Source organism: Crotalus tigris, unplaced genomic scaffold, assembly GCF_016545835.1.
Source record: "Crotalus tigris isolate CLP2741 ecotype Arizona unplaced genomic scaffold, ASM1654583v1 scf7180000018334.392729, whole genome shotgun sequence".
NCBI classification, from domain to species: domain Eukaryota; kingdom Metazoa; phylum Chordata; class Lepidosauria; order Squamata; family Viperidae; genus Crotalus; species Crotalus tigris.
The window spans coordinates 44,667-156,578 of NW_024096949.1; the positions used below are offsets into that span (position 1 = coordinate 44,667).

Below are 111,912 nucleotides of genomic sequence, written 5' to 3' on the forward strand. Positions count from 1 at the left end.
TACATACATATACATACATACATACATACATACATATAAACTTCAAATCTCCAAAGATTTTTGTTTCTTCCTCCCAACCACACCAATTTGGTCATTCTCTAGAGACAGAACTTTCTATATATGTATATTACTACATCCCATTGATTTCTGGATATTGTCATTTCTAATGTTATTAATGTCTGTAATTTTGTGTTTACAAATTGGCTTGCCCAATAAAAGATGAAGTTATGAACAGGTAACGGCCTAAACTATATAGGAAGATGAATATTTGTGTGTCCTCCTGAAGTTGTTGGCACCATAGTTACACTCTGAACTAGGCCACTAGGATGGATACAGGATCAAATTTGGTATCAGAGTCTGCTATAGGGTTTGGTTCCTATCTCTGCATTGAGATATAGTCTGTTACCAATGGTTAGTAATCATTTAAAACAGAGGTCTCCAACCTTTCCGGGCTCACGGCCCAGAGGAAAGGAGAGCAGCTTCTAAATTGGTGCGCGCGCACGCATGCAAATCCGTATTTTTATTTCAAAAAGCCAAATTCAAAACCTGGAACCTAGAATCTAGCATCCCAACTTGACAGCAGCAATGAAGAGGAGGTCAGGTTGTTCACCAGAGCACCAGAGGGAAGGATGAGAAACAATGGTTGGAAGCTGATCAAAGAGAGAAGCAACCTGGAATTAAGGAGAAACTTCCTGACAGTGAGGACAATCAACCAGTGGAACAGCTTACCCCCAGAAACCGTGGGTGCTCCATCGCTGGAAGTTTTTAAAAAGAAACTGGACAATCACCTGTCTGAGATGGTATAGGTCAGAGGTAGGCAACCTTGGCTCTTTTATGACTCGTGGACTTCAAGTCCACAAATCATAAAAGAGCCAAGGTTGCCTACACCTGGTATAGGTCCTCCTGCTTGAGCAGTGGGCTAGATTAGAAGACCTCAAAGGTTCCTTCCAGCTCTATTCTATTCTAATATTATCTTCAAATACCTGGCCATTCAGCCTTCAAGACTGGCCTTGTGTCTCAGAGCCCCTGAGCCAGGTGAAGCACCAGCGATGCGCCTTGCCCACCGCTTGGCCCTACTGGAGTTTCCCTCCCCAAACACTGTTCTGTACCATCCAGGCCCGTCCCTCCTTTCTGCTGCTCCCGAAGTCCCTGTCCTTGGCAGAGAGAGGAAGCAGAGAGCATCTCTCGAGGGAAAATCAGGTCTCCTCATTGCAAGCACTGACTCGACTGACTCCTTTGCACTGCTGCGCTATCTGAACTGCGCAAGGATGACCTGCTTGAACCATGTGCATCACGAGGCCAAGGCCCAGGAGGAGAAAGACACAGCTCACCGCAAAGCCCACCGCTTTGAAGAGGAACTTTGGGGCAAAGACCTTCCACACCATCAGATGTCTCCTGAGAATCATGGCTGCCAAAACAGAAGCCAGAAGCTGAAGCCTCAAAATAAGCAGGTATCTGAGGCCTAGCTGCAGCAGCGCTGCTGAAAACTGCTCTGACGCCCCCCCGGAGCCTTGTCTCCATCATTGTCTCCTCCCTGTCCTGGAGTCGTGTCTTTGGCCTCCCTGCCCCAGAGGTGCTGGCCTCACAGACAAAGGGTCACAGCAGAAGTAATGGGCACCAGCTGTCAGGCACTAATGGCCCTATTCGTGCAGGTGCAAACAGGCTGTGCACACCCACCCAGCCCTAGCAGCCCCATTCACACCCGTCACATGCGCAAATAGGCCGCGGGCCCTAGCGCGAGTGGAGGGAATGCATGCACACACATGTACGCACCGGCCAGCCATTTCCACGGCCGATGGCCAAGAGGGCCACAGCCCATAGGTTGGAGACCCCTGATTTAAAAGGATGCAAAAGCTGCCACCTACAAGTTGAGGAAGAGTAATGTCTTTTCCAAGTTGGACTGCAGAATATTGATTGTGTATTGGAGTGGTTTTAGCTGGGAGTCATAGGTATTTTGGGCTCAATTGTGGTTGTAAATAGAAGACTATCTTTACAAAGAACGTTAAGTAATTTAGCTGGGAAAAAAATCACTGCTCCTCTTATTGGTGAGTTGCTCCTCATCAGAATAAATTATGTTCAGTGAGGCACGCTTGAGATCAAATACAAGATAGCTCAAATATCATTCATTCTCTTTCCACCATGGAACATCTGACTGGCTTCCTGTAAACATAATTTGAAAACCTCTTTTTTTAATTCATCAGACAAAAGTCACAAATTTTGTCAGGTTATCAGACAAAAATCTTGGCTCTTGTCTGATAAATATATATAAAAAAAACATATGGACTTGAGGATTGTTGCACCTTGAGAATGAATTCTTTTAAATGGAGTGTCTATGTGAAGCTCTCCATATAAATCACTTGAGCTTTCAGTGTAAGTAACAAACAGAGAAGTGACTTCATCAAGGGAAGCCACTTATTATTTCACAAAACTCTGGGTGAAGAGGTTAAATATTATTTTTCCTCCACACTGCCCTCTGTTGAGATTGTTGGATTTGATGTGATAAATGTCATTTTCTATGATGTTAAGAACGTCAAGTGGTACATGGTGTCCTTTCACAACTGCTTGTTCCCTAAGAAAACAAATGACAGTTCCCTTTAGTGTCATCCCTTTTTTAAAAGACTTTTGTCCCTGAGATTTATTGCAAGAGCTTAGTAAGAGATTTGTAGCAAGCTGCACTCAGCCTTTAGGCTTGCGTGCCCATCCAGTGCCACAGCCATAATTCTCCTGGAGTGGAATGACAGAAGATCACAGTGGCTAATAATGTATTATGATGATACTGTCTGGGCAAGAAAGATTGTACTCCATTTGCGGCATCTCATTTAGATTACAAGAAACTTTTCTTACGGAGCAAAAACAAATGTATTTTTCTAGTTGCAAAATTAATACTGAGTAAATTAAGCAAATGCAAGTAAATAATAATAATAATCCCTCAATGAGAAACTATCTTGACGCCGTTGGGGGCAAATAACTGCTATAGCCAAGAAAAATCAGAAGATATGAGGCTCAAATCGCAAACTACAGGCAGAGTCTCCAATTTCAGTCCAATCAAGAATGTTTCTACCAATCCATCAATGGAAAGAATGCTGTAAATCAGTCAACACCCTGACAAAGAAGAAATGGGAACATATAAGAATATATATGTTTATGTATATACATATGCATAGGTATATATATATATATATATATATATATATATATATATATATATATATGTATAGATAGTCTTCAACTTATGACTATAATTGAACCAAAAATTTCGGTTGCTAAGTGAAACATTTGTTAAGTGAATTTTGCCCCATTGTATTATCTTTCTTGTCACAGTTATTAAGTAAATCACTGCAGTTGTTAAGTTACTAACACAATTGTTAAAGTGAATTTGGCTTCCTCATTGACTTTGCTTGTCAAAAGGTCACAAAAGCTGATCACATAACACCAGGACACCGCAACCCTCATAAATATGAATCAGTTGCCAAGTGTCCGAATTTTGTTCACATGATCATGGGGATTTTATAAATGTTGTAAGTGAGAAAAATGGTCAAGTCACTTTTTTCAGTGCCATAGTAACTTTGAATGGTCACTAAATGAACTGTTGTAAGTCGAGAAATACCTGTGTGTATGTGTGTATAGATAGATAGATAGGTGTGTGTATGTATGTATGTATATATGTATGTATGTATGTATGTATGTATGTACCTATCTATCTATCTATCTATCTATCTATCTATCTATCTATCTATCTATCTATCTATCACAAGCATTGTTGATTAATTGATAGAACCTATCTGAATCTTGACCTGGAACACTAGCTTTGTTTTTCTATGGACATTTGCACTTTTTCCATTAGATTTTTCTACATGTGTAGAATTTGGTTGGCTGCATCAAAGAATTCTTGCTTATAACTAGCAGGCAAACAGTGAAAGATCTTGCTGGGACACAACTAGTATAAAGGTTGTCTTATTGTTACTTGATTTTGCTAGGTACTTTAGTTAATAGAACCTAGTAAACATTGTGATACTTGAGTCTATTGTGCTTCACACACCGGTGATGTATTGGGTGTCAGGTGTCGCCTTTTCAAGCTCTCATGAAAAAAATGCTCTCATTATAGCTTTAACTGAGCTAATTGTAACATGTAGATCATATATACTTTTCAGATCATTTATAGTAAGTCTGTGGGATAAGTAATGAATAAAGGTTGTCTGGAAATAATTGCTGTGCTCTGGGCTCAGATCACACCTTCTCATTTTGCCGTACTTCAATAGCTATCATAGCCTAAGCATCTAATCTGCTGAGATCCAATCCCAAATTGAAGTAAGCATAAAAGACTTTGTTGGCTATGCCTACTACAAGTTGATCTCAAATTAAAATAAATCCAAGACATATGAATATTGCCATAGGATTTTATTTCTCTATGCTTCTTTGTCCCATTATATAGAGTTCTTAAAGGCTTTAACAAACCTTTGTACAGCATATCCGGTAAGAAAAAATTATCCAGGTCACTCTCTTGGTTTGTCATTTATATTTCTTTTTTAAATTTTAAAACCTCAGCCTTTTTTTTTGTAGATCCAATGAAACATCCTTTTTTTATCATTATCTTGGCCTGTCAGATGTAAATCCATGTTCAATACCATCTCTATCTTGTCAGATAAAATTTCTTCTACATCTGACAAGAACATCTTTTGGACATAGTCCATCCACAGAGGTAGACATCATTACTGATTTTGTTGACAATGTTGCCATTATTTTCTGATTCCATTCTAAGATCAAAATCTTATTTAGCTTTTTCCTGTTTATTACAAGTTGCTTAAATTCTTAGCAATAGCACTTAGATTTATATACTGGTTCATAAAGCTTTACTGCCTTTTCTAAGCAGTTTACAGAGTCAGCATATGCCCCCAACAATTTGGGTCTTCATTTTACCGACTTGGAAGTCAACCTTGAGCCAGTCAGGATCGAATTCCTGGCAGTTGACAGAGTTAGTCTGTAATATTGCATTCTAACCATTGCGCCACCACAACTCTTAAATTTATAATTAACATTTTATTTTGTTCAGGATTAAAGGCAGACTCTCCTGATGTTTTCAAATTTGTCATTCTGAAAGTCTCTAATAGCTTATAAATAGTTAATGGGCAATTTCCTAAAGTGATTAGAAAGTGAGCTTTGCAAACTTAGGCTCCTTTGTCTCCACTGCAGTTGTGAGCAAAATGGTTTATCTTATTGTCTCCTACCACTCAAACCCACAGAAAAGCACTGTTCTATGATCTCACGGGGAGCAGTCATCCGGAGCACATGTAGGCAATCTCCCTTCCTCTTCTTATCTGGAGAGATCCCAGGGGACTAGTCTACTCATTGGTTTGTGGGCTCTTTGCTATGGTCATTGGCTTTGCTTTCGTAGAACCATCTTCAGTTCACCATAACTTCTCTTGAAGCCATAAACTGACAATATTCTGAATTTATAAGTCTTTGTAACATTATCCTCCCTCATAGTTTGTTCAAAGTTCATTCTATGTCCTTGTGAATGGTCCTCTATTACAGCAAAAAGCACTTTTTATAAATTTTTTCCTGAAGCTCTCACAAAAGATTTATAACTTGTTGCTTTATTGATCCCATTTCCCCATTCATAATAAAAACAGCACCAGCTGTAATCACATGTGAACCACTGTGCCACTCACTTTTTGAACACTTTCCTGCAGTTCTATATTTGGTGCAACCTTTGGTAATAAAGATGCTCTGTATCTCTCTTCATATTTTTGACTGTCGGGATATAGGTAAAACAGAGGGACAACTTATTTCTTCAAAATAGCACAATGTATTAACCAGTGCAAATATTTAGAAAGCCAAGCATGGAGAAGTACTCTTGGGCCAACTTTGTCATGCCTGAAGTCATAATGTTCTGAAACAGTCCAGCTTTGTTTATGTTTTGATATATTCCATTGGTGAGGTCTTGGCTTGACAAGGTGAGGCCAAATCCCCTGCTGAAAAGCCTTGAGCCATCTGGATTTATTAAGTATCCTTGGTGGTGAAATTGACTTTTGAGGTGGAGTGCTAGGTAAATTATTACATTAAGAAGAACTGGTTCTAATTATATTGCAAAACTGAGTTACGCCCTTTCTTTTTTGCCACTTGGATCTGCTCAACTAACTCTTAATATGATTACATAGCTGAGCCTTAAACCGGTCTCCACTGTTTGAAAAGCAAGGGTGCTCCTATTTTCAATTTATAAATGAGAGATTTAGGGAGAACTATCCATTTAAAGCAAGCCGGTTTGTGTTATGTAGTTACGTATCAAATCTTCAGGTTCTCAATTAGGATATAGCTACAAATATGTGAAAAAGCTTTTTTGTCTTGGCTTTCCACCCACTGTTTCCCATTTCTCTTCTTTCTCTTAGATTAAAACTAGCCAGGCAGTGGTTGAAGACACAGGAGGGAGATATTTTTTTTCTCCTTCCTATTCTGCACAATACCGATCAAACTTAATGCATGGAAGTTTATCATCTTTCCAAGTTTTGGTTTCACTGGCTTCCTATATCATCTCCGCATCAAATATTTGTCTGAATTGTTTTTTGTTAGAAAAAAAACCCCCAGAAACAAATGAACTTGGCTTGTTCAGATTGATATGATTAGGGAAAACAAAAGTAAGGAGGCAATATTTTCAAGCACGTTAAATATATGTTTGAAATAAGTGTTTTCGAGCACATTTCATAAAGTGAAAATGAGAACTGCCTCCTCTTGCCTCCGATACAGAAGGCAAGGTGCTTTGCTTACCTTAAATTTACCATGTTATTTGCAGTGCAAACAGGTATGTTTTAAAAAGTCAGAACTTGTTTTTGCTAGCAATGTTGCAACAAGGTGCTAGAGCTAATTCTGGAAAGGTGGAGCGATTTGCTGTTAGCACCAAAGCCTTTTTCTCCATGATTCATCCATCACATGCAAATCTGTTCTATTTAAGATGACTGTGAAGCGAACCAACCATCTTATCATCTGGCATTCCTATACAGCACTCAAAACTACCCCTGTATTTATAGAATGGCTATAATAATAGCCAATCTGGTTCTGAATACTGTATGCCTATGGCTGATATGTTTGATTATGTGGACTTAAAATGAGATGCACTGACTTGTATTCTAGACTGGCTGGACTTTCATAGGCCATTAAACACATTCTGAGTCATGCAAGTAGCAGACAGGAGGGATCTAGCTCTGCAGAAACTGGAAGAGATCCAAGAGAAAAGGGAGTGTTGTTTGTCTGCTGTTGTGAATCCTACTGATGTTTTGAAAAAATAGGGCTGGGTTGATTAGTGTTCAAAGCTAATCTTTTCCTTGAGAAGTGGAGCAGTATCTTGGCTTAGAAGCAGGCTTCCAGGCATTAGCAGATGCTCTGCAAATGCTCTTTCTTTCACCCTAGCTGGGAATTCACAGGAGCCTTGAAGGTGATAGAACTACAGATCTGACTTCATTATTTTATGACTATGAAATCCCAGCATGGGAACAAAATAAGATTGAAAGCTGCAGTCATAAATATATTTACTAAGGAAAAAAGCCCCAGGAAATACAGGGGAACTCATTTCTGAGAAAATATGCACGGTCGTAAGTCTTCTGACTTGTCATAAATGCTCTTCTTCACAGCACTCTTTGAGGTAGCTTCCCTACAGCCAAACGGAAAGAATACAGCAATTTTCTAATGACGAGTGGTTTGACAGCCCCTGAATTAATGTTGATGGATTTATTTGTTCACAAATGTTACATGGCAGCCTGTATTATATAAAACTACCCTAGGCAGCTTACAAATAGACCATAAAAGTAGGGATTAAAACTCTTAACCCATCACCAGTGCTACTATATTACCCTCTCAAGAAAAACACTAAACCAGTGTTTCTCAACCTTGACAATTTTAAGGCATGTGGACTTCAACTCCCAGAATTCCACAGCCAGTGTTGCTGGCTGTGGAATTCTGGGAGTTGAAGTCCACATGCCTTAAAATTGTCAAGGTTGAGAAACACTGCACTAAACAGTGCTAGGCTCCCCTCCCATCCTGGCCCAGTGTCTGAGGGAAAAGCCAGGTCTCAAGAAACTTCCACCTTAAATGCAATTTAATTGCCCTCAAAATGCAGATCCGGAGGGAATCTTCTAAGTACAGGTAGTCTCAACTTACGACCACAATTGAGCCCAAAATTTATGTTGCTAAGTGAGAAATTTGTTTTGCCCCCATTTTACGACTTTTCTTGCCACAGTTCGAAAGTGAGTCACTGCAGTTCTTAAATTACTAACATGGTTGTTAAGTGAATCTGGTTTCCTCATTGACTTTGTCTGTCAGAAGGAGATCACACAATTCCTGGGACACTGCAGCAGTCAGAAACGTGAGTCAGTTGCCAAGCATCCAAATGTAAATCACGTGACTATGGTTGTGAGAAACAGTCGTAAGTCACTTTTTTTCAGTGCCGTTGTAAGTTCGAATAGTCACTAAGTGAACTGTTGTAAGCTGAGGACTACCTGTAGAACAAATGGCTATTAATGGAGTTCAAATTTGTACTCAGCAACCATCGGCATACAGCTTGTAAATTGACCACTAGAAGCAAGAAATATAGAAACAGAGCTTATCCATACATCATCTTTACTTTGGTGTGAAGACTGCAAGGAGGTCATGAATGTACATCATCCTCAACACACCCCTGGCCTACTCCATGGTTAATCTCAAACTTCACACTGAAAATGTTTGCAACTTCTGCTGACATAAGAGGAGCTTTGAAGTCATTTCCAGCACTTCATTTCATTCTGATAAAGCCTCCACTCCACCAATCACTGGTCACTTATCTTCATGGGCATTTTGTCTTGGACTGCTGCCCCCCAAAAAAAGACTTCTCACAAAAAGACTGAGTGCACTTTGTTTTACAAAGCATGTCTCAGGCCTTCTGTCAGCTCCTTGTGTATATGAAAATGCCGATGTTATAGAACACCAATAAAATGGTTCCTATTCAGGTGAGACACTGTTCTGCTAGCAATGAATAGTTCAAGACTTTCAGCTGCTATACACAGGTAACATGATAGCTCCTTTCACTTGCATACCCCGCGTTAGTCATACAGAGAACCATCCTAGGTAAGTGCAAAGAAGGAATGCTGCAGTGCCATATTTTTTGCTTTAACGCCATATTTAGCCAGAGGTTTACCAGTCTTACAGAAAAGTGACGGACTGGTAGCAGGTTTGCTATACTTCCTCTCATTTTGTGATGACTCCCTTGGACAATTCCCCAGATACCTCCTTAGATGTCAGCTCGGGGGAGGAAGAGCTGATTTTTGGCACGGCAGGAACTGAATTGATTGATGGCTGTGAATGGCCATCCGGAAGGGATTTGGCTGAGGCTCCAGCTGGGGAAAGCTTGTGTTGCAAATAGCCAGTGAAGAGGAGGAGGAACTGCCTTCTGCACCTGATCCGAGAACACATAAGGCAGAAAAAAGGCAGGAGCAGAGAAAGTCAACCAGACTACTTGAGACAAGAAGGCCCTGCCCATCTTGATGGGCTGCACCAGAAGCTGGTTATTTATCACAGGAGACAGATGGAGACATTGCCAGGAACATTTGGTTCCTAGATGTGTATTTTCCGGTTGTTGTGATTCCTGCCTCACTCTGGACTGACACCATGTTTGGAATTAAATCATGCCTTGGAAACTCTGGACTTTTCTTGCCTCCTGAGTACTCTGTGGATTTAAGTTTGCCTGGTGGAGTTATTTGGTTTGAGAAACTTTCAAGTGCTTTGTGCATTATTTGGCCAGTGCTCTGTGGAATAATCTTGGTCTGCTCAGCTGGAATTAATTGGGACAGCTCTGGGTTTTGGTGAAGGGAATTGCTGGGGAATATTAATAAACTCACTAAACAACAGTTAGGTTTGTCTGTGAGTGAATGGGGCAGCACACATTTGGGTTTTCTGATCAATAGGCCTGTATTCAAAAATCATAACACATTAGTGGTATGTAGCACCACTGCATAGCTTATTTGTTGCTTGGACATCATGAAAGGTGATTATAGCTTGCTTATTTATTTATAAAATTGATTGGTCGTACATCTTACCTCAGATAAGTCTGTTATGTCCCATAGACCCATCTATACTCACCCAAGTACACCACAACAATGACTTCTGCCTGCTTACACCTTAAATACCTATGCCATAAAAGCCCAGATTTTGGTGCTGAAAAGTATTTATTCTTTAAAAGTTTTGTTTTTACTTGGATGACCTTTAGATCTTTCTATTCATTTCTGAGCTAGTTCATTCAGTATAGAATAGCTGCTTTGGGATGCCTCACTAACAAGCTACAGTATTTTGAACCTTTATCAGTTGCTATATGGAACTTAACATTTCTCTAAAATATTCCAGTTCTGAGGAAACTTGATTATATGAAAAAGCAGAAAAAGGAAATGAAAAGGAGAAGTATAATTCTACTGTTACAAAGCATTCATCTTACAGCAGTATAACTGTAAGAGTGACCAATACTAAGGCATACATATTTGAGAACAGGTCTGACAGATGCTAATTCAGGAGTGCAAAACTCACCTCTGAATGTTGCTGAGCTACAACTCCCATTATACCCGGCTATTGTACAACCACTGGAGGACCTTAGGTTCTACAGCACTGTTCTAGCTGCTCACCTATGTTAATACAGGCCTATGTATTCAGAAAAAAACCCTACTTTATTCAAATTGGGTTATTCATAAGCATCTACCTACCTACCTACCTACCTACCTGTACCTATGTGATTGTAGCAATCCTATTTTTTCCTTTTTTGAATCTTGTCATTCCAAAACTGTTTCTTTTCCAGGAAATCTTTACACAATTATCTTATCGCAACTGAGTTGTGCATGCAAATGAAGTTCATACAAGTTCTTCCTATTTATGCTTTACTTCATTTCTATCTTGCCCTATTGGTCTCTCAGTCACATACTAGATGTTATCTCTATAAGAGAGGCTCTGTCATCTTGCTATACCTTCAGTCCTTTTCTTGGCAATATTTCATTTAATAATATTAATACTAGCTTATCTTTATTCTACTGTAAATTCTTTGTTGTGAGCGACCCATTCATCTAGAGTCAGGTATACAAGTTTAATCCTCATCATAATCCTCCTTAATCAGAACATTCTTTCCAAAATGAAAGGAAACATGGTATGTAATACATGTAAAACACCTACTGTGTTAATTTACCAGAAACAGTAACTCTCTTTTCCAAACCTGGTCACTGGACGAATTGCTGTATTTTGCTATATACTTGTGTACGTGCAGCTATTCTTGTTCGGTTATCCTCAGCTTTTCCAAGTAGCAACAAGGGTGATATAAAGGTCATCATATCATCAAAACATGCAGATCTTTATGAAGGACAGGAAAAGGAATATGCCCAAGGTCACTCGGGGATTTAAACGAATAACAACGATCAGTAGAACAAGCCCTGGCTATCTACTCAGAAGTAAATCCTATTGATTTGTCTGAGATTTACTTGTTGATAAACGGCGATATGGTTGCAATTTAAATAATTAAAGTTTCTAAGTTTATGCACTAATTACTTCGCTCTAACCTTCTCCACGACGGGGAGGTAAGACAGGGAAGCACAAAAGAGAGGTACTACCAACGAAATACAAACCGGAAGCGGGTCGGGCTCTTTTAAACAAGGGGGCCAGCACCATGGAAGGTTTCCCTGACGGAGGCGCCAGCGAGTCCTTCGCCTGAACCGCAGTAATTTCAGCGGGCAGGTCGGCGTCGTCCTGGCGCTCCTCTTAATTCTGCTCGACTTTCCCCTGCGACGCCGGCAGCGTCGTTCCGGGTTTGTTTCTAGGTCGCGCGACAGCCTGGTTGGTGGAGCCGAGCGAAGCGGAATCTGAGCAAGCCGGCCGCTGAGATTCCGCCCCATCCCTAGCCCCGCCCTCGGAGGCGCCGCGCGGCGCTGCTGTTGGGATGCGGGTGGAGGGGTGAGGGACAAGGAGCCGTTCGCCGCTGCCGCCGTCGCCTCAACGAAGGGGGTTGAGGCGCCGCTGCGGACCCGGAGCGGTGGTCTGAGCGCACGAGCGGCCCCGCCGGCGACTCGAGCAGCCCTTTCCTCGTCCCCCTCCCTCCCTTCCTTCCTCTCCTGTCGCCTCGCTGCCGCCGTTGCCCTGGGGCCGGGCGGGCGACCGGGAGACCGCGGCGCTTGGATGCCTGGAGCTCGCGACAGAGACCTAGCCCCGAGCCCGCCATGGGCTGCTGCGGGAGCGCCGCCTCTCAGGTAAGCGCGGGAGAGTGGGGTCTCCTGGCTCTCTTGATAGATTCCTCCCCCCTCCCCAAAGCCCGGTTACTTCCCTGGCATCCTTTTTCAGTCTCCCCCTGCGCTTCTGTCTTCTCGGGGCAAAAGGCACATCGTTTACGTACCCGGCCGAGTCTGCCCCTTGGCTGGTTTTGTTTATCCAGATTTCTCTCTTTATTCCCGCCTCCTTCCTGCGGGCTGCAGTAACTTACGCGACCTAAACTAAATTGTTTTGGAAAAAGTGCCCCGGACTTTCCGAATCGCCATCGCCTTCCTTATCCGCTCTCCTTCCGCGTTTGGTTCTCTGCTCTTAGCCGCTTCCCTGGTTGCAATCCGGAATCGAACACAGGATGCGGGGTCGGATTGCTACCACGGCGGATACCTTGGTTTTATTTGATAAAGGTTAGGCAGTGCTTGAGATAGAAAACGGTGTGACAAAAAAAAAAAAAAGCAGAAAAAAAACACGACACAGTTAAAGAACACGCTAGGAAAGCATTTGTCCTGCAGAGCCTTTGGTTTTGTTTTTTTTAAATCTAATAATTAATAAGAGAAAGATGACAGCTGTCTGCTTTCTTCAGCATCCTCCCCATCTTCGGTGTTGGCTTTTGGTATCCTTGTCTCTGCTCAGTTCTTTGTCCTTCATTGAACCAGAATCTGAACTTTTATTGGCCTGTTGCTTGCTTGTTCTACATTTGTTTTCCTCTGGGTGTGGAATTTTAGAACATCTTTTGCTCCATGGAAAGCCTCTTGTTTGAAATGCCTTATTTTGAATATGCTTCAGGATAACGAGAGTATCTTTTGTTTTTCTCCTTCCCAATCTTCTGCTCCTAGTTTGTTTTTTACATGGTTGTCTAATAATGACTTAATACTTGATTTGATATCATTTCTGCAAGTCTAAAAATGATGATGATGATGAAACAGTAATTCATAACTCTCTTTTCTTCAGTTGGGCGAATCTACTTCCAAATCTGTCTCTCATCAATATCCTACAGTTCTTTTAAGTTCAATATGTCTGGTGTGATATGACCATTTTATCTTTGCAAAAGTGTCTAATTAGTAGGTTACAGCTGTATCCCAGTGAGGATAACCTAGATCCAGGTAAAATATTTCAGTTCCTGTATCATATTGCTTTCTTCCAATGTCCAGTTGTTTATCTTTTATGTGCACTTAAGAACTCAGGAATCCTAATAACAATCTCTGTGTGCATAATTTTTGTAATAGTTATTCCACACAGAATAAAGATAGAAGTCATAACATTGATTTGATTCATTTATGTGCATTCATGGCTTTATTTTGATTCATTATGAGGATGGAATTTGTTGAAATTGAACATTTGAATCCCCCAATCATAAACATTTTCTTGCTGGAAGTAGAGTTGTTCCAATTTTAAAATACTGAAAACTGTCCATTTTGTGTTCAAAACATTTCTTACTCATCAGTATGATTATGAAATGTAACATTTGAAAAAGTTCAGAACAAATATTTTGCACACACTTATTTTTAATTTGGATTAGTATTTATGGGCACAAATTTTTAGAAAGACACTAAAAACCTTTCCAGGAGGAGTAATCTCGGGTGAAACAATTTCCTCTGTAGGTATGTTCTCTGAGTCTTCCAGGTATTTTTGTGGTGTTACACAATGTTTTACTGAGCTATGGGAAATTTTCTTTCTCCAATGATAGGCATAGTTAATTAGTTTCAGGCTACTTTCTCTGTTTTTCAGTACCTGTCTAAATAAAAAGCAGTTTGTCAGTGTTCTATCTCCCATCTCTCTCATTTTTCATTTATTCTTTCTTCAGAGGTTGTAGAGAGAAACTTCAATCCAAACATGGGACTGGTAGTTTATTACATAAGAACACTTTACATATTTGTCTGTGGTTGGAAACCACATATAATATATATTCCACATGCCAAATTTTGGAGTTTTAGACATATAATGAGCCACCATTATGATTATTACCTTGTCTTCTGATCTATTTATTGATTCTTATTTGAATGGAGGTATGTGAGGAGTGAGAAATCAAATCATCTCTGAAAATGAAGTCAAGCCATTGTGATAGATCATACTCTATTCCTTCTTTCTAATTTAAGCCCCTTATTTTAATACACAAACAAATGAGAACTAGTCAGTAGTTTTTGAGTTTGGTGCCAAATGTACTTGTCTTTTATTTCTTCTTTGTCAAAATGCCTGTTGAAGTATTTTGGCCTTTGTTTTGTTATCATTTGTTTGATTTTTCTGAAACAAACTGTTTGCATTAATGTCCATGATATAGTGTTCATGTTCTTCTATAATGAGATGGTGCATTCTGTGGTTTTGGATTTTGTAGTTCTATAAATAGTCATGCCATGTGGCAGCAGTAGATAACGAGCCATTAGATGGGATTTTGGTTTTGTTCACCTCCATAACTCTGAGATTACTGAAAAATAGCAATGGCCTAGTTAGTTATCTTTAACAAATTCTTGATGAGTGCTGACTTAAAACATAGCATCAATTGTTCAGACTGTGTGTTATCTCCCCCCCCCATTCTTTATGGCCTTACCAACTTATCAACACATTGGATTTTCTTTTCTTGTGGAGCTTTCACTTCAGGTTGAATTGATTCTCTGTCTTTTGACCTATTTGCCAGTGTCACTTCTGTCAAATTGCTAGATTTTTCTTACTTAGACCATCACCGTTGTAAAGAAAAACAGTGATCTATTCTGTGCATTCACTAATAATAACTGCATCCAGTTCAATCTTTGTGCTTATTACAAAGCTTTTTGCACATTGTATATACTACATCAATTCTTCTTTAACCTTTTGTTCATATTTTCTGTCTCCAAAGGATTTTTTTCTTTTTCTTTATGCTTCATTCCTTCAGTGTTATATATATATATATATATATATATATTAATCTTGAATACAAAGAGCATAAAGGACTTTTAAAATATCATCCTGATTTATATTTAAATACTTAAATTATTATCTATATCTGAATCTGACTGCTGGGAAATAGTTGGAAAAATTGCCATTGCATTTAGAACAGTATTCATATAGATTCCTAATCTGTATGTGTTCATGTAAAGCAGCGGTTCTCAACCTGTGGGTCGCGACCCTTTTGGGGGTCGCACAAGCCTTTCACAAGGGTCGCCTAAGACCATCGGAAAACACATATTTCCGATGGTCTTAGGAAGGCTTGTCAACTGCCTTCTCTCTCTCCCCCCTCCGCTCCACCTCACTTGTTTGTGGAAAATATGCTGCTTGGCGGCAGTCTGCACAAACACTACCAAATGTGCCTTGCAGGGGGCGCATGAAGAGCGCAGGCGCAGAGCAAGACCCCGCCCTCCCCAGAGACTCATTGTGCAGCAACCGGATTGACTTCTTCTCGTGCACGCAGGTCAGCGAAGGGGAGTCCACGCAGCACCCAACTTCGGCGACCCCCAAACTTGCGCTTGTCAGCCAGGAGGTCTGGCGACAGCCACCGGTCTCCTTTGCCACCCCACCTGTCCTCGACTCCTCCGCCCGTTCATGTCGAGCCCACCAGGGCTTGACAGGGAGAGAGGGAGGGAAGGAGGAAGGGACTACTCCTCTCCTAAGCTTCAAAGCACGATCGGCTTCCCAAGGGCACCACAATCTTCACAAAAGCGGGGGAGGGGGAGAAGCAAAGGGGGCGAGAAAGCTTGCAGCGGGCTCGAAGCAGCACCTGCCAGCGTTGGTGACGAGAAATTCCCCACAAGCCCAGGGAAGGGGTGGAGAAAAAGAGCCCCCTTTGGGAAGAAACCTCCACCTTCATCTCCTTGGCTTTGCACTCTTCTGTTTCTCGGCAGCCGGCCTGGCAAGCCTTTCCTGGCTGGAACTTCCTTTCCTTCTCTCCCTCTTGGTCTCTTCCTCCTTCCCTCCCTCTCTCCCCTTGTCCCTTCCTTCCTTCCTTCCTTCCTTCCTTCCTTCCTTCCTTCCTTCCTTCCTTCCTTCCTTCCTTTCCTTCACCTCCCTCTTTGTCCCTCCTTCCCTCCCTCTTTCCCCTTCCGCCCTTCCTTCCTTCCCTCTTGTCCAGGATCAGGGCGAACCTCTACAGTTGATCCGCGCTTTTGCAGAGCAGCCAAGAAGCAGGTCAGCTGTAGCAGCTCTCCTTGGCTGGCTCAGGAATTCTGGGAGTTGAAGTCCACGAGTCATAAAAGAGCCAAGGTTGTCTACCCTTGGTCTAGACAATATCTACAAAGAATATTGAATATTATAGAAATTTAATCTATTTATACTGAAAGTGTTGTACTGTTCCAAAAGCTAATAGGATTTAATATAATTTTCTCACACTATTTTCTTGAGAGACCTAGATTTACATTATGTATATTTATATTTATAATGACTGTTTTTTCAGATAAACAGTTTGCCAACTTGTTTTTCTCCTACACTATGGTTATCATAGAATTATAGGATTAGAAGAGACCTTGGAGACCTTCTAAGCCAACTCTTTGGAACACCAATGACTAGGCTATTTCATTGATTAGTAAGTCTCATAGTTAGGAAATTCTTCCTTGTTTCAACTTTAGATCTCTTACTGTAAAACTTTCACCCATTGATTTTTGTCTTATCTTCCAGTGTTCTGGAAAAATAAATCCACTGCTGAGCTGTCCTGTGTTCATGTATTAGAAGATTGCTATTATGTCTCCCTTAAGTCTTAACTTCTTTAGGCTAAATATACCTAAATCCTATATTGAGACAAGAACTGGATACAGTATTCTGGTGTGGTCTGAACCAGTATAGCCACAGAATGATTTTATCATTTTCCAAGATCTTGACATTGTAAGTCACTAGGACAGTGGTGGCGAACCTATGGCACGGGTGCCAGAGGCGGCACTCAGAGCCCTCTCTGTGGGCACGTGTGCCATCGCCCCAGTCCTAGGCCTGCAGGTGGGTTTTATAAAACCTTTTCGCTTTAGGCCTCCGCTGCCGTGTACAAAAAAAGAGGTTCAATCAATCAGTCAATTTCAACTACTCGCAGGAAAAAAAAGATCTTGCAAAGTTGGAATTTGTCAATTGAACTTTTTAGTCCTACCCAGTCTGCTGTTACCATCGCAGCCACGCCCAGCCAATGGGCCACACTCACCCGGCACCCGACGATGCATAAGTGGGTTTTGGGTTGCAGTTTGGGCACTCGGTCTCTAAAAGGTTCGCTATCGCTGCACTAGGAATTGCTTGGCTCTTACTTGATTCATTTATTTTTAATTTTTTAGTTATTTATGTCCTGCCTTTATTACTATTATTTTTTTTTACAAATAACTCAAGGATGTGAATTTATCCAACATAACTTCCTCCTCATATTTTCCCACAGCAATAACCCTATGATGTGGGTTGTGGTGAGAAATAGTGACTGGCCCAAGACTGGCTTTCACAGTGAAGGCAGGACTTCTTGCTTTGTAGCCCACAGCCTTAACCACTAGACCAAACACAGTTGGGGCATTCGCAGATATGAAGATGGTCAAAATCTAAAATTTGTTTTTAAGAAGAGGTGTCTAAAATTGCTGCAACTATAAATGGAACTGGAAAATATTTCTTGAGCATAAGAAAATAAAATTCTATACTGTGTTAAAGTATCTTACAACATTCACAGCAGGAATATAATAAATTAAGAATGTGTGTTGCAAATTCAAGTATAAATTTTCATATTAATATGTAGTTGTTAAATATATGATTTTTTTTTGCTTTAGATGTATATAAGTAAGATTTAAAGCCACATAAAACAGGGGAGCCATCAGAGCCAATAAGGTTTCCTTTCTGAATCCTTGTTATCAAAATACAAGGATGAATCTAATTCTAATAACTTTGAGACTGGATTTTAGCACACTGCAATAGAGCAAAATACAGGGGTTTGCTTTATTCTCCATTTCTTTGAAGTGCCCCTTCTGCTTATGTGGAAGGAGAGACTTGAATGGCTTTGGTTTTAACTTCTAATAGCCATGTCATAAAAATAAGAGAGGATAATAATAGAAATCATAGTCCACTGGAGTGGACAGCTATCTTAAAGCTAAATACTGTAATAATAATAACTGTAAAATATGAAAAATACTTAACCCAGTTTGAGCACTTTTCCTAAAACAGTATGTACCAGGGGTTCTCAACCTTGGCAACTTTAAGACTTTGCTGGCTGAGGAATTCTGGGAGTTGAAGTCCACAAGTCTTAAAGTTGCCAAGGTTGAGAACCCCTGGTATATACCAAGCCAGTCATTATAGCAGGGGTGTCAAACTGCCTGCCCGCGGGCCAGATGCGTCACGCAGAAGCCGCACCCACCCCATTGCCGGCAATGGCAAAACAATCCCAATACGTGATGTCATGAGTTTGATATGTCTGCATTATAGGTTCAGATTTTTGTCTTTTTCGTAATACTATTTACAACCTCCAAGCCTTAAGTAGTTGTTCCTATCCATTATTAAACATTTTGAGGGACAGTGTAGTTTCTCCATATGAAATCTACCCTAGATTTATATTTACTTTACTTATAAGCTACTTAATCCATTTTTTTAAAAATTAAAAAGATGGGTTTCTTTTGTAAATTAATCCAGTAAGTCTGTGGGCCTACTTAGGATGGTAGAGATTTAACCCTTAGTTTTTAGAGAAAATTATTTGTGTTGCAGATACAGAACATGTAGAAAACCACATTGTTTTATAAATTTTAGCTATCTGCTAAAATTGTTCTTGATATAATCCAGAAACATTAAAATGCTGTATAAGTAAAGCACATAAACTGATATGCTTTAATTGTATATAAACTTATGTCTCCCTCCTCATTACTGCATTCATAAACTGTCCTCATAATTCTCTTTGAACTCAGTGAGACTGATTTCTGAACAATCAGTTGAAGGTTTTAAGAGAGATGTTACATCCCGTGAAACACATATACACAGACATTCATTATCTCTTCCATCCACTCACTTGAAAACAAACAACCCAAAAATAATAATAAGTGCTAAATAATAAATAAGCATGAATGGGTTTGTGAGTTGTAGAAACTGACTTTATGTGTGCTGATCTAGAACTTTTTAAATGTTGAAGATACATTTTCACGAATTACAAATTTTAGCATATATTCCTAATAAAGAGATAATAAAAGGAGAGACAGTTTGGTCTAATGGTTAAGGCATCAGGTCAGAAAGCAGGAGACTGTGTGTTCAAGTCCTTAGTCATGAAAGCCAGCTGGGTGACTTTAGGCCAGTCATTCTTGCTCAGCCCAACCCATCTCACAGGATTGTTGTGTGGAAGATAGGAGGAAGAAGATACGTGGGCTGCCTTGAAACAAATAAAATAAAGATTTTTCACATATTGATATAACCAAATGGTAGACAAATACTGACTTCTGGAGTTCACAGAGCTCTTTCTAGTGTAATAAGGAAAAGATTGTTGTTGCCATTTCTTGCAGTAACAATAGAAAATTAGACATAGGAAGCAAACTTTTCTTCCTTTTTGTGACCTGAGTTGGTCACATAGAGCTGTCCGTGCAGGGATAGTTGTTGATTGCCCCTCCTTCAACTGCTTTGGTATTATTTCTGCTATGTCTGTTTGTATTGTAGACATGATACTCAGCTTGTACTGCCAAACCTGTTGTTTAAGTAAAACTTCTTGTTACCAGTGACGACCAGATAACTATTAAAATAAAGGATTGAATTAATCTGATTTTGTTACCAAAATTAACAAAGTATTTGACATACTGGAAATATTCCAGTGACGAAGTAACAGTGACAAACAGAAAGAAGACATTTGAGATCTGAAAAAACTAGACATGTTGGACTCTAGAAGGGATAATGGGGTTGGCGCTTTTCAAAAAGTGGGGAAAAAAATTAGGAGAGAAAGAAAAATGTTCACCTTAACCAATGATGACAACAACAATAGTTCTTTGAAGCAGCTGTGTTCTGTCTGCCTTAAATTAAAAACCTTCCTGTCAGGAACAAGACTACTTAGTTGTTTTGTAAAGAACATGCTTAGCGTTAAATATTAATATTCTGCAGTACATTTCATCTCAACCTCTACTTCAACCATATACTGTACATTATCCTCCAAATATTCCAAAGTGAGCATAAAATTCCTTGGGTTTATTAACAGCACTGAGTTATAATGAGCTCTTTATTTTTTTATTTAGGATATTGTATTACTCTAACCAATTTGATTGAGTAGTTGCACAGAGATGTGCAAAATGGAGCAGTTTGTTTCTAAAACATTTTGGTTTTATTCTTGGAATGTTGTCTCTCCCCCCCCCCCATCTGACCATTACTGGATGGTTCATTCATTTACATGTGTAAATTTTTCGGGAGAGGAAATGTTTCATAATGTTTCAGCAACCAGGTCCAATGGTTGCTCTGTTTTGCATATTTTTTTATTCACGAAGTGCTCTACAGGTTTTTTTTTCTTTTAATGACCCTGCAATCATTTACTTTGGGGTAGGGTGGGTGACTGATTGGAGCTGAGCATTTACTGGCCAGATGCCCTTCCTGACACCTATGCGGAATTTGCAGCAGACAGTTACAAATAATAAATGCTGTATGGTGTAATGCTGAAGACATCAGCTAGAAACTGGGAGACCATGAATTCTAGTTCCGCACAAAGCCTTCTAGGTAACCTTGAGCCAGCTAATCATTTTTAACCCTGGGAAGGAGGCAAGGGCTCTTCTGAAGAATCTTGCTAAGAAAGAATGGCCAGCTAGTCACGAGAATCAGACACAATTGAACTTAAGTATAAAAATAACTTTTTGGGGAATTGAATTTTAACTAGTTGAAATGTTCCATGGACACTTTATAGGGATAGGCATGAACCGGGGGGGGGAGTATTTTGTTTAAAACCCAAATAAATACATTTGAGAGTTTTGGCAAATCATTCTGAGTTGTCTATTGTTTGGTAGAACTGATACAGGAACATGTTGGTTGTTCTTGGGGCAAATCAAGATTCAGAGGGATCTTGTGGGCCAAGTAGAGTCTCACCCCTTCTTTCCTCCTCTTCTTCCTCTGCATGGCCTGACTGCTGACCTTTGGAGCACCTTAATTTCCCTTTCTCCCTGAGCTACTATCCATCTCCTTGGCTTCAAGTAAGCTTAACCAGCCAGCTTGCCTTCCCCACATCATCCCACCACCAGTCTTTGCTTATCCCAAGGATACCAGAGGCAGCAGCTAATAGAGGTAGGGAAAAGAAAACACTGGGAAGATTACGGATGGCTAGGCTGATTGGATATGCTGCACTTGAAGCCAAAGACAGTGTCATTATCATCAACAGCAACAGTAATTAATTTGGCTTCAAGTGCAGCATATCCAATTTGTCCTTTCCTGTCCCCCCCCCCCATGCTTTCCTTTTCCTGCCTCTTTGCTGCTGCCTTCAATGTCCATAGTTCAGGCATGGCATATCCAGGTACCCTTCCATCCCTCTCCCAATCTTCCCAGCACCTTTCTTTACTTTAGCCCCCCCCCCCCTCTCTCTCTCTCTCTTTCTTTCTTTCTTTCTTTCTTTCTTTCTTTCTTTCTTTCTTTCTTTCTTTCTTTCTTTCTTTCTGACTAAAATCTTCTGCTTGAGATGAATAACCCATGTTATGTGCATGGAAAATTTTGCATATCCCTTGCTTCTATTAATAGGTAACCAAATAGATGGGGAAACTTCAGATTAGCTATTAAGGTGATATGGTGTTACCTTATCAATCTCTGTTACTATAATTTCAAATTTCTAAATTAGAAATGAACTTCACGGTTATGAAAGTACTTTGCTTAGCCACATACTTTTTGCATAAAGAGGGCAAAATGCTAACAGATTAATAAAGAAAAAGCAGAACTACTCAGTTCAAATTTTGATTCAGTCTTCTCCAATCAAAAATCATATATTTCACTAGAAAAATTGGAGGCCAGAATAAGCAGGACTGAGATTGATAAAGATCTGGTAAGAGAAGAACAGTGATGATGATCAAGAGACTTGAAACTAGATCCTCTAAAACAGCGGTTCTCAACCTGTGGGTCACGACCCCATTTGGGGTCGAATGACCATTTCATGGGGGTCGCCAAATAACACAGTCCGCCATTTTCCCCCCTTTTCCTTAGCTGTGCTACTCCCTTTTATTCTATTGGCTTTTGAAAGCCAATAGAATAGACTCTCTTGAATAGAGTCTAATTCTATGGGCTTTCAAAAGCCAATAGGAATTGTCCAGGCTGTCTCTGCCCTGCTGAGCCCGCCAAAAGTCCCATTCTGCAAACGGTGCTGCAAGTGTCTGCAGCGAAAGCGAGCTGTCTGAAAGTTTCCACCCCTCCCGCTGAGCAGCTACTAAAAATGTAAGCAAAAGAGGGCCAGGGGTGGGAGGTGGGAGGCCGGCAGGCGCAGGGAGGGTTGCTGGCGCGCGTGGGGCCCGGCGGGTGCCTTACCTCCCTTGGGCTGGGCCAGCTGGTGGCCCAGCCGGTGGTCGGCCTGCTCTGTCTCTGCCACTTGCCAGCTATGCCTCAGCCGGCGCAGGGGGCAGCACCACGCATGCGCGGCGCTCCCAGGCAGGGAAAGTCCTCGACTTATGACCGGTTGGGTAGTCCTCGACTTACGACCAGTTGGGGTCGCGGCATTAAAAAGGTTGAGAACCACTGCTCTAAAAAGAGATTGAAGGGACTAAAAATGTTCAATATGAAAAAAAAAAAAGATGTTTCCAGTACTGCCAGAACGTCTCCTATTTATATGATACTACCAGAATATTTCCTATATGATAGGACTTTTCAAATACCTGGAAGCTTATTATAAAGAAAAATAGGCATAACAATAAATTGAAATTACAAGAAAGCAGATTGATTCAAAATTAGAAAAAACTGTCTGGAACCAATTACCCAGTGGTGGGCAGTAGTTGATATCGACATAGACATTCCTCTTTTTTAGGTGCTTTAGTTTGGATGCCTCCACTAAGTAGGAGTGGAGACTAAGTGAACTAAATAGCTTTTTGGCTATTTAATCTATGTGATTCTAAATATAAGTGTTTCCCTGTCCAGTCATGTCCGAGTCTAGGGCGTGGTGCTCATCTCTGTTTCTTGGCTGATGGAGATAGCATTGTCCAAAGACATTTTCTGTGGTAATGTGGCCAGCATGCCTATCTGCCATAGATGCACAGAATCCTGTTACATTTCCACCGAAGTGGTATCTATTAATCTACTCGCATTTGGATTCTGTAATTCTGTGCAGTTTATATAGCATTCTTAGAGGATGGATTGAATAGTTATTTGGAGTATAGCCTTTTGCACTGGTAGAACTATATCCTTCCATCTCAATCCAGTCTCCAGTTCTTCAAAGTCACAGGACAGAAAGATAAGTTTATTGTTGTATCAAATTAAAATGATCTGATTTTGCTTTTTAATACTTTGAAGGCTTATACGTGCTACTTCCTTCCATACTGATATAGTCTTACTTTGTCAAGCCTTCAGCTTGATGCTCTTAATGTAGTGAGAACAAAATAATGTGATTGACTCAACTGAGAAGTTGAAAGACGGGTGGTATATGTGAGCACATATTTATCATGATATGTCAGAGTATAAAAGAAATCAAGATAGTATCAATACTTCCTCAGTCTTATTTCAGTAACTAGTGATATATTCTTAAGTGCAAGGTCATACCCTCAAATTCTATTTATTTTCTGGCCAGCATTTTCAAATTAATATAGAAAAGTGAGAATTTCTTTAAATAATAAGAATACTGGAAATATTGTCTTATTTAATGCTTTTCTGATGCAAGTAATTCTTCTTTCTAAGACAAGTGATCATAGTAAAGAATAAGGCAAGGCAGGGATGCAACCTCTCTGTGCAGAGTTATACAAGGTTTAATACTGCATACATCTGATTTGATACAGCAGAATAATTTTGGATATAATTGGATATACGTAACAGTCCCTTATGCGTCAGTGAAGACAACTAGGGAGTGGATTCTATGATATAATGGTGGCAGTACTACAAAGACAATGTTTACTGAGAGAACAAAGACAACATTCTATGAACATAGTTACTTTCTAAATTCTAGAGAGTCACTTTAAGAGGTTTATCTTAAACTTTCCTTGGCTCCCAGAGCATATGCCTGCTCCTAATACCTTCTACGTTTATCATCATTCCTTGGCTTTCTGTCTTTTATGGCTGATTTGACACTTTTATTGTTTTTAACTCCCTGAGAAAGTAATTAGGGAAGAGGGATGTTTTCCTTTGTTTTACTTCTTCAAACGGAAGCCATGTTTTCTCCTACATAGCACTACAGACTGCCCATTTACACTGTATGGTATGTCCCAGGGATAACAAATATATGGACTGGTTACACTTAGATTTTCTACAACTTTTCATTAAGAATGAAATTTGATTTCGTTCAGACTGAAATAAGTCTCCATTTAATCTCTCCAATCTTGGGTGCCACACATTTGTGTGGAATATTTAAATGGAAAAAAACTATAGCATAGTGCAGACATGTCAAACACAAGGCCCACAGGCCAGATGCGGCCTGGGCAGGGCCCAGATTTGCCCCCCTCTGGGGCTGTCCCAGAAATGGCAAGGGACCAGCCCACCCCCCCCCCGTGCCCCAGCCCTGGCCCACCGCAACCCAGTTGGGCGCCGCACAGGAAACAGCAATGCTTGGGCTGGTGGTGTGCAGCAGCAGCTCATTTGCATATTTGCATTAGCTTGCCCCCCTCCCCTCCCAGCTTAACCCCATCACGCCCAGCCATGCCCCACTTTGCTGGGCTTCTCTTGTGGCTCTGCTTTGCCAGGCCAGAAAGGGTGAGAAGGAAAAGAAAGCAGGAAGGGTTACACTCCCCCCCCCTCTCTCTCTGTGTGTGTGTGTGTGTGTGAGAGAGAGAGAGAGAGAGAGAGAGAGTGAGCCAGGAGTGGAAGAGGAGGAGGAAGCTGAGGTGTTACAAAAAAGAGAGCTTCCCCCATTCTTCCACCCTTCTCTTTTTTTTAACTTCCTCCCACTCCATTTGTGTGGTTTGTATGTGTGTGTGTGTGTGTGTGTGTATGAGAGAAACAGACAAAGAGAGAGAGAGAGAGCCAGGTGGGGAAGAGGAGGAGGAAGCTGAGGTTTTACAAAAAAGGAGAGCTTCCACCTTTCTCCCCCCTCCTTCTCTTTTTTATTAACCTGTGTGTGTGTGTGTGTGTGTGTGTGTGTGTGTGTGTGTGTGTGAGAGAGAGAGAGAGAGAGAGAGAGAGAGAGAGAGAGAGAGAGAGAGAGAGAGAGCGCCAGCAGGGAGTTTCAGAGTAAGCAAAGGGGATCTCTCTCTCTGTCTCTCATACACATACACATGGGAAGGTGGTGTGCAGGCAGGCGAGAGAGCAAATTTGCAGATTAAGTTTGTGGTCTATTCTTGCCTCCTCCCCTCCCTAAAATCCAGGCAATAATAAAACTCTTTGGATTGAATGGGAAGTTAGGAATTGGTGTGGTCTCTTCCAACTCTTATTCTTTGAGAGAAGTGTTGCCAACCTCTCCCCCTCACCTCGTCCCTTCCTGGGTACAGAGAGAAGGAGGGGAGGGAATCAGGAAGAAAGTAAGGGAAGGAAGGAAGGAGATGGGAATGAAAAGGAGGGAGGCAGGGAAGAAGGGGAGGGAGGAAGGAAGGAAGAGAAGAAAGGAAGGAAAGGAAGAAAGAGAAAGAAAGGAGAGAAGGAAGGAAGGAAGGAAGGAAGGAAGGAAGGAAGGAGTTTGGAATAAGAGGGAGGGAGGGAGGGTCTGAGGGAAGTCCTGCTTTAGCACTTGGCCACCAGCAGCCCTGTTGCCCTTTTGCCTTCCCCTGGTGGTCTCCCATCCTATGAGCAACCTGGCCAAGGAGAGTGAGCACAGCAGTAGCAGCATTGAGGAGAAGGTAAATGCAGCTGGGCGCTCCCTCGGGGAAGTGCAGCTAGGCTAGGCAGGGCTGGGGCGTCCTGATGCCATGGGAGCTCAAGGGCCGGGCTGGGCGCTTGACATCCGGGCAGTCCATGCCACTATCCAGAGGCCTCATGCACAGCTTGAGGCTCAATGAGGCTCCTCCAGTGGACCATGCCCTGGCGCTTGCCCCCTGTCCCACCCACCCTTCCCCACCCTTAGATGCGCCCCATTCCTGCCCAGGCCAGCATAGGTGCCCCTAACATGAGTGACATGGAGCTGGCCACGCCTACCCAGTAGGCCACGCCCATGCCAGCCCACCCACCCGGCCCCCCAATGGTAACCACGATGCTGATGCAGCCCTCAGTGAAATTGAGTTTGACACCCCTGGCATAGTCTTCTTTTTGTATTTCTGTTCTAGCCATGTGCTTGCATTCTAGCTACTTTGCTTTTATTTCCTGAATATAAAGCAATCTCTTATTTTAAGTATAATTATTGGGTAAAAAGCTCAACTTCCTTTTGGATAAATATGATACTAATTCTTTGATGGGATCATGTTTTGCTTGGGCAGTGTAATAAAATGTTATATGAATTTGTTTTGCCAATAATATTTCCCATAGAATAGCATGGCATGGTTTTTAATCAAAGGAAAATAATTAAAAATAAAAGGGAAAGTATGGTGTCAATCTTTGTACTATGTACTGCAATATGCAGAGCTGTCATAACAGTAGGCTTTGAGTTGAAAAGAGAAATAAAACTTTTTATTTTGTACATAGGAATTCATCCTAATTTATTGAAAATTACTAAAAAGTAAAGTTGTAAATCCAGTGGTAGAAATTGCAACAATTCATATTGAACTTTTATAACTGGGGAAAAGAGAAGTAAAAATGTGTATGGAATAAAGAAAGCTTTTAGACATTTAAGAACTGTCAGGTTTAAAAATCCTTGCAAATAACAAGTTTTGGACAGAAATAAATGGGCGAGTACAAAGAAAATTCTAAAAAAAACCTACGAAGACAGACGTGGTTTTTGTCACATCTGTAATTTTGTCACATGTGATCTGAGTCAGCAGGATTTCCAGCGAAGTCAAAAAATTCAAGACAGAGATTGTGGTAGAATGATCAAAGCCTCACTGCTTTTGTACATTCATCAACACTGCTTGCATATACAAAAGGGCAGAGCTTTGGTCCTGCTGTTGTGGCCACCATCTTGATTTTTATCACCAATACCCTGTGGATACTGCTAATATGAGCATTCTTGTAGCAATGAAAAGTGAACTGTGTAGTAGATACATCATTCAATTGTCATACATTTAAGGTGGATAAAAGGAAAATCTAATGGCTCACAGCAAGGGTGTCTGGCTTTCTTTTAACTTGCTTTCTCTCAACTATTTGACAAAATTAGGATTGCAATTCTAAACTGCATTTCTAAAGTTATGGATTTGGGCAAAACAGCAGATGCTTATGTAAAAAAACCTCCTGAACTCCATTTATTTCTGGCTCAAAAGATATCCTCAGGTTCTGAAATTTTTAATACTTTTCATGTCAGGTGCCAATTGGTAGATACTAGTGTTCTAAATAAATAAATAAAATAAATAGTAATAAAATAAAATAAGTTGGCTTAAGAATTTGCCTGGTCTTGCTATTTGGCCTTTGTATTTCATTTTATGTGAATATACTGTTGTGCTAAACAGGTTTTTGTCACTATTTATATTATTAACTTGATTAGATTCTCTTACATGTTTTGGAAATAAAGGCTAAGCTAATCTATTTCTGTATCCCGAAATTCACTCTGCTTCTTCCATAGAAGTAGGGAGTGGGAGACAGGAGGGAGCGTGAAGAAGAAAAAAAAAGGAGATAATAACGAGGGAGCATGAGTGTGAGAAAGAATGATTGTCCTGGCTACAACTGACACTTTATCCCCACAAATTTATGTACAGATGAATGTGATCCTTGGGATGAAAGATTAATCAAACATAAAACATTGAAGAAGCTGCCAGTATAAACATGTGCATTAGTTACTGAGTATATTCTTATCAAATTTAATAAGAAATGTTTTTTGTATCTGACATTTTTAGTGGATGGGACTACATCAGTTTGCATATTTTAGCCATAGTGCTTGTAACAGGAAATACCAGTTGTTACGCTATGGCAACTAGTTGGGGAAACTATCATGCTTATTCATGTTTTTATGCAGAGAGAGTAGGAAGGCGGAAATCCATTTGGGCTGCTGGCCAGGGTTGTCAGCTGCCGTTTTTATGGTGCTTCAGTAGTAATGGGGCAAAATGAGCTACTGCCAGACTGCAGAACAAGTAATAATAACATTTGGATTAAAACGATGTGATGCTCATAAATGAAATATGAAAGGTACTTTGGTTTGCATAATTGTAAGAATAAAAGTATTTTACATGCTTATCACATACATGATTTCATTTCAGCTCTTTAGTGTCCTAAAGAAAAAAGGTGATTAAATAGATTGGAAGAACAATATTATCTATAGGTTTAATTATTAATAAAGATGGCTATGAATATGACACAATGTGATACAACATTGAAATTCTAGGTGAAGATAGTATGGATTATTTTCATCTCACTTTTTCTTTTTTTTTTTGAACATGTCATTGTTGACTACTCATAATAAAGCTGCTACAGTGACTGGACTTATCCTTAGCCTCTTAGATTCTTATCCATCTTTTCAACTTTTTAAAAAAAAATCCCTATCATGATAGCATTTGTAATGGAATTCAGTGCAGAAAAGAAAAGCCTAATATTTATATCAAGAGAGCCAGCTTGGTGCAGTATTTAAGGTACCAGGCTAAAACCTGGGTGACTTTTGAGTTCTAGTGCCTTCTTAGACACAAAGTCAATTGGATGACCTCGGGCCCATGTCACACACATTCATTCTAGGAAGAAGGCAAGGGCAAATCACTTCTGGGGGGGGGGGGAAACCTTGCCAAGGAAATTGCAGGGACTTGTTCAGGCAGTAGCTAGGTGTTGAAAATATCCAAACTCTGTTTTTTTTGTCTGCCTTGTTTGCCTTAACAATATCAAGGTTTTGGTACTGAGCAGAAAAATAGAGTCTACAATGACCGAGAAGTAATAAAAGACAAGTAATGCTAACATGTTACAGTCTTAGAGGATCTGCTTCTACAACAGGAATTTTAATGGGAACTATTTCTTTTCCTAATTCTTCCCATGCCCAGTATTCAGCCTCATATTGTGAGTTAGTTTGTAGCTCATTCTTGTTCTACAACTTTTGGTTCTTTTGAACTTGCTAATAACTGTCCTCATGCATGAATAGGGTTTTGCCTAAATAAACAGAACATTGGAAATGGTGAGAACAGTTGGAATTGGAACCATTTCCCTTTGTTAGATTCCCATAATGCTCAGATCAAGAGATTCTGTGACAAAGTAGATGTTCCTTATTGTCCATACATGGATCATGACGGATATGAAATTTAAGCTAATAATATACATTGGTAGCTAGAATCTTTGATTTACATCATACAGGTAGTGCTCAACTTATGACCATAACTGAGCCCAACATTTCTATTACTAAGCAAGACGGTTGTTAAGTGAGTTGTGCCCCATTTTAATAATTTCCCCCCCAAATTATTAAGCAAATCACTGCAGATGTTATGTGAGCCATGCAGTTGTTAAGTGAATCCGGCTTCCCCCATTGATCTTCTTGTCAAAAGCCAGCTGGGAAGTTTACAGCCAATGTTCACATGATTCCCGGACAATGCAACTCTTATAAATACATGCCAGTTGACAGGTGCCCAAATTTTGATCACATGACCATGGGGATGCTGCAACGTTTATAAGTGTGAAAAAATGGTCATGTCACTTTTTTCAGTGCTGTTGTAACTTTAGACCAGTGTTTCTCAACCTTGACAATTTTAAGGCATGTGGACTTCAACTCCCAGAATTCCACAGCCAGCAATGCTGGCTGTGGAATTCTGGGAGTTGAAGTCCACATACCTTAAAATTGTCAAGGTTGAGAAACACTGCTTTAGACAATCACTAAATGAATGGTTGTAAGTTGAGGGCTTATACTCTTCAAAACATCATAACTGCCTGTTTGCTCCTCTTGATTGTATGTCATGATTTCAGCACATACTACTGTCTGTAACATATGTAAGACAATAGCTGACATAAAAATCTAATTTATTTATAAATAAGCCCATCTATTTCCAAATGAATAAAAGCTATGCCCCCTCCTCAATACACTTAGTTTACAAACCAAAATAGCTATATTCATACAATATAGTAAGTTAAAATTCTTATTAGGATTGATCATAATGAATGTCCCCTTGTACTCCAATGCAGATTTTGTTAATTGGTTGTTACTGGATTTCACCAATTTTAATAGATGAATCACATGATTTGTATATCATTACATGATTTGCAAATGATTCACTTGATTCAGGTTAGAATAGATTTTAAATAATGATCATCCAATTTCCACTTTGAAAACAGTAATAAAAAAAAACCCTGTGGCATAAATAGACATTGATGATCTCTGTGATTAAAGAAGAAACTTTTTCTTTCTTTCCTTTGATTTTTATACAAAACTCGGAAAGGTTAAATAAGTAAATTTTGTTTATTGTAGAAAAGTCTTGAAAATATATTCAATACTTTTATGACATTTGATGATTAGGAAGCTGTGTTCAGTTTATGTGGTTCTTTAATATCTTAAATATAGGCATAATATCTTTATGTATATGTATATACATGATTAATGGAACACAAATGATCATGTAAATGAAAGTCTCTTAAAAGTACTTGAGACTTCATCTTCTACATGATTATAACTTCAGTCAGAAAGATAAAGAAGTCTGTAGTAATTGAAATGAATATTCATTCTAATTCAACTATTAATTGGTTGACAGATTTTAATGAATTTTCGGGGATTCACCTAGGGCAGTGGTTCTTAACCTGTGGGTCGGGACCCCATTTGGGGTCGAACGACCATTTCACGGGGGTCGCCAAACAACGCAGTCTGCCATTTTTCCCCCCTTTTCCTTAGCTGTGCTACTCCCTTTTATTCTATTGGCTTTTGAAAGCCAATAGAATAGACTCTCTTGAATAGAGTCTAATTCTATTGGCTTTCAAAAGCCAATAGGAATTGTCCAGGCTGTCTCTGCCCTGCTGAGCCCGCCAAAAGTCCCATTCTGCAAACGGTGCTGCACCAGTTGAGTAATCCTCGACTTACAACCAGTTGAGTAGTCCTTGACTTACGCCTGGTTGGGGGTCGCGGCATTAAAAAGGTTGAGAACCACTGACCTAGGGTGGTGCAAATGGGATGGTTATCTTTTTGATACTTGAATCATTTGCATTCATTATTGTATTGTAGCTCTAAAAAAATAATATCTAAGTACTTTTAATTAATGAATCCTAACAAAGCTAGACCCAAGAGAGTGGGAAGTCTTCAGTAGTCTATAGTAATCACTTGTATTCCCAGTGGCCAAAGTATTTTATTCATGTTTTGTTCCAGATTTTCATAACCGTTGTATTTTCTTCCTATTTCTTTTTCTTTCCTTGTCTCACTTCCAAACTTACAGAGTTCCAAACGAGAGTGGAAGCCTCTGGAGGATCGCAGCTGCACAGATATCCCATGGCTTTTGCTGTTCATTCTCTTTTGCATTGGCATGGTATGTAACAAAAGACATTTCTAAAAAAGCATTCTTTTCTTCCCCCAGGAACTGGATGATGATTTTACAACTTGTCAGAAGATTCATTTATTTTTATATATGTGCTGTATTAAGCAGCCAAGTTAAAATACTAAATTGACACTTTTCAGCACATTGGAGAGATTAATGTATCATATCTGTATCTGAGTTAAGATTTATTTTCTGTAGACCTGGTGTCTTTAATTATTTCTGTCCATCCCACGAGGACTAGGGGAGGAGACAGCTTCAGATTGCTTCTGTGAAGTTTCATCTTATGCAGAGAATGGCATCCCTTTGTTACTATAACTACTTTGTGGAACAGCATATCCTCTGAGATCAGATAGGTGCCGGGCCACTTTTATGATATATACACCACATATTGAAAGAACAGCAAAATCACCAACAAAACACTGCTGTGTTTTAGTTTTTGTTGGTGATTTTGCGGTTGTTTCAGCGTAATATGTTCACCATCCAGAATCACATAGCTAGCAGGCAGTCTTGCAAAATGAATAACTAAATAAACTAGGAATAAATTGGCAACCCCAATCTAAGTTACTGTATGAGCTAGCAACCCTATTTCTTTCAGATGTATTCTGCTGTGGGTTTAAATTTGAAAATCTTGAATAAATTCTATTCCAGCATAGAATTTCTCAGAGTATAGATAATAATGGTCAGATCTTTATCAACAATAAAGGTTTTTCATCAGGCTTATAATTGTGATTAATCAAATGCACTTCTAGTCAATGTTGCCATCTGAGCTTACGTATAGTATCTTGATACAGAAAACATATTCAAATTTCAAAGCCATAAATAAAGAAGTGAAAACCTGGATTTTTAAACCAATGTATCTATGGTTCTAGTGGATGAATTTCTCTTGGATGCTAATTTTACAGTATGCATCTCATACGTATCATGATGTACAAACATGATTTTCCTATTTTCTCTTGGGCAAATTATGCTTTTACCTTTAAAAATATTACTGTATTTCAAAGAAAAGAGAATGAAACTGAAATAGAAAAGGGAATGGCGACCTAACAGGAAGACATCGTTTTAAAAAATGGCATTTCTCTTACCGTATGACACTGAAAGCTTTCTCAATTTATTTCCTCCAGGGTTTTATTTGTGGCTTTTCAATAGCCACTGGAGCAGCTGCAAGATTGGTTTCAGGATATGATAGTTACGGAAATATCTGTGGACAGAAGAATGTAAAAATAGAGGGAATAGACAACAGTGGCCTAGATCTTACAGAAAAAAAGTAAGTATATAAGGAATACTATTTCATTCTTTTTCTTATTTTTTTCTTGGAGACTGCCTAGATAAGTGCTACAGTTTTCTTGGCAAGATTTTTCAGAAGTGGTTTGCCATTACTTCCTTCCTTGAGCTGAGAGAAAGCGATTAGCTCAAGATCACCCAGCTGGCTTTGTGCCTGAGACAGGACTAGAAATTATGGTCTTCCAGTTTCTAGCCTGATGTTGTCATTTTGGTTCAGAAGATTAACTAAACAATAACATTTTATTATAAGTTTAGACCAGCGGTTCTCAACCTATGGGTCGCGACCCCATTTGGGGTCGATTGACCATTTTTCGGGGGTCGCCAAAGGCGGCGATCCGCCATTTTCTCCCCTCCGGGGGCAGTGCCGCGCATGCGCGCTGCGCATGGGGGCGCTGCCACGCATGCGCATAACGTTTGTGTGACGGGGTCGCCGTCACACAAACGTTGAGAACCGCTGGTTTAGACACTGCTGTTTTAGTCAAGGAATCTCTTTCCCAGACATTTTCTATATTTGGAAGTTTGTGCATACTTTTGTGCAAATAACATCCATTCTTGTGAACATATTCTTTGAAATTTAGAATCTCTTTGCTGCTTTCAGTTCTTATGCAAATATACTTGAGTGCTTTCTTTGTTTGACCTGCTCACAATATGATGCCCTTTTGTTTGCACAAAGGTATTTTTTATTACAGCTATGGCAATATTAATGTTACACTATCCAAAAGTATCATGGGAATTGTTTTTGAAAATATTGAAAATTCACTGTTTCTCATATCTTTACTCAAAATAAGCTGTCATGGCATTAGATGCCCTAAGAAATTATTCCAGGCACCTCAGATGCAAGTTCAGGCTATTTGCATTCAAAGAAGTTTTGAATATCTAAAGTGTAAGTGGACTTCTAGAGAACAATATTTAATTATGACTAAGGCATATTTCCACTGTAAATATGAGGGACGGCTAATTGAAAATTAAGCCCAAAGAAAGAGTGGTGATTGAAATCAAAGTAGAACAGAATATTCTGTTTCTAATATTTTAAAAAATAGAATTTAGTAGCAACCTATACAGGCGTTCTGTGCTCTGGGGCATTAAATCATGTGTTTTGGATTTAGTGCAATGAGTGAATGACATCCTGACTTACTCTGTTTTCCCGAAAGTAAGATCTGCACTGAAAATAAGCCATAACTTGATTTTTTTGGGGGGTGGGTCTCATATAAGCCCTACCCCAAAAATAAGCCCTAGTTTTGGGGCGAGGTACACACCTAAAAATCAAGTTAGGGTGGAGGTGGGGGGGTTGGAGCTTATATTGCAGCCAGGCCTCCCATGGATCGACTCTTGCCTCGCCGGCCCACTTCTTCTGCAACTGAAGGAGCAGCTTCATTCTGCAGCTGAGAATGGAGCTCAGGCCTGCATTTCACAATCAGAGGCTTTTCTAGAAGGCCACTGCAGCCGAGAACTGAGCTATGGATTAGCTCGCTTCTCGGCTGCATAGGCCTTCCGGAAAAGCCTCTGACTGAGAAATGCAGGACCGAGCTCCATTCTCAGCTGCAGACTGAAGCTGCTCCTTCGGTCACAGAAAAATGGGCTGGCTGGGCGGGGCGGTCAGTGCCAGAGGTGAGTGGAAATGCCCCTCCCCCCGAAAATAAGACCTGGTGCCTTTTTTGGAGGCAATAAATAAATAAAACCAAGTGTTACTTTTGGGAAAACGATGACAAAAGATACAGAAGAGAGGATAGTTAGAGTCAAGCACTTTTTTAAATTATTAAAAATTATTATTAAATTTATCACATAAATTATTATTTTTCAGTATGTTAATAAAAGTTTGTGAAAGTGATGGTTCAGGAGAGGAAGGTCTGACATCAAAGCTGAGTTATCACTGAGTCGAGCTGATATTTCATCACTTGGTGACTGTGAGAATTGATGAAACATGGATCTACTGGATTAGCCTCTGTTGATTGGACAGATAAAGCTGCTAGGATAACCAAAGGAGCAATGGCACCAGCAACAGAACAGTAGCAGCAATCAGCTGTTTGGCAGTGTGTAAACCACTATCTAGGTACTATTGCTCAGCTGATGAGGATTGGTAGTGTGGAGATGCCAATGGAGCTGTGTTATGTTCTTTGTGGTTATAGGAAAGACAATGACAGTGAAATGTTCCTGATTGGCCTTGTTCAAAAGGCTCTGGACTTGAGATACTGTGGTTGGTTTGGATTTTTTTTGGGAAGTTGAGGGATGAGTGTTGATTACTGTGTGGGAGTAAAAGTGCACCGCAGCTTAATTAACTCTATGAAGACTGTTATTTTGGTCCTCTCTGGTTACTTGGGTGTGCATGGCATGTCTAGGGGGAGCGGTATGATCTGGTTTTTGATGAGGTACAGATATGGGTATGGCACAGAGTATAGGCTGCTGATTAAACTGAAGGATGTGGATTCCTGGAAAAAAGTGCCCTTGACATCTGATCATTAAGCTGATTAAACAGTGTGTTATGGACCTTCGGAGAAAGGATAGGGGTAGTTGGAGATTGGTGATTGGGGGAGGGAGCAGGAAAATGGGAGATGATAATAATATGGTAGTGACAGACAGAGGGAGATATGGTATGCTACTAAATCCCACAATGGTAAAAGACAAATGCAAAAAAAGACAATGTTACTCATTTATACTAGTTTGTGCATTCTTAAAAGGTCTACAAGGCAAGTTAGTATTCTGAATGCATATTCATTTGTGTGCACAACTCAAAGCAAAATTAGAAATGAAACTCCTTCTCAGATTCCAGTTTTAACTGTTCTGCATTCACAGTACAAAACTTCATGTCCGTTACACACCTTTTAAATAGATAACTTATGCTACCAATGTTTGAATAGAAGAGATTTTATTTATCTTGAAGAAGGAAAAGAGGCTTATTGTATTTCAAAGTACATTAAGTCTTTATCATTCTATTCATCCATTTGTTATATAGACCAAATTGGCCTAAGCCCCTCTAGATATATTTCCGTTTCTTGAAAAAAATCAAAGATAATTTTGTTTTTTCCTAGTATGGCTGTAAAAGATTCCTTTAAAAAACCCAGAAATTTTTAATAAACATTTGGGGGGGAAAGGAAGGGGGTATGAAATAATTATGTGTACAATTCGTGAACCTGCGCTAAAACCATCTGCTATCTTGGCTGCTGAGCAGATGGAGAAATATTTGTGGCAATCTCAGGGAAATGAAAAAAAATGAAATGTAATAATAATTACACTACATTACAGCAATACTATTCATGAACCAAGATAGAATTCTAACTTTCTATACTTCAAAATGTGACAGATGCATTGTAGGATGTAAAAAAGATGGCACTGAACAAGCAGTTATAATAGCTTGTATCGTACAATGGTATATTTTGTAGTTAAACCAAGTACCCCAAAGAGCTATTGTTACAAGGAAAGTATTTAATTCATATGGAACAGAAATCCAAACTCATGAATTAATTCCTATATTTTGTTGTCTCAAAATTTCACTTTTCGTGAAATGCTTAATAAATGGCATGGAGGGTGTGACTTGTTCTAATGATGCATTAATAGCTTTAATGAATCAACAGGAGCCAAATCATTTAGTTTAGGCTGATGTTTTGTCTGCCTTGTCTTTTCTGCTTGTTGAACGCCTGCTGAAAATCAAAATCAAAAGTGTGAGCATTATATTTACACTTGTGAACGGGAAGGCACACTGTGGCCTTTATCATTTTAAATACTAATGAAGGATAGGATAGTAGAAGAAAACTGATTTTCGTTATATTATAGACAGAAAAGAAGAGGTAGTTTGTTCATATCAAAGTAAAAGAGCTCCTATATGGAAAGTTCCAAAACATGTTCAAAAATATTTGTAGCCCAACATTTTCTTAATATTTTCTACTTTGGCATCTCAGTTTCTAGACACAGAGAGAGATACCTAGAAGAGCCTTCCCAACAACCCCATAGATGTTCCCATATTTATGCCATTCCCAAAAAGGACCTGGTCATCCGAAACAGCTCTTTGTCAACCAGCTCTCTATTAATGTAACACATACATAAGATATACAATGTTGGCTTGCTCATCCACAATTAAATCATGGATAAGGAGACCGTTATTAAAGTTGATTGTACTTTAAAATAGCAAGGGCAGGAAATTGGATCCTTGGAGCACTGGTGGTCAGACATTGGGGCAGAGCAACAAGGGTCTGCTTTCAGTGCCAAATACTGAGGCAACCTTCCCTGCAAGCAGCAAAAAGGAGCCTTTTTGTTACTGTTAACATCCTTTGCTTAGCTCAGGGCTTTTCAACCAGTGGTACGGGTACCACCTGTGGTACATTGACACCTGGCAGGTGGTACGCGACCATCTTGGAAAAGTGGTAGTGGGGGAGGTGAATGAGCTGAACTGGTGGCAGCACGCACAAGCCTGAGCAAGAGATGGCTGAAGCTGCAGGGCTGTCAGGGCTCAGTGGAAGTGCCAGGATCAGCACCAGGTTCCAGCTGGAGATCGGCGCTGATCCTGGTGCTTCTGCTGAGCCCAGAAGAAGCGCCGATCAGCTGGAATGTTGCAGCATCTCCAGGGTCTTGTGATTTACATTCAGATGCTTGGCAATTGATTCATATTTATGACATCACAGTGTCCCAGGGTCATATAAAGTGACCAAAACCTGCTGCAACCACGCAGCAGATGGGAGGAATAAAAACCAAACACCCTCCACCCCCGCTGCCAATCCTCAACAGAAATGCTTACAACAATGAAAACCTCGGACAGGAGGAAGAGCGCTGCCGGGCGGGCAGGCAGGTCTCTTGCTCGGCTGTGGCTTGGGGGGCACTTTTTTCAGTGCCATTGTAACTTTGAACAGTCACTAAGCGAACTGTTGTAAGTGGAGGACTACCTGTACTTTATCACTTTTTTCCTTTTTGGGGGGGGGCGGTCATCAAGTTTTTGACACCTTGCTAGGCGACTGGTGGTACTCGGATACTGCCATATCCTAAAAGTGGTACAATGGGTGAAAAGGTTGAAAAGCCCTGGCTTAGCTCATTCTGGGCAGTCATTTTCCTCAAAGCATCTCTAGAGTTTGTATTCTTTTCTGACATGGCCTCTTTTTACCTTTCTTGGATGAGTCTTTTTGTCTTTTTTGATCTTCACAAAACTTCCTGTGCAAACATGTTGACTTCTTGTGCAGTTGTACTAACTTTTTTCAGCTGTCCATTTTTTCCTCCTCGTGGGAATTGTTTGTGTTCGTGCTTTTAATGTCTTCATTGGGATAATTTCTCTTTCCAGTGGATCCTACTGTAGTGTAAAATCTACATTTTTAGAAGTACGTATTACAATATGTTTGATTTTACTCAAATTTAATTTTCTAAAGATGAAAAAAAATCCAGTGTTAAGTTATTTTAAATAACATTCTTGCTACTTCTACTTGCTTAAATATCTTCCTTATTTAAAAAGTAAGTCAAAAGAACACGCAAGGAAGGTTGATTGATGGATGAAGGAATAATAGTTCAGGCATTAATAGCAGTAGTAATATTAATAATGGGTGGGAAAAATAACTAACATATCATATTGTGATTATTTCATGTGCTTTCTATGTACAGTATATATAGCATAAATCAGTATAACATACTACATTCTAAAACAACAAGAAAAATGCAGGTCTGATATCACTGACCCTCAGAGCCCTCAGTTCTTCATTGAGATCACTTGGGATTTTTTGGTTTCTAGATGTGTTGAGGATAGCAAAATTGCCAGGCAAAAAGTTTCTAAGATGAGCAGTTTGAGAACTGTATTTCATCTTAGAGGACTACTTCATGGTGCTGATCACAGCTAAATAAGTACTTTTCTACTACTGTTACCTTACCCCAAACCATTCATCAAAATGGCTTCCAAAGAAATATTCTTGGCTTTTAAGACCTTTGTCAGGAATGCTTCTTAGAATTCCGCTTCCAGACAAAAACAAGAAAGAGGTCTTTTCAGTTGTGTGTCCAGCATGTCTGCAAACCTCAAAGCCTCACTGTATAAATAAATTGTGCACAATACAGATAGTATTATTTAACGACCATTCAACATTAAAACGACTCTGAAAAAAGTGATTTAGTCCTTGCGGCATCCCTACAGTTGTGTAATCATAATCTGGGCACTTGGTAATTGTATTTACAATAATTGTGGCCTTCTGGGGTCATGTGATCACCATTTGCGATCTTTCCAGCCAACAACAAAAAAGTCAATGGGGGGTTGATTTGCTTAACACCCACTTGATTCACTTAACAACTGCAGTGGTTTGATTAACAACTGTAACAAAAAGAGGGATCGTAAAATCTAATATAATATTTGCTGCTTCATCTAGGATGCTAAGGACAAGGTTAATCATAGGAAAGGATATGGAGTTTAGGAGTGGGAATCAATCTGCTTAAAATTACTGATTATTAATTTTGCATCCCTACTGAGTGGAGGCTTTACCTTTACTATTCATTATACTTTTAAAATAGAAAGAAATAAATGTGTGAGACATTTCAGTTAATTCACATTTGAAATTTCTAACTTTTGACTTCCATAGTAAGCCCTTGCCTTTGAATGATGATTCATAACCTTATATTCTTATAACTTATAGAGGTAATGTTCACTGGAAAGGAGCACAGTGGCTCATATGGGTAGGATGTTGGATTAAGAAGCAGCAAGCCCACGTTTGAGACCCAAATGCTGCCATGGGGTGGTGTGAGCTCCTGTCCTTCTCTCCAGCTCCTGCCGGGGATATGAAAGGAAGCCCCAACTGGCCATCCCCTGGGCAATGGTGATATCACTGCCCAATCCTTTCAACCTGGAAACACCTCAGTGCTTCTGGCATGAGTGGGATGCGAATGACATCATACAGTATATAAATGCATATATATTATGAATCACATTCAGAATATAGTAGGCTCTTAGTTTCTCAAAACCTATGAACAAAGATAAGCAATATTTTTGTTGTGAAGATTACATTCAAAGAATGTTGCTCCTTAACTGCCTCAGAGTACATGATAGTGATGTAACTTGATAGTCAGGACCTTTGTTAAAGTTGGTAAATCAAGGTGGGATGGCAATATATAGTATGACTATTCTGCAGGCTTTGATGTGAAATTGCATTATGTTCAAAAGTGGAAATGGTGACGCTTCCAGATGTTAATATGTTGGGACTATTTTGTAACAGTGAATAATACTGCTATTTTTCTGGATAAGATAAAATAAATCACATACTCTAGCAGACTTTTTTTCAATGCTTGATTACTTGTTCCCTGAATTTAACTCTTATTGAGTTCATTCAAAGGAAAATGCAGCGTGTTTAGCAAAATTATAGCCAATTTAAGATTATACATAGGCATCAAACTTTGTGGTTCATTACCTAGAAATGCATTTTAGGAATAGTATAGTTAGTCAGATGTAATTAGAAAAATATGCTGACCACTCAGAAAGGCATGTTGTATCTGGGCAGATGTCCCATGAATTTTAATGGTTTTCTTTGTGGTGATTCCCTAATACTAAATATAGATAGTTAGCATCCATCATCATTATAGAGAGGAACAATTTTAATCTTAATTGGAAGTGCATAACTACATAAATGCTATATTATATAGTGCCTTTACTTCTACAGAGATAAAGTTTATTTACTAGTAGATTTAATTTTTATTGCTTGAAAATTCTATTTTAGGCTTTATCTAAATTAACATGTATGTGTATTTTTTCCTTAAGGTTTGTGTTTTTTCTGGAGCCATGCAATGTAGATTTAGTACATCGGAAGATCAAGTCCATTGCTCTCTGTGTATCAGCATGCCCACGTAGTGAGTTAAAAACTCTGGCTGATGTTCAGAAATTTGCAGATATTAATGGTAAGATGAAAACAATTTTATTTCTCGTTTTACTACAGAATTATTTGGAAGTAATGAACAACACATCAAAAAGCAACCATCATGCATTGTGTTTAAACAGGCTTTCCTTTTTCTCAGAATGAAATACTTTTTCTACAATAGTTGCAAATATATTTGATCTTATAAAAAAAACAAAATCGTAAAAACAAAACAAAATGATGCTGTTTTTCTTAAGAGCTCTCTTTTCGTATTGAAATGTTATAGATTTAATTGAACTAGAGGAATTAAAGCTCACAAAATTAATTAAATTTTCCTTAGTGGGTGACAAGCCCACACCAACCACAGTAACAATGGTGTTATAATGTTTTTGTTTTTGTTACAAAAGTTTTTGTTCTGAAGGTCTGCACTGGTTCTTTGATGTTACACTTTGTAAAAAGTGTAAAAAGACTGATGGTCCAAGAATTGTTCCAGCAAAGGTCATTTTGATGAGAAAGCGGGATTATGCATTTGTATTTATTAGATTTATACCCTGTCTTTTCTCTACAAGCTCAAGATGGCATCTATAGCTCTCCCAGTTCTTTCCTACACAAAACCTGTTGAAGTGGTCACTGCAGTCATTGACACTTATTACATGACAAGCGTGCTAAGTATTAGCATTGGAGTATGTTAGATAAAACACAACTCTGGAAAAATGGTTAACTTTAATTTTGCTTATGAAAATGGAAACAGTTTGGCCTCTTCAGATGAACTTCAGGAGATTAAACAAACTATATTTCTAATACTAATTCTAGAGTTTGATAGTGTAAATTTGTCATACCTTTAAAAGCTTATTTTATGCATCTCTGAAGTTTAATTCTGTTGCACCACCCCATTAAGGCTTTTAAATTAGCATCATCTTCTTAATCCAGAGCATTAGATTTTATCCGAAAAGACAGTTCTAATCTCTTTTCACCTAGAGGAGCAGCTGCTTGTCCTCAGAGTAAGCATATTAGATGCAAATGCTAGACAGAAGAACAAAATGGTAGTAATAAGAAAAAAGAAAGTTATTATTATTATGGGAGAAAATTCCTTAATTGAATTTTAATGACAAAAATAATTTTATTAATTAATTTGAGGGCTCTCCAAGTGTGGCTCAGAGGGATTGTGAGCTGGAGTGATCTCTTTTTGTGTTTAAATGTGATCAGCCTTGGTACATTCTGCCTTCTAGAAATCGGGAAACTCATTTTGGGGTCTGTAATTGAACTCTTTCATATATAGAAAATATATTTTAGAAAGGCACAGATATTGTGGTGCCATGCAAAGGACTGCTGTTTCCAATCCCTTTGCTTCTCTTCCTGGTTTAATTCATTACAAATGACCACAGCTCTAACATTCAAACTGGATACACTGCTTTGTAGAAATTTGGTTAGCTACAAACTAGGATCAGATACTATGGTTTGAACAAGATTGGTTTGTGGCCATATCATGATTTGAACAAGCTGTAGCCTGTCCAGCTACCTTTTTTTAATAATATTTTATTGATTTTCTAATTTTACAATTAAACATTTAAAAAGCGACATGGCGACTGGGTAATCAATGATTCCAAAAAATATATAAATTTTTAACACAAATCTCAAATTACAACATCAGATATTTCCTCTCTTTATCCCTTAATATCTACTATATCATATTGAATTAATATAATTCTTATTGCTATCAACTAAGTAAAACCATCTTTGTTACATTTATCAATAATTTTGAACTTGCACACATCTTAATTGTGTTTACATTCAATCTTATATACATCAATGTCCTGTTGTAGCTTTTTCCCCAGGCTTTAATTTCCCCTCAATATTCAACTTAACATTTGGTATGTTATAGTTTCTAAGCTTTAGGTAACTAGAGTTTCCCTTATCTCAACTTCTACATTTCCCCCTTTTTATAACAAAATCTAATATTCTAAATATACATCTTATCTATTTGCATATAATCTTATTCTATTTTTTAAAAAGTCTCTTTTTTTACCATATTAAGCCAAAAATCTATTAATCTTATTACACATCTTACCTATTCAGTTATAATATTACTTTATTTTCTAAAAAATTATCTATATTCGACCATCTTCAACCTTCTAATCAATAGTATAAAATCCCCCCTAATAAATCAAAACCTTAGTTTCTTTCAGCCTTACTCTGGCTTTTTTCCTTTGCCATGTCAGTACTTTTAATTCATCAAACAGTTCTCCCTCTATTATTGTGTATATTATTTGAGTTAAGAAAAAACATTTAATTACAAGTTTTTTGGAAGAACTAGCCCCTTTATATTTCTTTGATCACCTCCCCATTATTCCAGTTTTCCACAGTTGTCCTAATAAGTTTATCTTCCATTCAGTGTGTTCTTCTTCCTTTTCCTCAAGTTTCTTCTGATTTATGAAAAAAAAATCTTTCCATTTTCAATGTTGTCACTCTCTTTTGTTGGCTGGATCTGTTGGTCAGCTGGGTCCTCTGTCTTAATATTTAGTTGTTCCATTTCTCCTGTTGCTTTCTGCATTGTTGGGTCTTTGGTTGTAGTCAAAATCTGGGTCTGTATATTTAAGCTGGTATCTTGTTCCTTTATGTTTCCCCTTGTTTTGTTACATGCTGAAAGAATGGTTTCATGTATTGATTTCAACATAGAAAGGATTTTTTCCTGATCTTCATCCATATTCTCTTGATAATGTATTAAATTAAGGATTTTAAAATCAAACATTAAAAATAGTTTTTGTAGCTAGATGTGTGACATCTATTTCATGTGTTGCAGATAGTCTTATAGTGAAAATTGTTTGGCAGGTAAGAATTTATAGTCCAAAGTATTCCATCATCTCGTGTAGTAACAAACACTTCTCATGTAAAGAAATAGGAAAACAGTTTCCCACATATAATTCTGAAAGTCAATAAAGGTTTATCTTCATAGTTCAAACAGGCCAGATAAACCGCCTTGCAGTTCCTTCTTTACAGCTGTGTTTCTCACAGGTGGTATGTCAAAGTTGAGAGAGTTTTTTCTAATTTCTGGGCTTCCAGCCAAGTCTCTTTTAGTCAATAATAAATTGTAATAACATATTTCACCACAAGATGTCACCAATGCCATTTAAAACTTTTTAAGCCCCGAGTTTTAATGATAGTTTTTCAAGGTTATTCTTTTCTTTTTAAATAAAAGCCAATATCTCCAGTAAGAATAGGAAAACTTTTAGTTTCCAAACTCCAAAGGTATGTGCATCCAATTAAATTAGAATTGTTCTTATAATTGTTCTTTTCCTCTAGGTAGTCAATCGCCGCTGTTCTTAGAGGGTGGGATAAGAATTCCCTTCCCTCTCTCCTCACAGGGGAAGAAATACTTTGGGCAGCTTCTGCAGGAAAAATATTTAAAGTCTTAAAGAGAAGATCAGATCTCACCCAGTTTCATCTGCGTTACTTTAAAGGTGCTTGGTTGTAGTTATGACTTTGGCTGTCAGCAGCTTAATGACGAGCCATATTGCTATGGCCGGTCTTTTCCCCGCCAGTTTGGAGAGCTGCCCTTCCGCGATCAAGCGGGGGTCCTCTCCTTGCTTGGCACCCCTACAGGGTGACTCTCCTTGCTTGGCACCCCTACAGGGTGACTTTCGACCCTTTCCAGGGCCCCCAGCAGGATAAAACCAGACGCTGAAGACGGAGCTTGCCTCCATGTGTCCGCCAGCACCACGATGGCAAACTGGAAGCCTTCCAGCTACCTTTTAATGGTATACATGGCCAGTCACTAATTGTCTGAAGAAAGTAATAAAAGCATGAATCAGAAAATCAAGAAGCAGCACATAGAGCTCTATGAAAATCCCCCTTTTGATTTTTATGAGTATCTTTGATATAGAAAACTTCAGAAAACCTAAAAAGAGGACTACAGTAATATTTTTATACAAAAAATACAAAAAAGTGCAGATATATTCTATACGCTACTGTGTCACTAACGTCATGCCTCAGTTTCTATTCCTTTTGCAATACATCTACTTTTACAGCTTCTGAGAAAGTACACAAATCAGTTTGCAACTTTTCCCATTTTAGAAAAAGATAACAGTGTTTTGCTATACAAATAGTTTGAAGGACTATATGGTTTTGTAAAATGTAGTAAGAATATCACAAGTTGAAATAGCAACTTAGCTCAAAAACCTTTTACCCTTGCCTTGCTGGATAAAAGTTTGTATATGAGTGAGCCCATTCCTATTTGAATTTAGTTAGATTTTTTATGTATATATTTTTATATATATAGTCAATTTCTCAACTGCTATATATCTTGCAATTTTGATCTCACATTTTTTCTTTTCCAGTGTTACGCAGAATTGATTCTTGCCATTGTCAGCATATATTTCTATAGGTTGTGATATTTTTCTTGTATACGTTTTGGAATCATTCCTAGTAAATATATTTGTAGTTTTAATTCAAATATTTTTAAAATTCACAACATGTCTGCTGTACAGATTAAGATTAGGGAAAACTGGTTTGCCTTCCTTTTAAGATTTGCAAGATTTTGAATCTTATCCTTAGTTTCCTCAATAATTAATTAAATTAAATCAATTGTTCTTTACCAATCCTGCAAATTTCTACTACACCATCTCAGGTTGTTAACGGCCTTTTTCTGCATCTAAAATTATTGCTGCTATATTCTGTTTCTTATTATTCTCCATTATTTTGTTGTATATTTTCAAGGAATATAGTTCTTTGAAAAATTCTGCAGCTTCTATTATTTCTGATTATTATTTTTATTTATTTCCCACCATTATTTTTTATAAATAATTCAAGGTCGCAAAGACATGCAATACTCTTTCCTCCCCTATTTTGTGAGATGGCTGAGAGAGTGACTGGCCAAAACATGTAAAATATGTATGTAGCAGTTTATTCCCTTTCTTTTCTGTTATCGTCTTTCTCTTTTTTTTCTGAGTTGCTATACCAAAGGTTTTCTTAGTTTGTTTGCCTTTTTCAAATAATTTTGACATTTTTATTTTCTTTTGAAAATTTTCCATATCTAATAAATCTAAATGTTATAATTGTTATTTGACTTTGTTTAACTTCCTCAGTGCTTGTCTTCTTGGAGTGGTTTTGTGGATTTGTCATGATTCTTTTTTTTTTTTTCCAGTTGTGATTTCCATCCATTTTCACATAAAGAAGCTTCTGTTATTGTCCCTAGTAGTTATTTCTTTTGTCATCAAAAGTCTTACAATGCTAACTGAATTCTCCATGTATATTTAATGTTTAGTTCTTGGTACTTATTTTTTTTGTAAGAAATGTGAATTGTTTCCTTTTTTTAACATTACAGGGAAAATATTTTCAAATATTTGCATTTTCTTCCCTTCTACAGTTGATTGTGTCTCAGTTTGCTGCTTTAGAATAGCATCTCTCATTCTCTTGTGCAAAAACCTTAGGAGGATATCCCAAGACACTTTTCCTCTTTGTGCAAATGTAAAATTTATTCTGAAAATTTATTTAATATATAAAAAGTCTTTGTTCTTGCTAAATCTTTAATATTTCTACTGTTTTTTCCTGTTTTTTGGCCCTTTCACTCATGGGCCTTCAATTCTCTTTTTTATCCCTTGACATTGTTTGTTTTTTTTCTTCTTCTTGCAAGTGGTAAAAATACTTTCCATGAGCAATATTTTCTTGTTCTACCGTTGTAACCAGCCATTGCTACTTTCTAATTATCCCATTTTATAATAAATTATGAATCTTTGCCTCTTGTAATACTTCTGTTGTTACCTTCGTACCACATTCTCAATCTTTAACCCTCTTTATTAACTTCTTTCTGTGACCAATGAATAAGTTCAAAAAAAAAGTTTATTCCCTTTTATCTTTCTATCAGTGAACTATTCCATCAATTTCTGCAAGTTTATCTAAAAGTTATCTTTGTGTGTAAATTCATGATCAACATCAAGAATATATGTAATTTATAAATCCATTTAATCTTTAAATTGGAATGCGTCAATTTAATAAATGTTCTTTGAAGCCATCTAGTGAAACTTCTTGTATTTTGCAATAGAAAAAATGAGTTGAAATCTGATTCAAGGTCAGCTTTCACCCAAATAGTTTCCCCCACTGTAGTTACAATTCTTTATGAATCATAAGTACTTACAGTAGTTGTTAGTTAAAACCCACATTTGTTCCATTAAGATGTTAGTAATTCAAGTACAGATCTTAACTCAGATCTAACCGTTATATAAAGTCAACAGAATTACTGCAGTACTGCAGTCACATCCTTTCTCCCTTTCTTCTCTTCCTCCTCAGCTCAGGAGTCATTTGGAAAGTGGTTAAAACTGTAATTATAAAATTCAGTGTAGGAAACTAGTTGTAATTGTACAATCCAAAAAAGTGGAACAGTACAGAGAAATAATAATTTAATGGTTGGATCCTTGATAGATTAGTCAAATGTTTCTGTCAGGAGAAAAAACTAAGGGAAGTTAGCTCTGGTTAGCTTTGAAAAACTGCATCTGTGTGGCTGTTAGATGGTAAAAATGTGGCCTTGATGAACATGTCCAAGTATCCCCAACCTTGTTTTCTTGAATTATCTTGTGGCTTAAATACTTAAAAAATAATCCTTGAGTTGAATCTAAAAGGACCTGAACCTTGAAATTCCGTATTCCATCTTATAGCCAAAGCAAAAATGAATGACAAGGATAAGCCTTGAAATATAGAAAATTACATTAGGAAATGTAACTTATACAGTGAGAATCATAAAAAATGAAAGAATATGATTTAATAACTTCATACATTTATATTAAATAATATAAAGGAATAAAAATATGAAAATATTATAAAAATAAATCAGTGAAATTCAATATCTCGGGTATATTTATTTTGTTCCAGATATATGAAGGAGTTATGAATTCTCAATCTAGAGCATGTTTATTCATGATCACAATTGGAGTTAAATTTGTATTTATTAGTTGAGAATGCTTTCTAAGACTGATATCAAATGAAAGATATTATCTCCCTTGAGATTCTGCAACAATCTTTTGTACTTGTTTCAGAAATCTGTTGAAGGCCTATATCTAACTACAGGCCCTCTCTAGGTAAAAATTGAATGAATATATTTTTGTTTCTCCCCATTTTTATAAAACACCTTCATTCTTAGTATATATGTTGATTTAATTGTTTTTAGTGTGTATTTTTCATTTTACTCTTTTTAAACCAGTTCAGGGTGCTTTTATAGGAAGCAATAGAATTGCATATTAAATTTATTTATTTATTTATTAGGCTTGTTTGTCATCCATCTCACTTTGAGGTGACTAAACAATAATAAAATACCATGTGAAATTTCAATAACAATAGTTCTCAATAAGTCAAGTGTGATTTATTCTAATTTATCCAGTAACCAGAGAAAATATCAAATTCTTGTATAAGAAAATAACATTGGACAGATATTTGTGATATATGTATAAAATATAAGATCATCCACATACATAATTATTACTCTACCTGACTATTAATTTCTTTAATATTTTCAGTTTTTCTGATGATACAAGCAAAAGGTTCTATGACCAAATCAAAAAGAAGAGAGAGGGTATTCCATATGTTAATATAACTAAAAATGCAAAATCCATCATTTGTAATTGTTTGTGATCTAGAAGCTGGATAAAACATGTCTTGAAGTTATAAAACTTTGGGAGAATTCATAATAAATCAAAAAGCACTTCATAAAGTTCCACCAACCCATATCTAAAATTTGCTTAGCTTCCCATATGTAAAAGCTGCAGAATTCCACCAATTTATAGTTCAAGTGATTGTATCAGTTAGAAATACAATATTAATAGAACCTTGGTAGCCCCATGTAAATCCAGCTAAATATGTAAAGAAGATTTAGTATTCATATTTATCAAAGAGTTAACTTTATATTTTCCCCACAGAGTAGGATACAATTTGAGATGAATGAGGATACGAATTCATTAAAAAATAGAGAGTGTCAGAAAAGGATTGTAACACACTAGCTCTTGGAGGTAACAGCTTTCATCTCCAATTCTAGGTAGGTCATGTATGACGGAAGTAATTTTAACAATATTCAAAGGAAGTGAGGAATGGTAAAGTAGCATAGGACTGGTGGTCGAAATTTCTGTGGAAAATTGGCTTCATAAAACTCTTAAACATTTGCTAGAAGCAGCCAAACATTAGTACTTCAGTTGAAATGCAGTTTTGAAAAATATATATAGGGGTTTGGTTTTATATTTCACGGTTGAGTAGGTTTTTGAGTGGATGCTTTTGGAGTGACCTTTGCAGTGTTGAATTATCTGCAGCTGACATAAGTGGATGTCATATCCACTTTTACAGACTATATAAAATGGCTTGGAAAAAAAACCTTGAAATAATTTTTTGTGCCTGACTTCTGGAAGTGAGACTATCTTTCTTCATGAATTGTGTTTATATCGCTGACTGTCTTTTAAAAACTGGTAGTCAAAAATAAAACAAAGGGATTTTTTGTTTTTTATAAAGACTGAAACAATTTTTGAAATGACTATTAACTTACAAGTGAAATTTTCACTGATTATAACTATCATTTTTCCTTAGCAAAGTGTTATTGTGAACATGCAATGGAAGGCTTGTGTTTTGATTTGCTCACTTCAGAACAAGATGTTTTAAATGATACAAATACAAATATAAAGCTTTGCAAGATCAAGTATGCTATCGTATGGAAATATAAATAATGACCATGGAATGAATTCTACTAGAGATTTATCTTGAAAGAATGATAGCAAAAAGTTACTGCTTGAAGATTCATTTATTCATTCATTCTATATCAATATTAGTTTTCAAAGCTCCTTAAGGCTCATTTGAAGTTACTAACATAACACTTGTCTTCTCATGACATGCAGAGCTCCATAGATAATGTGTGTGTTGTTTATTTTTGGATATATCCTAAACACACTTGTAAATCTTTTTTTTATAAAGAATGCAATGGTTCATATAAATACAAAAGAAAACTTCCCCAAAGGATGGAAAGTTTGGGTTTGTTCTTACTATTTGGAAACATAAACTATTGGGGTGGGGGAAGTACTGAAAGTTTTATTAGAGAAAAAAAATATCAGTTATCTCTAAATGTGGGAAAAAAGTGTACCATCCTGAGCCAAGAACGCATGTTTTAGTTCTTTGGTTCCAAAAATTAGAATTGTCCTAAAATCAGCACAGTTTCCTTAAGCCTACAAAAATGACAGAAGGAATGCTATTAAGATGTGCAGTGCTAACAAAGGTTCTGATGGGCTATGAGTTCTCTGACAAATTAAATAGGTTTCTAACCATCTTCCTTATAAAATAAAAAGTATCAGTTTGGGAAAGTCTACTGCATCCATTGATATCACGTTAAAAGCTATATAAATAAGTTACTTAGTTTAGTTTAGACTACATGATAATATTTAGGAGAAAAATGTTGGTTTACTTCTAAAACTTGTAGCAGGAGAGACAAATACAGGTAGAAAAAGGCAACATTCCAGAATCACAGACTTTCTCATTGGTTTGGTTTATTAAAACAGGCCTTGATTATTGAAAACGTACACATACGTCTGTTCCTTATTTCATGAACTTCTCTTTCATGACACCATTTATTATCCATGTAAAAATCATGCTAAATTCAAAAATAACTTTTCCACCTACCCATTCACTTCTCATATTTATACAGTATTATATTAATCATACGAGGGCTACTTGTAAGGCTTTCTGCAAGATGTTCCATGTGGTAGTTGTAAAATGAGTGATGAATAATCCATTCTGTGTGAAGATCTCCCATTTTGTTAGATGATAAGAACTTTTTCTCGTATCATAATGGTTGGTCCTTGCAAGGAACTGTCCTCGTGGTGATCCTGTTCCAGATAGTTCCCAAAGTTTTTGTTGTAATTATTTAAATATAAATTAAATTGAATATGAATTTGAATATGTAATTATTTGAGATCAGTTTATTTCTAAAAACATAGCATTTCCTTATTTACCTAAGTACAACATCGCTCTCAGAAAATCTATATTGTACATGGAATTTTCTATTGCAGCATGGAATACTACAATCAATATTGTATTTTTTGTGTTAATGGATGTGCTTTATCTCTCTTCATCAAGTAATGTTCTATTTTGTTTTTTTATGCTTTAAACAGGTTCTGCTTTATGTAGTTATGAGTTAAAGCCATCTGAATATACTACACATTTAAACGCTGCTAAACTTTGCCCCAAGCTCCCAGTTCCAGAGAGGTAAACAAACTACTCAATGTCTTACTTTGTGACAAAACTCTGTGTATTGATGTATGTATTATTATGAAATCTAATCACCTGCTAATTTCTACAGACAATTCAGGATAGCACCATACGTCAGTTGTAAAGAATTCCCTCCAATTAGTACATAACACAAAATATCCCATTCTATACATATATTTCAAATCTGGTATTTAAAAAGTATTGAAAAATGATGTTGATTTCCCCGTTATCATTTAGCCAGGAACTCAAAGGAATTTGGAGATACTAGGTTAAATGCTCTGGAGTATCTTGGGTTGTGTTGAGTGCATGTGCATGAGATCCCCCCCCTCAACCTTTTTTTGGGGGGGTCAGTTGTAATTTTATGGTTGTATTACATTCAGTGGCACTTGATTGCTTAGTTGGAAACTCTTCCTCCTCAACATGTCAATGAAGACTCAGTCGTTCAGGCTAAAAGTATCTAAAAGGTTGAATCATGGCAACTGGACCAAAATTTGTTAAACTGAGATGTTTCGCTTCCCATCCAGGAAGCTTCATTGGTCAAAATAAAAAGAATTAGTTAGGCAGAGAGTCAGAGACATTTGCCATGTATTGGGATAGACTATCTGCAGATGCAAGTAGTGTGGCTTTTATAATTGACAGATGGAAATTTTGTGAATGCCCAGATTTTCTAAGTGCCATCCAAGATTTTTTGGCATGATACCAAGTGCGCTGACAACCACTGGAGCCACTATGGCTGATTTATGCCGTAATCTTTCAAACTTTGATTTTCAGATCTTGATACTTCGTGATCTTATCCAATTTTTTGACTTTTATTTTGCCACATCTATTATCCACATGTTTTTCTTTTCAGTCATAGTTAAATCTGGTGCCTTATGAGCCAAGACCTTTATCAGTATTTTGGGGGGAAATTCCACAATATTTTAACTTTTCTGTTTCATCTGCCTGATTTTATCCCTGGTAGGAAATACCATCTTAAATTCAGAGTTATTTTCTTAACCTGAAGAGGAAAATTTTTTTTTCACCATATTCCATGTCCTTGACTTACGATCACAACTAAGCCCAAAATTTCAGTTGTTGAGTGAGACATTTGTTAAGTGAATTTTGCCCCATTTTTCTTCCTTTCTTGCCTCAGTTGTTAAGGGAATCACTGCAGTTGTTCATTTAGTAACCCTGTCATTAAGTTAATCTGGCTTCCCCAGTGTCTTTGTCAGAAGTCTCAAAAGGTGATCACATGATCTTGGGACGCAGCAACCTTCATAAATATGAACCAGTTTGCAAGCATCTGAATTTTGATCATATGATCATGGGGATGCTGGAAAGATCATATGTGTGAAAAATGGTCATAAATCACTTTTTTCAATGCCGTTGAAACTTTGAATGGTCACTAAATGAACTGTTGTAAGTCGAGGACCATCTGTAACTCTTAAGACATAATTTCCATTTTAAAGTTGGAAATAGAATAGAATAGAATAGAGTAGCTTTACTGTCATTCATTTAATTAAACAAAATTAAGTGCTGTCCACAGTGCACACTACACACAAGCAAAAACCACAAATAAAAACATACATTATATATATATATATATATATATATATATATATATATATATATATATATATATACATACATACATACATACATACATACATACATCCTTTACATTCTATTCACTATTGCACTGCCCCTAATATTGCACTTCAATGTTGCACTATACAGTAGTATTTAATATGGTTACAGCTCTGGGATAAAAAACTATTTTTCAGCCTATTTGTCTTTGTTTTTATTATCCTATACTGTCTGCCAGATGGTAATAGTTCAAAAAAAGAATGTCCGGGATGAGATGAGTCTTTAAGAATGTTTTGAGCTTTCCTAAGACAGTGGGAACTGTACAGTTTGTCCAGAGGGAAGAAGGAGAGGTCAGCCAATAATCCCCTGGGCGATGGTAATAACTCTCTGGAATTATTTGAGAGGAAAAGAGTTTCTCTTTTTTAAAGGGAATATGTATATGAATATCATCTTAGTATTTTTAATCAGGAGCTCTGCTATCTTTTTGACTGAGTTTCCCTGAAATGTGAAGTGGGAACAGAAACATTTCTGTCATTTGTCAATTTTTCATTTAACTAGACTAAAAACATTGATATTTATGTTTTTTCTTTCCATGCCAGAACTGTATAGCAATTCTGCCTTTTTTGAAGCTTATATTTAATACTGATAATGGTTTCTCTCTGTTGGAAGAGCTGTCCCGTCATTACACATTTTAGTATTGCTCTTTCCTTTCTTCATTCATCAACATTATTAAACAAAGGATATAATCAGTAGTCATTAATAAAATAACAGGGTCATTCTGAATACATTTATTATTCTGCTTACCATTAAAGGAAAGAGCCGTGCTTTTTACACCTACCAGAGCCAATACTGTTATAATAAAAATTGATCTTTTGTAATACATTCTCTGGGGTCTCATTTATTCTAAGATATCATGTAGTACACACTGACCTATTTTTTTAAATTCAGTATAGAATTTATCTTCATGTATAAAACTAGATAATTTCAGAAATGCTAGATAATCACACTGTCTAGCAAAAGGCATTTTAGGGCAATACTTAATTGTGTATAAATGAAGGAAAGGGAGTTGTAAATTTATTAAGTTTTTCCAGGTTATAAAAGATGTTTTTTTGTGTAGAGAAAGGATTGTTTTGATAAAAATCTAAGTAACCATAAAGGTAAAGTCAAGAGCCAATCTTAGTCTTTTTTCTGTTCAAACAATGAACAAACTTCTCAGTGATGCAGAGCTAAATATTTTAAAATGAAAGAAGATGCAAAGGAGAGCAGAACCTATCATGAAGTAGTTAGCTTTTAAACAGTTAGCTGTTTAAAAAAAACTACATCCAAAAATCCACGAGCCTAGCACCAGTCTAATGATTTTGATTTCTTATCAACTAATGTAAACTTTAATTTAATAATTAATTTCAAATTTAATAATCAAATTTAATAATTTGAAAATTATTCCCCAAAGCTGGTACATTAATAAAAGAAAAATGTTGGCCCTTAACTTTGGGCCAATCATGCTGTTTGTTTCATTCTTGGTGTAAGATTAGAAATTACTGTTTCTGTGTGTTTAATCCAGTATCTTCACATTAATGTTAAAATTTTAAAAGATCAATATTTGAGAGCTTTATTCATATTATTTAAGTATGTGTGATTATAAAATAGTTCTTAATACCTTGCTTTCTGCTTCAGTGTTTCTATATGGGAGAAGTATTACAAATTTACTCTCAATAGTATTTCCATTTAATTGGGTTAAAGAAGAATCCTAAAGCTGTTTTGGTGCCTGATATCTGAATCAGTTAGAAGCCATAATTTCATTAGGAATGCATTTACTTATTCATTTTTACTTTTGTATCAAGTTATTAATTTATACTTTGTTAATTATTTGTATACACCAAAAGCTTAACATTTCTTAGATGTGGTGCCAAGAGTTCTTAAAAAAAAAAAAAGACTTTCTGCTCACGGGACTTAATTTAATTTATATATTCTATTGTTGTGCTTTGTAAGACTGTAATTGGATATTTCATTTGTTTGATTTTGTGATGAAAATCATATTACCATATTTATGCATATTAGTTGGTTGATTTTTGTTTGATTATCAGTGCAAAAAAGATGGAGAGGGAAATCTGGCCCTCATTTCTAAAAGCTGTGCTGTAATATCATTCTTAACACACTTCACTTCTTCCTCAGTAAGAGTCATGGGGAATGGTAGCCAAATGGTGGTGGAGACAGAGGAGCCAAAAAGAACCCAGTTGATTGATTCAGGGGAGTGAACACACTGCCCCCATCTCTTTCTCAGTTGAAGTCATTCCACTGTGCTAGTATCCTCATCTTTTCTCCAATATTATGTAAAAGCTGGTTTATTCAAGTTGGAGTTAGGATACCAGTATTTCCTTGTAATCCCTACATCTTGAAAAGGTAACTGACAGAAGTGCTAAAAGTGCTAAAACGGGCACCCCAAATGATGAAGGGATGGCAGCAATTTCTCTATGTCACATTGCTTGAGATAATTTGAGAAATTAAATATTTTAATACCCAAAGAGCAATGATAGAGGCTTATGAAATCATATGCAGTATGAGAAATGTGAGTAGGAAGATATCTTCTTTCATAATGTTAGAATTGTCCATTGAAACTAAGTAGGGAATTCAGGACAAGGGTGGGGAGCTTCTTTATGTACATAAATAAATGGGAGAGACACTGTCAGGAGATGCGGAGATGGCCATTAATGGCTGTATAGCATTAAGCTTGATAGGGAGATGGCCATTAATGGCTGTATAGCATTAAGCTTGATAGGGAATTAGATTGATGGGGGCATGATTATGTCCTAGATTTGTCACAGGAATCTAGTTGGCTACCATGAGTCAGAATGCTGGGCTAGGCCTTTGCTTTGATTGGCCATAGTTCTATTAATCTACGCAGTTCTTAACTCCATAATACATTTAAAATGCCTGCTCAGATTTTCCTGGGTATTGCTCGGTTGAGGAATAGTGAGCAAGCCTTCACCTTTCCCATTCAGCTTAGCTCTCTGCAAACCACTTGATTTAGAACAGAGGTGTCAAACTGCCGGCCTGCGGGCCGGTTTCATCATGCTGGAGCTGCGCCCACCCCATTGCCAGCAATGGCAAAAAAGCTCCGATACGTTGCATGACATCACGTGACATCGCGAGTTTGACATCCTGATTTAGAACCTTCCCCTCTCAAGCCTGCAGCACACATGGAAGTATTTATACATCAAGACTGCCTGCTGACGATAATCATGCTGTAATCAGGGAGATTTTTCTCCTCAGTTGATGAGATCAATAGGACTAGGAGCTGAGACCACTCCTCATATGCTGAATTGACCATATTAAATGGTAAAATTTGAACAGGGTTATTGTTGGAATACTGTTTAAAATTAATTAGTTGTTGCAAATTAAACAGCTTCAATTTTTTAAAAAAATAATAACCACTCCATAAGAGACATATTGTTGCTGAGTTGATAACAAGGGCCAAGTCAGAATTCTTAAGCTTAGCATCATGCAGGGATATCCTGTCATTTCTGCTTGATCCTTCCTGCCAGCAGGTATAATAAAACAAAAACAAAAAAACCCTATTCAGCTCTCCTCTGCACTTCATTATCATTATATGTTATCATTATATATACACCAGGAACTCTCACACATACCTTTTCTCACAAGCAAAAATCAAGAAATATAGTTCTTGGTTTATTATTCTTGCTTGTTTAGAGAGAAGGGGCAGCAAGAATGTTTTATCTGATATCATTTTAGGTTGGTAGTCTTCAGCTCTGCTTCAAGGGTGAAGGCTGAAGGGAAGGAACAAAAGTGAAATGAATAGGGTAGACCAGTGGTGGCGAACCTATGGCACGGGTGCCAGAGGTGGCACTCAGAGCCCTATCTATGGGCACGTGCGCCATCGACCCAGTCCTAGGCCTTCAGCTGGGTTTTATAAAACCTTTTCACTTTAGGCTTCCGCCGTGTACAAAAAAAGAAAAGGTTCAGTCAATCAATTTCAACTTCTCAGGGGGAAAAAAGATCTTGCAAACTTGGAATTAATTGATTGAACTTTTTAGTCCCACCCAGTCTGCCATTACCACCACAGCCACACCCACCCAATGGGCAACACCCACCCGGCACCCGACGATGCATAAGTGGGTTTGGGTTGCAGTTTGGGCACTCAGTCTCTAAAAGGTTTGCCATCACTGGGGTAGACATATATGCAGAGCTACATTTTTTATTTTCTGAGAATTTTGGGATGTTTTCAGCTATTGATTGATTAATTATGTGACATCAAGTTATTGTCAACTCAGGCACTACATGGATATTCTCCATATTAATCTACAAGCCAGGAGACTCTTGTGTTCTATGCTGCTTTAGGCACCAAGCTTGGGGGGTAATTTTGACTCAATCATTCTTCCTCAGTGCTAGGAAGAAGGCAAGGGCAAAGCACTTCCCAAAATCTTCCCAAGAAAAAATGCATTACTTGTCCAGGCAATTTCCATGAGTCAAAGCTGACTTGAAAACTTATACACATCAAAAAATGCAACCACTTATTTTAGAGATTCCATTTTCAAAACAGCAGGAACATATATTGCTGGGTTTTGGCAATAGCTGTTAGTGAGATTTCCAGGGGTTGAAAAAAAAGCATTTGGAATCAGAGCCATCCCAATTTGTCAACTTCTTTAAATGGCAAACATACACTCCCTCTATATCAGGGCTTTTCAACCAGTGGTACGGGTACCACCTGTGGTACATTGGCACCTGGCAGGTGGTACACGACCATCCTAGAAAAGTGGTAGCGGGGGAGGGGAATGAGCTGAACTGGTGGCAGCACCGCACAAGCCTGAGCGAGAGATGGCTGGAGCTGCAGGGCTGTCAGGGCTCAGCGGAAATGCCAGGATCAGCGCCAGGCTCCAGCTGGAGATCGGCGCTGATCCTGGCACTTCTGCTGAGCCCAGAAGACGTGCCAATCAGCTGGAATGTTGCAGCATCTCCAAGGTCTTGTGATTTACATTCAGATGCCTGGCAACTGATTCATATTTATGATGGTCACAGTGTCCCAGGGTCATGTGAAGTGACCAAAACCTGCTGCAACCACCCAGCAGACGGGGGGAATAAAAACCAAACACCCCCCCCCACCCCACCCCCGCTGCCAATCCTCAACAGAAATGCTCACAACAATGAAAACCTCAGACAGGAGGAAGAGCGCCGCTGGGCGCTGTCTTGCTCGGCTGTGGCTTGGGGGGCACTTTTTTCAGTGCCATTGTAACTTCGAACAGTCACTAAGCGAACTGTTGTAAGTCGAAGACTACCTGTACTTCATCACTTTTTTCCTTTTTTTTTTTTTTTTTTTTGGTCAACAACTTTTTGACACTTTGCTAGGCGACTGGTGGTACTCGGATGTTGCCATATCCTAAAAGTGGTACACTGGGTGAAAAGGTTGAAAAGCCCTGCTCTATATTATGTAAAATCAATCAGACGTTTCTCAGAATTTTTCTGTGTTCCTCAAGGGAAGGTTGAATTTTATAACTAGGAAGATTTAAAGAGCATTTACAAATTTAATTATAGCAGACAAGATAATAAAGTTGCTTCTGGACTGCAATGTTTTACTGTGTATGAACAAGAGCTTTTACCAAGAAACAAAACAATGTATCTCATTTTTTCTGAACTGAGCAGAAAACAAAACCCTTGCAGTATTTTGTCACAACTGTTCCAAATTAGCTGTATTCCAATGGGATAAAAGTTGAATTGTTTTTAGTATTTTCAGGCATGGAATTTTTTAAAAAAAGAGCTTTTTTCTTTTGTTTGCACTCCAGATGAGGTGGCAGTCCATACGTACTGCAATTGCAGCAATGTACAGAAAATTGGCTCAAGGAATTATAAAACATTAAACACATTAAAAAGTGTCCATAAATAGCAAAATCAGTTAACAAAAAAACCTTTTAGAATTCCTGACATTATCAAAAAGTTCAATGAATAGTATTTAAATTTATATTTAAAAAAATACTACCGTATTATCTTTATATTTACAGCTCTAATGAACAATATGTTTATTTGTAGTACTCAGTCTTCTTTAATTTGTAATTTTTTGCCTTTTATTCCAGCCATAACAAAACCTTGTTAATTTCAAGTTTGGAATACTTATGACAGCAGTTCTGAGGTCAACTGTTCAACCTGAGATGTTTTTACATATCCCTAACTGAAAATGGCCTCCCGGAAAACTGGTTGCTTGCTTATTTATTCATTTGACGTTCATTTAAATAAGAAATAAATCAGTGCAAATGGTTGCTCATAAATCATGCAGCTCTGTGTAGCTAATTTTTAAAGCAGTAGGAAAAAATATCAACAAAAGTTAAAAGCTAAAGACAGTCAACAAAACTTTTCAGTGAGTTAGTAACCTTCCAACTCCCAGACCTTGGAGCATGTCCAGATCTTCACTGCCTTGCAAAAGGCCAGCAGGATATGAAAATGCTGGACATGGACATGGAGAATGCTAAACCATCTTTCTCATTTTGAGTAAGCTCACAGGTTATGATCTCTGTAAACATTTATTAAGATAAAGATAATAAGATAATGTTTTATTGTTATTGTAAGACATTCACATACATTATTCCAGAAGCTACATAAATAATGAATGCAGTTTCATCAGCTTCCTTTAACTTCCTATTAAAAAAAAGATCATTGGTTTAAGCAGCCACAGTTTTAATTACTCAGAAGCTTGTAATAACTGGAATATTGGAAGATTCAATAACTTTTAGGTCACATAGACTAAATAACAAATGATTTTATTAAGTAAAATGTCAAGAAGCACTTTGTAACATCAAACTTGCTTTTAAAAGATTGCTCAGTTTTTGAAAAGTTTTCTTAGAATTGAATCAGTTCAGAACAATAAAAGGTCTATTTTTCTCATAAAACAGATTTGTGTAATATTTTAAAGCTGAGATCATGTAATGTAAGTTTTCAAGAATTAAAAATAATGGAATTATATGGATTATCCAGTATTTTCCCTGAGTATCTTGGGGCATTAAGTGCAGATATTAAAACAGATTTCTATGCAAAAAAAGATCCCAAAACATGCCAACATTTTGGTAGGAGTAAAGAATCCTCTTAAGTCCAAAAGAAGTTGAATTCTGAAGAAGCCAGAAACTGAAAGTAAGATGAATGCCCAATGACAAGCTGAAAGTATGAAAAACTAAATCACCTTGCTCAACTCAGTAAAAGTTACAGGATACCATTGCAATAAAAAGTATTTTCTGTTAATTCATTGAAAATAATCTGTAAGAATAAATTTTAGCAAGGCCTCTCAAACCAATCTTAGTGTTAGAGTCACTGTTAATCAAATTTATTTTAACCCTAATGTTAAAAAAAATTGACCGGGTGAAACAATAAACAGGATATAAGCACAAATCTCAGAGCTATGAAATTTTCCTTATAAAGTGAGGAATATGAAAGTTCAAAATTAAAAGTAATAAACAAATTATACTTGTTTAAATTGTTGCTACAACCTATTAATATCAAGTCTGTCTTCAAACGTTTAATAAAATAAAGTTTGGAATATAAATATTCTCTCTATCTTTAACATACCAGATATTATTTGAATATATTACAGCCTTTTATTCTGTCCCCAATAGTGCAATTCTTTTAATGTTTCAATTATACAGGACAGATTTTAAATCATTGGCAAAAGAATGGTATAAGCACTAATTTACACCAGCATCACAGTTCAAAGGTGCCAGTTCTTCTTTGATCAGCCATTCTTAGTGTCCAACTGTCACACCTATACATAATTATAGAGAAGACTATTTCTGTAATTAACCTGCTTTTTGTTTTTATAGCAATATCTCTGCTTTTCTAGATCTTATTCTATGGCAAACCTAGATAGCATATTAAAAAGCAGAGACATCACCTTGTTGACAAAAGTTCGTAGAGTCAAAGTTATGGTTTCCCCAGCAGTAATATATGGCTGTGAGGAAGGCTGAGAGTCAAAGAATTGATGCTTTCAAATTGTGGTATTGGAGAAGACTCTTGAGAATCCCTTGGACTGCCAGATCAAATCAGCCGATCCTGATCAACCCTGGCTGTTCTTTGGAAGGACAGATATGAAGCTGAAGCTCAAATACTTTGGCCACCATATGAGAAGAGAGGACTCAATGGAAGAGACCCTGATGTTGGAAAAGATGGAAGGCAAAAGGAGTAGGGGATGGCACTGGATGAGATGGTTAGACAGCGTCATTAACGCAAAGAACATGAATTCAGGCAGGACATTGGAAGGCACGGAGTCCTAGTGTGCTGGGCTCCATGGGGTTGCGAAGAGTTGGACACAACGTAGTTACTGAACAACAACAAAACATATTGATAAAATCAAATCTGACAATATTTATTAGAAAAAATATAAATCTTTAAAAGACAAACTTTTATCAATTTAGAAAATTGAATTAAAGTTACAACGTGCCTCACATAGTTTATAGGTCTCTTGTCAATTGTTTAGCCTACAGCTTTAAGCACAGTCTGGAATTTGTTTATACTTACATTTCAAAGTGATTTTTAGTTATGTGGGAAATAGAGATTATTAAAAAAATTTCTAGATATATAGCAGGCAAGAATTTTCTTTCAGCTTAGAGCTAAAAATGGCAATTAACTGTTTAACATTTGTCTCTGCAAGTGAAATGTAATATATGGAAAAGGGAGGTTGAGTATTTTCTTGTTTCCTTGATGTGAAGGCTTTTCCTTATTGAAAGATATCTAGCTGAGAAGTAAAAAGGCATATCATACCCCACTTGTCACACTTTTGCTGAACTTGGCAAGTTGGGCACCAGGAAGTGAATCAGAGAAGGGGGTTGAATAAAATTCCACTTAGATATGGAAATTGTTTCTATCATTAGACTCTCTAGTGAATAAAATTGCAACAAATTCTGTGTCCCAAAGAAAATAAAAAATAGGTAAGTTTAACAGTTTCCTGTAAATTTTGGCAGCAGTCATGTAGCTGTCTATTAAGCAAGAATGAATAATAATAGCGAGTCCCTTGGACTGCAAGGCGTTCAAACCGGTCAGTCCTAGAAGAGATCAACCCCGACTGCTCTTTAGAAGGCCAGATCCTGAAGTTGAAACTCAAATACTTTGGCCACCTAATGAGAAGGAAGGACTCACTGGAGAAGGGCCTAATGCTGGGAAAGATGGAGGGCAATAGGAGAAGGGGACGACAGAGAATGAGATGGCTAGATGGAGTCACTGAAGCAGTAGGTGTGAACTTAAATGGACTCCAGAAGATGGTAGAGGACAGGAAGTCCTGGAGGAACGTTGTCCATGGGGTCGCGATGGGTCGGACACGACTTTGCAATTAACAACAACAACAAGATCTTGTCATTTAATTAGTGGAACTTAACACCAAATAATGTGTTGAATGATTTTGCTGTCAAATAGTTCTACCCATGTTGAGGGTAGAGAAGCTTATATTGTTATTGTGAAAGCAATAACAAAACTGCTGAACAACAAAAGGAATTAATATTATTTCAAAAGATCATCAGATTGCTATAATTTCCTTATCTGCAATGCATTCTGTATGGGACTGTTTCTGAAGATGACGCAGAAACTTCCATTGGTCCAGAATAGGGTGCTCATTTAGCACTGATGCTATAATTATTCCTTTGGTTACTGTCTGCTTTTCAGCCAGTACAGTTGCTGGTCATTACAGAACAAGCCACTCCTGGATATTTACATCTGTCTATCCCAGCAAGATTCAGCTCACTTTCTACATTTTTTAGAGGGAATGCTAAAAATGAAGGGAATGGGGTAAGAAGCCAGTGATGCATCTCAGTGACTATACCCACAGTTTGGATAGTCTCCTGAGGTATAGAATGTCCCTAACCTCCTGGTCTTTAGGAATTATTCTGCACAACAGTCAAGCAGTAAGGGTCACATGGTTGCCTTTAGATAGTTTAGGGTTTTTTTCATTTTGTATTTTAATGTCATTATTTTGGGTTATTGTGCACCACCTGAATCAAAGGAAACAGGTGATGTATCCTATAGTGTACAAATATATAATTTTCTAGAACTGGTGACTCAAGCATCAAATTGTGATATCCAATAATTAGAATAATTGAGATAAGATATGCTTGTATATCTCCATAAAAATGCACCTCTCTCCTCTCTCTCTCTCTCTCTCTCTCTCTCTCTCTCTCTCTCTCTCTCTCTCTCTCTCCCTTCTCTCTCTCTCTCTCCCCCCCTGTGTGTGTGTGTGTGTGTGTGTGTGTACATATGTTCTGGCATAAATGTTCTTGGGTACTTTCTTTTGCTACAAAACATTTACTTTTCTGAGGGGAGATGAAGTAATAGATAAGGATTCTAGAAATCTGAACATTTCTCTCTTACATTAAATTATAGAATATCATTTTTACGATTAGTGGACTTTATCTTATTATTATTTTAGATTGACTGGTTTTTCTTTTTTGTGTTAAGATGATGTTTTGGGAATACCAGTACGTGCACTCCACCCTCCTGTTTTTTTAAAAATTATCTCATGACCCATTACAGTCATTTTCATTTATAGCAGCACTTTTATTTTATCTCACAGCTTGTGATTTACAGTATTTATGAAGGTGGAGTGTACTGCATCAATTCACCTTCCATTTGTGTGTTGATGTGGCATTTATATTACATAGGAGTAATTTTTTTTCTGAATTTTTTTCTTGTATCACCAGTGCACCTATTCCATTCTTCCATCGCTGTGCTCCTGTGAACATTTCCTGCTATACCAAGTTTGCAGAAGCTCTGATCACCTTTGTCAGTGACAGTAGTGTCTTGCACAGGCTGATTAGTGGAGTAATGACCTGCAAAGAGATTATATTGGGACTTTGCTTGTTATCACTAGGTAATTTTTTTTCATTCTTAGCTATTTCTATAGTATTGAACAATTTCTATCCCCATAATATGAAAATGACGCATGCTCATTATTAACTCGTACAGTATAGGAATCTATTCCAAAAAATGTTTCTTATCCATCTTCTGACTTAACTGCTTTTTAAAACATTTGTGTGCATTGATTCTCCTTATATTTAAGTAGTGTGGAGATTTTAACCAATGAAAGCTGAATTATTTGAAGGCACAATGTTTCATTTTCATTGTGGTAGCTAAAGAAATCTAGCTATATAGATACATTTATTGCTATATACAGCTATATAGCTATATAGCTTACTTAGCGATAAAGAACCATACATAAATTGCTCTAGGCTCATCAGATAAATACAAATTAAAAGATTAATCCTTTACCCTAAGGTAAATGTCAGGATTGCCACTACTTTAATGCAAATGCCCAAATACTACTGTGTGCAATAAAGGAAACTTGACTTCATTTAGTAAAAATTACCATTCATTGTTAAGAAAGAAACCTTAGCTTTTATATAGAATAACTCAGCTAACCAAATAGTAAGTAAATAAGCAGGCAAGCATGTTTTTGTTTTTCCAATTGAAGTATTCTTTCATTTAAAATGAATTTAATTGATGAATTTAGATGAGAATGAATAAGTGGAAGGAAGCAATATATTCTTGGACACTTTTCACAGTCCCAAATTGGCCTCTTTGCAGGGATGCTTTGAAGGATCTAAAGAAAGTTGTTGCAATGAAACAATGTAACAAAGTGAAAGAATTAGCCAAATGCAGATAAGAATACATAATAGACTGCATCCAAACCTGAATATTATCTGTCTGTGCATTCTTGCATGATTATAATTTGATAAGGACTCCATAATGAAAGCAATGCAGGCTTATTTGTCTATATTGACATTATTTTGTTCTTTTATTGGCAACAGTCAAGAATTCCCACAGCTATAAAACATAACATCTCTCTAAAGTTCATATTTTATTTCAAATGTTTAAGGGAAATGATTTGGTATAGTTTTAATTAGAATTAGTGTGCATAATATTGTTGAACTAATTAGCCAATCTTTCCACCACATAGTTTAAAGAGTGCAGTCCTAATTAAAAATTCTTAACTCTGTATAGACTTGATTGTTAATAAATATGATAATAAGAGAGAATTGTCCTTGGTATGGTCTTACATTGAGCCAATAGTTTTGAATGAACAATATTCATTAAATATTCCTTATAATACATAACACACACACACACACACACACACACACACACACACACACCAGATGATAATAAGATTTAGGGTTATTTGCAATAACTGAAAATCCATAACTTTTTCAAGCCATTCATTTTGGGATAATGATAAAACACGAAGCAGTGTGATAATTACATTTTTTTTCATCAACATAGTGGATTGAAAAATACTTTTTAATCACTTGAAAGCCTTTACCTCTCTGGATATTTACGTCACAGTCAATGGGAAATGAATATCCTCAAACTTGATGAATATTGATAATTTCAGCCAAAGTTAGCAAATGAGCAAAAGTGCATAAGTTAATCTTCACAGTATCAGTGTTTGTTTAGATATATTAAAGATCACATTTAAGAAACAGTTCACCTATGCGTTCCTCGGTTTGCTGATACTATTACATATTCATTATGCTGCAATTTATGTTTATGTATTTATGTGTACTTGGATGCACATTTGTACATAATTTAATAGAATTCATTACTTCTGATGTTAATTACATTAAAAGTAGTATCCCTACCCAATGATACATGCAGTCCAGAAGGAGTTGCAGCTTTTCTTGCTCTTCTAAGCCGCCCTATCTGTTGTTGGTATTTCAGATATATTTCAGTATGAAAAAAAATACCACAAACAATATAGTGAAAAGGCAAGACTTTCACATTCCAAACAAAGCACTAGATATGTAAGAGTTAGCTAAATGAATTACCTGATCAAACTGAAGCATAAAATAGTACGTGGTTCTTCTCACAGTTTTACATCCTTATTCATCCTTGACATGATGTTAAGCATGTGTGTCTGCATGCAACTTTTTGGGTTTTGCTCATCATGAGTTGTATGATGCTTTTGCAACTCATGATAATAAATGTGCTCTTCTATCATGTCATTTAATCCTTTGTTGTATGTGCCTGCATCTCTTTATATATTATAGGTATGTATATATAAACACTGGTACTTAATCTGTATATAGGCTTGTTTTATTTAATTTACAACTGGAAAGCTGAATAGAGTAGCTTAACTGGCACAATGTTGTACAGAAAAGTTAAGGATAAATGTAAAAAAATCACTAATTTTAAATTATATTACTGCAGCCATTATTTTTGGCTGTTTGTGGCTTGAATAATTAACCTGTTTATTCTATTTTGTTTCTCTGCAGTGCTTTCCATGATTTTGATGGTGATAATCAGATATATTTCAAGAGTACTTGTCTGGATCTTAACAATTGTTGTTGTTTTGGGCTCACTTGGTAAGCAAATAAAAGTATCCTGTCTCCTCTGATTGCATATGTGTGCCTTTTTCTCATATGTTTAAAACTTTTTCCTTTTTGCTGCAGAACCATTTTGCTATTGTTTCATCAGTTTTTTTTCAAGACCATTCTCTCTGCTTTATGATAATTGAAATAATCAGAAAAAGCCTCCACTTGCATGCTTTCTTTATCATGTGATCCTGGCAATAAAGTAACAAAAGGGATAATTGTTCAAATGTTAGTTTAAAGGCCATATGTAATGGCCAGCACAATGAAGAAGATAATTGGTGGTGTTTTATTGGAAAGTAACCCTGGAACTGCTTAACTACCATCTGAAAAGCAGAATAGGCTTTTTTAATCTTTTTTTATGAGTTTCACCACAGTCTACATTGATGTTATTTATTGACAAGAATGGAGCAACTTCTAAACAGTGACTTGGGCCCTGGGATGAGAAACATCTCTAGTTGTTTCTGCCATTTTTATATGCCAGAAGATTTGGGGGTAGAAAATACTTGGTAGCAGTTACAAGTCAAACTAGATTTTGTGAGGATGGCTCAGTATACATGGTGAGTTGTTCTAAAATATGAAAATATGTGTATTGCAAGAGAAAAAGTGATTTTCAAGTACCAAAATACATTTGTTGGTATTTACAATTTACATATCCATGAATGTGAGCCCATGTCATCAGATCTATAGAATACTGTCCTTAGTTGGAAGATAGACTCCATACATTTGAAAGGGAGAAGAGAAAACAAGACCAAACATAGATTATAAATTATATTAAAGCTTTAATACATGAATGCAAATTAAGCAGTGCAATTGATAGAAATAGTAGTTGATACCCAAAATTGCAAACAGTATTTTATGTCTTATCTGATGGACCTCACATTGTGGTTTAATAGAAAATAATGGTTATTTCCATGTTTCATATCATTGCATATGTAATTGTTCAGACATAACCAATTGTTTAGAAAGGACCATAAAGAAATGGAGTCCACTTCAGAAAACTCAATAGAAGTGAATGGGTGTCACTAAAAGGGTTTTCTGCTTAGAAACTCTAACACAATTTGTTCTTGATTAGACTATGCATAATCTTCACTATCTTATTATTTGTCTGTGATACATTTCATGATATCTGGGCTTCCAGTTAAAATTGGGATAGACATTTCAGTCCTGTTTGTGATGTATTGTTCTAATCTGTTAGACTTTAAAACTAAAAGCATGTCATTTTGGAGATTATAATGAGCTGTCAATATGTTGTTCTAATTTTCCTAAATATTACAGAGGCTATTTTCTTGTAGACAATTAGAAATAAAGTGCTTAAAAATGGTGGCCAAAGACAAATTATGTATCAAATCAGATTCTAAAATTAGAGCATTTGTGAACTGACATTTCACTGCTTAGTAAATTGGCAGTTTCTTTAGCTGTTGCATATGATCCAACTAACCCATCTGCTGAAAACGTACAATTCAGATGAATGAATATTTTTATTATGGTCACTGACCAAAATTTCAAACCAACAGAGAAAAATAAAGTAAAAATAAAACAAGATAAAATATTATAATGGATGATGGATACATCTGAGGATAAAAGTTTGCCTAATTTTGTAGGCATTATAATATAATTTAACTATGTTCAAAGAGACCGAATCCTATTGATCTGATAACAAAAACTATACATAAAAATTTCCCAAGTGTTTTATCAGATAAGGAGTTATAAGGTAGGTTGTTGAGTGCTTATACAGTATACAGGCAAAATAGAAAGCCCACACACCCCTGATAAAATGCCAGGTTTTTGAGATGTAAAAGAAAAAAAAAATCAGACAAAGATAAATTACTTCAGAATTCTCTTTACCTTTACTATAACATATAAGCTGTATAATTCAGTTGAAAAACAAACTGAAATCTTTTAGTGGGAAGAATAACACTAAAACGCACAATAGCATGGTTACATAAGTGTGCCTATCCTTAAAATACTACTTTATTGAAGCACTTTTTGATTTTATGACAGCATTCAGTCTTTTAGGGTAAAAGCCTATCAATATGGCGCATCTTGTCTTGGAAATCTTTGCCCACTTTTCCTTGCAAAAGCACTCCAAATCTGTCAGACATGTTAATGTTTTTGTAAGATAGTCCTGAACCATATTAATTTATAATTGCCCTCAGTAATGGAAGAACCCAAATCTGTGGGGAAAAAACTATAACTTCAACCATTGTGCTATGATATAGGTCTATGAATCTATTTTGATTAGATAGCTTTGTCTCCCTCCTTAATACTGTGTTTGGAATACAAGGGGCTGCATGGAATATAGCCCTTAGGAATTTACCGTAAATGCCGGCGTACAAGGCGACACGGCGTATAAGACGACCCCCGTCTTTATAGCCGGGCCGCATTCCTAGAACGTTGTCTTATACGCCGGAAACTACCAGTATTTCCGGCGTATAAGACGACTCGGCGTATAAGACGACCCCCGTCTTTGGCGCCGATTTCAGCGCTCGCGGAAGTCGCCTTATACGCCAGCATTTACGGTACATTGGATTCACTTAAGGGGAGTAAAGGAAGTGTAAAGTCCTAGTTTGCCACTAAAAAAAGTAATTGTGTATGAACCTTAGATGAATAAAGTTTTGATGTTGCTGGGATGTACTGTGCTGCTTTCATGAAGAAAAAAAAATTGAATTGCAGCCACTGTTTTCTAGCATTTTGTATCACATAATGTTAGTGTGTCTTGCATTTGGTGTAGCTATGGAAAACCATGCACAAATATTTAAAGGATTTCACTTGTTTTGATATTCTGGTTATTTACCCTGCAGTTGTATAGTTAATATCAAATTAATATTTGTTAATTTTTAAGTGAAACAAGAAAAGTCCTTCCAGATCAGATCAAAAGTTCATTTAGTTTGGGAACTTGGTTCCAGTTGTGCCAGCCAGATATTTTCCAAAGTCCCATAGCACACTGCTTTATCCATTTTATTGCTAGAATTTTCTTAGTATAAGCACTGAAATTTATCTCAGAATCTATGAGAAAACAAGCAAAAATATCTTAAATCAGCATTGTCTTCTATCTGCTGCTTTACAATTTGGCTAGAAGAAAAATAATGGTTGACTTATTTTCAGTGTTTCAGTGTTCATATATGTTATGCCTCCTTGATTAAGGTATTATCTTTTTTGAATATCTAGTTCAGCCTAGTTAGTGACAAATGATTTCCTGTAATGGATGAAATTTGGGGATAGTTTTGGTGGGCAGGCAGTTTGCTCTAACAAGCAAGAATAATGCAAAAGATTACATGTTGTTTTATCCACCATTTTAAAGATGGTACAGTATATATCTAGCACCCCAGAGTATTTACCCAGAATTAAAGAAATGAGAAGATGTGGATTGCAAATCAGAGACTGACTACCACCTGCTTTAACAATAGTTAAACATTATTTGAATTCTAAAGCTACTAGTAGGAAAGTTTGATGCCTAATTTAAGATTTCAGTAATGGGTTTGTCTCTCTTTCCAGTCCTTTTTGAGGAAAGATTGATTAGCTCTAATTGCCATTGTTGTCAACATGGTGTTTAATGGTTCTTTATGATTGAAAAATGACTTGCATTCTGTTCTGGGAAATCATCTGTCTAAGTTGTTTGTGTACATATAATTAAGATTATCTCAGAGATAGGAAGACTTTCAGGTTGATGAGCACATTTGGGGTTTTGAAAGTATGTTAGGAGTGCTCTCACACAAGGCTGTCGTGGGGGAAGCTTGTGTAATAAAAAAAATCATTGCTATGGTGGAAATGGCAAGTCACAAAACATCAGTATCAATTTGGTTAATCATCAAAGTTTACATAAAGATTTATTAAGCAGAATGAGGTTATTGCCAGTTATTAGAAGTCAGACGAAAATATTACAGTAGTGGCAATGCTTACCCTGCAGAAAGTAATATTTACATTGCAGAATGATTTCACATTGATGAATTCAGGGAGTTACACTTCATGGAGTATAAAAGTTCAAAAGTGAGGAAAATTATAAGGCATAGTGATATAAGCTGCAAAATTAGAAACAGTTAAAAGTTAGGTAGATTTTTCCATACTCTAATTGCCATTCTTTTTGCATATGCACTGCTTAAAAGAGGTCTAATGAAATAAAAGGCAGTATTTCTAATATTTTTTTAAAAAAATATTCTAATTTGAAATAATAAAAGACAGGAGATTAGCAATCTGTGGTAGTGGTGATGATATTTTATCCCAACTTTTATATGCTGTATATAACTCAAGGGGCAAATTTACCTAATACTCCTGCCTATTTTCCCCACAATAACCACCCTGTGATGTGGGTTGGGCTGAGAGAGCCTGACTGGCCCAAGATCACCCAAATGGCTTTGTGCCTAAGAATTCAGAGTCTCCTGGTTTCTAGAGCAGAACCTTAACAAATACACCAAGCTGGCTCTCTCATACTCAGTTGTAAAAAAAAGTGTTTATACAATTTTTGAATTTTTTTCAGTATATGGAATATACTCAAAGCAGCTATTATAAAAAAAATCTATAAAAATAATAGCAAAAATTGTTTTTAAAATTTGTAATGCTTCTGTGTTCTTTAAGATGTAAAGTTACTGCTTCAACCAAAATTGTATATTCCAAAGAGAATGGAATAGTTCAATTAATGGCAAAATATGGATTTGTTGGATGATGGAAAAATAAAATGGGTACTTTTTTTGGCCACAGTTGAAAATCTTAGTTCTAGCCAGTGAAACAGGTGGAACAGGGCCAAATCAGCATAGTCTATTGATTATTTTATCTGTTACTGCTTCATAAAACCATGTCTTCTTGTCCAATTCAGAGCAAACCCACCCATATACAGAGACCAGGTTCTGAACTTTGATTTCACGCTCAGCAAGTAGAGGCAGCAACAAACAGGATGTTTGTGCAGTCACAAGCACATCTGCGCAAAACTCCAAATGCACATAAGCTTGCCTGCAAATAAATGGAAAAATATGAGTTGATTTCAGAGTGTGGTCAGATTTCTGAGTCTGGAAGCAAAAAGCACATGAAATCCAAATAAAAACAATTGTTCCCAAATATTTATTGCCAGATAGCAGCGGCTTTTATGTAGAACGTCTTCTGGGCGAAAGGATGGGAACCAGATGAGAAAGCAGGTAGAAATCTGGTCTGGTCAGTACATAGGGACTGGACAGTTGCTCTGGATCAGGTTCTTCATCATCAGACTTTTAAGAGCAATTACTCTGAATGATTGCAGAGTCAGTGTAGGGTGCTTCATTATTCATTCCTGAAGAGACACTCACCTGATACCTCCAAAGCAGGCTGCTCAGTATCAGAGTCTGTCAATCAAGCTGACTGTGATACTCCTGGCATCGAAAACTTTAATCTCTTCTAATTATGGAACATAAATAAAGCCAAACCCTTTTTAATTAGCTGTCTTTGGAGAAATCAAAGTACCACTCTGTTCCCATATTTAATGTTAACCCTAGCTATATCTCAATATGGCCTGGTGTAGTAGAAAATGAAACTATTTGCGTACATATTTTTTTTCCTTTTCTGAAATTGATGTGCACTATATTTTTCCTTTATGTATACACAGGTGGCACAGGGGTGTTGTGGTGGCTATATGTTAAAATGTGGAAGTCTCCCAATGGCACACTTACTATTGAACAGCTTCAAATAGCCAAAGACAATCGTCAGGCCCTCCTGATATATGCCATTGCAGCTACCATCTTCACAGTGAGTATTTGATGGCCGTCAAATTAGGTCATGTGAAAAAGGCCTGTGTAAGGGAGGGTAAAATTTATATATGTGCCTTCAGTTCAGTCTTAGCTCCTGGTGACTGCCTGAACAAGTCCCTGCAGTTTTCTTGGCAAGCTTTTTGGAACTGGTTTGCCCATACCTGCTTTTCTAGGGCTGAGAGAAAATGACTAGCCCGAATTCTCCCTGGCTGGCTTAGATACCTAATGTATGACTAGAAGTCACTGTCTCCTGGCTTCTACCCTAATGGCTTAATCACTACACCAAACTGGCTCTCTTATCAGGAAAAGTGGGTAGTCAAGTATACACCTTTGGGGTTGATTTATTATAAATAAGTACAAAAAAAGAACTGCAAAAGAAAGCATTCTGATAGATCAGTGGTTCTCAACCTGTGGGTCGGGACCCCATTTGGGGTCGAACGACCATTTCACGGGGGTTGCCAAACAACGCAGTCCGCCATTTTTTCCCCCTTTTCCTTAGCTGTGCTACTCCCCTTTATTCTATTGGCTTTTGAAAGCCAATAGAATAGACTCTCTTGAATAGAGTCTAATTCTATTGGCTTTCAAAAGCCAATAGGAATTGTCCAGGATGTCTCTGCCCTGCTGACCCGCCAAAAGTCCCATTCTGCAAACAGTGCTGCACCTCGACTTACAACCGGTTGAGTAGTCCTCAGGTTATGACCGGTTGGGGGGTCGCGGCATTAAAAAGGTTGAGAACCACTGTGATAGATGGACATGCAGCTTACTGGTCATATATAATCAAGAAATAATATTTCATTACACTAATATGGAAAAGTGCTTTGAGACCAACTGTTATTAGTAGGTGGCTACTGGAATTAAGTTTACTGCATATTATTTTGTGTTGACATTTTTAATTGTGTAATTAAATATAAAAATTTGGGAGTTCTGAGTAGGAGATATTTTACCTTATTTCAATAGATACGTTTGCCTAAAGTTTATTATGGAATCTCTTTCCTTTTTCAGGTTATCTTACTATTAATAATGTTATTTATGCGCAAAAGAGTAGCTCTCACCATTGCCTTGTTCCACGTGGCTGGCAAGGTTTTCATTCACCTGCCACTGCTTGTCTTCCAGCCATTTTGGACTTTTTTTGCCCTCATCCTCTTCTGGATATATTGGATTATGGTCTTGCTGTTCCTAGGTATCACTGGTATGTGCTATGTAGTTTAAGACTTTTTGTTTATTTCTTTGCTTGCAATTCCAGAAAAATATTGTGCTCTAATCTTTATATTGGGTCAAATTAAATCTAAGAAGCTAAGAGCCTTCTTTGAAATACATGACATGTTTTGTTTCAATTACCTCACCACTGATTGACCAGTGATTGTACAGTATACAGATGCAATCAAAAGTATTAGCACCTTTCAATTTTTTTCTGTAGAGAATTCCAATTTGCCATCTAATAGATCGAACCTGACACCAGAAGGCTTAAATACATATCATCACTCAGTCTTACTAGGACTGAGTTTGAGATTTTCCTCCCCATCCAAATCATTACAGATAGCCCTGACTTAGGAGCAGAATTGAGCCTGGAATTGCAATCATAAGTCGTTGTAGTCATAAGTCAAGGCATCACATGATTGGATCCTAGTTTTTGGTATTTTTTGCATCAGTCGTTAAGCAACTGCTGTAGTCACTAAGAAAATCCATTTTCCCCATTGGGCTTTTTTTTTGTCGTAAACCAGAAGTAAACACTGAAAACCCACAAAAAAGGTCACAAATCACAGTCATATGACCATAGGATGCTGCAAATGACCATGAAGGTGAGCCAGTTGCCAAGCATTCAAATGACAACACATGAACATGGGATGGGTATGGGGATTTAGCTGCTGTAATGTTGAAAGTGCTTTGTAAGCAGCTCTAGGGAGGTCCATAGTAACTTTGAATGGCTGTTAAGTGTCAAGGACTAACTATGGAGACTCCAGACATTGGGACTTGAGTGCAACAGCATTGCTTGGCCAAACCAGGAACCAAATGGTAAGAGAGAGGCAGTGGGTTCTTCTCTCCTAAAGTCCTGGGTGCCCTATTAGTGGAATTTTTCAAGAAAATATTGGATAGTCATTGTTTAGGGTGATATGAGGATTTCTGCACTAGGCAGAAATAGATTGGATTAGAAGATTCCCAGGTTCCTTCCACCTAACTTTTCTATTTTATTTGTACTATTTTTACTAAAATATTTTGCCAAAGGCAGCTTCTAGATTACTTATTTTATTAAATCCCCCAAACAAGTGTAATTGTGACTCTTGTATGCAGATATTAAAAGGGCAGCTTTCTCATAGAATTAATGTTTTAAAGCCTTCCTGCCTTCCTTTCTTTTCAGGTAGTCCTGTTCAAAATGAGCAGGGCCTTGTAGAGTTCCGAGTTACAGGCCCACTGAAGTACATGTGGTGGTACCACATTGTGGGGTTAGTTTGGATCAGTGAATTTATTCTTGCCTGTCAGCAGATGACTGTAGCAGGTGCTGTTGTGACATATTATTTTACAAGGTGAGTGATCTGGGCAATCAAAGCATGAGCGATCCAACTTCCAAAGGTTGATCCAATTGATTCATGAATAATCCAACTTCCTAAAGTGATCCAAATGTCAAAAGTAACTTTATTAAGTGAAATCTTCTAATCAGTAGCAGAATCTGTCAGTGATTCAGAAGCTCCATTCTTTGTGAGGTTTAGATTATTTGTAGTTTATTTTCTGCCTGGATAAGAAACCAATTGAAATAGTCTCTATTGTGCAGAATAATGGATTTCTGAGCTTGAGGTACTGGTGGCAGTCTTGACAACTGTCAAATGTCTGTTTACCCTCTGCAATGGAGAGAAGTGGAGCCCTTGATATGAATGCTCTTCTGATCCTCACCTAAACTGAGAGCAATTAAGTCAGGGGTGTCAAACTGCCTACCCAGTGGGCCAGATGCATCATAGTGAAACCACGCCCACCCCATTGCCGGCAATGGCAAAAAAGTCGCAGTATATTGTGATTTGTCACATGACGTTGCGAGTTTGACACCCCTGAATTAAGTTAACAGAAAGGAGACTAGATCTCAAAGATGCAAGCTCAGTGTGGACTTTCATCCTGTCAAGTATGATAGAAGCTCAGCCTCCAAAATTTTTTACTTCTCTTTGGAGCTATTTTTTTAAAAAATCTGACCTAGGAAAAGATGTATGAAATTCTTGCTTGTAAGTCAGTTCAAATATAAAAACACATACTGTATATTTTTCAAAAATTGATGCATTTATTTGTAATCAGTGTAGCTTTTCTGTCTTCTTTGCTGAAGTGATCATTCATTGCTTCTGTTTCTCAAATCAAATCCCTTTCAGTACTTTGTTGGCAAACATTTTCAGTCATTTTGCTGGCCCAAGCCACTGCCTATTTTTAAGCAGTGATTAGAACCACTCAGTTTTACCATCACTGTACTTAGGTGATGTAATTTGTTTTCTTAATACTGTATGTCATTTTTTTTCTAAGAAAGGGATTAGTACAACATCACTCCACCCTTGACAAAAGCAAGATTTACAGATATGGGGCCCTACAGAATTTAGACTTGGAGCTCTTCACATTGCCTATAAATGCAGTACACTCTCACACTTCGTAATTTTTATATTTTTCCCCACAGAGAAAAACGGAATTTGCCATTCACACCAATTCTGGCATCTGTCAATCGCTTGATCTGTTACCACCTTGGAACTGTGGCTAAAGGTTCTTTCATTATTACCTTAGTGAAGATTCCAAGAATGATTCTCATGTATATTCATTCTCAAGTCAAAGGAAAAGTAAGGGGAAACTAAGTTTGCTATATAATCAAAAATTATTAAAACTAATAGGAAAAAAGTATGAAAAATGCTGTGGTAGATCAAAACAGAGACCCATGCAATCAGTTCAGTTCATGTGCTATGAAGTGGGAATGGGATGTGGACCAGCCGTACCTCCCATATGTGTAAAATAAGTCCTATCAGATAAAAAAAAGCATAAACTGCATTTGCAGAGGACACCAAGCTGGCAAGAATAGTCAACACTCCAGAAGATAAGCTTAAGATACAGAAGGATCTTGACAGTCTTGAAGATAAGCTTAAGATACAGAAGGATCTTGACAGTCTTGAACATTGGGTCCTAGCTAATAAAATGAAATTCAATGGTGAAAAAATGAGGTTCTACATTTAGGCAAGAAAAAACAAATTCACAGGTATAGTATAGGTGGTACCTGGCTCAATGTGGTAGTAGTAACTGTGAGAGGGATCTTGGAGTCCTTGTGGGCAACCACTTATTAGTAAATGTGAGCCAGCAGGATTCTGCAGCTACCCAAAAAGCCAATGTAGTCTGCATTAAAAGGCTGCATTAAAAGAGGATAAACTCAAGATCACATGAAGTGTTAATAGCACTTTATAATGCCTTAGTAAGACCACACTTGGAATACTACATTCAGTTTTGATCATCACGATATAAAAAAGATGTTGAGATTCTAGAAAGAGCGGAGAGAAGAGCAACAAAGATGATCAGAGGACTGGAGGCTAAAATATGAAGAATGATTGCAGGAATTGGGTATGTCTGGTTTAATTAAAGAAGGACTAGGGGTAATATGACAGCAGGGTTCCAATATCTAAAGGCTGCCACAAAGAAGAGAGAGTCAATCTATTTTCCAAAGCACCTGAAGGCAGGACAAGAAGTAACAGATTGAAACTAATCAAGGAGAGAAGCAACCTAGAACGAAGGAGAAATTTCCTGACAGAACAATTAATCAGTGGAATGACTTGCCTCCGGGGTGCTCCAGTACTGGAGGTTTTTAAGAAGAGATTGGACAATCATTTGTCTGAAATGGTATAGGGTTTCCTGCCTGAGCAAGGAGTTGGACTAGAAGACTCCAAGGTCCCTTCCAACTCTTATTATGTTATTTTGGCCACCCTATGCTACCTTATTCTCCTGCCACCCCTCACTGACCTTTGTCACTTTCTTCCTCCCACCATTGACAAAGCCCTCTCCATCTTCTTTCTTCCCCTTCACAAGGCCTTCCTGAAGCCTTGCACAGCTTCGGAATGAAGGCCTTGTGTAGGCAGCAGCTGCTCTGTGACGGCCAGGCCAGGCACATCTTAATAACAGGAAGGAGAAGATGGGAATGGGGCAGCTGGGATGGTAGAGGTAGGGTGGTCAAAAGGGCAGAAATGCTGGGAGATGGGTGGGGAAGTTGAAGCAGGGGTGAGCCCAGTAGGGCAGGATTGGCATTAGGTCCAGGCCTAACAACAGCAATCAGGACTACTGACACTGCCATTGTAAGTGATGGAATCATGTGATATTTTTAACTAACAATTACGTTGCTAACAATGGAAATTCTGGTCCTAATTATGGTCACTAAGTGAAGACTATCTGTTCAGCAATTCTGTTTATAAATTGTGAAAGACGTTTGGATATTACCAACTTCTGAACAGTATACGAGGTAGATTCTTATGACCTAATCTGATGTTAAGCTATAGCCATTTCTTGGTTAGCAGCCATAACTTATATCATCATTGCAATAATGGAAATGGTAGTGTGCCAGCAGTCCCCACTGCAGCCAAGTTCACCCAGAGATTTCTCCCTATAAGTATATAAACAGATCAAGTTGAATGGAACCAAAAAGCAAGTGCCTTGCATATTTGATTTGGCTTTATATAACATAGCTATAATTAATAATTATCAACATTAGGTTTTGTTTACAAGTAAGTATTATGTAAACTGAATCCTATATTTGAAACTTTTCATCTAAAAAAGCATTCCGTGCTCTATTACAATGCAACTTCTTTCTTTTTCCTGATCATTGATATTTGTATTATTACCGTAGGAAAATGTCTGTGCTCGATGTATTTTAAAAGCCTGCATTTGCTGCCTTTGGTGTGTAGAAAAGTGCCTGACTTACTTAAATCAGGTAAGATCATATTTAAAGCAGAGGATGAAATAATTATCCCAGTAACTGTGCACTAAAGGCATAAGTGCCTTAGCTGAAATTAAAATACAAGAGGTTCCTTGGTAGAAGATGACAACAAACTTGTTTTAGATGACACTGTAATAAAATATGGTAGCAATAGCACTTAGACTTATATACTGGTTCACAGTGCTTTACAGCCCTCTCTGAGCAGTTTACAGAGTCAGCATATTGCCCCCAACAACCTGGGTCCTCATTTACCAACCTTGGAAAGATGAAAGGCTGAGTCAATTGAATTCCTGGCAGTGAGCAGTGAGTTAGCCTGCAATACTGCATTCTAACCACTGCGTTTGAATGCTGAAAGAAATTTGTGTAACAATTGAATAGGTTGCAGAATGAACTTGTTACACAAAGAGTAAATTTTTTTTCATATTTAAATATCATTTTAAAAAGCAAAGGATTATAATTATAATCGCATGTCGTTGAAGGATGTCTTCACTGAATTACATCAAACCCTTTTTGTAAAATATCCTTTGACTGCCATATTATAATTTTACACTTTTTGCTCTAACCTTATAGTATTTGCCAGTTTTATCCAAATGTTGGTATAATGAGTTAGTTATATAATTTGTTACTTATATTTATTCAACTCAAATGTCCTGATTTTTTTTCAAAAACTACATTCTTAAATAGAAAAATAAAGTTCAAAGCAATATGAAGATATTAGACTACATTCTCCTATTAAAATTATTAATATCCTTCCCTCCCTTCGTAGTGTATAACTACATCTTTTAAAAAATGCTTGCAGAAACTAACCATTTTTATGCAAGAAATTGTTAACCGAAAAAAGTCTTTTTTTGATTAATCCCCAAAAGAATTAGTATAGGCATTACATTAATTTATGGTTTATCCAGATATAAACAGGTTTAGCCATATCCCAGATTTATATCCTTGCTGTCTGCTTTTGTCTCTTGCTGCCACTTGTACGGTACTTCAAATTATGGTTTCTGAAGTGAACTTGTTTACGTTGACATAGTTAACGCTAAGTACATTGGAAGTGCATCAGCTTGGCTGTTCATATCTTGCTAAAACCTAATTTGGTCCCTTGATCAGATTCATATAAATCATCTTCATTCTGATAATGACTCAGGGGTGAGAGATATTTGTCAATGTAATTTCGTAAAGATTTTAGACAGGAAGAGCTTCAAATTTGAGTTACGATTTGACCAATGCAACCATGTCTTTCTTGCCCAGAATGCATATACAGCCACAGCTATCAACAGTACCAATTTCTGCACTTCAGCAAAGGATGCCTTTGTGATACTAGTGGAGAATGCTTTGCGAGTGGCTGCTATAAACACAGTGGGAGACTTCATGCTCTTTCTTGGAAAGGTAGGATTGAGTGAAAAAAACGTCAACAACCCTCTCCAAGTAGCCTTCTTTATTTGAACCCAGAGCAATATGAATGCTATCATTTTAAAAAACTAAATCATTAAAATTGCCTAGTTGCTGAATTTTAAATCTGTACCAAGAATGTTTGGATGATATGTGAGGATTCTGGTTCTGATACCTGTTCGTATCCAGTGTGCTGTGCACACTTCTTCAAGCTATCTTCATGTGTCTTCACGTGGAAAAGAGGGGTGCTCTGCCTTGATGCCATCAGCCAAAATTGTTAAGGTGGTTGCTTTGTGGAAATGGTTTCAGCACAGGCATTCAGAGAAAACAAAGGCCAGTGAGTTGTCCAGATTGACCCCAGTCAGTGGCTCCAAAGCAGAGTCTGATTCCTGGACAGTGTGAAATCTGGATTGAAATGAAGTATCTTTTGCATCTTTATAATGGCCTGGTAATTAGTATATACATAAGGTTTACTTATATGTGTTGCATAAAGTGCTGCTGTACCTGCTTCTCCTGTCTAGAGCAGTTAAAACCATATCTCACAGTGCATTTCAGCAGGGTTTTTCTGTCAATGTTCTGCAGACCTTGGTGGGGTTCTGTGAGAAGAGAATAATAACCACAAAATTCACTAGAAGAGAGACAATTTTTTATCTAGAACTACTGCCTTTAAAAAAAAAGTAACAGATTCTATGCTCTGAAAAACCTCTGCACTACACAATCCCATTTATACACCCAAAATATAGTTTCTGTTTAAATGAAGCAATGTAAACAAATGTATACAGCCGTTAAAAAGTATATTAGCAGCAAAAAAAAAAGACAGTGGTGGTATTCAAATACCTGAACAACCAGTTCTCTTATTCGATGCAGGCCTGGGCCTCCGAGGCCTAGAGCGGACTTTTGGAAGTGGCATCCATGCACTTTTGGTGAGCCATTCTAGGCCTGGGAGGCCACCTCTAGGCCTCTGAGGCCTAGAACGGACTTCCGGAAATGGCATCACACACTTCCAGTGGGCTGTTCTAAGCCTGGGAGGCCGCCTCCAGGCCTCCAAGGCCTAGACTGGATTTCTGGAAGCCAGACGGTTCTCTGAATGCAGCAACCAGTGTGAACTGGCTGAATCCCACCACTGAAGAAAGACATTCTCCCCCCCCCCAAAGGGGGGGGAAACACTGTATGGGCAAGATTCAGTTAACTGATTCATGATCAAATGAATTCAGGACTTGACAACACTGGTGTCTGTGCTGCTCATTGTGGTTTTATATTTTGCATTTCTTTTTAATCAAAGACCTGAAGATGAGTGAATATTCTCATTTCAAATAGGGAGAAGCTGACCAAGGTGTGTGTTGTAATGCTGATGTTACAGGGAGATGTGAAAAGGAGCTGAAATTTGCATATGTACTTGAATGCTAAGGATTTGGGCCTTTTCCCATCATATTTTTTCTAAAATTCCAGTTGGATTGGTCATGCTCCTAATATGGTCTCTATATAATTAGAGAACATGATTTGATTGCATATTTACAAAATTTTCCTTTAACTGAAAAGCTTTAAGTACCTGCATTGTCAAACAAATACATCTCAAACCTTCATAAAGCATTGGAGTCATAGTTATGAAGTCATTTCTACTCATTATAATTAAGGAATTCATTTGTTCCACTTCCAAGTGGAGGCTTTGTAATCCCACTAATATACTAGGTAGCGAGATAATCATTAATATATGAAAGTTATATAAGTTGAGATAATAAGTATAATATAATAAAATATGCCTACCATAATGTGCATTGGGGTATTAATTTAGAATTAGAAAGGGCAGGGAAGTTACATATTTCAGATGGCTGAAGCCACCACTTTATAATGTCTGAAGTAACACCTTATTTGGAATACTGCATCCAGTTTTGGTCGTCAAAACATAAAAAAGATGTTGAGACTCTAGAAAGAGTTCAGAGAAGAGCAACAAAGATGTTTAGGGGACTGGAGGCTAAAACATATGAAGAACAGTTGCAGGAACTGGGTATGTCTAGTTTAATAAAAAGAAGGACTAGGGGTGACATGATAGCAGTTTTCCAATATCTCAGGGGCTGCCACAAAGAAGAGAGAGTCAACCTATTTTCCAAAGCACGTGAAGGCAGGACAAGAAGCAATGGATGGAAACTAATCAAGGAGGGAACCAACCTAGAACTAAGGAGAAATTTCCTGACAATTAGAACAATTAATCAGTGGAACAACTTCCCTCCAGAAGTTGTGAGTGCTCCAACATTAGAGGTTTTTAAGAAGAGATTGGACAACCATTTGTTTGAAATGTTATAGGGTTTCCTGTTTTTGGACTAGAAGACCTCCAAGGTCTCTTCCAATTCTTGTTATCTGTTATTCTGCCTGCTGGAACTAGCAATATTGATTAGAAATACTGAAACTCTTCTTTAATTCCAGTTAACCACTGTAGCTACTGTAGCAGTATCAAATCAGTGCATCTCTGGTTTTGTTTGTTTAAGCCAATGTTCACATTGCTGTAAGATGCAAAGATCTATTTTTATAAACAGCATGAGTCACACTTTGAAAATGCATTTGAAAATCCTTTTTTTAAGGCTTGCATTTCTTGGATAGTGAAAAAAATATTGAAACTAATCATATTACTTTTCTAAAACATACAAATATAGAATTAAGTTAACTTTCCATTTTCAAACAGTTGAAGAGATTTGGGAATTGGTCTGGCTCTAGTATCTCCAGAGGATACTTCAGAGAATAATGCAGTAGTTAACTAAACTCACACACACATTTTAAATTGTCACAGTGTGCTTTCTTGCTGTTATAGCATTCAAGACTTCAGATCAACTTAGTTGGCCTTTAGCGCTCCTCAATTTCAATTGAGAGTATTTTATTTTTTTAAAAAAAATTGCATACTACAATTGTTTGTAAAAAAATATAATGAATCTCTGTACTGCAAATTTTAAGAAAAATAATTGCTTCCCAAGAAAATTGCCATCTGGGGGTGTGTATGATATATAGTTAGCACTAATTACTAGGAAAGAGCCATTATTTTATTACAAGTAGAGTTTGGACTAAATAATTAATACATATATGAGAACTGAGCCTTTACAAATAATTTTAGTTTCACCCCCAGTTCTTATCTAATCTGATGCCTTGCTATGTTGGCTAGAAATGCTGGAAGTTATAACCCAATTTATTTGGATACTTCTGTTTAGTAAAAGACTGAATTAATACATATTTTTAATTCTGTCCCTTAAAACTGATATTGCCCACCATGGATTCTTCTTTGATAGTACAGACATGTTAATTTCTCTAGCTGAACTGTAGCTTACGATAGCTGAATAATATCTAATATATAATAATTAGGTTGCAAACGTTTCTTCTCCATTTGGGGGGACATCTTCAGTGCGGTTTGAATTGTGTTCGGTTTGTTGAAAAGGACACAAGTTCAATCTAACCAGGACCACAATTATAACCCAAGCAAAGTCCAGGAGAGAAAGAGAATTCCTTGAGGCCTGGTTTTCCACCAACCAATCAATGAACAGACACATTGATATCGACCCCGCCTACCAACCATTGAGAGCGAGAGAGCTGCTTCAACTGAAACACCAGAAGCGACATTCCAAATTCAAAGCGCACTGATGTCTCCCCGAACGGAGCTGAAATGTTTGCAATTAAATTACCAAGCCTGGAGATCAAACCAACAGCCCAGCTACCAACCCAAACTAGTATTCAAATACATCTCATATGTGTATGTGCATGTATGTATGTATGTATGACAAACTGTCCAGTAAGTCAGAATTAAGAATCAGTACAACTAAATATAGTACAGACATGTTAGTTTCTCTAGCTGAACTGTAGCTTACCATAGCTGAATATAACATAACATAACAATATAATTTTATACTATATAATTTTATAATATATTTATTGTATAATATAAATAGAAAACAAACTGTCCAGTAAGGCAGAATTAAGAATCAGTACAAGTAAATATTTTACCTTTTGATTATCCTACAAAAAGGTAACATTTGTACAGCTGTAAAGTTGAAAACACATTACTGTTGAAAAATCTTCACTGGTATAATAAAAGTTCTTGATCAAAATAGTAATTAAAAAGTTAGCATAACATGTGCAAAAGAGAGGGAGAGTGAATAAATACTTCATTATTAAAGTCCATTGTTATTTTAAAAATCAATTTAGGCCGAGACGTGACAGACTTTAGTAGGTCAGTTGGTCACGTAAAATCTGGAGGTGAGGTGACCTTTGGCAATCAACAGTGTCATTTCTCCACTCTTTGCTTTCTTGTCTCCCCAGGTCTTAATAGTGTGCAGCACAGGCTTGGCAGGGATCATGCTGCTGAATTACCAGCGGGACTACACAGTGTGGGTGCTGCCCCTTATCATTGTCTGCCTGTTTGCATTCCTGGTTGCTCACTGTTTCCTGTCTATTTATGAAATGGTAGTGGATGTCCTTTTCTTGTGCTTTGCCATTGACACCAAGTATAATGATGGCAGTCCTGGAAAAGAATTCTACATGGATAAGGTCCTGATGGTAAGGTCCTTCCATATTACTGCACTCTCCGAAGTAGGAGGAATCATTAACTGCAAAAATACTAGCACGGTGGTTGCAGAATGTTGTTTTCCTTAGGAGCCCTGTTTTGAAATGTTTGCTAGTTTATTTGATGTAGCTATTTGTTTTCATCCCGCACCATGTTAAAAGTTATTTGACAAACTTCCAAAGATATATATATATATATTTTTGGTCTCTGTGATTTAATGAAAATAGCTTACATTCGCCCAGATATATCTTTTCCATGCTGCAGCTGCCTGCACTGCTGAATAAGATAACCAGTCTTCCAATTCATTTTTAAAATGTAAACTAAGAAACGCTGTAGGCTCTTCGACATCAGCTAGAATTTTGGAGAAACCTATGGCTTTTCACTGGTTCTCTTTTGTGATATACATTACAGACCACATAGAATCAATGAAACATACATAGTGCACCTCCTCCTGTTTTCTTCTCAGAACAATGTTATGAGGTGGATTGGGCTTGGAAGAGAGTGAAGTAGGATCTGATGCTACCATACTTAACCGCTACAGCACACTTCTCTCATTAAATATGTAATAAATAAAATAAATGTTAAAAAGTGGAAAGCATTAGGGAAAGTGCATCAGTTACAGGATTTGTTAAGGACCTTAAGCCATAATTTGGCATTTCAAATGGTTTAACCTTTAACATGCGATCATTTACAAGGGTTCTTTTGGATAAATGTCAAGGATCCACTGACATTACTACTACATAGCAGCCAAAGGGAAGAGAGCGTCCAATAAGTGCATTAGCAGCAGGCGACAAAGCTAACATTGGGGGAGAATTGAAGAGTAGAAAGTTTTAAGGGGGCAACAGCACAGTTTCCCAAGCAGCATTTTTTTTGTCCTGTCTGGGAGCTAGTGACTTACACGTTTGGGGATGGTATAATGCAATTATCATAAGTGCCAGCTCTTCTTTAAAACCATGACAGAAAAGGATTTAGTATTTTAGGTTCCAGAAAATAATGCAGTGAATTTTCTCTACATTATTTATTTTTTTAGGAATTTGTGGAGAACAGCAGAAAAGCATTGAAAGAAGCTGGCCGGGGGAGTGGACCTGAAGGCAAGGAGCTCAAACCAATGGTAGGTCCAAGAGAAGAAATAGCTGCTCTTTTCCAAGAATTTCATTTGTACTTCCTGTCCCTTTCTATTTTCACTGACTGTGCTTCCTCAGAAGAAGTGTTTGTCATTTGTGTCACTCAGAATGTTCTGCTTTTTCTGTTTGTGAGCTTGCCTATTACCTGGATGGCAGAGTTTTTGTCACAGCTGAGAACACCTCCCATAAAAGTAAGCTGAAAGGAACTGTATCTTTATTCTTCTCCTGTGTTTATGTCACCAAGGCTACTAGTAGTACTCACAGTAATAAGGGCTAAAAACAGGGGGAAAGTGCTTATTTTAACTATGGCAATAGAACTTAGACTTATACTACTTCATAGTGCTTTACAGCCCACTCTAAGTGGTTTACAGAGTCAGCTTATTGCCCCCAACAATCTGGGTCCTCTTTTTACCAACCTCGGAAGGATGGAAGGCTGAGTCAACTTTGAGCCCTTCAGGATCGAACTCCTGGCAGTGAGCAGTGAGCTAGCCTGCAACACTGCATTCTAACTACTGCGCCACCAAGGCTCTTGAAATATCAGACCTACAAGTAAAGTGCCTAGGTATTCTACCTCTGATATCTCTTCCACTGCTCTGTCCTGGGTTGCTAATGGAATTCTGCAAGAGCCTGCAGTCACATCCAGGTCACATGACCCCCCTCAAGATGGCAAACATTCACCAGATCTGTGATTTCCACTGGGCTGCAACTGATCCTGTGATATGTTTGGTGGGAAAGCTCAGAGGTGAAAGAAAATGGTCCTATCTTAATTCACTGTTGTATTTGATTTCTGTTTGTATCAACAATCAGATTTATGGGGGTCTTTGAAGGGATGTTCTGCTTTGATGAAAGCTTGAACAGACTATATTGTCCAAGTAAATTGTATCACAGCTTTGCCTCACTGAGACAGGGTAGAGCATCTCTTTGAAACAAATAAAAGCAGTCTTGTCTAGACTAATACTGTAAGCAATTCATTTAGGCTTCATTTTAAGTTGCTATTTTCCCCTACCAGTAAGGAAGTGGATACGGTAACAACTCGATTCAACCTGCTAAAATATCATTTTTCCTAGTTTTGCTTCTTATCTCCTCCCCATCTCCTTTCTTTACTATTGTTCTTCTATGCTTTATGACTAATGTATAAATATAAAGCCTTGGCTTCCTTGGTTTGAAACACTTCCTTGCTTATAAGTGAGTATCAATAACTCAAAGACAAGAGCAAGTTCACTAATATAGCATTATCACTGTAATTTGTAATCAGATTGAAATTAAAACATATGGGTACTTGCTTTTTTTTCTCCCTGAATCAGCACTCTGCTTTGGAGCTATTGGGTCAGAAAGTTTTCCTCTCTGCTCTTTTCCACTAACTGACTCACATGCAAATTTACAATTAAAATGTCCAATCCGAGACAGCAGGACCTACAACCAGTTCTCTGCATCCAAGAGAGAGCCTCAGAGGCTGAACAGTAATTTGTTGGGATATTTTAATCCTGTTCTATTGGCATTAGATTTGGTGGCCCAAATGGCCCCTTCTGGGATGAGAATTATGAAGGCCATCCTAAGCTCCTTGGGAGAAATGCAATGAAATAAAAATTGTAGTAAGTAGCTACAGTCCATAAATATATATGTATGTATAAATATTGTCTATGTTTTCAAGTTGAACTTTAAACATTTGTGCCAAAGAAACAGATTCTTCTTTTTCTCGGTGTACCACTGCTACGATTCATGTGTGTTTGTTTTGAAAATCTCCCATTTCCCACATTTTTTTCACCAAAGAAATGCAGTACTATGACTATTCAAAATTTAAATGCAGTTATAATTTTAAAATTAGTATGGTTTCTTAATTGCGCTTCTTGAACTAGAAATGTAATGTTTAATTTTTAACTTTTTTTTCCAATTTATAACTTCTTTTCCAGGTCTCTGGAGCAAGCTCATCTTGAAGTTGGTCAGCCGATATGGAAACCATTGACATTCCAAAACAATATCTATTTCTCTCTTTCTCTTTCTCTAGCTCTCTCTCTCTATATATATATCTATATTATTTAAAAAGCAGCCAAAATCAGAGAAAAGGAACAGGGATTTAATACTTTTTTAATGATTATTTTTGTGAAACATGTACTCTTTTCATACGGGTGGCTTTTACAAGCAACTTTTATCATTGTTCCATTTAAAAAATATATATCATTGTGATTCATGGTGATGTTATGATTGTAATCCGATAGAGATTTCAAAATTTGGAGGAGAATTCCACAATATTGAAAAATAATAATGCAAGATTTTCAGATTTGGAATAATATACGTAGGTCAAATAATTTCCCCACATTTTTATTTTTAATTAACATAACACTTTATAATTCAGTGAGTAGTAATGACTGTTCTGGGAGGAAGAATCCTTTGTTAGAATTTTTTTTATTAATTAGACTCAGAATGATTAATACCTTAATCATGTTGGATTTTATTGCTTCTTTGCAATGGAATACAAACAGGATCAAGTAAGTTTAGCGTATTCAGATTTTTTGTATTATATAATTTAAGACTTAAAAAAAAAAAACTAATCCAACTCCTCAGGTATTAAGATATTGAGACAGCCCCTGAATCTGTGAAGGACAAACTAAAGATGTATGAGGAAGAATGAGTTTAATATGCAACTTCCGTCCTGTGTTATCTTATTTTTCCTGTTAGGTTTAATCTTGTCCTTTGCACATTGGTTTTTCTTTGAACTAAGCAGATTCTTCACTTAAACAATTTAATAACAACATTCTGATGCTCAGCCTTAGATATGCTCCATTGTTGTTCATTCATAACAATATGGAAAGATTTTTAAAAGTAGAGACAAACTACTATACAAAAAATAAGTACTGTAAGTTGCTTGTGCTTTTTTGTTTTGTTTTGTTTTGTTACTGTTGACCCATATCTGGGACATATTTCATTATACATTTGGTAATTTAGTGGAGTATAGTAGGAAAGAGCACATAAACATCTTTTTGAAATGTCATTGTCTTAGTATATAATGTAGGTCTTAAAGTAGTCTCTGTATATTCATCATCATGGGACCTGAGAGCCACAGGAATAGTTCAGAAACTTCCAGAAAGCAATATTTCTCTCCCATTCCATCTTCCCTCATTTTTAGAATACATTTTTGTAATTATTTTAGTAGCATGCTAAATACTGAGGCGTGTATCCCTCTTGTAGTGGGATGTGAAGAATATCAGAACTTCATAGGTATGTGGAAAGTGATTAATGTTCTTTTGTGCCAAACCAAGATTTGTTTGGATGGTAGCATTATTGTTATGAGTTTATTTGAAAATTGATAAGTATCTTTTCAGTCTTTGGTACCAAGAATGCTGCAAACATAAAACTCTTACATTGAATCTTGATCTTAAATTGATATTGTTGGCCTTTTTATCTCTTTTTCCTGATAGCATAGTATCTTAAACTTGTGGAGGGACAGTCCATCCATTCAGTCAGATGAAAAATAGATAATAAACTATTCAAAAGATATTTAATGACAAATTTATATTGGGGATGTTTCTCTTTAAAGAAATATATCAACAAAATTTCTTCTCTGTTATTTCATTTGTCTTAGTAAGTTACCAAATTTTTCTCCTCTGAGAAATAGATATTCTTTTTCTTTTGCAGTCCCTCTTTTTATTCAGTTTAACCAATGCCTCTTATCTACCCCCCTTCCCAGTTTCATAAAGTAATGGCCAGATAACCTGAATCCTAATATATCATTTTATTCTTTCATCAGCCCTTATCCCTACCCCCTACCTCAAACTACTTGACTATACTAGATGTTTTCCTTATCCTGAAATTTTACTAGAAGAAAGTAGAAAAATAAGCACAGATAGGAGAATAATTCAGCAACTTTTCCTATCAATCTGCTGTACTTTAAATCTTCATTTACCTTTCTGCACAACTCTCATTCAACAACAATGATACTTTAGTTGTTTGCTGTTGTGTCCAATTTATCTCATATTTGACTGGAAACACATGGAAGTCTCTTAAGTTTTTTGACATAAAGATGTTTAGGACCCTCAGGATACTCTCATATTAAGCGTGCATTCTGGAAAGCACATCTTGGTTTTCCTGTGATCATGTTGATTTCTGGATAGAAATATGAGAAGGCATTTGGTACTACGTCAGATATTTGAATGATTGACCTATAACAGAAATTGATTTTGAAACATTCTTGGAAGTAGATTTTCTTCATGCCCTAATTTCTTGAAGTTTTTACCTTTTAATAGTTGAGATAATTTTCTTCCTTTCTTATCAATAGCCTTTCACTTTTACAGTATTGCTTACTTCTGATATATTCTGAAGGCTTGATCCATGTCTCTCATTCATTAGAAGGTCGACTCTTATTCTAGATCAGCTTTCTACGGATGTTCTAAGATACAGTATAGTCCTTGAGATAATCAACTTTTAGTCAAGTTATAACTTTGTAAGTAATTAAGGAAGCAATTGAGAAAACTGGCTGCTTCTTTTGCATGGGATACATAACCAGGAGACAAGCTAGTAAGATTGTTCCTGATCATCAAAAATCATACACCGAAAGCTAGCACGATTGGGCCAGAACAGCTATTTTAGATCTTTAGGGTGCAGGATAATATTCTCAGGGGGAAACATCCTGCAGTTTGAAGTAATAGCCAGGAATATGTTTCTGCTTCTGGTTTTTGTATCAGATCAAGCCAAAAGCATGATTGGTAAACCTTGCTTTCCAGAAGGTTCCAGAGTTTGACAAGGCTCCATCCCTATTAATATGAATAGCCAGAGACCTCTAGAAGAACTTCATTGCCTGTTGGTAGCTTTCATTTATCAAGTAATCAGTTTTGTGTGTTAAATTCCTTTCTTCATTCTGAAATTTACTATGTAATGAATGCTAATATTTCTCTGTTTGGCTTGATGTAACAATAAATGCTTATAGTGTAATTGCAGAGAATAATTTCATGATCTGTTTTATGCTATATATTCTTTTGTTACAATTTTTTAAAGAAACTATTTTTGTTAATATAAAAGTAAATATTTCAGAGTAAAATTTTTAAACTTTATTGCACTAAATGCAGATGTGGAGAGAAAAAAAGGAATCCTCAGTAGTTGAATCACTCCAGAGAATCTTTTGGGAGACGAGCTATTGCTCTAGGTAAGCTTAGCTAACGGTTATGAAAATGGGTGTAGAGACAAGGTGACTGGCTACCAGTGTTTTTATATATGGCTGTTATGATTCTGTGCTTCCTTTCAAAGGATGAGACCTTTTAAAATTGCTGCTGAATGAAACATAGCATTGTGTAATTAACTGGTGGTCTTTGCTGTGTAACTAAATGCTTCAGTTAATTTTTATAAATCACGTGACATCTCAATCTTTTCAGACTACTTGCAATAAAATTCAGGACAGTTTAAAAGAAGAATAATCTTTTCTCCGTCAGTCACATAATCCAATTATGAAACTATAAGTTTAGCAAACTAGATTAACCTCTGTTCCTGCTAACATGCTGATTTTACCAATGTGAATTATGCCATGAAATTTTATTTTAAGGTAGCTGATACAAATCAAGGTTTCAAATGCACGTCTTAGCAGGAACCAAGGTACTAGTCTAGGCTTAAACTAGAGCACTGCTTTAAATCTCTTTTAATGTAAATATTACATGTTACTGTAATGATATTTGGAGAAGAACTATGAGGAGGAGCCTTAATATACAGGAGGAAGTTTTGTAGCTTTGCCCTGGCACTTAACTTCAGATGTGTAGATTGTTTAAGTCACTGAAGTGATATTTATTGTGAAAGAAATTTGGACTTAGCGGATTGAAAACCACAGCAATTGGACGGCAAACAGAAAAGGAACAGCAAGACACTTAAGTAGCTCCTCCAGGGTTAACTGCCATTGAGTTTTACTTCAACAATGACTCAAGATAGGAGACCTGGACTAGACTCACCACTGACATCATCACAATTCCTGCATTCCAGGCTCCACAAACTTGTGTTCCCTGCTTGCTGAAAGCCTTGAGAAAAGAGATGCTTTTGGGTTTGAACTTGCAACTAGAATTGTAAAGAGAAACAATTTTTTGTATTTTTGTATACCTTGATTGTGCAGCATTTTTATATACAGGTCCTGTTTTACAAATAAAATTGGTTTCTTAACCTGGTGTTTAAAAAGTTTTATGGATATTACTTCCCTTAGGAGCTGAGATCTTCAAGATGAACATGACCTCTATTTTCAGGCAGAAAGGTACATTTCAGGCTGGTAGCACCTGGAGACGTCTGAGATATTTTATCAAGCATGAAATGGCACCTGACAGGTCAAATTACTTGCTTTAAGCAGTGATATATTTAGGCAGTACTCGGTAAAAAAAATAAAGTTACCCTCTGGTAAGATGGGCAGCCAAGAATTTTTACAAACAAATAATTGCAAATGGGGTTGTTTTTAAGAAGATCCAACCTAGTAGTTTTGCAAAGCACAAGGATACTTCTAACATTTTAATATTAACCAAGAAGTAGCAAGATTTTCCTCCAAACTACTTTTATCTTGAAATGTACATTTTCTCATTTGGAATAAGGCCATTTATGAATCTCATAAATTCATTAATAAAATTATTTCCCAGCTGAGTACATCACTAGCTTTAATCAGTTACAAATCCATTAATTCTTTTTAGTCTTCCATAAGACTAATGGAACGTGATTTTATGATGACATGCTAGGGCAATTAAGCAGCAAAAATTAATTTTCATGCATGTCCTGAAAATGTTCTGTCCCATATTTTTTTTTCAATTGGATTCTTAATTCTTGCAATATAACTATTTAACTGGTGATACCAAAAGAAACTGTGTATATGATTTTGTAATTCAGAAATCATTTAATGAAGTATTTCACTTTTAAATGTTCAATATTCTCAGTTAAACATTCAGTTTTACTTAATCATGATATTAAGGAACTCTAATTCCTTGGCTTATTTCTTTAAAATATATTCTCAGTTTCTAGTGCTGTTTTAATAGTTAAGTCCCTGAGAGTACATTTCTTCTGATTGTTCTAGGGAATAAAATTGCTAGACAACTGTTCAATTTGAACTCGAGAAAGGGATACAACTTAACATATTGTTTTAAGCACACCACATGATGTAGTACTTTGACACAAAAAAGATTTTTAAGACAACCTGGTTTCTCTTCAGCTTGTAAATATCTTTCATGCTTTTTGCTTTGGCTAGATTGGAAGATAGGAAATCTTGATTTGATTATCTTCCTACTTGGTTTCAGTTGTCTGAATAATGCTTAACGGTAGAGCTGTGCCCACTAAAGAGCTCAGCATCTCCATGAGCTTGTGAGGTCCTATGCCCTGTAAAATAACAAGCTCTTGTCACAGCCATAGAAAGTCATCTCCATTTTTTCAGCACCAAACATGGCTTGGATTTTGAAACCAGTTGGAGAGGGGTTTCACTCTTCTCAATCTAGTGCTTTATGCTTTCCAAGTTACATTTGTCATCTCTTCCACTGTTGACTGCTTCTTTTGGTAATTCCTAGCTGAAAAATGAATTGGAGTGAGGCAAATTGAAGTTTTTCCTGCCCCCTTTAAGGACTCATTATGCATTAATGCATTTATGGGAATTAAGTGCAAGCATTCTGAAAGATATAGTGAAATGGAGATGTTTTTTGCTGATCTTAAGCAACCACAATTTTTTTTATTGCATTTGGTGCCAAATACTATGGAATCAGTTGTTTTTAAATAAATTTATATTTCAACTGTCAAAAATTATTAAGTACTGTATTCTAAATTAGACCACAATTTCTATTCTGGAAACGGGCACTTTATACTGACTACATAGTGTAAACCAGAGGTCAGAAACTACAACTTCCGGCATCAGTGGGCATGCTGAGTAGGGCTTCTGGGAACTATAGTTTATAAAAGAACGAAGGACCACCACTTCCTAATTTATTTACTAAATTTATATGCTGCCCATCTCCCCTATAATTTATTTTAAAGAAAACTGCAGGCAGGGGGAACATTCAATCGGGTGAATAGACTTCTCGTACAATAAAATCAAAAAGCTTCCCCATTCTTAAGGTTAATTTGCCCCCCCCCCAAAAAAAACAACTGGGCGGGGGGAACCATGAGAAAGCAACAGATTAATAAAGTATTCCTTATGGATACCACTTCATTGACAAACATAGCTCAAGATAGTCCAGTAAGGGTATTCAGTCAACGGCCAATAAGAAGAAGCTTATAAAAGGCAGACAGCTGGATTGCAATCAGAAGGATTTATAGGAGGAGGTTGGCTTTCACCAGAAATAAAATGTACAGCAGTGCTTAAAAAATTGTGAACCCTTTTGAATTTCCAGTCATTCTGCCTAAATATGATCTAAAACAGTGTTTCTCAACCTTGACAATTTTAAGGCATGTGGACTTCAACTCCCAGAATTCCACATGCCTTAAAATTGTCAAGGTTGAGAAACACTGATCTAAAATGTTACCTGTACTTCACACAAGACTAAAACCAGATAATGCTTTAAGTGTCTAAAGGCACTAAGTTGGAGGCAGGTACCAGCCCCGCTCTGCTCAACCTGCAGTTTTTAATCTCTATTTAATCCTCATCATTTTAATTATTCTTATATCTGTAATTATTTTTATATTTCTATTTTACTACATTGTAAGTTGACCAGAGTCTCTTTGGGCAGCTTACAATGTAGTAAAAATAGAAATATAAAAACAATTAAAATATAAGACCAATCCTAAATTGTTATAAAGATGGATGGCATATAAATTTAATAAATGGAACCCAATTAAACAAGTCAAACAAGTCAAAAACATATATAAACCATTTATTGCAGGAGCTACATCTGTGTGTGATAAAAATATGTGAACCTTTGCTTTCAGTAACGTGTGCCCCCACTTCATTGTACAAGTACATTCATAAAGTCTCCCTTCTGGAAAACCTCTGAGGAAGATCACTGTAGCATGCCTGGATCCACAGAATTGCAGCAACTGAATCATAGTGAAGGCCAAACCTCCCAAGAATGGCTCCTGAATTTAATTTTATGATAAGTGGTCAAAGGTTCCCATCGCAAAAGACCCACCCATAGCAGCAATCCATCTGTGTGTAAGCAATTTTGCCTTCTAAGTGCCGTGAAAAATTAATACAAGCAATAATGAAATGGTATGTGCAAGAAACTATTTTGTTGGACCAGGATAAAAGAAGATTAATGTGAAAGGCCCAGATAACCTGGCGAATGCTGCAAGTAGGTACCAGCTTCAGATCAAACCTGACAAGGCTGGTGCACCATAGTGTTTTAAGCTCCACAACTTAATTTCACAGTTTCTTTGGTTTAGTAATCACAGGGTCCGATAATGCTAAAAACCTAGCAGAGTTGCACAAAATCTAACTAAATTGCTCAGTTAGCCAATCATCGCTTTCCAAATGGGCATGAAATAAAGAGCTTTTAGCTTTTGATGACAATTATGGCCCTAAAACCGAAGCAAGGGAGAAAGGAGAGGGAAGAGAATACATCTTGTGAGTAAACTCGTGATGCTGTTCAAACTTTGCATTGGACGGGTTGTTTTCCCCTTCCCTGTTTTGGTATTAGGAGGGGGCATGATAGCAGTTAAAGACGCTGAGGTTGTCAGCTGGAAAGCTGACAGTCTGGGTTAGAAACTGCTGTTGACAGGGTGAGTTGCAGTTACTTGCCTCTGCTGCTGCCTACCTAACAATTTGAAAGCAAGCAAATGAGAGCAGATAAATAGGTAGCACTTCAGTGGGAAGATAACAGCATGTCATGAGCTTTAGTGTATATAGTCATGCTGGCGACATATTGATGGAAAGGGTCTTCAAACAATGCTGCCTCCCTTGGCTAAGAAAGGGAGATAAACAACAGCTCTAGAGTTGGACACAATTGGACAGGGGAAACCTTTATCTTTAATGTTGATATCATCCTGCCTGGTGAAGAGATCCAAAACGCTGAAAAGTTTTTCATTCTTGTTCATGCTGAATTCACATTGACCTGATTAGATTTACTTGCAAGCCTATCCCCACTGAATTTGAAGAAAGCTAAACCTGACATGTATTGCTTTATAAATATCTAGAATTTCATCCATGACCTGAACTCACTGAATAGCTTTTGCCTTTTTCCCCATTTCAATGTGGAATCAACAATATTGACTCAATAAAAATATGAAAAGAGAATATATATGAACTATTTTGAATTCCCCCCCCCACCCCAATTAAAGGAACTTAACGAAATTTACCCACCACCGCCAAGTAAATATCTTTGGACTTCAGTCTCAGAAGGAAAAAAAATAGCTTGGAAAGAAAATCGCTGTTTCAGTTAAAAACAAGTTGTATTTAAAGATTAACCCCATTTGGAGTCAGGCATAGCACAAAGTCATTGAATTTGTAACTTACTGCTTATGTTTAGCTAGTCATTGCGATTTATAGTTACCATGATAAGCATATTCAGCCAATTACATTTTATTCCATACAAATAGTCCTTGATATACAACCATTCATTTAGTAACCATTCAGCATTATGTGGCACCGGAAAAAAGTGACTTTACTACTGGTCCTCACACTTACCTGATTGCTTTCCCAGTTGGCTCCCAACAAGTAAAGTCAAAGGGGGAGAGATTCGCTTAACAACCATGTCAAAAAAGGACATAAAATCGGACACAACTCACTTAACAAACTCATCACTTAGTGTACAGTCCCAAAAGTGATTGTAAGTTGAGAACCACTGGTAAATAAATTATGAACAATACATTTTTAACATGATAAGTTCCTTGTAAGGAGCATTCGTAAGTTCTTTCATTATACGCTGTCAAATCAGTGTTGACTCATAGCGATTAAAAATAAACTTCCAGGGGCCTCTTGTAGCTGGGCTAGCATGCTTTTTACACACAAACAGAATCCAACACTGTCTTGTGTCTGTTTGATCTGTTAAAGTAGGTTTAGCTAAACCTCTGAGTGCATCATTCACATTTAACATAGTGTATATATAATATTGTTTATGGGTAAATTAATCAGCATAAGCCAGTTGGTGAGACGCAGTTTTCTATGCAGGATTTTCGGAAGAACAGAGACATCTCCAATGTGTAATTATGTAAGTTAATTATTCTGGAGGGAAATCTATAATCTTGTCTATATAGAATATGTCTCAGTTACCCAAGAGGCTGTGTTGTTCTCAATCTACCGAAGACTAAATGTCAGACGTACAGGGATAAACAGGGAGGATGAACAAAGCAATGAATTCTAACAAATTAAGCCGTAAGCAGATAGGAACAACCTGAGTAGCAATCATTCAAGTTCAACCTGGGCTACGATAGGTAGCCAACATGCAGCCAAGACTAGCTGCCTGACCTTGGCTCACTTTGAGATCGATTGCTCCTGACAGTCTGCAGACGAGGCCAGCAGAATCTACCTTCTCTTTCTTTGCTTGCCTCAATTTAATAAGTACAAAATGTGAGGCTGAGCCAGGTCCTTGTTCTATCTAGCTAATGCTTTACTGGAGATTTTTTTTGGGGGGGGGGGGGGCTAAGTGCACACATTTGCATTCACAGCCTGACACAGAACACCATGGGATTGTTTTAGTGATAAAGCGGAATATAATTTGGTGTAGTGGTAAAGATGCTGGCCTAGAACTCAGGAGACTTGAGTTCAGGTTTCACCTTTGGCATGAAAGCCAGCTGGGTGACTGTGGGCCAGTCACTCCCTCTGAGCTTAATCCATCTCACAGGGTTGTTGTTGTGGGGAAAATGTGAGCCAGGGGTAGTAAGCACCTTCAGTGCTTTGAGTTAACCAAACATATACAGGTAGTCCTTGACTTATAACCATTCCTTTAGTGACTGTTTGAAGTTACAACGGCACTGAAAAAGTGACTTATGATCAGTCCTCACACTTACAACCATCCCAGCATTCCCATAGCTACGTGATCCAAATTTAGGCACTTCGCAATTGGCCTGTATTTGCAACAGCTGCCGTGGCTTGGAATTTTGTAATTACCTCTGTGACCTTCCCAGCCAACTTCCAAAAAGCAAAACTTGGGGGGGGGGAGCAACCACATGACTTACTTAACAACTGCAATGATTTGCTTAACAAAGGCCATAAAATCAGGCATGACTCTTTTAACAACCACTTGCTTAGCAACGGAAATTCTGGTCCCAATTTAAGTCACGAAATTACTGAAGCTGCGGTTAGGTGAAAGGACAGAAAACAGGTAGCCCTCGACTTACGACAACAATTGAGCCCAACACTTCCATTGCTAAGTGAAATGTTTGTTAAGTGAGTTTTGCCCCATTTTACCACTTTTCTTGCCACAGTTGTTAAGTGAATCACTGTAGCTGTTAAATTAGTGAAATCTGGCTTCCCCATTGACTTTGCTTGTCAGAAGGTCACAAAAGGTGATCATATGACCCCGGGACACTGCAACGGTCATAAATATGAGTCAATGGCCAAGCCTCTGAATTTTGATCACATGACCCTGGGGATGCTACAATGGCTGTAAGTGTGAAAATTGGTCATAAGTGACTTTTTTTTCAGTGCCGTTGTAACTTGGAATGGTCACTAAAAGAACTGTCATAAGTTGAGGACTATCTGTACAACCTACTTCTGCAATTCCTATCACAAAATAACTGGCATCACGACTGACTTCAGTGCACGCACTCATGGACACAAACACACACAAAGAAAAGCACCAACCTTCTATGTCATTGTATATGGCTTTTATTCTGATATTAAAAGCAAAAAGGGGTTGGTTTTAAACAAATTCATAGAATCTGAAAATTCAAAAGCAACGAAGCCCTCTCAAATAAGAGGCTCTTTGGGTGTGTGAGAACATGCCACATGTGCTCTCATCCTTGCAATGTCTGATTCTTTAAAAGGAGTTCTTTCTCCGGGGGGGGGGGGCTCCAAAATAAAGACCATGCCTTCTGTTTTCATGTGTCCTTTGGGGGGAGGGAGCTTGTTAAAACTGGACCCCGAGGAGCTTTGATGAAGGAGGCAGAAATCCACGGAGGGTCCTTGCTAATAAGTAAAATGTCTGCAGCCTCAGCAATTTCTTGCTTCGGATATTGCTGGGAATCAATACCCAATTTCCTATCTACTATGTTAGAAAGGGTTGATATTTGTGTCAATATTTGCTTCCTGCTGTTTAAATCTCTGATCTTATCCCTTTCCAAGCAATCTTGAACCTATGATCTCTGGGAACTTCCAGCATCGATAAAATGCTGCACAGGGACTGGCTCAGCCAGCAATCAGGAGAGAATTCATCAGCCCCCGTGCAATAGCTCTCTGGGGACATGACCTAGCCCCTTCCAGCTGTCCTTGACAAGATCGCCTTGCTTATCAGGCATGTGCTCTGAGTCAACAAGTCCCAAGCCATTGCTCCTCTTCCTAGGGGGTGCATCAAAATCACAGCCTGCCCCCTGTAGGTTCTATGGGAGAACCAAGCCCTTTCTACTAGGCCAGCCAGGCCCTTCTCCTGCCAACAATGCCTGTGCTGCAAAGTGCCAAACCCCAAATTCGAGACCCGCTGATTCTGCTCTCTGCCAACAGTTCTGGCTTCTTCCTTTCACCCCCAGAGTGATTTTCACGGCTGTGTGAAATGGCACAGCTTCCTCATGTTCTTAAGAGTCTTTTCCTTCCCTTGGATTAACTTCTCTTATAACTCTGTGCTCCAGGATTGGGGTTCAAACCCACCCTTCCTTTTCAATCCCTGGCCAACACCAGGCAGAAGGCACCTGTGCCATTTATTATGGGGGGAAAAGGGAGTCCTTTCTGTACTGGGTAAAACAAGAAACCCCACTTTGTAAGTTTAGCACAAGGCTTGAGTTCTGCAAGTGAGCAAATATGGAAGGTGGTTTTCACCAGTCATGCTTCTTAAGGGACTAGTCCTCAGCGAGTATGATCAGCATTAGTCATAGAATAAGTTTTTAGTGCAGTGGTTCTCAACCTGTGGGTCGGGACCCCATTTGGGGTCGAACGACCATTTCACGGAGGTCGCCAAACAACGCAGTCCGCCATTTTTTTCCGCTTTTCCTTAGCTGTGCTACTCCCTTTTATTCTATTGGCTTTTGAAAGCCAATAGAATAGACTCTCTTGAATAGAGTCTAATTCTATTGGCTTTCAAAAGCCAATAGGAATTGTCCAGGATGTCTCTGACCTGCTGAGCCCACCAAAAGTCCAATTCTGCAAACGGTGCTGCACCAGTTGAGAAGTCCTCGACTTACGACCAGTTGAGTAGTCCTCGACTTATGACCGGTTGGGGATTGCGGCATTAAAAAGGTTGAGAACCACTGTTTTAGTGGAACACTAATATGACACGCTGAATGCAAATATAACCAAAGTTCACACCTTGTGCAATTTGAGCAAATTACTGTCTGTGGCAGAACCTGTAAATGAAATCTTTCTCCGTCAAACATGAACTTTCTCCATTTTTTCCTTCAGCAATTTTCAATTACTCTCCCATCCAACCAAACTGCTAACTCTCAGATGTTTCACCACTGTACTTTCCTCTCACTTCCAGACAGCCAGTGCACATTCAAATGGTTGTCTTACTGGTTAAGACAAAAACACAAGCAATGCATATTAAATCTTGGTATCCATAAGTTTGGAAGCTTCGCAAAGGCCACCTAGCTCATCCCTTGCCAACAAAAAGCATCAATGGGTGGCAATATAGCTCATTTCTGTTGGTTTTTGAAGGAATTTATATTGTTCATGCCCTCTATATTATAACTGGGAGACATCAGAGAATTAGATACCTGCTCACCAGTGGTAGAAATTGGTATTATGAGAGTTAACAGTTTACAACTCCCCCATAAACAGAAAGGCCAGTAGAAAAATCCCATAGCACCCTCTACTGGCCATGTAATCAAAGAGTAGCAAAACATTCTACACACAGTATAGGCATCCAACTAATATCATACTTTACCTCATATATACCTACAATACGGTTATAAAGTATCCACACTGTTTATAAAAAACAAGCTATGAATTTGGGTAGCTAACCAAGACCATTCCTTGTGGCAGACTTTGGGAAAAGAAAGTCTCCTGGAAATTCTAGTTATGTAGCTCCGTACCATAATAGGCAGTTGACTGTTTATCTGGGGATCAAACAGGGTTTGAACTTGGGCCGTTATCCCAAATAAGAACAGACTTGGTCCTTTTTATTTATTTATTTTTACTTGTGAAGATGCTACTAGTGGCCTCTATAGGGTGGGGCATTAAAGTCTACAAGAGGGCAACATAGAGTCAAAATTAAAAGCCCAGGGTTTTCTCAGGAAGAAAACATTCTGATGCTGGGCCCCAGGGTGAGATCCTGCAAGCAGACACCATTTTCCAAGTGGCCAAAATTCAATGCAGGAAGAAACTAATAAAGCATTCTCCCAAATTCTTCAGGTTTCTCTCCTACAAAGGAGCCTGGAGTACGGCAAAATCAATGTCAGCTGCAGGAAACCAAGATGACATAAGGAATTGTTCAGTTTCTTTATTGCAGTTTACCCATAGACAGGAATCTTGCCAGACTAAAGGACACTTTGCACAACTAATCTGATAAATACTATGAAGAATTAAGAAGGACCCTTTCTTAGTCTCTTCCTGCATGCAAATGATTCAAGGCTGATCTGTCTGATCTGATCTGTCTCTTCCTCCCTCCCTCCTTTAAGTAATGCCAGATTCCATTACAGTATCAAGATTTATAACAACAACAACAAAAGAAACAGAAGAGAGGAAGATCCAGCACCTCTACTAAAAATGACAGAATATGGTATGTAAAATGTGTTATTCATTAATTAAATTTGTATCCTCACTTCTTTTTTATACAATACTCCTGGCGTCTTATAATAACGTAAGAATAGAATCAAGATAAAATATTTAAGCAATCATTTCTAATCAGCTTTGATAAAATGAAATTTACAATGTCCTGGTTCAGCTATTGCACCAAGAAGCCTCAATGAGGCTAACCATGATTTTTCTCTGTTGGCCACACTTGGATAGATTCACACAGATAGACTAAAGCGTGAGGCAGGAGAGCAAGTGAATTTGAGGAGAGTCACCCTTGCTTTTTTCTGTCTCAATATAAGTGGCCTTCACACTGTAAAGCTACAGCAGTGTTTCCCAAACTTGACAATTTTAAGGCATGAGGACTTCAACTCCCAGAATTCCACAGCCAGCATTGCTGGCTGTGGAATTCTGGGAGTTGAAGTCCACATGCCTTAAAATTGTCAAGTTTGGGAAACACTGAGCTACAGCAATGCATCCGGCCATACATGAGAGCCAAGCACTGGGGTTCTCCTCTGAAGGTTTTGCAATGGCAGGCAGCCCAACCAACTCCTTAATCCTGGCAAGCAAGCCTGGATCAAGATGACCTTGCCTAGGGCTACTTTCCTCCTCTTCAAGGGCTGCTCCACTGTCAGCATCACCCTTCTTGCAGGAAGCAGAAGAGATGCAGCAGCACTTCAAGCTGATGAGAGTCACAATGGCACCTAAGCACTTGAACCCAGCACAATTTCCCAGGAAGAACCCCAGGAAAGTGAGACTGGACACATCTTCTACCCCTTGCAGGGAGGTGATATGTTGTGACAAGGAAGCTGGTCTGCTTGGCTAGGCTTCTTGCAGGGTTATTGCTGTGAACGCAGCAGCCAGTGAATGAAGGCCCTTTACTCGGAAGTTAACTACTGGGGTAGCTACCAATTTGCTGGTGAGCTAAATTCAGGATATTTATCGCAAAATAAAAACTGTATGGTTCTGGAACCTGAATATTTATCAGTACACCTGTAAATCAACCAACTCTGATGGGAATGTGCTTCTGACAAATCTCTATTTGGATTTACCCTGTTGATGATATTCTTTCCTATTCTGACAGCAATCCACCTTTGAATATTTATTTTATTTTATTTTATTATTTATTTATTTATTCATTCATTCATTCAATTTATATACCACCTATCTCATTGTCAAGTGACTCTGGGCAGCTTGCAAATGTCATAAAAATAGTGATACAAACATTAAATATTAAGCAAACAGAAATGTAATTAATAGCCAGGATATGCAAATCTGTCTGCCACATTATTGCTACCAAGCTAACAATCTTGTCCAAACATTGCCCAAAATTTTTATTGATGACTGGGGAGGGTGGGAGGGGTTGTTTTACAAATGCACTCATTGCCTCTGGATACCACACAGCTTGAGTAACCTGCCATAAACCATTCTTGGTTATAACTGCGGTAGCTAAGCTTCAAATAAGGAAGCCACATTATAATTTAATGTCATGTACTAAATCAACCACTGACTGTAATTAGCTAAGAAGTAAAGCGACTGCTTGCCAATACATACACAACCCTTCCCCCTCAGGCCCCTTGGGGTCTCCTACCTTGATATACTGGGAGGGCTCAGCAGCTTTATCTTGCCGATGTTAAAGGATAAGTCTCTTAGCAATAAGTTCAGGGCAGGGAATCCATTTCCATTGTCCAAGTATCAATTTCATGAAACGAATACGATATCAGGAGGAGTCTGGTGGCACTTTTCCCACTACAGTAACACATTTTACCTCAAGGCATATAAGCTTTCATGAACTACAGCTCACTTCATGAGATGCAGATGCTGCTCACAAAAAAACATATGCCTTTTAATAAAATGTGTTAATTGGAAAAGGCACTACATTATCAGATCACTCCTGGCTTTTATCACCATACTCTTAACATCATTTTCCTCCTACCATGTAATAAAATATATAGTTCAAAAAGACATGGACACCTCAAAATATTAAATTCTACCTCAAAGTCAAATTAATATGTCTAGGAATTTTTCCTCAGAACATAAACAATTTAAGATATTGTGAAAAACTATGCTGCAATGAAGGATTATTCTATTGCATCTCCCAACAACCTGATGACTTAATTCCTTTTCTATAGAAGCACCATGGCACCAATAAGACTGAAATAATGTTTTGGCATTGAACAAACCTTATTCTGAAATGTTTGATGCAACTAACAAGAGTTTAAATGAAAGGAACTCAGTTCCTTATTCCAGTTTTAAAATTGATTTGATTATATACTTTTTATATTACTGGTACACATTTATAGCATTTTTAAATACCTTTTATATTACATCTATTAAAATCTAATCAAAGGCTTGCCTCATAAGATTTAGCAATCCCTTCTCATAATTCACATGCCTCTAAAGCTGAACAATGCAGCTGATCCAAGTCAAGGTGGCAACAGACAAATGATATATATTATTTAGCCCAGGATGATATTATGAAATGATAAGAGCTAATTGTTATCACTGAAGAATTCATTTCAAGTGAATATTACCTGTGTGGACATAATTTAACATTTAGACAAGTTGGGTATTGAGGAATGAGATTTTCAGGCCAAATGGCCCTGGGAAAAATCATCACCAAGAAAGCTGAAGACCAGATAAACAAATTAAAGCTGCAAGAAAATCTAATCATTGGTAGTACCAAGACTGACAGTATTTACAAAGACATTAAGAACATAGAGCACAAGAAGCAGAAACCAAGAAAAATTTAAAATCATAAAAAAGCCAGAAATGCGCATCAAAGTGGGCCAGAATGGTCTCCTGTGATTCAGAGTTATGTGATATACTATAATATTTCACATATGCTATGAAAACATAGGAAAAATAAAGTAGCAATGAGATTAAGAGTCACTGACCACTCACTATATGTTCTGTTGCAACCCAACACATTTATTTGGAAGGTACTGGGGTAGCTGGTTATTTGCTACTGAGCTTATTTGGGTATTTATTGTGATATAAAAGCTACAGGTAGTGCTCGATTTATGACCATTCATTTAACAACAGTTTGAAGTTACGGTGGCCTTAGAAAAACTAACCTATTCTTGAAACTGTCATACCACCTGCACAATCACATGATTGTAATTCAGGTGCTTGGCAACCAGCCTCAACTTATGATGGTTTCCTTGTGTCTTGTGGTCATGTTATTGTGACTTTTGACCTTCCCAGCCAGCTTCTGACAAGGAAAGTCAGTTGGGGAAACAGATTTGCTTAACAACCATGTGATTCTCTTAATGACCACCTGATTCGTTGAACAGTGATAAAGTTAGTTCTGGTCATGTGATGACTTAGTTAATGATTGCCTCCACTCAGCAACCAAAATTCTGGTCCCAATTAAGGTTGTAGGACGACTATCTATATATGATTCTAGAACCTGGGTATTTGTTAGTACCTGTGCCCATCAACTCAGACCAGCTGGTGATGTGCACCTATCAGAGATTTGGAGAGTTTGTTGATTCAAGTACCCTGAATCCCTGTTCAGTTACAGTTGTGCTAAGCCTTAGAAGTTTCAGTGCTAGCTTAAAATATATTCCTGTGGAATATTCTCCCCTCCACCCCCATCCCAGAGATAAGGTAGGCCTCCAGTCTTCTGGTCTTCTAGAAATTAACTGAAACATAACTCTGCGGCCTTGTGTGGGGAGCCAAGTGAGACTGGTTGGTGCCTTGAGAAGTCTCCCCTCTGCCTTTTAATCAATTTTTAACATCCCTTACTTCTTTAAAATTGTACATATTGGAAAGATATATTAATTATCACTATGGAAAAATACCGGTAGTTGGAGAAACTGATGGAACTAGTGGAGATGACCAAATTAATATATCTTTCCATTTTGCGCATAAAACATTCTCGCTATCGTCAACATATATAACAAAGTTCCAATTTTTTCAAGTTCTTTACAAAGTTCCATTTTTTTCAACTTCTCCTCCTCCTCCTCTTCTTTCTCCTTCCTTAAAGTTGTAGACTGGTGACATAAATTGCTTCTGGATTTTTTACTTGAGATAGAAAAACAATGAAACTTTAACTTCAGGTTTTACTGATTAGATAAATGGCTAATATATACTGAGTATGCAAAGTAAAATAATTGAGGCTGTAACATTATGTTTATTCTACTGCATTGAAGAGTTGGAAAAATGTTTTTTTCCTTTTTCCCCTTTATCCTACACTTCTTCCCCCCCCTTTCCAACTATTTTCATTTTTATTTGTATTTTATACTCCAATCAGTTTAATACAATTATTTTACAAAAAAGATAGAAAGATGGATAGAGACAGACAGATAGATCACTCATTTTGAGGAACTGGCCTATAGAACAAAATTAAAGTGGCTTAAGCTAGTTAATAGAATAAGACAATAATCCACATTGGATAAGAGCTTTAGAAAATCCAGGATTCTAATTGGTTGAAACAGTTGAGTCTATAGCAAGACAATGCAGCATTAACAGGAGCCTGTTTATTTGTTGAGACAAGCTGCAAATAATGGAAATGATCTTCCAGTAATGCTGGGATTTGGGCAAGTGTAATGTTTGTGATGACGCTTGGTGCTTTACCCTGAAGTAGAATGGCAATGGATGTGAAGAAATGAAATTGTATTTGATGTTAGCAAGTCTTCATTACTGTAACCCACACAAGTGACAACACCACTACTTTTATCTCCATTCCTCTGCAGAGAAAACCAACATCTCCCATATGGTTCACATTACTTTTCACTCTAAAATTCTTTTTTTTTTCTAGCAGGATTCCTGTGGCACGTATTCAAGAAATACGTGCCACTCACAGTTAATTATGCGTGCATTCACAAGCCCCCTACTTCATAAGGTTGTTGTGAAGATTACTGGGTTCACACATTGCAACAAGCCAGGATTTGTTGCATAAATCCCAATTGGCTGGGCTTATATAACATGCTACAATTATAAACACAATGGCTGAATTCATACAGTGCACGACTAACCAAACGTAGTTTTGGTTTTGAGCAACCTCCAAAGTCAGTCTATGTGTATGGAGCACTTTGCATTATTAGGAAAAAAGATATATCAGCTTGCTCCAATATGATGCTCTTCATTCTGAGAATTTGTACATTGAGGGGGGAATAATAGATTTTGTAGCAATGGAATAAGTCTCTAGTCCTTTTTTAAGCAATAAACATAAACACTGTCCTTAGAAATTCTAAATGGCTAAGTTCATAGAACAAACAAGGTTTTGACTTGGTTATCTTTTGAGTGTTCTGGAGTGTTATGCGAACCTCTTCTGTTTAATTTATGATTCATATATTCTGCAAATCCAGAAAACATTTGAATATTTCATCTTTTCCCAACTGTTAATGATAGTTCCCCTTTCCTGATACAACCCAGTGATAAATTTAGCCATACTTTTGCCTTTTCAGGTTTTTAGCTTCAGATTTAGGTTTCCCACCAAAAATATTATTTGTAAGTTGGAACTTGACAACCTTTAAATTTAAATGCATGGATGCTAGAATTGTATAAAATGTGTGGTGTATATGTTCATATGCTGCATACACACCACCCATACAAGAAGTCCTTGGTTAGCAATGGTAACCGGGACAAGAATTTCCATCTTAAAACAATGTGATTGTAAAGGGTGAAATCACATGACCACATCACTTCGTAATGAGAATCCTGGCAATCCCTGTTGCCTCCATTAACTGAATCCCACCAGCTGTTAGGCAAGGAGAGACAGTTTGGTGTAGTAGTGAAGGTGCTGGCCTACAAACCAGGACATTGCGAGTTTTAGTCCCACCTTAGGCATGAAATCTGACTGAGTGATTTTGGGCCAGTCAGGCTCTCTCAGCACAACTCACTTCACAGGATTGTTGTTCTGGGGAAAATAGGAGGAAGAACATCAAATATGTTTGCCTCCTTAAATTACATATAAAATAATGGGGGGGGGATATAACATAAGACATAATATAACATAAAATAATGTAACATAACATAAAATACAATAGGACCTACCCTGATCCAAGTGATTTCCAGTCCCAAGCCTTTGTAAGGACCTGCCTTCTCTAACCTATTTTCCCTCCATCTTTGCTCTTTTGACTGACCTGCATAGTGACATTACTTGGTAATAACAGTGGGGCTAAAGTAGTGGCCCAGGGCCTTCAACAGTCTTAGCCAGCTGCCACAACACCTCTATTTCAGCCCCAGCACTGCTGGGGGCACCCACTGCCAAGGAGTGTTGTCTTAAGCCTCCCATTGTAGCCAGCCATCGCAGTGTGCCAGCATAAAGCCCCAGTCACCTGTATTCTGCCAGCCTTGCCACACCCGTCTGACCTTCGCCATTTTCTTCCTCTCCACAAGGCAGCTGCTAGCCGTGCCAGGCTTTTTTTCCAAGGCTATGCATCCCATTGTCCAAGTTTTACAAACCCTTGTGATGCTTCAGAAAGCTTCTGAGGCCTTCTGAAACTCTGTGAGAAGAATGGACATGATTTCTGGAACAGCACATGTGGCCTCAGGAAGAAAACCTGGATATAGACAGCAGTTGCCTCATATAGGTGCCAGGCCCAGTACGACAGCAGTGGGAGAAAAGACAGCCAAGGTCATTTGAGTGCAGCAGGGCTGGCGGGTTGCAGACCGTGAGAGCTTTGCACTGTGTCCTTGGGGTGGCTGGCTATGACACTTCAGGTAATACTCCTCGGAAGCAGGTTTTGTGTGGAGCTGAATAAAGTGTTTCAGGTGCAGCCAGTTCTGAGATTGCTGAAAGCTCTGGGCTTCTATTGCAGTTCCATTGCCACACTACTGTGCAGAGCAGCCAAAAGGGCAGAAATCTGGAGGGGAGATAGAAAGGTGGGGGGAGTTGAAGTGCTTCCATTGTGGGCAAGCTGCCAAGTACCCAAATTTTGATCATGTGGCCAAGGTGGTGCAGCAGTTAGAGTGCAGTACTGCAGGCCACTTTAGCTGACTGTTCAGCAGGTCAGTGGTTCAAATCTCACCGGCTCAAGGTTGACTCAGCCTTCCATCCTTCCGGGGTAGGTAAAATGAGGACCCAGATTGTTGGGGGCAATGTAAATATATATATATATATACATTGCTTACTGGTATACACTGCTTAGAGAGTGCTTGCACTTAAAGCGGTATATAAGTCTTATAAATAAATAAAATAAATAAATAAACAGGCATGCACCAGTTATAGTTTTAGGGACTGAGCATAAACGCCACTGTAACTTTGAACAACTGCTGAAGTCATTAAGATACAATTACTTATATTAGGAATTCAATCTCTTCATAGGTGAATATTCTCTAAGTACAATAATGCAAAACCCAGGTGTGCAAATATTTTACACTGCACCTTGTTTCCTTGAAGTAAAGTCCCACGGTAATATTGGTTTTTGGGAGCATATGTGCATAAAAAGCGGGGTTGGACTATAAAAAAAAAACAACTGCGTCTACAGCAGCGATGGCGAACCTTTTAGAGACTGAGTACCCAAACTGCAACCCAAAACCCACTTATGCATCATCAGGTACCGGGTGGGCATGGCTCATTGGGTGGACATGGCTGCGGTGGTAACAGCAGACTGGGTGGGACTAAGAAGTTCAATCAATCAATTCCAACTTTGCAAGACCAGCTGCAGGTCTAGGGCTAGGGTGAGGACGCCCGTGCCCACAGAGAGGGCTCTGAGTGCTGCCTCTGGCACCCATACCATAGGTTCACCACCACCACCGGTCTACAGTGTTATTGGGCAACACCATTATAAAAAAAGTCAAAGGCTTTCTTCACTGAAACATAACTCCTGACCACTATAGCAATACGGAAGTGATCACCCATTGTGTTCTTGTGAAATACCTTTTTCGGGATTAACAGAAAGAGCCCAAAGTGTGGGGTTCAAATGTTCAGTTTCTTCGGAACTATTAATCAGGATTTATTTTTTTTAAAGTGTTTCAAGGAGTATAAAGACCCACAATATTATTCTTCCTTGCCATTTACTTGTTAAAAGAAATATTAGCAGCAATCGCATTCTGCAGATCCATCGGCAACAAGATCCTGCAAGTCTCGTCCAATAACAGAGAAAGATGGGTCCCATATATCTCATTCAGCCTGTGAGGACCCACCCCACTTTGCATCTTAAGAAGACAGAACTCTTGGAATAATTCTTCCAACAGGAATCCTTTATTAAGAGAAAATGGTTGCAGGCATGCTAGACAGGACTTGGGGTTCAAGCTCTACCATTCAAGGTTTTAAGGGGTTCCCCAGTAGTCCCACCCAATCAACCCCCCTTCCAGTGATAGTTTCAAGTATCACAATTCCATCCCCTTTCTTCTTCCGTCTGGATGGAGACTTCAGATAACTACATGAAAGGCAATTACTCTTCTTTGATATGTTAAAGCTTAGAGGCCACAATAAAAACACATTCAGTCCTTTGAAGTGTGCTGAAGGAAGTGAGGGCCATAAAGCCCCTTTGCTCTCCCCCTTTTCTCCCTCTTATGGCAGAATCCAGAGAAGGCAGAATTGGGAGTTTCTATGTTTGATAATTAAAGATGAAATATAATTGGATTCTGACATCAGGCCCCTCTTAACAATAAGAGAGATCCACCTGAAAGAAAACACAAGTAAAAAATTTAGTTAGGCTTGTTAGGATACTCTGTGTGAAACTTCTTCAATAGCTTCGGGGCTCTGACGTGACGTTTATGGACCCACTCATTTTGTGAGGCAGGGAGGTGTTTCCAGGCAACTAGGTACTGAGTTGTTCCACGATATCTCCTAGAGTCAAGGATCTCTTTTATTTCGAAGTGTTGTTCCCCCTCCACCATGATTGGAGGTGGTGGGGGGGGGATTTTTGGCCGTAGAGGTGACTGATGCTCTCTTTTCAGCAAGCTGCAATGAAAAATTGGGTGTATTTGCCTGAGGTTTTTGGGTAATTCTAATTCTACTGTTACTGGATTTATGATCCTTTTAATTGGAAAAGGTCCTATATATTTTGGTCCAAGTTTTTTACAGGGCTGTAGGGACTTTAGGTATTTTGTAGATAAGTACACCATTTCTCCTATAATGAATGGTGTAGGCTCAACCCTTTTTTTATCGGCTTGTGCTTTGTATGCCCGCCTAGCTTCATCTAGTGATTTTCTGACTATTGGCCAGGTGTTTTGTAGGCTTTCCATCCATTCTTTCAGTGAAGGGATCGTTGGTTCTTTTGGGGTTAACTCTGGCATAGGGTTGAAACTTTGGCCGTTGGCTATTTGAAAAGGAGTGTAGCCTGTGCTGGAGTGGACTGCATTATTGTAGGCAACTTCTGCAAAAGGAAGTAAGTCCGTCCAATCACTCTGTTGGAAATTTAAAAAACATCTCAAATATTGCTCAAGTACCGACTGGCAGCGTTCCGCTTGTCCATCTGTCTGAGGGTGATGGCTAGATGTCAGTCCCTGAGTGGTCCCTAAGAGGGATAAAAATTCCTTCCAAAATGTAGACGTAAATTGCACTCCCCTATCAGAGATGATGCGTTGGGGTGCCCCGTGCAATCTGTAAATGTGCTGGATAAAAAGTTTTGCTAAGGCCTTTGCAGTGGGAATTTTTTGGCAAGGGATAAAGTGCACCTGTTTGGAAAATAGGTCCGTGACTGTCCAGATAACAGTATTCCCATTGCTTTCAGGCAATTCCACTATAAAATCCATGGCTATTTCCCTCCAGGGGGCTGAGGGACTTGCCACTGGTTGTAACAGCCCTGGCGATTTCCCTTGCAACCTCTTTGCTGATGCACAGGTTGGGCAGCTGGCAACATAACTTTCTATGTCCTTTTTTATTGATGGCCACCAAAATTGCCGTTTAATTAAGTGTAAAGTTTTTACAAATCCAAAATGCCCTGCTGATTTTGTGTCATGGCAAAGTTGCATGAAAGTTAGTCTTTGAGTTGTTGGTATATATAACTTTTCCCCTACCCAAGGCAATCCGTCTCTCATTGTGCACACATGTTTGTTTTTCTGGAACCAATCATCTGTTTCCAAACTTTTTCTGAAGTCAATCCCAGTTTGGCTGTCCAGTTGTGGTTTTATTTTGGCTTGGGTTCTTGTGGTTACTGGCGCTGCCAGTTGTGACTCTGCCATTATTGGTCTAGAGTCTGTGGTTCGTGCGCTGTTATATTGGGGCATGCGAGATAGTGCATCTGCCAGGAAGTTCTTTCTTCCTGGTAAATGTTTGAGCTTAAATTGGAATTGGTGAAAATGCTGGGACCAGCGGGCTTGTTTGGGATTGAGTTTCCTGGGAGTTTTCAGGGCTTCTAAATTTTTGTGATCAGTCCATACCTGGAAGGGGATTTTGTTGCCTTCCAGGAACTGTCGCCACGTGAGTAATGCCCAACGTATCCCATAAGCCTCCTTCTCCCATACGGGCCAGCGCTGTTCTGTTTCCGTGAGTTTCTTAGATGTATATGCACAGGGTTGCAATACTGCATCATCATTTTCTTGTAATAGCACAGCCCCCACTGCCACATCACTTGCATCTGCCTGTATTATGAAGGGTTTGTCCATGTCTGGGTGCCTTAGTACTGGTTCGGCAGAAAAAAGTCTCTTTAGTCTCTCAAACGCTGCTTGGCACTCCATTGTCCATGTTAGTGGCTGGCTAGGTTTTACTGAGGATGTTCCCTTCGTTTTTAGTAAGTTAGTGAGGGGCAAGGCTATCTGTGCAAATGAGGGGATGAATTGGCGGTAAAAATTTGCAAAGCCCAGGAAACTTTGTAGTTGCTTTCTTGTGCGGGGTGGTGCCCATTCTAATACTGCTCTGACCTTCTCTGGGTCCATTTCAATGCCCTGTGGGGATATGCGATAGCCTAGGTAGTCTATCCTTTCCTGGTGGAATTCGCATTTTGAGAGTTTGGCATATAGGTGAGCGGCTCGCAGCTTCTTTAAAACCGCTCTGACAAGTTTGACGTGTTCTTCTTTTGTTTCGGTAAAGATAAGAATGTCGTCCAAGTAAACAAGGACCCCCTTAAACAGGTGCTCCCTTAGAACGTCATTGATTAATTGCATAAAGACTGCAGGGCCCCCTTGTAATCCAAATGGCAAGACTTTGAATTGATAGCACCCCATGGGGCAGTTAAATGCAGTCTTCCATTCGTCCCCTTCCTTGATTCTCACTCGATAGTAAGCTTCCCTTAAGTCTAGTTTAGAAAAAATTTTCCCTTTCGATAGGTGTGACAGCATGTCTTTCATGAGGGGCAGCGGGTATAGGTTGCTTTCACTGATTGTATTCAGGGCCCTATAATCCACGCATAAACGTAAGGAGCCATCCTTCTTCTCTCTAAAAAGGACCGGGGCAGCCACTTTAGGCTTGGCTGGCTCAATGAAACCTCTCTCCAGGTTTTTTTTTATAAATCTTTCCATTTCCTCCTTCTCCTTTGGGCTCATGGAGTATAATCTGGGCTTCGGGAGTTTTGCCCCAGGCTTGAATTCAATGGTACAGTCTGTGGGTCGGTGGGGGGGAAGCTCATTCGCCCTCTCCTCACTGAAGACTTCAGCAAGGTCCCTATATTCCTCTGGTATTTCTGTTAATCTTTTTTCCTCTCCTATGG

The 111,912-nt window shown here is 37.8% G+C and overlaps 1 protein-coding gene across 2 annotated transcripts; it reads left to right on the forward strand.

Annotated features, from left to right (window-relative positions):
• The first annotated feature begins 11,739 nt into the window (after nucleotides 1-11,739).
• On the forward strand, nucleotides 11,740-90,768 carry SLC44A1 (solute carrier family 44 member 1). Of its 2 annotated transcripts, XM_039350434.1 has the most exons (16): nucleotides 11,861-12,236; nucleotides 31,620-31,709; nucleotides 32,840-32,982; nucleotides 40,702-40,838; nucleotides 50,923-51,016; nucleotides 63,262-63,431; nucleotides 65,833-65,922; nucleotides 71,501-71,640; nucleotides 72,645-72,831; nucleotides 73,999-74,164; nucleotides 75,286-75,442; nucleotides 77,482-77,565; nucleotides 78,817-78,954; nucleotides 83,254-83,490; nucleotides 84,528-84,608; nucleotides 86,532-90,768. In XM_039350434.1, the coding sequence occupies exons 1-16, from the start codon at nucleotides 12,207-12,209 to the stop codon at nucleotides 86,553-86,555; spliced, it is 1,968 nt and encodes a 655-aa protein (XP_039206368.1). In that variant the 5' UTR covers nucleotides 11,861-12,206; the 3' UTR covers nucleotides 86,556-90,768. The 2 variants fall into 2 exon arrangements, with proteins under 2 accessions (XP_039206367.1, XP_039206368.1); XM_039350433.1 differs by lacking the exon at nucleotides 86,532-90,768 and having other exon boundaries at nucleotides 11,740-12,236; nucleotides 84,528-86,499.
• Nucleotides 90,769-111,912: the final 21,144 nt, after the last annotated feature.

Coding starts and splice junctions, on each gene's coding strand:
- SLC44A1 (XM_039350433.1), top strand. CDS start 12,207: ATGGGCTGCTGCGGGAGCGCCGCCTCTCAG. Junction 31,710..32,839: donor TTCTCTTTTGCATTGGCATG/GTATGTAACAAA, acceptor TATTTCCTCCAG/GGTTTTATTTGTGGCTTTTC. Junction 83,491..84,527: donor ACATGGATAAGGTCCTGATG/GTAAGGTCCTTC, acceptor TTATTTTTTTAG/GAATTTGTGGAGAACAGCAG.